This window comes from Oncorhynchus mykiss, chromosome 16 (assembly GCF_057628025.1).
Source record: "Oncorhynchus mykiss isolate SJ-2025 chromosome 16, ASM5762802v1, whole genome shotgun sequence".
In the NCBI taxonomy this organism is placed as follows: Eukaryota; Metazoa; Chordata; class Actinopteri; order Salmoniformes; family Salmonidae; genus Oncorhynchus; species Oncorhynchus mykiss.
The window spans coordinates 79,227,581-79,371,759 of record NC_143037.1 but is presented as its reverse complement, the minus strand read 5'-3'; the positions used below and the strand labels follow the sequence as shown (position 1 = coordinate 79,371,759).

The 144,179-nt window shown below is 45.5% G+C and overlaps 2 protein-coding genes across 4 annotated transcripts; both read right to left on the bottom strand.

Annotated features, from left to right (window-relative positions):
• Positions 1-691: 691 nt before the first annotated feature.
• On the bottom strand, positions 692-36,360 carry LOC110491185 (CXXC-type zinc finger protein 1). 3 transcript variants are annotated; one of them, XR_016487560.1, is made up of 15 exons: positions 36,170-36,360; positions 35,408-35,538; positions 35,179-35,279; positions 34,677-34,990; positions 30,587-30,742; positions 29,844-29,999; positions 29,491-29,601; positions 24,500-24,708; positions 7,471-7,678; positions 6,097-6,210; positions 5,965-6,014; positions 4,021-4,117; positions 3,254-3,406; positions 1,916-2,380; positions 692-1,180 (listed from the first exon to the last, which is right to left on the bottom strand). XR_016487560.1 is itself a non-coding variant. In XM_090204044.1 (15 exons), the coding sequence occupies exons 1-15, from the start codon at positions 36,170-36,172 to the stop codon at positions 1,165-1,167; spliced, it is 1,962 nt and encodes a 653-aa protein (XP_090060170.1). In that variant the 5' UTR covers positions 36,173-36,360; the 3' UTR covers positions 692-1,164. The 3 variants fall into 3 exon arrangements, 2 of the variants coding, with proteins under 2 accessions (XP_090060170.1, XP_090060171.1); XM_090204044.1 differs by having other exon boundaries at positions 2,238-2,380; XM_090204045.1 differs by having other exon boundaries at positions 2,238-2,380; positions 24,500-24,705; positions 36,170-36,353.
• An 18,878-nt stretch (positions 36,361-55,238) lies between these two features.
• LOC110491184 (IQ motif and SEC7 domain-containing protein 1) lies at positions 55,239-133,954 on the bottom strand. The gene is made up of 14 exons (XM_090204042.1): positions 133,480-133,954; positions 103,126-103,417; positions 102,047-102,394; positions 99,961-101,117; positions 83,074-83,235; positions 81,308-81,430; positions 80,947-81,113; positions 80,531-80,670; positions 78,788-78,913; positions 78,037-78,136; positions 76,488-76,649; positions 73,943-74,131; positions 59,094-59,143; positions 55,239-57,421 (listed from the first exon to the last, which is right to left on the bottom strand). The coding sequence occupies exons 1-14, from the start codon at positions 133,545-133,547 to the stop codon at positions 56,105-56,107; spliced, it is 4,401 nt and encodes a 1,466-aa protein (XP_090060168.1). The 5' UTR covers positions 133,548-133,954; the 3' UTR covers positions 55,239-56,104.
• Positions 133,955-144,179: the final 10,225 nt, after the last annotated feature.

Genomic DNA, 144,179 nt, shown 5'->3' with positions numbered 1-144,179 from the left:
ATGGACTGTGTTCTAATGGACTGTGTTCCAATGGACTGTGTTCCAATGGACTGTGATCCAATGGACTGTGTTCCAATGGACTGTGATCCAATGGACTGTGTTCTAATGGACTGTGATCTAATGGACTGTGTTCTAATGGACTGTGTTCTAATGGACTGTGTTCTAATGGACTGTGTTCCAATGGACTGTGATCCAATGGACTGTGTTCTAATGGACTGTGTTCCAATGGACTGTGTTCTAATGGACTGTGATCTAATGGACTGTGTTCCAATGGACTGTGATCCAATGGACTGTGTTCTAATGGACTGTGTTCTAATGGACTGTGTTCTAATGGACTGTGTTCTAATGGACTGTGTTACAATGGACTGTGTTCCAATGGACTGTGTTCCAATGGACTGTGATCCAATGGACTGTGATCCAATGGACTGTGTTCTAATGTACTGTGTTCCAATGGACTGTGTTCCAATGGACTGTGTTCCAATGGACTGTGATCCAATGGACTGTGTTCTAATGGACTGTGTTCTAATGGACTGTGATCTAATGGACTGTGTTCTAATGGACTGTGTTCCAATGGACTGTGTTCCAATGGACTGTGTTCCAATGGACTGTGTTCCAATGGACTGTGTTCTAATGGACTGTGTTCTAATGGACTGTGTTCTAAGGATCCATGCAGATACAGGAAAACCAATAAATGAGTCAATATTTATTCAAAATGAGTGTTGACGTTTTCACACGGTTCTGGTTCTGAGGCTTGGTCATCTGGTTCTGAGGCTTGGTCATCTGGTTCTGAGGCTTGGTTCATCTGGTTCTGAGGCTTGGTCATCTGGTTCTGAGGCTTGGTCATCTGGTTCTGAGGCTTGGTCATCTGCTTCTGAGGCTTGGTCATCTGGTTCTGAGGCTTGGTCATCTGGTTCTGAGGCTTGGTTCATCTGGTTATGAGGATTGGTTCATCTGGTTCTGAGGCTTGGTCATCTGGTTCTGAGGCTTGGTTCATCTGGTTCTGAAGCTTGGTCATCTGGTTCTGAGGCTTGGTCATCTGGTTCTGAGGCTTGGTTCATCTGGTTCTGAGGCTTGGTTCATCTGGTTCTGAGGCTTGGTTCATCTGGTTCTGAGGCTTGGTTCATCTGGTTCTGAGGCTTGGTTCATCTGGTTCTGAGCCTTGGTTCATCTGTCCAATCCCCTGCAAGGAGAGAGAAAGGCATTAATAACATTACAATACTGTATTCATTTAAGTTATCCTTAAAACACATGCCAGTGTTGGTTTTGTATCCAATGCATTGAAGTAGTCTAGGCCTTCTAATCTAGTTGTATTGTAATCATATCGCCTATCTGTTATCGATGCATGAAGTGAATATAAAAACAGGCCATCGTGAACGTCAGTGTCATTTAATAATATACATGGGTGTTATAATGTATCTCAAGCCTTCTCATCGGAAATAAAAACACAAGCCGTCCTAATGCAGTATCAGCTTCACAGTGACAAGTGGAATCCTGGGCAGTCTATCTGTATCAGTCTGTCTGTATCAGTCTATCTGTATCAGTCTATCTGTATCAGTCTATCTGTATCAGTCTGTCTGTATCTGTATCAGTCTATCTGTATCAGTCTATCTGTATCAGTCTATCTGTATCAGTCTGTCTGTATCTGTATCAGTCTGTCTGTATCAGTCTATCTGTCTCTGTCTATCTGTATAAGTCTGTCTGTGTCAGTCTATCTGTATCAGTCTGTCTGTATCAGTATATCTGTATCTGTCTATTTGTATCTGTATCTGTCTATCTGTATCTGTATAAGTCTGTCTATTTGTCTCTGTCTATATGTAGCAGTCTATCTGTATCTGTAGAAGTCTATCTGTATAAGTCTGTCTTTTTGTATCTGCCTCTGTGCATCTGCCCTTGGAGGTGCTGAGGTCCAGGTTACCGGGTCGTGGTGACAGGTTGTCATGGTGACAGGGTCTTGGTGGTCAAGGTGTAGTCATGGTAACGGCTTGGTTCAATCTGTCCTCGAAGGTGGGTTCGGAGGTCGGGATTGTGGTGACTGGGCCACCGCCAGGGTCGTGGTGTTGAGGGTCTTGTGGGGGGGGGTGTCTATCTGTCCTGAGGAGATGCAGAGGCTCGTGATCGGGGGGGGGGGGGGTTGGTCCTCTACATATCCTTGACGGTACGTAAGTCAGTAGTAACCATAGGAGGTCCGTGGTCAGGGGATAGTTCAAGGGTCATGGGCAGGAGGATTGGGGGTCTACCTATCCTTGGCGGTGCGGAGGTCGGTGGTAACAGGGTCGTGCTGGATGGTCTGGTGCAGCATGAGGGCCAGGAGACCTGCTCTATTGGTCATGGCTGTTCGGACGTTCCTCTCCTGCTCAAAGAGCTCGTCCAGCTTGTACCACTGGACAAGAGGAGAGGGGACGAAGAAGAGGGGACGAAGGAGAGGACAAGAGGAGAAGGGACGAAGGAGAGGACAAGCGGAGAGGGGACGAAGGAGAGGACAAGAGGAGAGGGGACGAAGGAGAGGACAAGAGGAGAGGGGACGAAAGAGAGGGGACGAAGGAGAGGACAAGAAGAGAGGGGACGAAGGAGAGGGGACGAAGGCGAGGACAAGAGGAGAGGGGACGAAGGAGAGGGGACGAAGGAGAGGACAAGAGGAGAGGGGACGAAAGAGATGACAAGAGGCGAGGGGACGAAGGAGAGGGGACGAAGGAGAGGACAAGAGGAGAGGGGACGAAGGAGAGGGGACGAAGGAGAGGACAAGAGGAGAGGGGACGAAGGAGAGGGGACGAAGGAGAGGACAAGAGGAGAGAGGACGAAGGAGAGGACAAGAGGAGAGGGGACGAAGGAGAGGGGACGAAGGAGAGGACAAGAGGAGAGGGGACGAAGGAGAGGGGACGAAGGAGAGGACAAGTGGAGAGGGGACGAAGGAGAGAGGACAAGTGGAGAGGGGACGAAGGAGAGGGGACGAAGGAGAGAGGACAAGTGGAGAGGGGACGAAGGAGAGGGGACGAAGGAGAGGACAAGAGGAGAGGGGACGAAGGAGAGGACAAGAGGAGAGGGGACGAAGGAGAGGACAAGAGGAGAGGGGACGAAGGAGAGGACAAGAGGAGAGGGGATGAAGGAGAGGACAAGAGGAGAGGGGACGAAGGAGAGGACAAGTCATATGAGAGAATAAACAGTTAACATGATGACTAAAAAGGGCCTGAAATGTGGACTACATATGAGAGACTGACTTAACGTAACCTAGCTATATGATTATTATGACACTGACCACTCGGACTCTCTCCAGGTCCACCTCAGCCCTCCTCAGTTTCTCCCAGCAGTAATGCTTGTTACACTTGCGCTTCGACACCCGGCAGTACTCTCCTGTGGGCTGGAAGACGTCTCTCACCAGGGGACAGCCACACACCTCATCCACAGTAACCTGGAAGGAGACAGGGCTCAGGTGGGAGGGACCACTGAAACATAACGGTCGTGGAGTCATAAAGTGTTATTGAATGGAATAAAAATGCTAAATGGCGTATATTGTTCTGAAGATTATGTGTAGGATCAAGGCTTATAAATAGATGAGAAGGTGAGAGAAACCTACCTTGGAGTCTAAACCTACCTTGGGTTCTGAACCTACCTTGGGTTCTGAACCTACCTTGGGTTCTAAACCTACCTTGGGTTCTATACCTACCTTGGGTTCTATACCTACCTTGGGTTCTATACCTACCTTGGAGTCTAAACCTACCTTGGAGTCTAAACCTACCTTGGAGTCTATACCTACCTTGGAGTCTATACCTACCTTGGAGTCTATACCTACCTTGGAGTCTAAACCTACCTTGGAGTCTAAACCTACCTTGGAGTCTAAACCTACCTTGGAGTCTAAACCTACCTTGGAGTCTAAACATACCTTGTGGTCTCTAGAGTGTTCAGGACACAACACCTGCAGTCTCTTGCAGTAGGTTTTACTCTGAGGGTTGCTATGACAGCTATTAATGTGTTATGAAGGGTATGTGTAGGTTGTTATAAGTCTACCTTAGGGTCTAAACCTACCTTAGGGTCTCTAGAGTGTTCAGGACACAACACCTGCAGTCTCTTACAGTAGGTTTTACTCTGAGGGTTGTATACGTCACAGAACAGTCTGGTTGCACTGCGGAGAGAGACAAGACAGAAAATAAACAACTAACTAACTCAAGTAAATAACACTCTCATTTCCTACTCACTACTTTACTATGAGTGTGATTTATACACTGAGTATATCAAACAGTGACAACTCTTTAAACTACAGTCCTGGCCAAAGGTTTGAGAATGACACAAATATACATTTTCACAAAGTCTGCTGCCTCAGTCTGGTGTCATGATGGCAATTTGCATATACTCCAGAATGTAATGAAGAGTGATCAGATGAATTGCAAAGTCCCTCTTTGCCATGCAAATTAACTGAATCCCCAAAAAAAACATTTCCACTGCAATTCAGCCCTGCAACAAAAGGACCAGCTGACGTCATGTCAGTGATTCTCTCGTTAACACAGGTGTGAGTGTTGACGAAAGGACAAGGCTTGAGATCACTCTGTCATGCTGATTGAGTTCGAATAACAGACTGGAAGCTTCAAAAGGATTCATTGTTCTTCCTCTGTCAACCATGGTTACCTGCAAGGAAACACGTGCCGTCATCATTGCTTTGCACAAAAAGGGCTTCACAGGCAAGGATATTGCTGCCAGTAAGATTGCACCTAAATGAACCATTTATCGGATCATCAAGAACTTCAAGGAAAGCGGTTCAGTTGTGAAGAAGGCTTCAGGGCGCCCAACGAAGTCCAGCCAGCGCCAGGACCGTCTCCTAAAGTTGATTCAGCTGCGGGATCTGGGCATCACCAGTACAGAGCTTGCTCAGGAATGGCAGCAGGCAGGTGTGAGTGCATCTGCACGCACAGTGAGGCAAAGACTTTTGAAGGATAGCCTGGTGTCAAAAAGAGCCACAAAGAAGCCACTTCTCTCCAGGAAAAACATCAGGGACAGACTGATATTCTGCAAAAGGTACAGGGATTGGGCTGCTGAGGACTGGGGTAAAGTCATTTTCTCTGATGAATCCTCTTTCCGATTTTCTTGGGGCATCCGGAAAAAAGCTTGTCCGGAGAAGACAGAGCGCGGTTTGCAGAGGTCTTGAAAAAGAAGGGTCAACACTACAAATATTGACTCTTTGCATCAACTTCATGTAATTGTCAATAAAAGCCTTTGACACTTATGAAATGCTTGTAATTATACTTCAGTATTCCATAGTAACATCTGACAAAAATATCTAAAGACACTGAAGCAGCAAACTTTGTGGAAATTAATATTTGTGTCATTCTCAAAACTTTTGGCCACGACTGTACTACAACTAGTTTTATGGTTGTAGTATTAACATTCATGGTTGTTCCCATTAACATTCATGGTTGTTCCCATTAACAATCACCCATATTAGCATATTACCTATTTGATTTCAAACGTCACATTTCTTTCGTACAGGCTACTGATCTTAATGAACGATATCAGTCAAATACCTGAGACCAGTGGTAGGTGTAGATCACGTCCCAGCTCTACTGTGATATGTGGTTGTCCCACCTAGCTATCTGAATATGAATATACTAACTACTGTGATATGTGGTTGTCCCACCTAGCTATCTGAATATACTAACTACTGTGATATGTGGTTGTCCCACCTAGCTATCTGAATATACTAACTACTGTGATATGTGGTTGTCTCACCTAGCTATCTGAATATACTAACTACTGTGATATGTGGTTGTCCCACCTAGCTATCTGAATATGAATATACTAACTACTGTGATATGTGGTTGTCTCACCTAGCTATCTGTATATGAATATACTAAATGTATGTCCCTGTGGATAAATGACTAGAATGTAAATGTAAAGCTATAACAATTTTCCATCAATTTCATTGACATTTGGTGTCAGTCGTAGGTATGTGATGTTGCCGGTGGGATTGGTCCTTACCCTTCGATGCGTGTGGGGTACATGGAGCCGAAGGAGGTCTGGCTCTCGTACTGCACAAGGAAAACAACACATTTAATACAACACCATTTTATTACAACACATTGCTGCTCAATGTGTTTTTGACCTACTGACCTTAGCGTAGCATCTCTCCATGTGTCTTAGCGCCACCTTGGGGTTGACGGGGTGACTGCAGGACACGCAGAATATCTGCAGGTCTGTATCTGTGTCCCCTTCTGCCTCATTCACCTAAAAAAGAGCAACAAATAAATAAAACAAAGTGAAACGAATCAACAAATAATAACTCAGAATGGAAGGGCTTTTGAGGCTGTGTATGAGACTGTGTATGAGGCTGTGTATGAGGCTGTGTTTGAGGCTGTGTATGAGGCTGTGTTTGAGGCTGTGTTTGAGGCTGTGTATGAGGCTGTGTTTGAGGCTGTGTATGAGGCTGTGTATGAGGCTGTGTTTGAGGCTGTGTATGAGGCTGTGTATGAGGCTGTGTATGAGGCTGTGTATGAGGCTGTGTATGAGGCTGTGTTTGAGGCTGTGTATGAGGCTGTGTTTGAGGCTGTGTATGAGGCTGTGTATGAGGCTGTGTTTGAGGCTGTGTTTGAGGCTGTGTATGAGGCTGTGTATGAGGCTGTGTATGAGGCTGTGTATGAGGCTGTGTTTGAGGCTGTGTATGAGGCTGTGTTTGAGGCTGTGTATGAGGCTGTGTATGAGGCTGTGTATGAGGCTGTGTTTGAGGCTGTGTTTGAGGCTGTGTATGAGGCTGTGTATGAGGCTGTGTATGAGGCTGTGTATGAGGCTGTGTTTGAGGCTGTGTTTGAGGCTGTGTATGAGGCTGTGTTTGAGGCTGTGTTTGAGGCTGTGTTTGAGGCTGTGTTTGAGGCTGTGTATGAGGCTGTGTTTGAGGCTGTGTTTGAGGCTGTGTTTGAGGCTGTGTTTGAGGCTGTGTATGAGGCTGTGTTTGAGGCTGTGTATGAGGCTGTGTATGAGGCTGTGTATGAGGCTGTGTATGAGGCTGTGTTTGAGACTGTGTTTGAGGCTGTGTATGAGGCTGTGTATGAGGCTGTGTATGAGGCTGTGTTTGAGGCTGTGTATGAGGCTGTGTATGAGGCTGTGTTTGAGGCTGTGTATGAGGCTGTGTTTGAGGCTGTGTATGAGGCTGTGTTTGAGGCTGTGTATGAGGCTGTGTATGAGGCTGTGTATGAGGCTGTGTTTGAGGCTGTGTATGAGGCTGTGTATGAGGCTGTGTATGAGGCTGTGTATGAGGCTGTGTATGAGGCTGTGTTTGAGGCTGTGTATGAGACTGTGTTTGAGGCTGTGTTTGAGGCTGTGTTTGAGGCTGTGTATGAGGCTGTGTTTGAGGCTGTGTTTGAGGCTGTGTTTGAGGCTGTGTTTGAGGCTGTGTTTGAGGCTGTGTGTGAGGCTGTGTATGAGGCCGTGTATGAGGCTGTGTTTGTGACTGTGTATGAGGCCGTCTCTCTCTCTCTCTCTCTCTCTCACCTCTTCGTCCTGTTGCACCACCTGTTGCTTAGCCTTGGCGATGATCCCCTCCAGCTCGTGGAAGCGTTTCTCCATGTCCGTGAGTCTCAGGCGGGCTGACTGCTGATCTCTCCTGATTCGCTCCAGCAGCTTCTTGCCCTGCTCCTCAGCTATACAGGGAGACTGCTGCCACTGCTGTATCCTCTGAGGCAAGATCTCATAGATACGACTGGTGGGGACAGAGAGAGACAGAGAGTTAGAGAGAGAAAGAGAACGCAATAGAGATGGAGAGAGAATCCATGGAATCTAACCACTTCTGGGAAAATTGGAAAACACTAAACAAACAACAATATGAATAGTTATTTATCCAAAATGGAGATGTACGCTGCCCTACCAAGCAAAAAGGCAGTAACTGCTCACAGCGTGGAACTTTGTCTCCCTTGGTTTCTCAGTAACCTTATGCAGTTACTGCTAACATGATCCCCCATTTTCTCCAAAACACAACACAATAGAGGCAGGATACTTGTCCACGTGATTAAGCATGTATTTAATGTAGCAAAAATTACATTAACTAATTTTCGACCAAATGAGCAGTTACTGCCTTTTTGCTTGGTAGGGCAGTATGGATAAACCGCTTCTCCAATCTGTTTTGGCTCTATAACAAAGAACAAACAGCAAAAACATATACATGATCAAATACAAATCTTAGAATCAACTATTTAAGACTACCAGAACCCACTGGATTCTCCAATTACATTGAATGAGTTACAGGACAAAATGAAAACCCTCCAACCCAAAAAGGCCTGTGGTGTTGATGGTATCCTTAATGAAATGATAAAATATACAGACAACAAATTCCAATTGGCTATACTTAAACTCTTTAACATCATTCTTAGCTCTGGTATCTTCCTCAATATTTGGAACCAAGGACTGATCACCACAAATTTGAGCCCAATAACTACTGTGGGATATGCATATGCATCAACAGCAACCTTGGGTAAATCCTCTGCATTACCATGATCAGCAGAAACCTACATTTCCTCTGTGAAATTTGTTGTTGTTGTTTTTTTATTACCAAATTACCATATGACAGACCACGTATTCACCCTGCACACCCTAATTGACTTTTCATGCTTTGTTGATTTCAAAAAGGTTACTGACTCAATTTGGGTCTGCTTTATAAATATAAATAGTGGTGTTGGGTAAAAAAAACAACTACATTATAAAATCAAACTGTTTAAAATTGGCAAAAAACATAGATTTATTTTCCACAGGGAGAGAGCTAGAGAGCTTCCTACTGCTTGAGCTATGTTGTTGATGTAAATTGAGAAGAGCGTGTGGCCTAGGATCAAGCCTTGGGGTACCCCCTTGGTGACAGGCAGAGGCTGAGACAGCAGATGTTCTGACTTTATACACTGCACTCTTTGAGAGAGGTAGTTAGCAAACCAGGCCAAAGACCCCTCAGAGATACCAATACTCATTAGCCGGCCCACAAGAATGGAATGGTCTACCGTATCAAAAGCTTTGGCCAAGTCGATAAAAATAGCAGCACAACATTGCTTAGAATCAAGGGCAAACCAGGCCAAGGACCCTGGGGTGGCAGGTAGCCTAGTGGTTAGAGCGTTGGACTAATAACCGGAAGGTTGCAAGATCGAATCCCCTGAGCTGACAAGGTAAGACTCTGTTGTTCTGCCCCTGAACATGGCACTGAACTAGGCCGTCATTGAAAATAAGAATTTGTTCTTAACTGACTTGCCTAGTTAAATAAAAGGTATAAAAAAATGAGTCAAGGGCAATGGTGACATAATTTAGGACATTTAAGGTTGCAGTGACACATCCATAACTTGAGCAGAAACCAGATTGCGTACCAGAGAGAATAATATAGACATCAAGAAATGCCAGTCAGTTGATTATTGACAAGTATTTCCAACATTTTTGATAAACAGGGAAAAATAGAAATAGGCCTCTAACAGTTAGGATCAGCTTGATCTCCCCCTTTAAATAAAGGATGAACTGTGGCTGCCTTCCAAGCAATGGGAACCTCCCCAGAGAGGAGAGACAGGTTTAAAAGGGTCAGAGATGGGCTTGGCGATGATAGGGGCAGCAACCTTTAAGAAGAAAAGGGTCTAAACCATCTGACCCAGATGTTTTAGGTTTAACATCTCGGACTCAGTTATTGCCTGCAGGGAGAAACTTTGTAGCGGGGGAAAAGAGGGAGAAGCATCAGGCTGTAGCGGTATTTATTAGAGAGGGGTAAAGAAAGCTTTTGTTCGGGCGCCAGGCAGGTATTAACCATGCCGAAAGGAAAAGAGTAGAATAGAGAGAACCACTACCAGACCCACACACATCAGCAGAAGAGACTACCTAGAGTGTAGCCTGTTTACCAGATAGCCAGTGGAGAGAAAAGAGAATACACACCATATAAAACCCACATCACAGCACAGGGGTAACCCAAACAAGAATACCTCATACAATAATACTAATACTAATAATGGCAGAGCAATTCAACAGCAACTTCATACAAGAACGAACCCAGTCATCAACATAGGATTTGCAATAATCTGTATTATTTTCTAGTAGATGAGTGCAGAGGGTATGAATGTGGGGGGTGTTCATCGACACAACAAAGGCCTTAAAAATGTCCAGTCTTCTCGGCCACATGTCATTAGTACATCTCAATACAGTTCACATAACAATACACAATTGGCAAGCAACCTCCCTTTTAACTAAAATGTCCAAATACTTCAGGCAGGGCAATAATAGTCCAGCTCTAATGCACTTCAATGGGAAGTGCATTGGAAAAATAGAGAGTCTGTTTCAGGGTAAAGCACTGGAACGATAGAGGGAAGAGAAAAAGAGAAAGAGAACAAGAGAGATCTTAGCTGTGGTCTTCAGGTGTACTGTCTGACTGTCCGATGGTTTGTTGGTTTGTATGTTAAAGCTTCGCAACAATGTTGCTACTAATCCATGCGATCCATAACGGGCGTGGTTCCAAACTAAAACAACCACGACCTAGAGCGATTACACCGATGATTGAGTTAAATACTCTATAAACTACACACGCTGAACACAAACAAAACTTCTGCAGCACAGCACACACAATCAAACTGTCGCGCCACCAAAGAGCCCCTCCCCAAAGAGCTGAACGAGCTCTCTTTATATTCTTCTTCCTTACTGCTCATGCGCTCTTAAAGTGGCAGTGCACGGTGAAGGCTCTGTGCAGATTTCGCCACACTCCTCCCCCCATGAAAAAACAATGCCTGTAGAAACAGAGAGGATGCAGGCTTTGACAGGTTCATGTTCCTGCTACACAAAACCAGGGAAGTCCTCCTCATCAGAGTCCTCCACGAAGAGGTCCTGCAGGTGTTGCTTTTGCCTGCGATCCAGCTCTTCTGCCGTAGGGTAGCAGGGCTTTAGGTCAACAACATGCACTGTCCTGACATCTTCCCCAGTGTCCTCCAAACAGACCAAGTAGTTCACTGGTCCCAACTGCTGCACTACACGGTATGGACCTTTCCATCTCGAAGCTAGCTTGGCAGTGAACTTCTTAGATGCCTTTGACAGATGATGTGAACGTACCCAGACACGAGACTGGGGTGGAAAACACACGTCTCGTCTATGTTTGTCATAGTTTCTCAGCTGTCGTTGTTTGGCTTTGGTTTTGCTGGCCTCCACTCTGGCTAGCAAGGTGTGGTGGTGTTGTACGGCATCAAACGCTGGGCAGTCAGGTGAAACATTCAAACTTTGCAAGACCCTGTCCATCGGACCTTTTAGTGGTCTTCCCAGGTGGAGTTCGGCGGGAGTGACCCCAGAAGTCTCCTGCACGGCAGAGTTCAGTGCAAAGCGAAATTCTGGAAGATGCTGATCCCACCTTGTGTGCTGATCCCCCACGAATGAAGCAATCATCCCCTTCAGGGTTCGGTTTACCCTCTCGGTCAGGTTGGTCTGAGGATGGTAGGCTGTGGTCAGCTTGGCAATTACACCCCAGTAGGTACAGAGCTCTTTGTATATTCCTGATATGAACTGCGGACCTCGGTCAGAGAGGATTTGGTCGGGAATTCCGAATCTGGTAAAAACCTCCCTTCGCAGAATTAGAGCAATGGCTGATGCAGTGGCTTTGCGGAGGGGAAACAACTCCACCCAGTGTGTGTAGTAGTCCACTACCACCAATAAAAATTCATTCCGTGTCCCCCGGCTGGGAGGAAAAGGTCCCATGAGGTCAATTCCCAACATTTCATTTGGATGGTTCACCACGGTCTGCTGCATTTTCCCAGCAGGTCTGCCAATGTCTGGTTTGTATTTCTGGCAGACTTCACACTGCTGTACAAACTTCCGGGTATCAACCCACATGCCTGGCCAGTAAACCACCTCTTGTAGTCTTCGATAAGTTTTAAAAACTCCAAGATGGCCACTCATGGGATTGGCATGATAAGCTTGGATTATCTGGTCACACAATGTAGAGGGAATGAAGACGCGATAATGGGTGCTGTGTATTCCATCTCCTCTTGGAGTTTTTCGATACACTTTATCCTGAATTATGCTATACTTATCATTGAAGCGACTCTTGGAGTCTTCTTCAGACAGACTCTTGTGGATCACCATGATGGCAGCATCCTTCTGCTGTGCTCTCCATACACTCTCATCATCCAGAGGAAAGGAATCATCCAGACATTTAGCGGTAGTATAGGTACTGCACAAGGGAGGACAAACATTGGCAGTCTCTGTAATCCGAGAAAGGGCATCTGGTACAACGTTCAGTTTTCCTTTGCGATACTCAATGATGAAGTCAAACTTCTGCAGTCTGATAGACCAGCGAATAAGACGGCTGTTGGTCTTGCCTGATGCCAGAACCCACTGCAGAGCAGCATGGTCTGTGACAACGGTGAAGATCTTTGCCTCCAAGTAGTAGCTCCATTTCTCCAAAGCCCAGACCACAGCGAGGCATTCCCTTTCAGTCGTTGAATAATTCCTCTCGGCTGAATTAAGGGTGCGACTTGCATAGGCAAGAACTTCTTCTGTTCCAAGTCCTGTTTGTTGAGCCAAGACTGCTCCAAGTCCTGTTTGACTTGCATCCGTGTACACAATGAAATGAGCATTCAGGTTAGGATGTCCAAGCACTGGAGGAGTAATTAGACTGTTTTTGAGTGCTTCAAATGCACCTTGGCATGCAGGGGTCCATTGGAATTTCACACCTTTCTTCTTAAGGTGATTGAGGGGTTCGGCTACCTTTGAAAAGTCAGGCACAAACCTGTGGTACCATCCAGCCATACCCAGAAACCGCTGAACAGCCTTGAGGGATGTGGGAATTGGGAATTCCTGCACGGCTGCAACTTTGGCTGGATCTGCATGGATACCTTCAGCATTAACCACATGACCAAGGAACTTGAGTTCTGGCAGACAGAAACGACACTTCTTCAAGTTCAAGGTCAAACCTGCAGCCTTTAGTCTGTCGAAGACGGACTGAATGTCTTGCAGATGATCCGCAACAGAGGAGGAGTAGATTATGATGTCATCCAGATAAACAAGACAATTTTTACCCCTCAGATCTCCCAGGACAGTCTCCATCAACCTTTGGAAGGTTGCTGGAGCATTCTTCAAACCAAAAGGCATGACTTTGAAGGAGTACAAACCAGCAGGGGTGACAAAGGCCGTCTTGTCTTGACTAGCGTGATCCATTGACACCTGCCAATAGCCACTGTTCAGATCCAGATTACTAAAGATGGATGCTCCTGCCAGAGATTCCAGTATGTCATTTATGTTTGGTAGAGTGTAGGCATCGCTTTCTGTTATGGCATTCGGCTTCCTGTAGTCCACACAGAATCGATATCCACCATCTTTCTTAGGAATCAGGACAACCGGAGAAGCCCATCCGGAAAAAGAAGGTTCCACAATTCCATTCTCCAACATGCTTTTGAGCTGTTCATTGAGAATTGCCAGTTTGGCGGGGGACAGCCTGTAGGGACGCTGCTTAATGGGGACCTCATGCCGGGTATAGATTTTATGTTTGAAGACGGTTGTACGGCCGAGTGTAAGAGTACAGACCTCACTGTTCACGTCCAACATCTGGGATAGCTGCCACCTTTCATCATCCGACAGACATGCCTGTTCCACCGCTTGTTTGATGTAGAAATCAGCATCAGGTTCGCTTTTGCTCTCGGATAGAAGGGGGGGTACGGCGGTAATCAGGGTGATAGTTGGGTTCTCAGACTTCACTGGTGGAACATGTTTTTGTCTTTGTCTCTTTATATTTTCTCTGTCTCTGACTTGACCTTGTCCGGACTCTGCATAATGTAGCAGGCTCCAACCTGAAATCAGTGCATTACCAGGTTGAAATGGATGAGGCTGAGAATAGTCAGAGTGCAGCCGATAGGAGGGTTCGGACATCGAGATGGTCAGTCCACTGAAGAACAGGAAGTCTAGGCCAAGGACTACAGCAAATGCAAGGCTTGAATCTGCAAGAATTGCCACAGGAAGGTTAATAGTCTCACCATGCAGTTGTATTATTATACTAATCCAGCCCAAGGGAGTGGTAGGTTCTCCATTGGCCAAGTACAATGGTCCCTCCTCCCATGTTCGTAGCTCCTCATGAGGTAATGCCATGTTCTGCCACAGGGCCTCTTGCATCAGGGTGTAAGATGCCCCTGTGTCGATTATGGCCTTCCCTCTCCAGTTCCTAACAGTCAGAGGAACCAATAGTTGTTGCGGAATAGGAATAAGACCGCTAGCTGTGCTGTCTAAAGGCTTCATGGTGGGCATTAAGGCTGACCCAATTGTATGCAAGCCACCACGCCTGTCTAGACTTTCAGTCTTCGGTCCTTTCCGACCTTTTCCTGAATCCTGACGCTGGACATAGAGCGGGCAAGAATCTGGAGGATGTTGGACTTTACACCTCCAACACATAACTGGACTTTTGTCCTGGATCTTGGGTACAAATATCTGAGACGGTTTAGCCCCAGGAGAGTTATTGGTATACTGGGATGAGGGAACCGGGTTTTTAGTTTGGAGGTGGCGCTTCCAGTCCTTCTCAAACTGAGTCCCAAGCCGCACCAGATCATCCACATTTTGCACACGTTCTCGAAGTTGACTAGCAAGGCGGGGAACCATGTTCTTAAGAAGGAGTTTGACCATCTCCTGCTCAGTAATGTCAGCCTTCCATCTTCTACATAGAACTCGATAGGAGAAGGCAAAGTCCCGTATTGGCTCTGCTTCACCCTGGACTCTGTTACGAACACGTTCCGCCAGTTCATCCCCATAGTCCTCTGAGAGGACGGCTAAGAGGAATATTTTTTGAAACTCCTCCCAGGTTGACACATGTTCACGGGCTATCTCCCACCAGTCTCTTGCTGTACCATGGAGAACACTGCGGAGGGTGGCCAGAACCTCCAAGTCAGTAAGGGGCCGGATAGAAAGAAAATCATTACACTTAGATAAGAAAAACAGTGGATCAACATCATCTTCTGGGCTGCCAAAAGTGGGGAAAAGTAGTTTGATAGGGAGGGAGCGCTCTAGAGGAGGCATGACAGTGGCAGCGGGAGTTCTGTTGTTTAACAGTATCTTCAGAGGGGTTTTTGTAGTACTACCTGTTCCTATTACCTTACTGGCCAAGCCAGTGGCAGAGGTAAAACCTGAGGGCGGTGCAGAAGATTTGTCCAGAAGGGAAAAGCACTGCATTACCTCCTGGTGCAGCCCTTCCAGTTGAAGGTCTGTGGCCTTCTGTGCTTTTTCCATCTCATTAACGGTGTCCTTTTGAGTCTGTTCAATCAAAAATCGTAGTTCCCCTGTGAGAGAGTTCTTCATGTCCTCCATAACTTCCTTCAGATAAGAACACACTCCCTTCACAACAGAGGCTGACTCCTCTGCTCTCCGTTTTTGTTCGTCCTCAAGAAAGAGTATGACTTGATGATGGTTAGTTTCCATTTGTGTTTTGAACCGGTGCAGTTTTCCTTGAATATCCTGCTTCAGAGAATCTTGTAAATATTTCTGTCTCTGAACAATTTGTTGTTGGTTTTCCTCCATTTGACAGGGAAGGTAATCCAACCTCCTCTGCATATCTGTCTGATGAGCCTCCACACATTCACTGAGTTTGCGAATGGCATTCTCCTGCATTGTCAAACTATGATTGGTGTGTGTCCATTGATGTTCCAGTTGTCCAGGGATCACAGAGACACCTCTCCCAGTCTCTCTGGACAGGGTAACCGGAAGGGTTTGAGGGGAGGGTAATGGTGGAGATGTTATAGGTGAGCCAGAAACCTGGGGATTAGGGTCAGTGCTATCCAACTCCATTAGTTCATTAAGTCCTTCCACAATGAAAGAATCCCGAACATGATTACCATCAGGTGTGTCCACATTGACACAGTATGGGGTTCCAACAAAAGACATGATTCAACCTTGTGTGGATGGTGTCATGGGTGTTTCTCTTCAAGTCCCTGTTCGGGCGCCAATTCTGTAGCGGTATTTATTAGAGAGGGGTAAAGAAAGCTTTTGTTCGGGCGCCAGGCAGGTATTAACCATGCCGAAAGGAAAAGAGTAGAATAGAGAGAACCACTACCAGACCCACACACATCAGCAGAAGAGACTACCTAGAGTGTAGCCTGTTTACCAGATAGCCAGTGGAGAGAAAAGAGAATACACACCATATAAAACCCACATCACAGCACAGGGGTAACCCAAACAAGAATACCTCATACAATAATACTAATACTAATAATGGCAGAGCAATTCAACAGCAACTTCATACAAGAACGAACCCAGTCATCAACATAGGATTTGCAATAATCTGTATTATTTTCTAGTAGATGAGTGCAGAGGGTATGAATGTGGGGGGTGTTCATCGACACAACAAAGGCCTTAAAAATGTCCAGTCTTCTCGGCCACATGTCATTAGTACATCTCAATACAGTTCACATAACAATACACAATTGGCAAGCAACCAGCCAGAGCTGCCAGTCTGCAAGGAGCTGCCAGTCTGCAAGGAGCTGCCAGTCTGCAAGGAGCAGCCAGAGCTGCCAGTCAGTATAGAGCAGCCAGAGCTGCCAGTCATCATAGAGCAGCCAGTCTGCAAGGAGCTGCCAGTCTGCAAGGAGCCGCCAGAGCTGCCTGTCTGCAGGATGCCGCCAAAGCTGCCAGTCTGCAAGGAGCCGCCAGAGCTGCCAGTCTGCAAGGAGCCGCCAGAGCTGCCAGTCTGCAAGGAGCCGCCAGAGCTGCCAGTTAGCATGGAGCAGCCAGAGCTGTCAGTCAGCATGGAGCAGCCAGTTAGCATGGAGCAGCCAGAGCTGCCAGTCAGCATGGAGCAGCCAGTCAGCATGGAGCAGCCAGAGCTGCCAGTCAGCATGGAGCAGCCAGTCAGCATGGAGCAGCCAGAGCTGCCAGTCATCATGGAGCAGCCAGTCAGCATGGAGCAGCCAGAGCTGCCAGTCGACCAGACTCTTCCAGATCTGTCAGTCGACCAGACTCTTCCAGATCTGCCAGTCGACCAGACTCTTCCAGATCTGCCAGTCGACCAGACTCTTCCAGATCTGCCAGTCGACCAGACTCTTCCAGATCTGCCAGTCGACCAGACTCTTCCAGATCTGCCAGTCGACCAGACTCTTCCAGATCTGCCAGTCGACCAGACTCTTCCAGATCTGCCAGTCGACCAGACTCTTCCAGATCTGCCAGTCGACCAGACTCTTCCAGATCTGCCAGTCGACCAGACTCTTCCAGATCTGCCAGTCGACCAGACTCTTCCAGATCTGCCAGTCGACCAGACTCTTCCAGATCTGCCATTCGACCAGACTCTTCCAGATCTGCCAGTCGACCAGACTCTTCCAGATCTGCCAGTCGACCAGACTCTTCCAGATCTGCCAGTCGACCAGACTCTTCCAGATCTGCCAGTCGACCAGACTCTTCCAGATCTGCCAGTCGACCAGACTCTTCCAGATCTGCCAGTCGACCAGACTCTTCCAGATCTGCCAGTCGACCAGACTCTTCCAGATCTGCCAGTCAGCCAGGATCTGCCGAAACCGCCAGCCAGCCAGGATCTGGTAGATTCATCAACCTGCCTGAGCTTCCCCTCAGTCCCGAGCTGCCTCAGTCCCGAGCTGCCCCTCAGTCCCGATCTGCTCCTCAGTCCAGTGGGGTTCTGGGTGAGGACTACTAGGCCATGGTCGGCGGCGAGGGTGGACTATCCAGGGACGCGAGGAGAAGGGACTAAGACATTGATTGAGTGGGGTCCACGTCCCGCGCCGGAGCCGCCACCATGGACAGACGCCCACCCGGACCCTCCCTATTGTTTTGAGGTGCGTTCGGGATTCCGCACCTTAGGGGGGGGGTTCTGTCACACCCTGGTCAAAGTATTTTGTGTTTATCTTTATTTATTTGGTCAGGCCAGGGTGTGGCATGGGTTTTTGTATGTGGTGTGTATGTATGGGGATTGTAGCTAGTGGGGTGTTCTAGCTAAGTCTATGGCTGTCTGAAGTGGTTCTCAATCAGAGGCAGGTGTTTATCGTTGTCTCTGATTGGGAACCATATTTAGGCAGCCATATTCTTTGAGTTTGTCGTGGGTGATTGTCCTTAGTGTCATTGTTCTGTGTTAGGTTCCACAAGTATAGGCTGTTTTGGTTTTCGTTAAGTTTATTGTATTGATTCGTGTTTTACGTTTGTTCATTAAAACATGGATCGCAATCTACACGCTGCATTTTGGTCCGACTCTCCTTCTCACGAAGAAAACCGTTACACTCCCTTTTAACTAAAATGTCCAAATACTTCAGGCAGGGCAATAATAGTCCAGCTCTAATGCACTTCAATGGGAAGTGCATTGGAAAAATAGAGAGTCTGTTTCAGGGTAAAGCACTGGAACGATAGAGGGAAGAGAAAAAGAGAAAGAGAACAAGAGAGATCTTAGCTGTGGTCTTCAGGCGTGCAGGTGTACTGTCTGACTGTCCGATGGTTTGTTGGTTTGTATGTTAAAGCTTCGCAACAATGTTGCTACTAATCCATGCGATCCATAACGGGCGTGGTTCCAAACTAAAACAACCACGACCTAGAGCGATTACACCGATGATTGAGTTAAATACTCTATAAACTACACACGCTGAACACAAACAAAACTTCTGCAGCACAGCACACACAATCAAACTGTCGCGCCACCAAAGAGCCCCTCCCCAAAGAGCTGAACGAGCTCTCTTTATATTCTTCTTCCTTACTGCTCATGCGCTCTTAAAGTGGCAGTGCACGGTGAAGGCTCTGTGCAGATTTCGCCACAAGGCCTAGTCGCATTAGAAGGGGTGAGAGATGAGGAAATGTTGGATGGGCAAGGAGGCATGGCTGAGTCAAATAGGAATCCTGACTTAATGAAGTGGTGATTAAAGAGCTCAGCCATGTGCTTCTAGTCAGTAACAACCACATCATCAACATTAAGGGACAACGGCATCTGGGAGGAGGAGGGTTTATTCTCCAGGTCTTTAACTGTTTTCCAGAACTTCTTGGGGTTAGACCCACAGAGAGAGAGCTGCTCCTTAAAGTAACAAACTTTGGCCTTCCGGATCACCTGAGTGCACTTATTTCACATTTGCCTGAACAAGAGCCAGTCAGCCAGAGTATGCGTGTGCCGAGCGATTTGCCAAATGCAATTGTTGAGGTGGAGTAACTCCGCCAGATCAAGGTCGAACCAGGGGCTGAACCTGTTTTTAATTCTCATTTTCTTTATGGGCGTGTATTTGTTAATGAAAAGAAGGTCCAAGCGTCTTCGACAGAGGGGATCAAGCTGATTGTATACCAATATACAGAGGCCAGGTCATGAAGGAAGGCTTACTCATTGAAGTTTTTTAGAGAGTGTCTATAACAAGTCAGGACAGGTTGTTTCACTGAGCAGCCATTACGAACACAGGCTGTAAAACAGTGATCACTAAGGTTATTACAGAAAACACCACACTGATAACTATCAGGATTATTTGTGAGGATGACATCGAGGAGAGTAGCCTTTTCTGGGTGTTTGGAGTCCTACCTTGTGGAATTGTTAACAATCTGAGAAATATTTAGGGAGTCCCATGGCTTTAGGATTTGGTCAGGTGGTTTAAGCATGTCTCAGTTTAGGACACCTAGCAGGACAAATTCAGACTTAGTGTAAGGGGCCAGGAGAGAGTTTAGGGCAGGCAGGGTACAGGCCGGTGCTGATGGAGGACGATAACACCCAGCAACAGTCAACAAAGAGCTATTTGAAAGTTTAATGCTTAAAACCAGCAAATCAAATTGTCTGGGGACAGATTTGGTGGAGACAACCGAGCACTGAAGGTGTTCCTTGGTAAAGATTGTCACTCCCCCACCTTTGGAAGATCTGTCTTGTCAAAAAAGATGTTCAAAACACTCTTCCTTAACTATGTCTCAGTAATTCCCAAAACATCTGGATTGGAGCTGTGAACCCACACTTTCAATTGGTCCATTTTTAGGTAACACTGCCATAGGCTAGGTCATGGAACTGCCATAGGCTAGGTCATGGAACTGCCATAGGCTTGGTCACGAAACTGCCATAGGCTTGGTCACGAAACTGCCATAGGCTAGGTCACGAAACTGCCATGGGCTAGGTCACGGAACTACCGTAGACTAGGTCACGGAACTGCCATAAGCTGGGTCACAGAACTGCCATAGACTAGGTCAAGGAACTGCCATAGACTAGGTCATGGAACTACCATAGACTAGGTCAGGGAACTGCCATAGGCTAGGTCATGGAACTACCATAGGCTAGGTCATGGAACTACCATAGGCTAGGTCATGGAACTACCATAGACTAGGTCATGGAACTACCATAGACTAGGTCATGGAACTACCGTAGACTAGGTCAGGCAATAAAGATACTATGTGCTCTGAAAAAAGGAAAAAGCAGACATTGAGCTATTACAAGAGACACACCTCTGTGATGCCGAACATGCAGAACTTGGGTGGGACAGGTGTATTTCTCATGTTTCAAATCAAACAGTAGAGGTACAGCCATACTTATCCATAAGAATGTTCCATTCATAATTGACAAAAACATATCTGATCCGGAGGGGAGATTTATTTTAAAAACTGGGTCATTGTATGGGCAACTAATTACTATCTTAAATACATATGCACATAACACAGATACCCCTGCTTTCATGTCCATAACACCTACTCTCGTATAGTAGCGTACATTTTTATCCCAAAGATTTTCAGCAATTCTGCCACTTGTACACTCGGACCCATAGCACTTTCAGATCACGCCTTTGTCCACCTGCGCTTTGACCTCTGCAGAAACATCCCGAGGTCAAAGAGCTGGAAATTCAACACCTCCATGCTATCAAATGAAGCGTTCCATACATTGCTTACTACATGGATAGACGACTACACACAAGACAACAAAGACTCTCCAGGAAGCATATGCTTCCTCTCAGAAAAAAAGCATTCCAGCTCCCAACGCTGCGGAAAAGTACATAAACAATCCCCAGACAGCGCCTCCTGGAGTCAACTTAAAGCAGCCAAAGCCAAACTAAACTTGGACTATACTCGGGATGTAACAGTTGTCTTCGGTGGAAGGAGATGAGGACCAAGGCACAGCGTGGTAAGTGTTCATGTTTTTAATAAAATAACTGAACATGGAACAAAACAATAAACGACAAACGAACAGTCCCATAAGGTGAATGAAAAAACACTAAACAGGAAATAAACACCCACAAAACACAGGTGGGAAAAGGCTACCTAAGTATGATTCTCAATCAGAGACAACGAACGACAACTGCCTCTGATTGAGAACCATACCAGGCCAAACACAAAACTACAACATAGAAAAAAGAACAGAGTACCCAACCCAACTCACGCCCTGACCAAACTAAAACAAAGACATAACAAAGGAACTAAGGTCAGAACGTGACACGGGAGATAAAACAAGTTGTCTTTACTAAACAGAAACACCATGAGTATAGCAATAGGCCTAGCAGATTGCTTGCTTACCAATTAAAAAAAGGCCACAATCATCCGAACCATTGATGACGAGTTCACATATGATCCAAATAAGATACATTTGAACTTTTCACGATTTTTACTTGAAAGTATATACTTCTGAGAGAAAACATACAGATGCAGAACTCCATTCCTTCCTAGAGGGAATCTCGCTACCTAAACTATCAGAGACCGACCAAGAAGATCTCATCTCCCCCTTCACTCCTGAGGAGGTCCTAGAGGCAATTACCTCCATGCCACCTAACAAGTTCCCAGGCCCAGACGTGTTTCCCAGAAAGCTTTTTGGCCCCAGCTTAGCCCTATTTTCATGCCAATGCTGGATGATATTTTTTTGCAAATACAGAGCTCTCCCAGACTATGTACACAACCCACATTAAAGTGTTGCTCAAAAAAGACAAGGACCCTCTATCCTGCTCGTCCTTCTGGTCCACTCTTCTTCCCAAAATAATAAAAGCGGACCAAACTGGATTTATTAAAGACAGGTACTCTTCTGATAACATTCTCAGACTTGTTGATATTATTGATCAAGTAAACGCTCAGAAGACTCCTGTCCTGCTGGAGGCTGAGAAGGTGTTCCACACCCCTGTCCTGCTGGCTTCCCTGGAGGCTGAGAAGGTGTTCCACACCCCTGTCCTGCTGGCTTCACTGGAGGCTGAGAAGGTGTTCCACACCCCTGTCCTGCTGGCTTCCCTGGAGGCTGAGAAGGTGTTCCACACCACTGTCCTGCTGGCTTCCCTGGAGGCTGAGAAGGTGTTCCACACCCCTGTCCTGCTGGCTTCACTGGAGGCTGAGAAGGTGTTCCACACGCCTGTCCTGCTGGCTTCACTGGAGGCTGAGAAGGCGTTCCACACCCCTGTCCTGCTGGCTTCACTGGAGGCTGAGAAGGCGTTCCACACCCCTGTCCTGCTGGTTTCACTGGAGGCTGAGAAGGTGTTCCACACCCCTGTCCTGCTGGCTTCACTGGAGGTTGAGAAGGTGTTCTACACCCCTGTCCTGCTGGCTTCACTGGAGACTGAGAAGCCGTTCCACACCCCTGTCCTGCTAGCTTCACTGGAGGCTGAGAAGCCGTTCCACACCCCTGTCCTGCTGGCTTCACTGGAGGCTGAGAAGGTGTTCCACACCACTGTCCTGCTGGCTTCACTGGAGGCTGAGAAGGTGTTCCACACCACTGTCCTGCTAGCTTCACTGGAGGCTGAGAAGGTGTTCCACACCACTGTCCTGCTAGCTTCACTGGAGGCTGAGAAGGTGTTCCACACCACTGTCCTGCTGGCTTCACTGGAGGCTGATAAGGTGTTCTACACCACTGTCCTGCTGGCTTCACTGGAGGCTGAGAAGGTGTTCCACACCACTGTCCTGCTAGCTTCACTGGAGGCTGGGAGGCATTCGACAGGATGGAGTGGAGCTTTCTGTTAGAAAAGTTCAATATGGGCCCAAACTTTATTAAATGGATTTTGTCCCTATACTGTCATCCAAATGCCATGGTGACTACTAACGGTCTGATGTGGCACAAGACAAGGATGCTCTCTGTCCCCCTGCTTTACTTGTTAGGGGCGGAGCCTTTGGCAGAGTTCATATAAGGAGCAATCTAACTATTATGGGTGTTTCTGCAGACGGCCTTCAGCACAAGATTTCTCTCTACGTGGATGATGTCTTGCTCTACGTATCCAACCCTGAGAAATCCCTCCCTCTCATTTTAGACACAATTGCTCAGTAGGGCAAGTTTTCAAGCCATAAGATACATTTGAACAAGTCCATTGTTTGTCCTCTCAATCTTCCACTCACCAGCTCTATGAAGACAATATGTCTGTCTCTATCTGTCAGTTCCAATGGAACACTGTCTCTATCTGTCAGTTCCAATGGAAGACTGTCTCTATCTGTCGGTTCCAATGGAAGACTGTCTGTATCTGTCTGTTCCAATGGAAGACTGTCTGTATCTGTCAGTTCCAATGGAAGACTGTCTGTTCCAATGGAAGACTGTCTGTATCTGTCTGTTCCAATGGAAGACTGTCTGTATCTGTCAGTTCCAATGGAAGACTGTCTGTATCTGTCTGTTCCAATGGAAGACTGTCTGTATCTGTCAGTTCCAATGGAAGACTGTCTGTATCTGTCAGTTCCAATGGAAGACTGTCTCTATCTGTCAGTTCCAATGGAAGACTGTCTGTATTTGTCAGTTCCAATGAAAGACTGTCTCTATCTGTCTGTTCCAATGGAAGACTGTCTCTATCTGTCAGTTCCAATGGAAGACTGTCTGTATCTGTCAGTTCCAATGAAAGACTACCTGGGGTTTTAATACAGCTAAAGCTGGAAATATGTTTGTTTTGTTAGATATTCTATTTTGATTCTATTATTTGTGTTTGTTTGATTTTTTTTGATTGAAAAACAAGAAAAACTGAAAACAAATAAAAAATACAACAAAAACACTTTGTCATTATTATATTGTGTGTAGATGGCTGTATCACGGTAAAATGTGGAATAAGTCAAGGGGTATGAATACTTTCCGAAGGCAGGGAGCCTGCTGTCACTGCTGTATTCTCATAGATACGGCTGGTTGGGGGGGGGGGGGGGGGGGGGCATAAGGATGGGCAGAGAGACAGATGGAAACAGATACATGTCCAAAAGGTTTCCTTCAAGTTTCCTACAAGTTTCCTACAAGTTTCCTTCAAGTTTCCTACAAGTTTCCTTCAAGTTTCCTACAAGTTTCCTTCAAGTTTCCTTCAAGTTTCCTACAAGTTTCCTTCAAGTTTCCTTCAAGTTTCCTACAAGTTTCCTTCAAGTTTCCTACAAGTTTCCTACAAGTTTCCTTCAAGTTTCCTTCAAGTTTCCTTCAAGTTTCCTACAAGTTTCTCCTACAAGTTTCCTTCAAATTTCCTACAAGTTTCCTTCAAGTTTCCTACTCTCATCAGACAAACAGGCCCAATCAAAGCATTTAAAGACTATATTATGTTTGTGATAAAACATTACAAACAAATGTTTTAACATAACTTTAAGTGATTCAGACAATAAATATTTTACATTGATTAAGGGTTTGCTACTTAATTGACAGTACATTGTTTTCGTGAATGATTCTGTTGTGTGTTTAATAAGTAATTCCTCTTACTTGGTAGCCAGTTTCATGCCGCAGTCCTCTGAGCAGTATTTGGAGCCGGCCCTGGCGACCTCCACACACCCTGGTCCCAAACACTGTCTCATCCCCCCTCCTCCTCCACCACTGTCCCCCCGAGCCTCGCCGCCGCCCCCGCCACCCCTCTCACTGTGCTTCAGTCGCTCACGGTGCTTCAGCTTCTGCTTGTGGCGACGCACCTCCTTCTGGGGGGGAAACAAGGGACAATATAGGAGGTGGTTGGATTAACTGGACTTCAGTCAACTGAGCAGTACAGAAATAGTCAACCGTTTATCATATATCTATAATACCTCTCTCTATAATATCTCTATAATATATCTCTCTATATCTCCAAAATATATCTCTCTATAGTATCTCTATAATATATCTCTCTATATCTCCATAATATATCTCTCTATAATATATATCTCTTTATATCTCTTTATAATATATCTCTCTATAGTATATCTCTATAATATATCTCTCTATATCTCCATAATATATCTCTCTATAATATATCTCTATAATATATCTCTCTACAGTATATCTCTATTATCTCCATAATATATCTCTCTATAGTATATCTCTATAATATATCTCTCCTTATCTCCATAATATATCTTTCTATAGTATATCTCTATATCTCCATAATATATCTCTCTATAGTATATCTCTATAATATATCTCTCCTTATCTCCATAATATATCTCTCTATAGAATATCTCTATCATATATATATATCTTTATATCTCTATAATATATATCTCTGTAATATATATCTCTATAATATATCTCTCTATGTCCATAATATATCTCTCTATATCTCCATAATATATCTCTATAAATATATATCTCTATAATATATCTCTCTATAGTATATCTCTATAATATATATCTCTATAATATATCTCTCTATAGTATATCTCTATAATATATATCTCTTTATATCTCTATAATATATCTCTATAATACAGTGCCTTGCGAAAGTATTCGGCCCCCTTGAACTTTGCGACCTTTTGCCACATTTCAGGCTTCAAACATAAAGATAAAAAACTGTATTTTTTTGTAAAGAATCAACAACAAGTGGGACACAATCATGAAGTGGAACGACATTTATTGGATATTTCAAACTTTTTTAACAAATCAAAACTGAAAAATTGGGCGTGCAAAATTATTCAGCCCCTTTACTTTCAGTGCAGCAAACTCTCTCCAGAAGTTCAGTGAGGATCTCTGAATGATCCAATGTTGACCTAAATGACTAATGATGATAAATACAATCCACCTGTGTGTAATCAAGTCTCCGTATCAATGCACCTGCACTGTGATAGTCTCAGAGGTCCGTTAAAAGCGCAGAGAGCATCATGAAGAACAAGGAACACACCAGGCAGGTCCGAGATACTGTTGTGAAGAAGTTTAAAGCCGGATTTGGATACAAAAAGATTTCCCAAGCTTTAAACATCCCAAGGAGCACTGTGCAAGCGATAATATTGAAATGGAAGGAGTATCAGACCACTGCAAATCTACCAAGACCTGGCCGTCCCTCTAAACTTTCAGCTCATACAAGGAGAAGACTGATCAGAGATGCAGCCAAGAGGCCCATGATCACTCTGGATGAACTGCAGAGATCTACAGCTGAGGTGGGAGACTCTGTCCATAGGACAACAATCAGTCGTATATTGCACAAATCTGGCCTTTATGGAAGAGTGGCAAGAAGAAAGCCATTTCTTAAAGATATCCATAAAAAGTGTCGTAAAGTTTGCCACAAGCCACCTGGGAGACACACCAAACATGTGGAAGAAGGTGCTCTGGTCAGATGAAACCAAAATTGAACTTTTTGGCAACAATGCAAAACGTTATGTTTGGCGTAAAAGCAACACAGCTGAACACACCATCCCCACTGTCAAACATGGTGGTGGCAGCATCATGGTTTGGGCCTGCTTTTCTTCAGCAGGGACAGGGAAGATGGTTAAAATTGATGGGAAGATGGATGGAGCCAAATACAGGACCATTCTGGAAGAAAACCTGATGGAGTCTGCAAAAGACCTGAGACTGGGAAGGAGATTTGTCTTCCAACAAGACAATGATCCAAAACATAAAGCAAAATCTACAATGGAATGGTTCAAAAATAAACATATCCAGGTGTTAGAATGGCCAAGTCAAAGTCCAGACCTGAATCCAATCGAGAATCTGTGGAAAGAACTGAAAACTGCTGTTCACAAATGCTCTCCATCCAACCTCACTGAGCTCGAGCTGTTTTGCAAGGAGGAATGGGAAAAAAATTCAGTCTCTCGATGTGCAAAACTGATAGAGACATACCCCAAGCGACTTACAGCTGTAATCGCAGCAAAAGGTGGCGCTACAAAGTATTAACTTAAGAGGGCTGAATAATTTTGCACGCCCAATTTTTCAGTTTTTGATTTGTTAAAAAAGTTTGAAATTTCCAATAAATGTCGTTCCACTTCATGATTGTGTCCCACTTGTTGTTGATTCTTCACAAAAAAATACAGTTTTATATTTTTATGTTTGAAGCCTGAAATGTGGCAAAAGGTCGCAAAGTTCAAGGGGGCCGAATACTTTCGCAAGGCACTGTATATCTCTCTATATCTCCATAATATATCTCTCTATATCTCTCCTTATATATATCTCTTTATATCTCTATAATATATCTCTCTATAGTATATCTCTATAATATATCTCTCTATAGTATATCTCTATATCTCCATAATATATCTCTCTATTATATATCTCTATAATATATCTCTCCTTATATATATATATATATATATATATATATATATATATATCTTTATATCTCTATAATATATATCTCTATAATATATATCTATAATATATTTCTCTATATCTCCATAATATATCTCTCTATAATATATATCTCTTTATATCTCTATAATATATCTCTCTATAGTATATCTCTATATCTCCATAATATATCTCTCTATAGTATATCTCTCTATAGTATATCTCTATATCTCCATAATATATCTCTCTATAGTATATCTCTATAATATATATCTCCTTATCTCCATAATATATCTTTCTATAGTATATCTCTATAATATATCTCTCTATAGTGTCTCTATAATATATCTCTCTATATCTCCATAATATATCTCTCTATATCTCCATAATATATCTTTGTATAATATATATCTCTTTATATCTCTATAATATATCTCTCTATAGTATATCTCTATAATATATCTCTATAATATATCTCTCTATATCTCCATAATATATCTCTCTATAATATATATATCTTTATATCTCTATAATATATCTCTCTATAATATATCTCTATAGTATATCTCTCTATATCTCCATAATATCTCTCTCTATAGTTCTCTATAATATAATAATAATATATCTCTCTATAATATATATATCTTTATATCTCTATAATATATCTCTCTATAATATATCTCTATAATATATATCTCTATATCTCCATAATTTACCTCTCTATAATATATATCTCTTTATATCTCTATAATATATCTCTCTATAATATATCCATAATATATATCGCTATAATATATCTCTATAATATATCTATAATATATAGCTCTAAAATATAAATCTCTATAATATCTCTATAATATATCTATAATCTCTCTATAATATATATTTCTCTATAATATATCTATAATATATATTTCTATAATATATATCTCTAATATATATCTCTCTATAATATATCTCTCTATAATACATCTTTCTATAATATATCTCTCTATAATACATCTTTCTATAATATATATCTCTATAATATATCCATAATATATATCGCTATAATATATCTCTATAATATATCTATAATATATATCTCTACAATATATCTCTCTATAATACATCTCTCTATAATATATATCTCTCTATAATATATCTCTCAATAATATATATTTCTCTATAATATATCTATAATATATATTTCTATAATATATATCTCTATAATATATCTCTCTATAATATATATCTCTATAATATATCTCTCTAAAAGATATCACTATAATATATATCTCTATAATATATCTCCCTATAATACATCTTTCTATAATATATCTCTACAATATATATCTCTATAATATATATCTCTCTATAATACATATCTCTATAATATATATATCTCAATATCTCTATAATATATCTATAATATATCTCTCTATAATATATATCTCTCTATAATATATCTATAATATCTTTCTATAATATTTATCTTTATAATATATCTCTCTATATCTCCATAACATATCTATAATATATCTCTCTGTAATATATATCTCTCTATAATATATATTTCTATAATATATCTCTTTATAATATATCTTTCTATATCTTCATAATATATCTCTCTATAATATCTCTATTATATATCTCTATAATATATGTCTCTATAAAGCATCTTTCTATAATATCTCTCTCTATAATATCTCTATAATATATCTCTCTATAATATCACTTTCTATAATATCTCTATAATATATCTTCATAATATATCTCTCTATAATATCTCTATTATGTATCTCTAATATATCTCTCTATAACATATCTCTATTATATCTCTCTATAATGTATATCTCTATTATATCTCTCTATAATATCACTCTCTATAATATCTCTATAATATATCTCTCTATAATATATCTCTCTATAATATATCTCTATAATATATATCTCTATAATAAATCTATAATATATATCTTTATAATATATCTCTCTATAATATCTCTATAACATATATCTCTATAATATATCTATAATATATTTCTCTATAATATATTTCTCTATAATATCTCTCTAATATCTCTGTAAATATATTACGTATTGTTGAAGAAAAGTTTGAAATTAAATCACGCTGCCAGATTACAATTAGGTTTATGGTCAATTCGACTGTTTTTCCCCCCACATTGCTTTTGCAACACAAAACACATCCCATGGCGTTATGGAGAAAGGTCTAGTGCCTTCTGTACCTTGTCCTTCTTGTCCCATCTCTTCTCTCGTCTCTTGACGTGCTTGACCTTCACAGCCCTCTTCCGCTGCACGGGGTCAAAGGCCGCTTCCTCATCATCACTATGCCATGGCTGCATAGATACCACAGGAGATAATCAATCAATAAATGAATCGATCAATCAGTCAATAAAAATGTATTCATGTATCACGTTTAACTAACAAAGCTAACAAAGCTAGTATACTGTATGTATGTGTGTGTGTGTGTGTCTGTCCGTCCGTGTGTGAGCGGGTGTCCGTCTGTCTGTCTGTCTGTCTGTCTGTCTGTCTGTCTGTCTGTGTGTCTGTCCGTCCGTCCGTCCGTGTGTGTGTGTACCATATTGTTATCCTCGTAGCCTGCAGCCTTGTACTGCTGGTAGAGCTCCATCTCATTCTCACTGTAGTCATCAAACAGAGGCCCCCCTCTTCTCAGACTCCCTCTGGCCCCCCGACCAGACAGGGCAAACTCCTCATCTTTTACACGAAGCATTTTCTACAGCGAGAGAGAGACAGAGAGACAGAGAGAGAGAGAGAGAGACAGTGAGAGAGGGAGAGAGAGAGGGAGAGAGAGAGAGAGAGAGAGAGAGAGAGACAGAGAGAGAGAGAGAGAGAGAGAGAGAGAGAGAGAGAGACAGAGACAGAGAGAGAGAGACAGAGAGAGAGAGAGAGAGAGAGAGAGAGAGAGACAGACAGAGACAGAGAGAGAGAGAGAGAGAGAGAGAGAGAGACAGAGAGAGAGAGGGAGAGGATAGGGAGTGAGTAGAGAGAGCGAGAGACAGAGAGAGAGAGATAGAGAGAGAGAGAGAGAGAGAGAGAGAGAGACAGAGAGAGAGAGAGAGGGAGAGGATAGGGAGTGAGTAGAGAGAGCGAGAGAGAACGAGAGAGAGAGAGATAGAGAGAGAGAGAGATAGACGGAATGTCAACCCAACATCTTTTAGGTAAAGAAATCCAAACCTCCTTGACGAGTTTGCTAGGTGTTTGGGTTAGATGTCGCTACAACAATGTCCATTTCAGAGGCTTCATTAGTTGTAAATGAGTCTACGGTCCAAATGAACCATCTATCTACCTTTATGGACTCACCCGAGCTCGAACGTCACACTGCCGGAGCCTGCACTTCTGTCTGATCTTATTGGGTCCTCCAAACTTCTTCATGTCTTTACAGAAATCACACTGAGCACAGTCCTCAGTCCTCCTGCACGGCTCACACTCTCCACACATACGGGCCGAACGCTTCACCTGCACACAAGGGAATCACACTGAATCACATTGGAATCACACTGGAATCACACTGGAATCATATTGGAATCACACTGGAATCACACTGGAATCACATTGGAATCACACTGGAATCACATTGGCATCACACTGGAATCACACTGGAATCACACTGGAATCACATTGGAATCACACTGGAATCACACTGGAATCACATTGGAATCACACTGGAATCACATTGGAATCACACTGGAATCACACTGGAATCACATTGTAATCACACTGGAATCACATTGGAATCACACTGGAATCACACTGAAATCACACTGGAATCACATTGGAATCACACTGGAATCACACTGGAATCACACTGGAATCACACTGGAATCACATTGGAATCACACTGGAATCACATTGGAATCACACTGGAATCACACTGGAATCACACTGGAATCACATTGTAATCACACTGGAATCACACTGGAATCACATTGTAATCACACTGGAATCACACTGGAATCACACTGGAATCACATTGGAATCACACTGGAATCACACTGAAATCACATTGGAATCACACTGGAATCACACTGGAATCACACTGGAATCATATTGGAATCACACTGGAATCACATTGGAATCACACTGGAATCACACTGGAATCACATTGGAATCACACTGGAATCACACTGGAATCACACTGGAATCACATTGTAATCACACTGGAATCACATTGGAATCACACTGGAATCACACTGGGTTTATACAGGCAGCCCAAGTCTGATCTTTTTACCACTTATTGGCCTTTAACAAATCAGATCTTTGCCTGTGTACAATTTACATTTTAGTCATTTAGCAGACGCTATTATCCAGAGCGATTTACAGTTAGTATATTCATATACAGATAGCTAGGTGAGACAACCACATATCACAGTAGTTAGTATATTCAGATAGCTAGGTGAGACAACCACATATCACAGTAGTTAGTATATTCAGATAGCTAGGTGGGACAACCACATATCACAGTAGTTAGTATATTCAGATAGCTAGGTGGGACAACCACATATCACAGTAGTTAGTATATTCATATACAGATAGTTAGGTGAGACAACCACATATCACAGTAGTTAGTATATTCATATACAGATAGCTGGGTGGGACAACCACATATTACAGTAGTTAGTATATTCAGATAGCTAGGTCAGACAACCACATATCACAGTAGTTAGTATATTTATATACAGATAGCTAGGTGAGACAACCATATCACAGTAGTTAGTATATTCAGATAGCTAGGTGGGACAACCACATATCACAGTAGTTAATATATTCAGATAGCTAGGTGGACAACCACATATCACAGTAGTTAGTATATTCAAATAGCTAGGTGAGACAACCACATATCACAGTAATTAGTATATTCATCTTCAGATAGCTAGGTGGGACAACCACATATCACAGTAGTTAGTTTATTCAGATAGCTAGGTGGGACAACCACATATCACAGTAGTTAGTATATTCAGATAGCTAGGTGAGACAACCACATATCACAGTAGTTAGTATATTCAGATAGCTAGGTGGGACAACCACATATCACAGTAGTTAGTATATTCAGATAGCTAGGTGAGACAACCACATATCACAGTAGTTAGTATATTCAGATAGCTAGGTGGGACAACCACATATCACAGTAGTTAGTTTATTCAGATAGCTAGGTGACACAACCACATATCACAGTAATTAGTATATTCATCTTCAGATAGCTAGGTGGGACAACCACATATCACAGTAGTTAGTTTATTCAGATAGCTAGGTGACACAACCACATATCACAGTAATTAGTATATTCATCTTCAGATAGCTAGGTGAGACAACCACATATCACAGTAGTTAGTATATTCAGATAGCTAGGTGAGACAACCACATATCACAGTAGTTAGTATATTCATATTCAGATAGCTAGGTGAGACAACCACATATCACAGTAATTAGTATATTCATCTTCAGATAGCTAGGTGGGACAACCACATATCACAGTAGTTAGTTTATTCAGATAGCTAGGTGACACAACCACATATCACAGTAATTAGTATATTCATCTTCAGATAGCTAGGTGAGACAACCACATATCACAGTAGTTAGTATATTCAGATAGCTAGGTGAGACAACCATATCACAGTAGTTAGTATATTCAGATAGCTAGGTGGACAACCACATATCACAGTAGTTAGTATATTCATATTCAGATAGCTAGGTGAGACAACCACATCACAGTAGTTAGTATATTCAGATAGCTAGGTGGGACAACCACATATCACAGTAGTTAGTACATTCAGATAGTTAGGTGAGACAACCACATATCACAGTAGTTAGTATATTCAGATAGCTAGGTGAGACAACCACATATCACAGTAGTTGATACAAGTTATGTATCAAGATAAGGTGACAATAATGCCTACCATGGATGTTTCCCAATTGCTTTGAACGTTAAAAACCATAGTGTCAGAAGACTTTTAAAGCTTCAAAGGATAAGATGATCCAACTTTCAAAACAAGTCCTTTTTGGCTAGACACAACAGCCGACTAGCTAGCTAGACACAACAGTCGACTAGCTAGCTAGACACAACAGTCGACTAGCAGGCTAGACACAACAGTCGACTAGCTAGCTAGACACAACAGCCGACTAGCTGGCTAGACACAACAGTCGACTAGCAGGCTAGACACAACAGTCGACTAGCTAGCTAGACACAACAGTCGACTAGCTAGCTAGACACAACAGTCGACTAGCAGCCTAGACACAACAGTCGACTAGCTAGCTAGACACAGCTATGTAGCTGTTTAGATTTTAACACATTCACTCATTTGTTTGTAAATAATGAACAAGCTACCAAATGTTGTTGTCAAACTGTCAACAGAGCAGCAAACAAGCAATAAGATATGTCAAATAACAGTCTAAAAATATCAGGGGCAAATATCAGATTTGACCGTTCAGACACAAGGCGCATGGCCAGGAATAAGATTTGACCGTTCAGACACAAGGCGCATGGCCAGGAATAAGATTTGACCGTTCAGACACAAGGCGCATGGCCAGGAATCAGATTTGACCGTTCAGACACAAGGCGTATGGCCAGGAATCAGATTTGACCGTTCAGACACAAGGCGCATGGCCAGGAATCAGATTTGACCGTTCAGACACAAGGCGTATGGCCAGGAATCAGATTTGACCGTTCAGACACAAAGCGCATGGCCAGGAATCAGATTTGACCGTTCAGACACAAGGCGCATGGCCAGGAATCAGATTTGACCGTTCAGACACAAGGCGTATGGCCAGGAATCAGATTTGACCGTTCAGACACAAGGCACATGGCCAGGAATAGGATTTGACCGTTCAGACACAAGGCGTATGGCCAGGAATCAGATTTGTATACGAGTGAGTCCACAGAGTGAGTATACAGAGTGAGTCCACAGAGTGAGTATACAGAGTGAGTTCACAGAGGGAGTCCACAGAGGCAGTCCACAGAGGGAGTCCACAGAGTGAGTCCACAGAGGGAGTCCACAGAGGGAGTCCACAGAGTTAGTCATGAAACGTATTATGTGACTTGTTTAAGCACATTTTTACTCCTGAACTTATGTTGCCATAGAAAAAGGGTGAAGTACTTATTTGACTCAAGACATTTCAGTAATTCATTTGTAATTAAACTGCACAAAAAAAAGTTTTAAAAAATATTCCACTTTGTCATTATATGGTATTGTGATGTCATTGTGGGGTATTGTGATGTCATTATGGGGTATTGTGATGTCATTATGGGCTATTGTGTGTAGGCCAGTGACCAAAACAAATCTACATTTAATACATTTTAATTTCAGGCTGTAACACAACAACATGTGGAAAATGTCAAGGGGTGTGAATACTTTCTGAAGGCTCTGTATATATTCAGTGAATTATTGGTTGTTACCCGTGAACCTCGGCGGTGTTCTATATTCAGGTCTGGAGTGTGATGCTGCTTCTCCGTCTTCTCCTGGTCTCCCGTCTCCTTCTCCGTCTTCTCCTGGTCTCCCGTCTCCGTCTTCTCCTGGTCTCCCGTCTCCTTTTTCTCCTGGTCTCCCGTCTCCTTCTTCTCCTGGTCTCCCGTCTCCTTCTTCTCCTGGTCTCCCGTCTCCTTCTTCTCCTGGTCTCCCGTCTCCTTCTTCCCCTGATCTCCCGTCTCCTTCTCCGTCTTCTCCTTGGTCTTCTTGGGACGATACTTTATCTCCAGGGTCCCGTCTTTGGCTAGATAACAACACAAGAATCAGTGGGTTTAATTCATTTAAATGATTGGATGTACATATCCCTTTAAGACTGCTTCATTGGCAGTTTAGATCACAAAAGGAGTGCCATGGTTTTCGTGTTTGTCTCTTTTTCTCGACACGTCTGCATTATTTGGTTATCATCATTACTAAAACAGAGGACAGACTTACCACGACATTTCTCACAGTACCACACCCGGATGACTTTAGCTGCCTTCTCTGATATGCCGATGCAGTCACCATGAAACCACTCGTTACAGCAGTCACAACCACTGCAGAGACAAGAGACAGCGGAAACACATATATGAGAGGCCTGTTCCACCGTCCTGTCGTTTGTCATCTTTGTTCGTTCGTTCGTTCAGACACAGACAGACAGACAGACAGACAGACAGACAGTTACATCATGAAGCAGTTGATGTCAGGTCTGCGACAGACACAGTAGACAGGTGCGTTTCCCCCCTCCATCATGGGTCCTACAGGTCTGTCAGGGCCAGGGGCTGGGTTGAGGTCTGATACCTCACTGTGACTGTCCTGAGGGGTAGAGGAGCAGAAGCAACATTTGATACATCCGGAGTGTGTGTGTGTGTGTGTGTGTGTGTGTGTGTGTGTGTGTGTGTGTATTTGCCCATGGTGATGATAGCCTAAATTAGCTAAATTCTTATTATGTCAACAAAGATGAGAGGAAGAATCAATATTCAGTAAAGAAAAAACGATAATAGATTGACTAAGGAAATTGGAATTTGGCTTTAGGTATCCATATTAAAAAGTATATTATTAAAATCTGTATTCATCTTGTTGCTCGGTGGTAACACTGGCAGCCCAATTCTGATCTTCCACTAAAATAATATTTTGACCAATCAAATCAGCTCTTTGCCAATTTTCGATAAATGTTGGCAATAATTGGGAAAAATGTTGCCAATATTTAATTGTGCTGCTTGTGTAAACTTTGATTTGTTTTTCATATGACTTTGAACGAATGAATTCATGAATTAATGTATATCAGAATTTTTAACATGAAACGACCATGACTAGAAAAACGAATATAAACCTGTTTTGCGATGCAGAATCACACATACACACATCACCGTATCATCCCGCTTTGTGAAGATGGACAATGCCCTATGGCTAGATGCTGAAAATGATGAGATGCTCTTTCACTTACCATGATGACTGGGGATCGCGTTGGGCGAGACACTTACAGAAAAACCGGGTAGAGTAGAGAAATAATGTCCAACCACTGCATGAGAAAATAAAACATTTGATTTCACATTTAGATGTTTTGATTTAGCACGATTTTCTTTCAAAAACATCTGCAGAAAATGGTTGCTTCCGGTTCCTCCTTCTTTGGTTATTTTCAAAGCGAGCCACAAGTAGTCTTTTGAGGTAGCGCGCCACCTGCTGTTTGTTAGGAGATAATGCAAGTCCAATTTCTACAACTCTGATCTGAAAAGTATTGCGTACCACCCCAACATGAAACAATACAAAAATATATAAATGTTTCCCGGACGTTGAAATCAGGTGCATTTAGGTGCTCAAAAATACGTATTTTATCTATCTTTCAGGACGTTGAAAATACGTATTTTTATTCATTGGGGATCGGGGATAGAGCCAAATATCAACTTCACATACATTTTCAATGAGGCAATCGTTATATCACAACACTTTTTAAAAAACCTCTTAGTATTGGAAAGAGGAGCCAACTGGAGGTCGCAACAGAACATTTTATTATTGTTCCCGTCTGCCTCTACCAGCTATCTTAGCTTTTTACAAAAGGCTTAAAAACTGGCAGCAATGATGTTGAAAGCAACTCAGGCAACTGAATAAACCAACAGACGAATTCAACTACAATAACATTCTCAGTAAGTCCGGACAAAGTTGAATTACTTTAATACTTTACTTTAATTAACGGATACCACGCCTCACTTTTCTCCACACCCCGAAAAGAAACAACAATAAATCTGATGAGTTATTTTGCAGCCAATATATGCGGCTCTTTGTTGATAAACGCACTGTCCGCTCTCCCTTGAGGCTTTCCCCAAGTTGATGCCCAAGAGACCAGACCGACTCAGATCACTCGCTCAGATCATGTCCGAGCCTCGAAAACGCACTGTCCGCTCTCCCTTGGGGCTTTCCCCAAGTTGATGCCCAAGAGACCAGACCGACTCAGATCACTCGCTCAGATCATGTCCGAGCCTCGAAAACGCACTGTCCGCTCTCCCTTGAGGCTTTCCCCAAGTTGATGCCCAAGAGACCAGACCGACTCAGATCACTCGCTCAGATCATGTCCGAGCCTCGAAAACGCACTGTCCGCTCTCCCTTGAGGCTTTCCCCAAGTTGATACCCAAGAGACCAGACCGACTCAGATCACTCGCTCAGATCATGTCCGAGCCTCGAAAACGCACTGTCCGCTCTCCCTTGGGGCTTTCCCCAAGTTGATGCCCAAGAGACCAGACCGACTCAGATCACTCGCTCAGATCATGTCCGAGCCTCGAAAACGCACTGTCCGCTCTCCCTTGAGGCTTTCCCCAAGTTGATGCCCAAGAGACCAGACCGACTCAGATCACTCGCTCAGATCATGTCCGAGCCTCGAAAACGCACTGTCCGCTCTCCCTTGAGGCTTTCCCCAAGTTGATGCCCAAGAGACCAGACCGACTCAGATCATTTGCTCAGATCATGTCCGAGCCTCGAAAACGCACTGTCCGCTCTCCCTTGGGGCTTTCCCCAAGTTGATACCCAAGAGACCAGACCGACTCAGATCACTCGCTCAGATCATGTCCGAGCCTCGGATTGGACAGTGAAACACGCGCTCAGATCATGTCCGAGCCTCGGATTGGGCAGTGAAACACACGCGCTCAGATTATGTCCGAGCCTCGGATTGGACAGTGAAACACACGCGCTCTCACCTACAGGTAACGGGCAGATGTTTCATTTCTCTCTCATGCCGTGATGGCTGAATTCAGCACAAATTCATACTATTATGTGTCCAGGTTAACCGTGGGACGTCCCTCATTAATAAACAAACCGTCGGTTAAATTCATGGTTATTGCATCATTTTCAGATCTATTAGAAGCGATTAATATACGAAACAACAATGTAATTTAACCAATTGACTGGCCAGAGATCAGAGTATTCATCAGCAAAGACGCAGTGCAAACTGATAATATTTTAGACAACTAAAGTGAAGGGAAAATGATTGATGAAATCGAAGTGTGTCAGCTGTATGGGGATTTGCGATTCATAACTTACATTTTACCGGTACAACCAGTAGTAGTAGGCCAACCGGTAACCAGGAAGGAATGCGTCTGAAGAGATGACGCGCCGCCGAGAACAGTCAACATGTCCAACACACACACTTCGAGCAGATCAGCAGGTCGGGGAGGCTTTTCGTGGCAGCGGGACGAAACCAATCGAAGAAGGATGCGGTGAGCAAAGTTACTGGGCTCGAATTTAGTCCAGCTTGCTCTATATAGATTGATGCTTCTAATTGTGCATGTTATAAACATATATTTTTTGGGGGGGGATGATGAAAGGTTATACTCTATGGTTGGATTTATGTAATTCTTTGTTGGCAGACCTAACTTGATTGACCCTCTTTCTACAAGGCCTAGTCTATGAGAGGCCTAATCATATGTGTATGAATATTCTGTTAACGCCTATAAGCTTTAGAGATGCATTCAGTTAATGAACTCATTATTTTAGTTTGATTACAATGATTTATTTTCAATCATTGTTGAATTTGTTAGACTTTACAATTACGTAGAACTGATAATACATGACTTTTTTTTCTATAATTTTTTAATTTGACAGAAATTGTACTCTATTATACATTATATGTGAATAATGCTTATTAATGTTAATTCGTATATTAATAATAATAATCGGGAAAATCAGTCTGAAAGTGAATATTTCTCCTATTGTTCATGTCCATATAGCCTAGGACAATGTGATAAAGTACTGTTATTCCTTATCCACTTAATGTAATTATTTTCTTTCTTTTTTTCTTTTTTTTTTGCTCGCTCGCCTCACTTTTCCTGGGGGGAAAATCCGTTAAACAGTGAATCAATTTTGTCTGGTTACATAAATTATTTTCTTTCTATGACTGTAATGTGTTTCTGTAATGTTTTTTTATTTTTTTATTGTGAAAACAAAACTTGCAAAGTATGTTGGGTATTATTCTAATGAGCTCCGCCCCCCCAAACCAGTACACATTTGCTTGGTGCGGACCAGATCCAAATCTGAACGAATTATAGACGTCTAGGCTACGTTTCACAAGTTTGAACATCACAGTACAGTGGGACACAGTTTAGTACTGTAGAGCACAGTACAGTACAGTACAGTACAGTACAGTGCAGTACAGTACAGTGCAGTACAGTTTAATTCAGGAGAATTCAGTAGAGTACACTACAGTACAGTATAGTTCAGTAGAGTACAGTACATTCAAGTAAAGTAGGGTACAATGCTGTCCACTATACTTAACTGTTCTTTACTCTACAGTGCTCTACTGTACTCTACAGTGCTCTACTGTACTCTACAGTGCTCTACTGTACTCTACAGTGCTCTACTGTACTCTACTGTACTCTACAGTGCTCTACTGTACTCTACAGTGCTCTACTGTACTTTACTGTACTCTACAGTGCTCTACTGTACTCTACTGTACTCTACAGTGCTCTACTGTACTCTACTGTACTCTACAGTGCTCTACTGTACTCTACAGTGCTCTACTGTACCCTACTGTACTCTACAGTGCTCTACTGTACTCTACAGTGCTCTACTGTACTCTACTGTACTCTACTGTACTCTACAGTGCTCTACTGTACTCTACAGTGCTCTACTGTACTCTACTGTACTCTACAGTGCTCTACTGTACTCTACAGTGCTCTACTGTACTCTACTGTACTCTACAGTGCTCTAGTGTACTCTACTGTACTCTACAGTGCTCTACTGTACTCTACTGTACTCTACAGTGCTCTACTGTACTCTACAGTGCTCTACTGTACCCTACTGTACTCTACAGTGCTCTACTGTACTCTACAGTGCTCTACTGTACTCTACTGTACTCTACAGTGCTCTACTGTACTCTACAGTGCTCTACTGTACTCTACTGTACTCTACAGTGCTCTACTGTACTCTACAGTGCTCTACTGTACTCTACTGTACTCTACTGTACTCTGCAGTGCTCCACAGTACAGTATTGTGATGTACTGTGCTGTCCAAACTTGTGAAACATAGATGTACCGTACCTAATCTAAACCACTTATAAATTAAATCAAATTTTACAATACACAACAATACACACAAATTTAAAAAGTCTAAGAATAGAATGAAGAAATATATAAATATTAGGATGAGCAATGTCGGATTCCGGAGTGTATATATATATACACCAGTCTCAGCATCAACAGTTGCTCCGGGATGCTGGCCCTTCTAGGCAGAGGTCCTCTTGTCCAGTCTCAGCATCAACAGTTGCTCCGGGATGCTGGCCCTTCTAGGCAGAGGTCCTCTTGTCCAGTCTCAGCATCAACAGTTGCTCCGGGATGCTGGCCCTTCTAGGCAGAGGTCCTCTTGTCCAGTCTCAACATCAACAGTTGCTCCGGGATGCTGACCTTCTAGGCAAAGTTACAAAGAAAAAGCCAAATCTCAGACTGGCCAATAAAAATAAAAGATTAAGATGGGCAAAAGAACACAGACACTGGACAGAGGAACTCTGCCTAGAAGGGCAGCATCCCGGAGTCGCCTCTTCACTGTTGACGTTGAGACTGGACAGAGGACCTCTGCCTAGAAGGGCAGCATCCCGGAGTCGCCTCTTCACTGTTGACGTTGAGACTGTTGTTTTGCGGGTATTATTTAATGAAGCTGCCAGTTTAGGACTTGTGAACTTGTCCTTTTGCTCAGTTGTGCACCGGGGCCTCCCACTCTTCTGTCTATTCTGGTTGTTTGTTTATTCCATGTGTAACTCTGTGTTGTTGTATGTGTCGAATTGCTACACTTTATCTTGGCCAGGTCGCAGTTGTAATTGAGAACTTGTTCTCAACTTTCCTACCTGGTTAAATAAAGGTGAAATAAATGTTAAAATAAAATGTTTAGAGCCAGTTTGCGCTGTTCTGAGAAGGGGGTAGTACACAGTGTTGTACCAGATCTTCAGTTTCTTGGAAATTTGTCACATGGAATAGCCTTCATTTCTCAGAACAAGAATCGACTGACGAGTTTTAGAAGAAAGTCTTTGTTTCTGGACATTTTGAGCCTGTAATCGAACCCACAGACGCTGATGCTCCAGATACTCAACTAGTCTAAAGAAGGCCAGTTTTCTTGCTTCTTTAATCAGAACAACAGTTTTCAGCTGTGCTAACATAATTGAAAAATAGTTTTTTAATGATCAATTAGCCTTTTAAAATGATAACCTTGGATTAGCTAACACAACGTGCCATTGGAACACAGGAGTGATGGTTGCTGATAATGGGCCTCTGTACGCCTATGTAGATATTCCATTAAAAATCAGCCGTTTCCAGCTACAATAGTCATTTACAACATTAACAATGTCTACATTGTATTTCTGATCTATTTTATTTTATTTTAATGGACAAAAAATGTACTTTTCTTTCAAAAACAAGGACATTTCGAAGTGACCCCAAACTTTTGAACAGTAGTGTATATTATATATACAGTACCAATATAGTATAGTATGAATATATATTATATATACAGTACCAATATAGTATGTATATATATATATACATTACCAGTCTAAAGTTTTAGAACACCTATTTTTATTTGTACTATTTTCTACATCATGAAATAACACATGTGGAATTAAAAACTGTGATATTTTATGTTTCGCCGAGTTGTGGCTGAACAACCACATTAAGAACATACAGCTGGCGGGTTATACACTCTATCAGCAGGATAGACAGACACGGGGCGGGGGCCTTTGCATATTTGTAAACAATAGCTGGTGCACGATATCTAAGGAAGTCTCAAGGTTTTGCTCGTCTGAGGTAGAGTATTTTCTTTTACATTTTTTGATTTACCTTAATTTAACTAGGCAAGTCAGTTAAGAACAAATTCTTATTTTCAATGACAGCCTAGGAACAGTGGGTTAACTGCCTGTTCAGGGGCAGAACGACATATTTGTACCTTGTCAGCTCGGGGGTTTGAATTTGCAACCTTCCGGTTACTAGTCCAACGCTCTAACCACTAGGCTACCCTGCCGCCCCGTCTGAGGTAGAGTATCTCATGATAAGCTGTAGACCACACTATCTACCTAGAGTGTTTTCATCTGTATTTTTCATAGCTGTCTACATACCACCACAGACCGATGCTGGCACTAAAACCACACTCAATGAGTTGTATTCTGCCATAAGCAAACAGGAAAACACAAATTTTAACCATATTCAGAGGCTAAACAATGTTTGTTTAAAATTACATTGTTACTAACAATTGAGTTGAACAAGTACATTTTTGGGGTTCTGATGCGGTTCTGATGGAGTTCTGATGTGGTTCTGATGAGGTTCTGATGGGGTTCTGTTGTGGTTCTGATGCGGTTCTGATGCGGTTCTGATGGAGTTCTGATGTGGTTCTGATGCGGTTCTGATGGGGTTCTGGTGGGGTTCTGATGCAGTTCTGATGCAGTTCTGATGTGGTTCTGATGGGGATCTGTTGTGGTTCTGATGCAGTTCTGATGGGGTTCCGATGTGGTTCAGATGGGGTTCTGGTGGGGTTCTGATGCAGTTCTGTTGTGGTTCTGATGCGGTTCTGATGGAGTTCTGATGCGGTTTTGATGGAGTTCTGATGTGGTTCTTATGGGGTTCTGATGCGGTTCTGATGCGGTTCTGATGGGGTATGACAATTGGACTAAGCTCATGAAGCATTTATGATATAAGTTATATTCTTCAAGTGTGTAAATAATTAAAAAGTCCAAAACATTGATGAAGCAATCACAGATGGACCCTTTCAATACTCTTAACTTATACATTTCTCAAGACCATAGCACGATTGTTTGACCCTATCATAGCCCATCATTATAAGGTTGCATTATGCTATCGTTTATAACAGGAACCTTAGCCTTGTATAGCATCAAAATACGTTCACAAGCGTCCAACTACCTTGTCCATTTTCCCGTCTGAGTAGGTTTAGGTATTAGGCTAGGTCAAATATAGGGTTAAGGAGTGGTTTCACAGACACAGATTACACACCTGGACTGGAAACCATTTTGGCTGGAGATTCTCCATTGATCTTGTTTATTAGTCCAGGACCCCATAATGTTTAAATGAGTGGAATGGGACGATGTCGACCGTACATACGTGTGCATTAGGCTGTTTGAGAGAAAGTTTGAATCCTAATCAACCGATCCAATGTGAGCACATCTGTTGTTGAAGTCCAGATGATCAGTCCAGCTACATTACCGTAGCAGCAGACCAGCTGATCAGTCAAGCTACATTACCGTAGCAGCAGACCAGCTGATCAGTCAAGCTACATTACCGTAGCAGCAGACCAGCTGATCAGTCAAGCTACATTACCGTAGCAGCAGACCAGCTGATCAGTCAAGCTACATTACCGTAGCAGCAGACCAGCTGATCAGTCAAGCTACATTACCGTAGCAGCAGACCAGCTGATCAGTCAAGCTACATTACCGTAGCAGCAGACCAGCTGATCAGTCAATCTACATTACCGTAGCAGCAGACCAGCTGATCAGTCAAGCTACATTACCGTAGCAGCAGACCAGCTGATCAGTCCAGCTACATTACCGTAGCAGCAGACCAGCTGATCAGTCAAGCTACATTACCGTAGCAGCAGACCAGCTGATCAGTCAAGCTACATTACCGTAGCAGCAAACCAGCTGATCAGTCAAGCTACATTACCGTAGCAGCAGACCAGCTGATCAGTCAAGCTACATTACCGTAGCAGCAGACCAGCTGATCAGTCAAGCTACATTACCGTAGCAGCAGACCAGCTGATCAGTCAAGCTACATTACCGTAGCAGCAGACCAGCTGATCAGTCAAGCTACATTACCGTAGCAGCAGACCAGCTGATCAGTCCAGCTACATTACCGTAGCAGCAGACCAGCTGATCAGTCAAGCTACATTACAGTAGCAGTAGTCCAGCTGATCAGTCAAGCTACATTACCGTAGCAGCAGACCAGCTGATCAGTCAAGCTACATTACCGTAGCAGCAGACCAGCTGATCAGTCAAGCTACATTACCGTAGCAGCAGACCAGCTGATCAGTCAAGCTACATTACCGTAGCAGCAGACCAGCTGATCAGTCAAGCTACATTACCGTAGCAGCAGACCAGCTGATCAGTCCAGCTACATTACCGTAGCAGCAGACCAGCTGATCAGTCAAGCTACATTACAGTAGCAGTAGTCCAGCTGATCAGTCAAGCTACATTACCGTAGCAGCAGACCAGCTGATCAGTCAAGCTACATTACCGTAGCAGCAGACCAGCTGATCAGTCAAGCTACATTACCGTAGCAGTAGACCAGCTGATCAGTCCAGCTACATTACCGTAGCAGCAGACCAGCTGATCAGTCAAGCTACATTACCGTAGCAGCAGACCAGCTGATCAGTCAAGCTACATTACCGTAGCAACAGACCAGCTGATCAGTCCAGCTACATTACCGTAGCAGCAGACCAGCTGATCAGTCAATTTACATTACCGTAGCAGCAGACCAGCTGATCAGTCAAGCTACATTACCGTAGCAGCAAACCAGCTGATCAGTCAAGCTACATTACCGTAGCAGCAGACCAGCTGATCAGTCAAGCTACATTACCGTAGCAGCAGACCAGCTGATCAGTCAAGCTACATTACCGTAGCAGCAGACCAGCTGATCAGTCCAGCTACATTACAATAGCAGCAGACCAGCTGATCAGTCAAGCTACATTACCGTAGCAGCAGACCAGCTGATCAGTCAAGCTACATTACCGTAGCAGCAGACCAGCTGATCAGTCAAGCTACATTACCGTAGCAGCAGACCAGCTGATCAGTCAAGCTACATTACCGTAGCAGCAGACCAGCTGATCAGCTTTGGAATTTCCTTGATTTTTTTTGGCTACAAACAAAGTATTTCATTTATAACATCGTTTTTGCTGTGTTAATTGACCTATGGATCTATTCAATCCGTATGGCAGAAGTTCAGCGTTACAGCGTGATTGTAATTTAAAGGCAACGTTCCCACATTAGCATAGACAGTATTCACGGTATATCCTGCATACGTCGGCTCAATCGGAAATTAACTCTACATTTTTATGGCGCAATCTGCAACCCTTCAGTGATCCAGATTGATTAGAGCCCCTACTGTAAAGAGGGTCACTTCAGTGATCCAGATTGATTAGAGCCCCTACTGTAAAGAGGGTCACTTCAGCGATCCAGATTGATTAGAGCCCCTACTGTAAAGATGGTCACTTCAGTGATCCAGATTGATTAGAGCCCCTACTGTAAAGAGGGTCACTTCAGTGATCCATATTGATTAGAGCCCCTACTGTAAAGAGGGTCACTTCAGTGATCCAGATTGATTAGAGCCCCTACTGTAAAAAGGGTCACTTCAGTGATCCAGATTGATTAGAGCCCCTACTGTAAAGAGGGTCACTTCAGCGATCCAGATTGATTAGAGTCTCTACTGTAAAGAGGGTCACTTCAGTGATCCAGATTGATTAGAGCCCCTACTGTAACGAGGGTCACTTCAGCGATCCAGATTGATTAGAGCCCCTACTGTAACGAGGGTCACTTCAGCGATCCAGATTGATTAGAGCCCCTACTGTAGCGAGGGTCACTTCAGTGATCCAGATTGATTAGAGCCCCTACTGTAGCGAGGGTCACTTCAGTGATCCAGATTGATTAGAGCCCCTACTGTAAAGAGGGTCACTTCAGCGATCCAGATTGATTAGAGCCCCTACTGTAGCGAGGGTCACTTCAGCGATCCAGATTGATTAGAGCCCCTACTGTAGCGAGGGTCACTTCAGCGATCCAGATTGATTAGAGCCCCTACTGTAACGAGGGTCACTTCAGTGATCCAGATTGATTAGAGCCCCTACTGTAACGAGGGTCACTTCAGTGATCCAGATTGATTAGAGCCCCTACTGTAACGAGGGTCACTTCAGCGATCCAGATTGATTAGAGCCCCTACTGTAACGAGGGTCACTTCAGTGATCCAGATTGATTAGAGCCCCTACTGTAGCGAGGGTCACTTCAGTGATCCAGATTGATTAGAGCCCCTACTGTAACGAGGGTCACTTCAGTGATCCAGATTGATTAGAGCCCCTACTGTAACGAGGGTCACTTCAGTGATCCAGATTGATTAGAGCCCCTACTGTAACGAGGGTCACTTCAGTGATCCAGATTGATTAGAGCCCCTACTGTAGCGAGGGTCACTTCAGCGATCCAGATTGATTAGAGCCCCTACTGTAACGAGGGTCACTTCAGTGATCCATATTGATTAGAGCCCCTACTGTAACGAGGGTCACTTCAGTGATCCATATTGATTAGAGCCCCTACTGTAACGAGGGTCACTTCAGTGATCCAGATTGATTAGAGCCCCTACTGTAACGAGGGTCACTTCAGTGATCCAGATTGATTAGAGCCCCTACTGTAACGAGGGTCACTTCAGTGATCCATATTGATTAGAGCCCCTACTGTAACGAGGGTCACTTCAGTGATCCTTATTGATTAGAGCCCCTACTGTAACGAGGGTCACTTCAGTGATCCATATTGATTAGAGCCCCTACTGTAACGAGGGTCACTTCAGTGATCCGTATTGATTAGAGCCCCTACTGTAACGAGGGTCACTTCAGTGATCCAGATTGATTAGAGCCCCTACTGTAACGAGGGTCACTTCAGTGATCCATATTGATTAGAGCCCCTACTGTAACGAGGGTCACTTCAGTGATCCAGATTGATTAGAGCCCCTACTGTAACGAGGGTCACTTCAGTGATCCAGATTGATTAGAGCCCCTACTGTAACGAGGGTCACTTCAGTGATCCAGATTGATTAGAGCCCCTACTGTAGCGAGGGTCACTTCAGTGATCCAGATTGATTAGAGCCCCTACTGTAACGAAGGTCACTTCAGTGATCCAGATTGATTAGAGCCCCTACTGTAGCGAGGGTCACTTCAGTGATCCAGATTGATTAGAGCCCCTACTGTAACGAGGGTCACTTCAGTGATCCAGATTGATTAGAGCCCCTACTGTAACGAGGGTCACTTCAGTGATCCAGATTGATTAGAGCCCCTACTGTAACGAGGGTCACTTCAGTGATCCAGATTGATTAGAGCCCCTACTCTAACGAGGGTCACTTCAGTGATCCAGATTGATTAGAGCCCCTACTGTAATATGGATAATTTCGAAGACATTTTATATCAGATCATGAAATATGTAAACAACAATATTTTTGTTCAATGTGTATTCCAGGGTTAAGTTGTTCCACACCCATAATATAGATTCTATGGTTAAGTTGTTCCACATCCATAACATAGATTCTATGGTTAAGTTGTTCCACACCCATAATATAGATTCTATGGTTAAGTTGTTCCACATCCATAACATAGATTCTATGGTTAAGTTGTTCCACACCCATAATATAGATTCTATGGTTAAGTTGTTCCACACCCATAATATAGATTCCAGGGTTAAGTTGTTCCACACCCATAATATAGATTCTATGGTTAAGTTATTCCACACCCATAATATAGATTCTATGGTTAAGTTGTTCCACACCCATAATATAGATTCTATGGTTAAGTTGTTCCACACCCATAATATAGATTATATGGTTAAGTTGTTCCACACCCATAATATAGATTCTATGGTTAAGTTGTTCCACACCCATAATATAGATTCCAGTTGTTAAGTTGTTCCACACCCTTAATATAGATTCTATGGTTAAGTTGTTCCACACCCATAATATAGATTCTATGGTTAAGTTGTTCCACACCCATAATATAGATTATATGGTTAAGTTGTTCCACACCCATAATATAGATTCTATGGTTAAGTTGTTCCACACCCATAATATAGATTCCAGTTGTTAAGTTGTTCCACACCCTTAATATAGATTCTATGGTTAAGTTGTTCCACACCCATAATATAGATTCTATGGTTAAGTTGTTCCACACCCTTAATATAGATTCTATGGTTAAGTTGTTCCACACCCATAATATAGATTCTATGGTTAAGTTGTTCCACACCCATAATATAGATTATATGGTTAAGTTGTTCCACACCCATAATATAGATTCTATGGTTAAGTTGTTCCACACCCATAATATAGATTCCAGTTGTTAAGTTGTTCCACACCCTTAATATAGATTCTATGGTTAAGTTGTTCCACACCCATAATATAGATTCCAGTTGTTAAGTTGTTCCACACCCTTAATATAGATTCTATGGTTAAGTTGTTCCACACCCATAACATAGATTCTATGGTTAAGTTGTTCCACACCCATAATATAGATTCTATGGTTAAGTTGTTCCACACCCATAATATAGATTCTATGGTTAAGTTGTTCCACACCCATAATATAGATTCTATGGTTAAGTTGTTCCACACCCATAATATAGATTCTATAGTTAAGTTTCAGACCCATAATATAGATTCTATGGTTAAGTTTCAGACCCATAATATAGATTCCAGGGTTAAGTTGTTCCACATCCATAATATAGATTCTATGGTTAAGTTGTTCCACAGTTTCAGACCTGAAGAAAAACACACAATCTTTCCAACAGCAAGAACATGTTTTATATTATAAGAGCAAATAAATATTCACGTTTTCATATCGCTGCATTTGAATTTAAACAAAAATACCTACAGTATGTATATACAGCCATAAAATGTTTGTTAAAATACCGCCTGCTCTGATGCACACGTACATGTCCTAATGTCCTGACAATTTTACAATGACCTTCCCCCCCCCCCCCCATCGCTAGACACATACACAACGTTATATTCCTGTCCATTCCCTCTGCTGTTACAGAGACATGGTAATACAGTCTATTCCAGAGAACACGTGTCATCGTTATTAGAGAGCACTGTGCGTACATTCACGTTTATAATACAGTCTATTCCAGAGAACACGTGTCATCGTTATTAGATAGCACTGTGCGTACATTCATGTTTATAATACGGTCTATTCAATAAAAGTGCTGACACATGCTAACAGAGATCACAATAACGTCATGAAGACATTTCATTTACAACATTTACAACGGCCTTTACTTTATTTACTTCTCCTTCCTGTATCTTACGTACGCACCCCCCCCCCCCCCCCCACAGATCATGACATCATCTGGCGAGCAGAGGGTACACGAAGGATGAATTAAAGTACAACGGGGTAAGAATGGAAAAGGCCCCTGCTAAGTCTGGTTGATAATATGGAGCATCAGAGAAAGAACCGGTCGAAGCAACACACAGGGCATTGGGAATTACATGACCTAGTACACAGGCTGAGCCTCTGTCCGTCAGCCCTGGGCCAGCCAATCAGAAAGCGGTAAATCCTGAGTGGTGGTGTGGGGGAGTTAGAAGGGGAGGAGCCATGGTGGAGTACGAACTGGGGGTGGTGCAGCAGGATTGGAGGAGAGGCACTGTTTTTGCAAAACCTTTTTGATAAAGCCGGTGTGTGTTCTGATCCTGTATACAAAGGTGTGTACTTCGTTAGTCCAGTTATCTTAAGTCCGTATGAAGACCAACCGTGTGTTAGCGACGCAGGCAAGTTAGTAACTGTTAGATCAAACCAGACGTCCATAGTACTGCAGTTCCAATGGCTCGCCCCACACAAAATAAACAAACAGTCGCATCTTCAATCATCTTGGCCATGTTCTGTTATAATCTCCACCCGGCACAGCCAGAAGAGGACTCGCCACCCCTCATAGCCTGGTTCCTCTCTAGGTTTCTAATCTCCACCCGGCACAGCCAGAAGAGGACTGGCCACCCCTCATAGCCTGGTTCCTCTCTAGGTTTCTAATCTCCACCCGGCACAGCCAGAAGAGGACTGGCCACCCCTCATAGCCTGGTTCCTCTCTAGGTTTCTAATCTCCACCCGGCACAGCCAGAAGAGGACTGGCCACCCCTCATAGCCTGGTTCCTCTCTAGGTTTCTAATCTCCACCCGGCACAGCCAGAAGAGGACTGGCCACCCGTCATAGCCTGGTTCCTCTCTAGGTTTCTTCCTAGGTTTTGGCCTTTCTAGGGAGTTTTTCCTAGCCACCGTGCTTCTACACCTGCAGTGCTTGCTGTTTGGGGTTTTAGGCTGGGTTTCTGTACAGCACTTTGAGATATCAGCTGATGTAAGAAGGGCTTTGTAAATACATTTGATTTGATTCAAACAGTAGTACAAACAGCCCGAAACAATTGTTAACAGTAATAGTAGTAGCTGTTACACCACACCAACAATAGCAAAATTAGCATTAACAGGAATCTTCATTGTCATTGTAGTTTAATCCCAACAATTCTGACCTCAACAATTGTAAATTCATTCCTCTCAAGTACCATCAATGTCTAAGAGGATGACCTGGGAACGCTGATATGTCTAAGAGGATGACCTGGGAACGCTGATATGTCTAAGATGATAAATGACCTAATAACGCAGATATGTCCAAGATGGATGACCTGGGAACGCTGATATGTCTAAGATGATGACCTGGGAACGCTGATATGTCTAAGATGATGACCTGGGAACGCTGATATGTCTTAGAGGATGAATGACCTGGGAACGCTGATATGTCTTAGAGGATGAATGACCTGGGAATGCTGATATGTCTTAGATGATGACCTGGGAATGCAGATTGTCTAAGATGATGACCTGGGAATGCAGATATGTCTTAGAGGATGAATGACCTGGGAATGCAGATATGTCTAAGAGGATGGCCTGGGAATGCTGATATGTCTAAGAGGATGGCCTGGGAATGCAGATATGTCTAAGAGGATGGGCTGGGAATGCAGATATGTCTAAGAGGATGGCCTGGGAATGCAGATATGTCTAAGAGGATGGCCTGGGAATGCTGATATGTCTAAGAGGATGGCCTGGGAATGCTGATATGTCTAAGAGGATGGCCTGGGAATGCTGATATGTCTAAGAGGATGGCCTGGGAATGCTGATATGTCTAAGAGGATGGCCTGGGAATGCTGATATGTCTAAGAGGATGGCCTGGGAATGCTGATATGTCTAAGAGGATGGCCTGGGAACTCTGATATGTCTAAGAGGATGGCCTGGGAACACTGATATGTCTAAGAGGATGGCCTGGGAACGCCTATATTTTGTTATGTTTTTTTTGCTCCATCCAAATATATATATATTTGTAAGTGTACCCGTTTTATACAGTGACCAGAAAATGTTAGTTCAAGTACAAGCATACCAGTATTTTCAGTAGGACAGATTTTCTCTATATTTGTACTTTATCTTGGGTAAATTGTAAAAATAATATTTCCGTGGCAGTAAGTGATAATGACTTGAAAGAACGTATAAAATGCTCAATGACTTCATAAATTGTTTTATTAGAATTCCTGAAAGTATTGAGGGAGTTGCGCTGGTAAAATTGTTTTGCAAATACTAAACTAATATATTTACAGTACACATGTTTTTTTTGTGTAAACTACAAGAAATCTAAATAGGGAAACATGCTTTCTATCATTACTAAATCGTGTGTAAACCTAATGCTAATCGTGGGTGTGTAAACGTAATGCTAATCATGGGTGTGTAAACCTAATGCTAATCGTGTTAGTGTAAACCTAATGCTAATCGTGGGAGTGTAAACCTAATGCTAATCGTGGGTGTGTAAACCTAATGCTAATCGTGGGAGTGTAAACCTGCTAATCGTGGGTGTGTAAACCTAATGCTAATCGTGGGAGTGTAAACCTAGTGCTAATCGTGGGAGTGTAAACCTAATGCTAATCGTGGGAGTGTAAACTTAATGCTAATCGTGGGTGTGTAAACCTAATGCTAATCGTGGGAGTGTAAAGCTAATGCCAATCGTGGGTGTGTAAACCTAATGCTAATCGTGGGAGTGTAAACCTAGTGCTAATTGTGGGTGTGTAAACCTAATGCTAATCATGGGTGTGTAAAGCCCCAAGATATTTTCACATTCTATACTGGAATGGTTGGGACAGAAGCCCCAAGATATTTTCATATTCTCTACTGGAATGGTTGGGACAGAAGCCCCAAGATGTTTTCATATTCTATACTGGAATGGTTGGGACAGAAGCCCCAAGATATTTTCATATTCTATACTGGCATGGTTGGGACAGAAGACCCAAGATATTTTCATATTCTATACTGGAATGGTTGGGACAGAAGCCCCAAGATATTTTCATATTCTGTACTGGCATGGTTGGGACAGAAGACCCAAGATATTTTCATATTCTATACTGGAATGGTTGGGACAGAAGCCCCAAGATATTTTCATATTCTGTACTGGCATGGTTGGGACAGAAGACCCAAGATATTTTCATATTCTGTACTGGCATGGTTGGGACAGAAGACCCAAGATATTTTCATATTCTGTACTGGCATGGTTGGGACAGAAGCCCCAAGATATTTTCATATTCTGTACTGGTATGGTTGGGACAGAAGCCCCAAGATATTTTCATATTCTGTACTGGTATGGTTGGGACAGAAGCCCAAAGATATTTTCATATTCTGTACTGGTATGGTTGGGACAGAAGCCCCAAGATATTTTCATATTCTGTACTGGTATGGTTGGGACCGAAGACCCAAGATATTTTCATATTCTGTACTGGTATGGTTGGGACAGAAGCCCCAAGATATTTTCATATTCTATACTAGAATGTTTGGGGCAGAAGCCCCAAGATATTTTCATATTCTGTACTGGTATGGTTGGGACAGAAGCCCCAAGATATTTTCATATTCTGTACTGGAATGGTTGGGACAGAAGACCCAAGATATTTTCATATTCTGTACTGGCATGGTTGGGACAGAAGCCCCAAGATATTTTCATATTCTGTACTGGCATGGTTGGCTCATTCCACTGTACCAAATATACAGTATATTCAAAGAAAATCATTGACAAATATTTGATAGGACTACAAGACATTTCACCTGTTGTTGTCCCAAGTGATTGGGGAGTGTTTAGGATGTAACACTTATAGTCCTCCAGCACTTTGGATTTGAAATCATACAGTCACTATGAGGTCAAAGTGCAATGTTTCCAAACACTATTTCATTCACGTGGATGCTACCATGATTACGGATAATCCTGAATTAATCATGAATAATGATGAGTAAGAAAGTTACAGAGGCATAAATTATGGTGAGAGGTTAGCATGAGTTGGGGGGTATGATATAAAATGCTAACCTCCCCTGTTATTGTAATGGTGAGAGGTTAGCATGTCTTGGAGGTATGATATAAAATGCAAACCTCCCCTGTTATTATAATGGGGAGAGGTTAGCATGTCTTGGGGGTATGATATAAAATGCTAACCTCCCCTGTTATTGTAATGGGGAGAGGTTAGCATGTCTTGGGGGTATGATATAAAATGCTAACCTCCACTGTTATTGTAATGGGGAGAGGTTAGCATGTCTTGGGGGTATGATATAAAATGCTAACCTCCACTGTTATTGTAATAGGGAGAGGTTAGCATGTCTTGGAGGTATGATATAAAATGCTAACCTCCACTGTTATTGTAATGGGGAGAGGTTAGCATGTCTTGGAGGTATGATATAAAATGCTAACCTCCACTGTTATTGTAATGGGGAGAGGTTAGCATGTCTTGGAGGTATGATATAAAATGCTAACCTCCACTGTTATTGTAATGGGGAGAGGTTAGCATGTCTTGGAGGTATGATATAAAATGCTAACCTCCACTGTTATTGTAATGGGGAGGGGTTAGCATGTCTTGGAGGTATGATATAAAATGCTAACCTCCCCTGTTATTGTAATGGGGAGAGGTTAGCATGTCTTGGGGGTATGATATTCGTGCGTTTGTAACTTTCACACTCATCGTTATTCCCGATTCATTCAGGACCAGCCATAATCATGGTATCATCCACGTTAATGTAGAAGTGTTTAGAAACATATTCTATTCTTATTTACAATAAAAGTGACTCCAAAATGACACAATACATTATTTACAATTCATTTCTATTGGTCACAAAATAATCTGAAACACAACCAAAACAAACAGCAAATGCATTAAACACGTTTGTAAAGTCACATGCTTTGATGTAATCATTGCGTGCTAGGAATATAGGACCAAATAGGAAACCTCAGAACACATACGAGAATTTGTCCCAATACTCTTAAAATGTGGAGACTACATACACAAATTGCTGTCATTTCTAAACGGTTCACCCGATATGATTGAGAATACACTCCAATTAAAGCTGACAGTCACATGTATCATTTCAAAACCTGCTGGAGTACAAAAGAGCCCCCCCCCCCCCCCAAAAAAAAAACGACACATGTGTCACTGTCCCAATACTTTTGGGAGCTCACTGTACCATGAGGTCACACGTACGTACATGCCACACAAAGACACAGAAAACCACTTCCTCTTCAGCAGCACACTCAACTCACGATCTCTCGTTCCTTCTTCTCGCGTCAACTATCAACCTCTATACTGTCCATGAGTCACGGAATGTCTTTACAACTATCAACCTCTATACTGTCCATGAGTCACTGAATGTAATTTTTTTTGTGTGTGTCTTCCTCTAGTCTCTGAGTCTGGAGAGCGAGTCAGACTTTCAGTGAGTTAGTATCTTCCTCTTCCTCTCTTCCTCTTCAGTGAGTTAGTATCTTCCTCTTCCTCTCTTCCTCTTCAGTGAGTTAGTATCTTCCTATTCCTCTCTTCCTCTTCAGTGAGTTAGTATCTTCCTCTTCCTCTCTTCCTCTTCAGTGAGTTAGTATCTTCCTGTTCCTCTTCAGTGAGTTAGTATCTTCCTCTTCCTCTCTACCTCTTCAGTGAGTTAGTATCTTCCTGTTCCTCTTCAGTGAGTTAGCATCTTCCTCTTCAGTGAGTTAGTATCTTCCTCTTCCTCTCTACCTCTTCAGTGAGTTAGTATCTTCCTCTTCAGTGAGTTAGTATCTTCCTCTTCCTCTCTACCTCTTCAGTGAGTTAGTATCTTCCTCTTCAGTGAGTTAGTATCTTCCTCTTCAGTGAGTTAGTATCTTCCTCTTCAGTGAGTTAGTATCTTCCTGTTCCTCTTCAGTGAGTTAGCATCTTCCTCTTCAGTGAGTTAGTATCTTCCTCTTCCTCTCTACCTCTTCAGTGAGTTAGTATCTTTCTCTTCCTCTTCAGTGAGTTAGTATCTTCCTCTCTACCTCTTCAGTGAGTTAGTATCTTCCTCTTCCTCTCTACCTCTTCAGTGAGTTAGTATCTTCCTCTTCAGTGAGTTAGTATCTTCCTCTTCCGCTCTACCTCTTCAGTGAGTTAGTATCTTCCTCTTCAGTGAGTTAGTATCTTCCTCTTCAGTGAGTTAGTATCTTCCTCTTCAGTGAGTTAGTATCTTCCTCTTCAGTGAGTTAGTATCTACCTCTTCAGTGAGTTAGTATCTTCCTGTTCCTCTTCAGTGAGTTAGCATCTTCCTCTTCAGTGAGTTAGTATCTTCCTCTTCCTCTCTACCTCTTCAGTGAGTTAGTATCTTTCTCTTCCTCTTCAGTGAGTTAGTATCTTCCTCTTCAGTGAGTTAGTATCTTCCTCTTCAGTGAGTTATTGTCTTCCTCTTCCTCTTCAGTGAGTTAGTGTCTTCCTCTTCAGTGAGTTAGTGTCTTCCTCTTCAGTGAGTTAGTATCTTCCTCTTCCTCTTCAGTGAGTTAGTATCTTCCTCTTCAGTGAGTTAGTATCTTCCTCTTCAGTGAGTTAGTATCTTCCTCTTCAGTGAGTTAGTATCTACCTCTTCAGTGAGTTAGTATCTTCCTCTTCAGTGAGTTAGTATCTTCCCCTTCCTCTACCTGAATGTGAATCTGTGAGGAAACCGGAGGTGGAAGTAACACAGCCTGAGCAAGTCCCACCTCCTCCTGCCTCTCCCAGAGCGCCGGTGGCCATATTGGATGACCTGGACGTGGCCCCTCTTAAACCTGTAGTTGTCCTGGTCTGACGACCTCAGTCTGACGAGCGGTGCCCCCTGGTGTCTGGGAGGGTTGTTGCGTCTCCTGACACTCACACCACCGTGCTGATGCGGTTGATAGGCTTGGACTTGGAGCTGGTGGTGCTGCCCGACCCCGTGCTGCTGTTGCCCCCGCCAGACCCCTGCTGCCCTCCTTGGAGCTGGGGTGGGTGGCTGGGCGGCTGGCTGGGCGGCTGGAGCTGGAGGGTGTAGGGGGAGAGAGGGGTAAGCGGGGTGTGAGGGGAGGAAGGAGGGGGTAAAGGGGAGTGAGGAGGGGGAGGGGGTATGGAGGAGAGCGGGAGGTACTGGGCGTGGCTGTGGGCGTCGGCCTGTGGAACGTGCCGGGCGGAAGGGGTCTGTGGGGGCGGGGCGGCAAAGATGAAGTGAGTCTGGTGCTGAGGGTGTTGGGTGAGATGGGGGCTGAGGGAAAGGCCGGGATGGGGGCTGTGGTTGTGGGAATGAGCGGTAAGATGAGGGACATGGGTGTGGGCGTGAGGGTGGGGCTGCGAGCGCGAGAGAGTAAGAGGGATCTTGGCGCCTCCTCCTCCTCCTCGACCGTGAGTGGAGTGTGTGTGGTAGAGGGTCGGGGGCCCCGGGGAGTGAGGAGAATGTGGAGAAAGGGGCGGAGGGGGGCAGCCTACCCCCATAGAAACACCCATGTTGGTATAGAACCCCCCCTGACCCTGTACACCATGCTGCTGCAGCTGGGAGGGAGCAGGACCGGGGCCCGGCCGCTTGGGGACCCCAACCAGGGGGCCCCTGTGGATGGTATGAGGCCCAGGGGCCCCTTGGGTGGTGGAGGAGGGCTGACTGGGAGCGGGCCCTGTCTGGGCGTGGTAGCGGTGGTGGTGATGGTAGTAGGATGGAGGAGGCTGCTGCCCTGCGGTACTGTTGTGGCAGTACTGGGCGTGCAGGGCCTGGATCTTGGAGGGCCCTCCTGGGTCGGAGTTGCTGAGGGCGGAGGGGGAGTGTGGGGGCGGGCCGCCGGTGGTGGGCGGGGGGACAGGTGCAGGGTAGTGTGGCAGCCCAGGTGGGAGGAGAGGGGGGAGAGAGGGGAGAGGACCAGGGGGCTTGGTGTTGGAGCGCTTGCTCCCAAACAGGGAACCCAGGAAGGAGCCTCCACTGCCCCCTCCCCCTCCAGACCCGCTCCCCAGGGCTCCCGTCCCCCCTTGGTCTCCGCTGCTGGGACCCAGTGCCGTCGTCCCAGTAGCGGTATTGTGATTTAGCCCCGGCCCACCCCCCACCCCCGTCCCGGGGCTCAGGATGGGGTGGTGAGGCCGGTAGTCTTGGATGTCATAGCAGCCGGGTGGCATTACACCCCCAGCCATGTGGGGGCGCTGATGAGGCCTGGGACTGTTAATGATGGAGCCCTGACCAGAGAAGGATAGGAAGAGAGAGATGAGAGATGAGGAGAGAAAAAGAGGAGGGGAAGATAGAGACAGAAGGGAGGAGGGAGAGAGGAGAGAGAGAGACAGAGGGGAGGTGGGAGAGAGGAGGGAGAGAGGAGAGAGAGGAGAGAGAGACAGAGGGGAGGAGGGAGAGAGAGACAGACGGGAGGAGGGAGAGAGGAGAGAGAGACGGAGGGGAGGAGGGACAGAGGAGAGAGAGACGGAGGGGAGGAGGGAGAGTGGAGAGAGAGGAGAGAGAGACAGAGGGGAGGAGGGAGAGAGGAGAGAGAGGAGAGAGAGACAGAGGGGAGGAGGGAGAGAGGAGAGAGAGACAGAGGGGAGGAGGGAGAGAGGAGAGAGAGACAGAGGGGAGGAGGGAGAGAGGAGAGAGAGACAGAGGGGAGGAGGGTCAGTAAAGTGCTGTTTTTATTTCATCATTATAAGGACAGAACACACACCTCCGACACTGACGACAGATGTTAAATAACACCAATAAAGTTAACAGCCTAAAAGACATGCCATATCTATGTTACTGCCATCCCATCAGCAACTGGTGAGGCAAACACATGCATGTAAGGCCCTTTCAATCCACCACGATATCAAGCAGTAGTGAATAGTACCATGCAGGGTATTGAAAACATCCAGAAGCATCATGCCATATTGCAGTGGTAGTTTGATTGGGGAGGAACCCACCCCTCCCTGTCCCTTCTATATCAGACTAGCAGACCAACACTGACCCTCCCCTGTCCCTTCTATATCAGACTAGCAGACCAACACTGACCTCCCCCCCCTTCTCCTGTCCCCTCTATATCAGACCAACACTGCCCCCCCCCTTCTCCTGTCCCCTCTATATCAGACTAGCAGACCAACACTGACCCCCCCCCTAACCCTTCTATATCAGACTAGCAGACCAACACTGACCCCCCCCCCCTTCTCCTGTCCCCTCTATATCAGACTAGCAGACCAACACTGACCCTCCCCTGTCCCTTCTATATCAGACTAGCAGACCAACACTGACCTCCCCCCTTCTCCTGTCCACTCTATATCAGACTAGCAGACCAACACTGACCCCCCCCTAACCCTTCTATATCAGACTAGCAGACCAACACTGACCCCCCCCTAACCCTTCTATATCAGACTAGCAGACCAACACTGACCTCCCCCCCTTCTCCTGTCCCCTCTATATCAGACTAGCAGACCAACACTGACCCCCCCCCCCCTTCTCCTGTCCCCTCTATATCAGACTAGCAGACCAACACTGACCACCCCCCCCCCCCTTCTCCTGTCCCCTCTATATCAGACTAGCAGACCAACACTGCCCCCCCCCTTCTCCTGTCCCCTCTATATCAGACTAGCAGACCAACACTGACCTCCCCCCCATCCCCTCTATATCAGACTAGCAGACCAACACTGACCCCCCCCCCCTTCTCCTGTCCCCTCTATATCAGACTAGCAGACCAACACTGACCCCCCCCCCCCATCCCCTCTATATCAGACTAGCAGACCAACACTGACCCCCCCCCCCTTCTCCTGTCCCCTCTATATCAGACTAGCAGACCAACACTGACCTCCCCCCCCCCCTTCTCCTGTCCCCTCTATATCAGACTAGCAGACCAACACTGACCCCCCCCCCCCCCCAGACTAGCAGACTTACTTCCATAGTGCTGTCCAGAGAGCCAACACTGTTCCGGCGGCCCCGCTTTCCTGCACCCAGCAAGGAATAACAAAAGTCATATATTGTGGTGTCATGTAGACTGCATTGTTGCTGTATCAGTGAACACTAACACGAGATTCTAATGTGGACTATTTCTCTCTAAACTACAGTTCTGCTGTTGGGACAGCAGGTGGATAACTACAGTTCTCCTGTAGGACAGCAGGTGGATAACTACAGTTCTCCTGTAGGACAGAAGGTGGATAACTACAGTTCTCCTGTTGGGACAGCAGGTGGATAACTACAGTTCTCCTGTAGGACAGCAGGTGGATAACTACAGTTCTCCTGTAGGACAGAAGGTGGATAACTACAGTTCTCCTGTAGGACAGCAGGTGGATAACTACAGTTCTCCTGTAGGACAGCAGGTGGATAACTACAGTTCTCCTGTTGGGACAGCAGGTGGATAACTACAGTTCTCCTGTAGGACAGAAGGTGGATAACTACAGTTCTCCTGTAGGACAGCAGGTGGATAACTACAGTTCTCCTGTTGGGACAGCAGGTGGATAACTACAGTTCTCCTGTTGGGACAGCAGGTGGATAACTACAGTTCTCCTGTAGGACAGAAGGTGGATAACTACAGTTCTCCTGTAGGACAGCAGGTGGATAACTACAGTTCTCCTGTAGGACAGCAGGTGGATAACTACAGTTCTCCTGTTGGGACAGCAGGTGGATAACTACAGTTCTCCTGTAGGACAGAAGGTGGATAACTACAGTTCTCCTGTAGGACAGAAGGTGGATAACTACAGTTCTCCTGTTGGGACAGCAGGTGGATAACTACAGTTCTCCTGTAGGACAGCAGGTGGATAACTACAGTTCTCCTGTTGGGACAGCAGGTGGATAACTACAGTTCTCCTGTAGGACAGCAGGTGGATAACTACAGTTCTCCTGTTGGGACAGCAGGTGGATAACTACAGTTCTCCTGTAGGACAGAAGGTGGATAACTACAGTTCTCCTGTAGGACAGCAGGTGGATAACTACAGTTCTCCTGTAGGACAGCAGGTGGATAACTACAGTTCTCCTGTTGGGACAGCAGGTGGATAACTACAGTTCTCCTGTAGGACAGAAGGTGGATAACTACAGTTCTCCTGTAGGACAGAAGGTGGATAACTACAGTTCTCCTGTTGGGACAGCAGGTGGATAACTACAGTTCTCCTGTAGGACAGCAGGTGGATAACTACAGTTCTCCTGTTGGGACAGCAGGTGGATAACTACAGTTCTCCTGTTGGGACAGCAGGTGGATAACTACAGTTCTCCTGTAGGACAGCAGGTGGATAACTACAGTTCTGCTGTTGGGACAGCAGGTGGATAACTACAGTTCTCCTGTAGGACAGAAGGTGGATAACTACAGTTCTCCTGTAGGACAGAAGGTGGATAACTACAGTTCTCCTGTTGGGACAGCAGGTGGATAACTACAGTTCTCCTGTTGGGACAGCAGGTGGATAACTACAGTTCTCCTGTAGGACAGAAGGTGGATAACTACAGTTCTCCTGTAGGACAGAAGGTGGATAACTACAGTTCTCCTGTAGGACAGCAGGTGGATAACTACAGTTCTCCTGTAGGACAGCAGGTGGATAACTACAGTTCTCCTGTTGGGACAGCAGGTGGATAACTACAGTTCTCCTGTAAGACAGCAGGTGGATAACTACAGTTCTCCTGTTGGGACAGCAGGTGGATAACTACAGTTCTCCTGTAGGACAGCAGGTGGATAACTACAGTTCTCCTGTAGGACAGCAGGTGGATAACTACAGTTCTCCTGTAGGACAGAAGGTGGATAACTACAGTTCTCCTGTTGGGACAGCAGGTGGATAACTACAGTTCTCCTGTAGGACAGCAGGTGGATAACTACAGTTCTCCTGTAGGACAGCAGGTGGATAACTACAGTTCTCCTGTTGGGACAGCAGGTGGATAACTACAGTTCTCCTGTAGGACAGCAGGTGGATAACTACAGTTCTCCTGTTGGGACAGCAGGTGGATAACTACAGTTCTCCTGTAGGACAGCAGGTGGATAACTACTATTCATGAGGAGACAGACCACCAGATATACCCTGGTATTATGTAGCTGAGGCAGACCACCAGATATACCCTGGTATTATGTATTCATGAGGAGACAGACCACCAGACATACCCTGGTATTATGTAGCTGAGGAGACAGACCACCAGATATACCCTGGTATTATGTAGTCATGAGGAGACAGACCACCAGATATACCCTGGTATTATGTAGTCATGAGGAGACAGACCACCAGATGTACCCTGGTATTATGTAGTCATGAGGAGACAGACCACCAGATATACCCAGGTATTTTGTAGTCATGAGGAGACAGACCAAAAGATATAACCTGGTATTATGTAGTCACTAGGAGACAGATCACCAGATATACCCTGGTATTATGTAGTCATGAGGAGACAGACCACCAGATATACCCAGGTATTATGTAGTCATGAGGAGACAGACAAGATATACCCTGGTATTGTGGAGACAGACCACCAGATATACCCTGGTATTATGTAGTCATGTGGAGACAGACCACCAGATATACCCAGGTATTATGTAGTCATGAGGAGACAGACCAGATATACCCTGGTATTATGTAGCCACGAGGAGACAGACCACCAGATATACCCTGGTATTATTTGGCTGAGGAGACAGACCACCAGATATACCCTGGTATTATGTAGTCATGTGGAGACAGACCACCAGATATACCCTGGTATTATGTAGCTGAGGAGACAGACCACCAGAAATACCCTGGTATTATGGAGACAGACCACCAGATATACCCTGGTATTATGTAGTCATGAGGAGACAGACTACCAGATATACCCTGGTATTATGTAGTCATGAGGAGACAGACCACCAGATATACCCTGGTATTATGTAGTCATGAGGAGACAAACCACCAGATATACCCTGGTATTATGTATTCATGAGGAGACAGACCACCAGACATACCCTGGCATTATGTAGCTGAGGAGACAGACCACCAGATATACCCTGGCATTATGTAGCTGAGGAGACAGACCACCAGATAGATATACCCTGGTATTATGTAGTCATGAGGAGACAGACCATCAGATATACGCTGGTATTATATAGCTGAGGAGACAGACCACCATATATACCCTGGTATTCTGTAGTCATGAGGAGACAGACCACCAGATATACCCTGGCATTATGTATTCATGAGGAGACAGACCACCAGATATACCCTGGCATTATGTAGCTGAGGAGACAGACCACCAGATAGATATACCCTGGTATTATGTAGTCATGAGGAGACACACCACCAGATATACCCTGGTATTATGTAGTCATGAGGAGACAGACCACCATATATACCCTGGTATTATGTAGTCATGAGGAGACAGACCACCAGATATACCCTGGTATTATGTAGTCATGAGGAGACAGACCACCAGATATAACCTGGTATTATGTAGTCACTAGGAGACAGATCACCAGATATACCCTGGTATTATGTAGTCATGAGGAGACAGACCACCAGATATACCCTGGTATTGTGGAGACAGACCACCAGATATTCCCTGGTATTATGTAGTCATGAGGAGACAGACCCACAGATATACCCAGGTATTATGTAGTCATGAGGAGACAGACCAGATATACCCTGGTATTATGTAGCCACGTGGAGACAGACCACCAGATATACCCAGGTATTATTTGGCTGAGGAGACAGACCACCAGATATACCCTGGTATTATGTAGTCATGTGGAGACAGACCACCAGATATACCCTGGTATTATGTAGTCATGAGGAGACAGACCACCAGATAAACCCTGGTATTATGTAGTCATGAGGAGACAGACCACCAGATATACCCTGGTATTATGGAGACAGACCACCAGATATACCCTGGTATTATGTAGTCATGAGGAGACAGACCACCAGATATACCCTGGTATTATGGAGACAGACCACCATATATACCCTGGTATTATGTAGTCATGAGGAGACAGACCACCAGATATACCCTGGTATTATGTAGTCATGAGGAGACAGACCACCAGATATACCCTGGTATTATGTAGCTGAGGAGGCAGACCACCAGATATACCCTGGTATTATGTAGCTGAGGAGGCAGACCACCAGATATACCCTGGTATTATGTAGTCATGAGGAGATAGACCATCCGATATACCCTGGTATTATGTAGTCATGAGGAGATAGACCATCAGATATAGCCTGGTATTATGTAGCTGAGGAGACAGACCAGATATACCCTGGTATTATGTAGCCACGAGGAGACAGACCACCAGATATACCCTGGTATTATTTGGCTGAGGAGACAGACCACCAGATATACCCTGGTATTATGTAGTCATGTGGAGACAGACCACCAGATATACCCTGGTATTATGTAGCTGAGGAGACAGACCACCAGAAATACCCTGGTATTATGGAGACAGACCACCAGATATACCCTGGTATTATGTAGTCATGAGGAGACAGACTACCAGATATACCCTGGTATTATGTAGTCATGAGGAGACAGACCACCAGCTATACCCTGGTATTATGTAGTCATGAGGAGACAAACCACCAGATATACCCTGGTATTATGTATTCATGAGGAGACAGACCACCAGACATACCCTGGCATTATGTAGCTGAGGAGACAGACCACCAGATATACCCTGGCATTATGTAGCTGAGGAGACAGACCACCAGATAGATATACCCTGGTATTATGTAGTCATGAGGAGACAGACCACCATATATACCCTGGTATTATGTAGTCATGAGGAGACAGACCACCAGATATACCCTGGTATTATGTAGTCATGAGGAGACAGACCACCAGATATAACCTGGTATTATGTAGTCACTAGGAGACAGATCACCAGATATACCCTAGTATTATGTAGTCATGAGGAGACAGACCACCAGATATACCCTGGTATTGTGGAGACAGACCACCAGATATACCCTGGTATTATGTAGTCATGAGGAGACAGACCCACAGATATACCCAGGTATTACTTCCGGCGCCGACAGAGATGGCCGCCTCGCTTCGCGTTCCTAGGAAACTATGCAGTTTTTTGTTTTTTTACGTGTTATTTCTTACATTAGTACCCCAGGTCATCTTAGGTTTCATTACATACAGTCGAGAAGAACTACTGAATATAAGATCAGCATCAACTCACCATCAGTACGACCAAGAATATGTTTTTCGCGACGCGGATCCTGTGTTCTGCCTTACAAACAGGACAACGGAGTGGATCCTATGCAGCGACCCAAAAAAACGACTCCGAAAGAGAGGGAAACGAGGCGGTCTTCTGGTCAGACTCCGGAGACGGGCACAGCGCGCACCACTCCCTAGCATTCTTCTTGCCAATGTCCAGTCTCTTGACAACAAGGTTGATGAAATCCGAGCAAGGGTAGCATTCCAGAGGGACATCAGAGACTGTAACGTTCTTTGCTTCACGGAAACGTGGCTTACTGGAGAGACGCTATCCGAAGCGGTGCAGCCAACAGGTTTCTCCACGCATCGCGCAGACAGGAAAAAACATCTTTCTGGTAAAAAGAGGGGCGGGGGCGTATGCCTTATGACTAACGTGACATGGTGCGATGAAAGAAACATACAGGAACTCAAATCCTTCTGTTCACCTGATTTAGAATTCCTCACAATCAAATGTAGACCGCATTATCTACCAAGAGAATTCTCTTCGATTATAATCACAGCCGTATATATCCCCCCCCAAGCAGACACATCGATGGCTCTGAACGAACTTTATTTAACTCTCTGCAAACTGGAAACAATTTATCCGGAGGCTGCATTCATTGTAGCTGGGGATTTTAACAAGGCTAATCTGAAAACAAGACTCCCCAAATTTTATCAGCATATCGATTGCGCAACCAGGGGAGGAAAGACCTTGGACCATTGTTACTCTAACTTCCGCGACGCATATAAGGCCCTGCCCCGCCCCCCTTTCGGAAAAGCTGACCACGACTCCATTTTGTTGATCCCTGCCTACAGACAGAAACTAAAACAAGAGGCTCCCACGCTGAGGTCTGTCCAACGCTGGTCCGACCAAGCTGACTCCACACTCCAAGACTGCTTCCATCACGTGGACTGGGAGATGTTTCGTATTGCGTCAGATAACAACATTGACGAATACGCTGATTCGGTGTGCGAGTTCATTAGAACGTGCGTTGAAGATGTCGTTCCCATAGCAACGATTAAAACATTCCCTAACCAGAAACCGTGGATTGATGGCAGCATTCGTGTGAAACTGAAAGCGCGAACCACTGCTTTTAATCAGGGCAAGGTGTCTGGTAACATGACCGAATACAAACAGTGCAGCTATTCCCTCCGCAAGGCTATCAAACAAGCTAAGCGCCAGTACAGAATCTCAATTCAACGGCTCAGACACAAGAGGCATGTGGCAGGGTCTACAGTCAATCACGGACTACAGGAAGAAACCCAGCCCAGTCACGGACCAGGATGTCTTGCTCCCAGGCAGACTAAATAACTTTTTTGCCCGCTTTGAGGACAATACAGTGCCACTGACACGGCCTGCAACGAAAACATGCGGTCTCTCCTTCACTGCAGCCGAGGTGAGTAAGACATTTAAACGTGTTAACCCTCGCAAGGCTGCAGGCCCAGATGGCATCCCCAGCCGCGCCCTCAGAGCATGCGCAGACCAGCTGGCCGGTGTGTTTACGGACATATTCAATCAATCCCTATACCAGTCTGCTGTTCCCACATGCTTCAAGAGGGCCACCATTGTTCCTGTTCCCAAGAAAGCTAAGGTAACTGAGCTAAATGACTACCGCCCCGTAGCACTCACATCCGTCATCATGAAGTGCTTTGAGAGACTAGTCAAGGACCATATCACCTCCACCCTACCTGACACCCTAGACCCACTCCAATTTGCTTACCGCCCAAATAGGTCTACAGACGATGCAATCTCAACCACACTGCACACTGCCCTAACCCATCTGGACAAGAGGAATACCTATGTGAGAATGCTGTTCATCGACTACAGCTCGGCATTCAACACCATAGTACCCTCCAAGCTCGTCATCAAGCTCGAGACCCTGGGTCTCGACCCCGCCCTGTGCAACTGGGTACTGGACTTCCTGACGGGCCGCCCCCAGGTGGTGAGGGTAGGCAACAACATCTCCTCCCCGCTGATCCTCAACACTGGGGCCCCACAAGGTTGCGTTCTGAGCCCTCTCCTGTACTCCCTGTTCACCCACGACTGCGTGGCCACGCACGCCTCCAACTCAATCATCAAGTTTGCGGACGACACAACAGTGGTAGGCTTGATTACCAACAACGATGAGACGGCCTACAGGGAGGAGGTGAGGGCCCTCGGAGTGTGGTGTCAGGAAAACAACCTCACACTCAACGTCAACAAAACTAAGGAGATGATTGTGGACTTCAGGAAACAGCAGAGGGAACACCCCCCTATCCACATCGATGGAACAGTAGTGGAGAGGGTAGCAAGTTTTAAGTTCCTCGGCATACACATCACAGACAAACTGAATTGGTCCACTCACACAGACAGCATCGTGAAGAAGGCGCAGCAGCGCCTCTTCAACCTCAGGAGGCTGAAGAAATTCGGCTTGTCACCAAAAGCACTCACAAACTTCTACAGATGCACAATCGAGAGCATCCTGGCGGGCTGTATCACCGCCTGGTATGGCAACTGCACCGCCCTCAACCGTAAGGCTCTCCAGAGGGTAGTGAGGTCTGCACAACGCATCACCGGGGGCAAACTACCTGCCCTCCAGGACACCTACACCACCCGATGTCACAGGAAGGCCATAAAGATCATCAAGGACATCAACCACCCGAGCCACTGCCTGTTCACCCCGCTATCATCCAGAAGGCGAGGTCAGTACAGGTGCATCAAAGCTGGGACCGAGAGACTGAAAAACAGCTTCTATCTCAAGGCCATCAGACTGTTAAACAGCCACCACTAACATTGAGTGGCTGCTGCCAACACACTGACACTGACTCAACTCCAGCCACTTTAATAATGGGAATTGATGGGAAATGATGTAAATATATCACTAGCCACTTTAAACAATGCTACCTTATATAAATGTTACTTACCCTACATTATTCATCTCATATGCATACGTATATACTGTACTCTATATCATCGACGGTATCCTTATGTAATACTTGTATCACTAGCCACTTTATACTATACTATGCCACTTTGTTTACATACTCATCTCATTTGTACATACTGTACCCGATACCATCTACTGTACCTTGCCTATGCTGCTCTGTACCATCACTCATTCATATATCCTTATGTACATATTCTTTATCCCCTTACACTGTGTACAAGACAGTAGTTTTGGAATTGTTAGTTAGATTACTTGTTATTACTGCATTGTCGGAACTAGAAGCACAAGCATTTCGCTACACTCGCATTAACATCTGCTAACCATGTGTATGTGACAAATAAAATTTGATTTGATTTGATTTGATTTGATTATGTAGTCATGAGGAGACAGACCAGATATACCCTGGTATTATGTAGCCACGTGGAGACAGACCACCAGATATACCCTGGTATTATTTGGCTGAGGAGACAGACCACCAGATATACCCTGGTATTATGTAGTCATGTGGAGACAGACCACCAGATATACCCTGGTATTATGTAGTCATGAGGAGACAGACCACCAGATATACCCTGGTATTATGTAGTCATGAGGAGACAGACCACCAGATATACCCTGGTATTATGGAGACAGACCACCAGATATACCCTGGTATTATGTAGTCATGAGGAGACAGACCACCAGATATACCCTGGTATTATGTAGTCATGAGGAGACAGACCACCAGATATACCCTGGTATTATGTAGCTGAGGAGGCAGACCACCAGATATACCCTGGTATTATGTAGCTGAGGAGGCAGACCACCAGATATACCCTGGTATTATGTAGTCATGAGGAGATAGACCATCCGATATACCCTGGTATTATGTAGTCATGAGGAGATAGACCATCAGATATAGCCTGGTATTATCTAGCTGAGGAGACAGACCACCATATATACCCTGGTATTATGTAGTCATGAGGAGACAGACCACGGTATATACCCTGGTATTATGTAGTCATGAGGAGACAGACCACCAGATATACCCAGGTATTATGTAGTCATGAGGAGATAGACCATCAGATATACCCTGGTATTATGTAGCTGAGGAGATAGACCATCAGATATACCCTGGTATTATGTAGCTGAGGAGACAGACCATCAGATATACCCTGGTATTATGGAGACAGACCATCAGATATACCCTGGTATTATGTAGTCATGAGGAGACAGACCACCAGATATACCCAGGTATTATGTAGTCATGAGGAGATAGACCATCAGATATACCCTGGTATTATGTAGCTAATGAGACAGACCATCAGATATACCCTGTTATTATGGAGACAGACCATCATATATACCCTGGTATTATGTAGCTGAGGAGACAGACCATCAGATATACCCTGATATTATGTAGTCATGAGGAGACAGACCACCATATATACCCTGGTATTATGTAGTCATGAGGAGACAGACCACCAGATATACCTTGGTATTATGGAGACAGACCATCAGATGTACCCTGGTATTATGTAGTCATGAGGAGATAGACCATCAGATATACCCTGGTATTATGTAGCTGAGGAGACAGACCACCAGATATACCCTGGTATTATGGAGACAGACCACCAGATATACCCTGGTATTATGTAGTCATGAGGAGACAGACCACCAGATATACCCTGGTATTATGTATTCATGAGGAGATAGACCACCAGATATACCCTGGTATTATGTAGTCATGAGGAGACAGACCACCAGATATACCCTGGTATTATGTAGCTGAGGAGACAGATCACCAGATATACCCTGGTATTATGTAGTCATGAGGAGACAGACCACCAGATATACCCTGGTATTCTGTAGTCATGAGGAGACAGACCATCAGATATACCCTGGTATTATGTATTCATGAGGAGACAGACCACCAGATATACCCTGGCATTATGTAGCTGAGGAGACAGACCACCAGATAGATATACCCTGGTATTATGTAGTCATGAGGAGACAGACCACCAGATATACCCTGGTATTATGTAGTCATGAGGAGACAGACCACCATATATACCCTGGTATTATGTAGTCATGAGGAGACAGACCACCAGATATACCCTGGTATTATGTAGTCATGAGGAGACAGACCACCAGATATAACCTGGTATTATGTAGTCACTAGGAGACAGATCACCAGATATACCCTGGTATTATGTAGTCATGAGGAGACAGACCACCAGATATACCCTGGTATTGTGGAGACAGACCACCAGATATACCCTGGTATTATGTAGTCATGAGGAGACAGACCCACAGATATACCCAGGTATTATGTAGTCATGAGGAGACAGACCAGATATACCCTGGTATTATGTAGCCACGTGGAGACAGACCACCAGATATACCCTGGTATTATTTGGCTGAGGAGACAGACCACCAGATATACCCTGGTATTATGTAGTCATGTGGAGACAGACCACCAGATATACCCTGGTATTATGTAGTCATGAGGAGACAGACCACCAGATATACCCTGGTATTATGTAGTCATGAGGAGACAGACCACCAGATATACCCTGGTATTATGGAGACAGACCACCAGATATACCCTGGTATTATGTAGTCATGAGGAGACAGACCACCAGATATACCCTGGTATTATGTAGTCATGAGGAGACAGACCACCAGATATACCCTGGTATTATGGAGACAGACCACCAGATATACCCTGGTATTATGTAGTCATGAGGAGACAGACCACCAGATATACCCTGGTATTATGTAGTCATGAGGAGACAGACCACCAGATATACCCTGGTATTATGTAGCTGAGGAGGCAGACCACCAGATATACCCTGGTATTATGTAGCTGAGGAGGCAGACCACCAGATATACCCTGGTATTATGTAGTCATGAGGAGATAGACCATCCAATATACCCTGGTATTATGTAGTCATGAGGAGATAGACCATCAGATATAGCCTGGTATTATGTAGCTGAGGAGACAGACCACCATATATACCCTGGTATTATGTAGTCATGAGGAGACAGACCACGGTATATACCCTGGTATTATGTAGTCATGAGGAGACAGACCACCAGATATACCCAGGTATTATGTAGTCATGAGGAGATAGACCATCAGATATACCCTGGTATTATGTAGCTGAGGAGATAGACCATCAGATATACCCTGGTATTATGTAGCTGAGGAGACAGACCATCAGATATACCCTGGTATTATGGAGACAGACCATCAGATATACCCTGGTATTATGTAGTCATGAGGAGACAGACCACCAGATATACCCAGGTATTATGTAGTCATGAGGAGATAGACCATCAGATATACCCTGGTATTATGTAGCTGAGGAGACAGACCATCAGATATACCCTGGTATTATGGAGACAGACCATCATATATACCCTGGTATTATGTAGCTGAGGAGACAGACCATCAGATATACCCTGATATTATGTAGTCATGAGGAGACAGACCACCATATATACCCTGGTATTATGTAGTCATGAGGAGACAGACCACCAGATATACCCTGGTATTATGTAGTCATGAGGAGACAGACCACCAGATATACCCTGGTATTATGTAGTCATGAGGAGACAGACCACCAGATATACCCTGGTATTATGTAGCTGAGGAGGCAGACCACCAGATATACCCTGGTATTATGTAGCTGAGGAGGCAGACCACCAGATATACCCTGGTATTATGTAGTCATGAGGAGATAGACCATCCAATATACCCTGGTATTATGTAGTCATGAGGAGATAGACCATCAGATATAGCCTGGTATTATGTAGCTGAGGAGACAGACCACCATATATACCCTGGTATTATGTAGTCATGAGGAGACAGACCACGGTATATACCCTGGTATTATGTAGTCATGAGGAGACAGACCACCAGATATACCCAGGTATTATGTAGTCATGAGGAGATAGACCATCAGATATACCCTGGTATTATGTAGCTGAGGAGATAGACCATCAGATATACCCTGGTATTATGTAGCTGAGGAGACAGACCATCAGATATACCCTGGTATTATGGAGACAGACCATCAGATATACCCTGGTATTATGTAGTCATGAGGAGACAGACCACCAGATATACCCAGGTATTATGTAGTCATGAGGAGATAGACCATCAGATATACCCTGGTATTATGTAGCTGAGGAGACAGACCATCAGATATACCCTGGTATTATGGAGACAGACCATCATATATACCCTGGTATTATGTAGCTGAGGAGACAGACCATCAGATATACCCTGATATTATGTAGTCATGAGGAGACAGACCACCATATATACCCTGGTATTATGTAGTCATGAGGAGACAGACCACCAGATATACCTTGGTATTATGGAGACAGACCATCAGATGTACCCTGGTATTATGTAGTCATGAGGAGATAGACCATCAGATATACCCTGGTATTATGTAGCTGAGGAGACAGACCACCAGATATACCCTGGTATTATGGAGACAGACCACCAGATATACCCTGGTATTATGTAGTCATGAGGAGACAGACCACCAGATATACCCTGGTATTATGTAGTCATGAGGGGAAACTGAAATGTTTTCTTGTCACATGTGTATTTCCATTTGCAAAATATTTTGATTAAGCCTGGAATAAAATAATTAAGGGCGACCTATAATTAAATTACATTCATCTTCTGTGTGTTAAATGGCATACGTGTGAATATAGAGTGTGTATAGGCTTGTCTCCCACATGAATGTTCTCTTTGTGCCAGACTCGATTCAAGTGACTTCTGTTCATTTTATACATCTATATATGAATATTTATATCTATGTATGAATATTTATATCTATATATGAATATTTTTTACTACGCTAGGTTAGCTTCAGTTTCAGGTTATTGAAAGAAAAATGATATCCCTAAAGTAGTAAAAGAAAATACTATTTATTATGTTTTTATATATATATATATATATACAGTGCCTTGCGAAAGTATTCGGCCCCCTTGAACTTTGCGACCTTTTGCCACATTTCAGGCTTCAAACATAAAGATATAAAACTGTATTTTTTTTGTGAAGAATCAACAACAAGTGGGACACAATCATGAAGTGGAACGACATTTATTGGATATTTCAAACTTTTTTAACAAATCAAAAACTGAAAAATTGGGCGTGCAGAATTATTCAGCCCCCTTAAGTTAATACTTTGTAGCGCCACCTTTTGCTGCGATTACAGCTGTAAGTCGCTTGGGGTATGTCTCTATCAGTTTTGCACATCGAGAGACTGACATTTTTTCCCATTCCTCCTTGCAAAACAGCTCGAGCTCAGTGAGGTTGGATGGAGAGCATTTGTGAACAGCAGTTTTCAGTTCTTTCCACAGATTCTCGATTGGACTCAGGTCTGGACTTTGACTTGGCCATTCTAACACCTGGATATGTTTATTTTTGAACCATTCCATTGTAGATTTTGCTTTATGTTTTGGATCATTGTCTTGTTGGAAGACAAATCTCCGTCCCAGTCTCAGGTCTTTTGCAGACTCCATCAGGTACTCACACAAAACACAAAACAACTACCCACAACTCGTAGTGGGAAAACAGGCTGCCTAAGTATGGTTCTCAATCATGGGCAATGATTGCCAGCTGCCTCTGATTGGGAACCATACCAGGTCAAACACATAGAAATAGAAAACACAGAACACAAACATAGAATGCCTCACGCCCTGACCAAACTAAAATAGAGACATAAAAAAGGAAGGACGTGACAACATATATATTTTATTTTCACTCTTTATGTGATGTTCACTGCAGAGAACACAGGAAGAAGAATGGTCATTTAATTACCACAGTGAATTATTCTAATGTTCGCTTTTGTGTCAGTTAATCCCATAAGGGTTGGGTTGCCAAATGGCGATTTTGTCACGAAAATAAAATGCCATTCATCATTCATATAGGCAATTTTGACTTAACAACTGGGCCCATCTAACGGAAATTCGCTCAGTTCTGCCTCAAGGACCAGACTCAGTCCATTTATAAACGTCAACCTGCTGCAATAACAGCTCCTTAGCACTGTGCCATCTCTCTCTTTCTGTGGAGCACGACCTGATCTATAATTAACATTTCACTCCCTCACAACTCAGCAAGCCTTGGCTCTGACCTTCAGGCAGAATGTCTGTACAGTGCCCTGCCGAATGACTGTTCTGTGGCAAACGGTTTGTTTCAAATCACTTTGTTTTCACATGTCGAGGACTCTATTGATTTCTTCTCTGAATGTATGACAGACAAGATATTCAGCATTGTAGATGTCTAGATATATTTAAGTGAGCAATTACACAAACTGCCAGTGAAAAGCTATTCATAAGGTATTTTTTGATAAGGTTATATTTATAACAATTGTATTGAACTTTTTTTAAACTAGGCAAGTCAGTTAAGAACAAATTCTTATTTTCAATGATGGCCTAGGAACAGTGGGTTAACTGCCTGTTCAGGGGCAGAACGACAGATTTTTACCTTGTCATCTCGGGGATTTGATCTGGCATCCTTTCAGTTACTAGTCCAACACTCTGACCACTAGGCTACCTACTGTAGGCCTACATATTATAAAGTATTTCACCCAAGTATTGTGTGTGTGTGTGTGTGTGTGTGTGTGTGTGTGTGTGTGTGTGTGTGTGTGTGTGAGTGCGTGTGTGTGTACATACCTGCGTCTGCTAGGTCTCTCAGTGATGAGCTGAGCGCAGTACGTTTGAGTCCATCTGCAGAGGCATAGCTGTCGTCCAGACTGGGCCTACCCAGAATGCCGTTCACCGCCTTCACGCCGCCGCTGGGACCACCACCGTCAGGCCCGGCCACAACAGGCCTCATCACTCCTCTCTGCTTCTCCAACTCCGCTGTAGAGAGGGAGGAGGAGAGGAGGAAAGAGGGGAGTAGGGAGGGAGCAAAGTGGAGAAAGGGAAAGAGAGAGGAGGAAGAGAGAGGAGAGAATGAGAGGAGAGAGAGAGGGAGAGAGAGAGAGAGTGGAGAATGGTGTGGAAGAGGGTGAGAGAGAGAAAGAGAGGAGGAGGGTGAGGAAGAGGGCGAGAGAGATAAAGAGAGGAGGAGGGTGAGGAAGAGGGCGAGAGAGAGAAAGAGAGAAGAGAAAGAGAGGAGGAAGGTGAGGAAGAGGGCGAGAGAGAGAAAGAGAGGAGGAGGGTGAGGAAGAGGGCGAGAGAGAGAAAGAGAGAAGAGAAAGAGAGGAGGGTGAGGAAGAGGGTGACCGAGAGAGAACGAGAGAAGAGAGCAAGAAGTGAGTAGAGAATAAGAGTGGGAAAGGATTACTTTGCTTTAAAATGTATATGTAATCACATTAGGGATTACTTTGCTTTAAAAGGTGTACGATGATCACATTAGTTGTATATTCTACTATTCTGTTGTATTCCCCTACAGAATAATACAGTATTCTATAAAGCCCTGTATAGTTCTACTCACACTCCACCCTGTATAGTTCTACTCACACTCCACCCTGTATAGTTCTACTCACACTCCACCCTGTATAGTTCTACTCACACTCCACCCTGTATAGTTCTACTCACACTCCACCCTGTATAGTTCTACTCACACTCCACCCTGTATAGTTCTACTCACACTCCACCCTGTATAGTTCTACTCACACTCCACCCTGTATAATCCTACTCACACTCCACCCTGTATAGTCCTACTCACACTCCACCCTGTATAGTTCTACTCACACTCCACCCTGTATAGTCCTACTCACACTCCACCCTGTATAGTTCTACTCACACTCCACCCTGTATAGTTCTACTCACACTCCACCCTGTATAATCCTACTCACACTCCACCCTGTATAGTTCTACTCACACTCCACCCTGTATAGTCCTACTCACACTCCACCCTGTATAGTTCTACTCACACTCCACCCTGTATAGTTCTACTCACACTCCACCCTGTATAATCCTACTCACACTCCACACTGTATAGTTCTACTCACACTCCACCCTGTATAGTCCTACTCACACTCCACCCTGTATAGTCTACTAGTATAGTATAGTCCTACTCACACTCCACCCTGTATAGTCTACTAGTATAGTATAGTCCTACTCACACTCCACCCTGTATAGTTCTACTCACACTCCACCCTGTATAGTTCTACTCACACTCCACCCTGTATAGTTCTACTCACACTCCACCCTGTATAGTCCTACTCACACTCCACCCTGTATAGTCCTACTCACACTCCACCCTGTATAGTCTACTAGTATAGTATAGTCCTACTCACACTCCACCCTGTATAGTCTACTAGTATAGTATAGTCCTACTCACACTCCACCCTGTATAGTTCTACTCACACTCCACCCTGTATAGTTCTACTCACACTCCACCCTGTATAGTTCTACTCACACTCCACCCTGTATAGTTCTACTCACACTCCACCCTGTATAGTCCTACTCACACTCCACCCTGTATAGTTCTACTCACACTCCACCCTGTATAGTTCTACTCACACTCCACCCTGTATAGTACTACTCACACTCCACCCTGTATAGTTCTACTCACACTCCACCCTGTATAGTTCTACTCACACTCCACCCTGTATAGTTCTACTCACACTCCACCCTGTATAGTACTACTCACACTCCACCCTGTATAGTCCTACTCACACTCCACCCTGTATAGTTCTACTCACACTCCACCCTGTATAGTACTACTCACACTCCACCCTGTATAGTTCTACTCACACTCCACCCTGTATAGTACTACTCACACTCCACCCTGTATAGTTCTACTCACACTCCACCCTGTATAGTTCTACTCACACTCCACCCTGTATAGTTCTACTCACACTCCACCCTGTATAGTTCTACTCACACTCCACCCTGTATAGTTCTACTCACACTCCACCCTGTATAGTTCTACTCACACTCCACCCTGTATAGTTCTACTCACACTCCACCCTGTATAGTCTACTAGTATAGTATAGTCCTACTCACACTCCACCCTGTATAGTCTACTAGTATAGTATAGTCCTACTCACACTCCACCCTGTATAGTCTACTAGTATAGTATAGTCCTACTCACACTCCACCCTGTATAGTCCTACTCACACTCCACCCTGTATAGTCCTACTCACACTCCACCCTGTATAGTCCTACTCACACTCCACCCTGTATAGTCTACTAGTATAGTATAGTATAGTCCTACTCACACTCCACCCTGTATAGTCTACTAGTATAGTATAGTCCTACTCACACTCCACCCTGTATTTCTCCATCTCCGTCACCTCAGCGATGCTCTCTCTCAGGTCGGAGGTGAAACGCGTTCTGTCCTGCTGGCTCGGCGCGTTAAACACTATCAGAACCTTTCTGTCCCCACCAGGGTTGGCTGACGTCAGACGGATACCGTGGGGATAGTCTGCAGGGGAGAGAGGAGACGTGTTTAACACAGACGCAGTGGACATCTCATAGGGTTCTGGTCAGAGGTACCGCAAAGGAAAGAGGACTGAATCACAGTCTTCACCAGAGAGGAGGTGTCTTCACACAAACACCCACGTACAACTAACCATCCAATACCACAATCATATGGTTGTAATTTACAAACTATAATGCAGTTATGTTATAGTGGTGAGAATGCAATTGTAGTTGTCTCAAAAATAACTGTCATGTCATGTACAAAAATGAAAGAAATAGACATAAATGTAATTATCGAGGGTGAATTATCATTAAACAGGACGAAGGTTTAAAATGGCCTCCTCTGTGCTGTGATCAGAGAATAGATACGGTGATGTATTTATAGCAGAGATTGCTTTGGCAATTAACACATGTTTCCCATGCCAATAAAGCCCCTTGAATTGAGAGAGAAAGAGAGAGAAAGAGAGAGAGAGAAAGAGAGAAAGAGAGAGAGAGAAAGAGAGAAAGAGAGAGAGAGAAAGAGAGAGAGATAAAGAGAGAAAGAGAGAGAGAGAGAAAGAGAGAGAGAGAAAGAGAGAAAGAGAGAGAAAGAGAGAAAAAGAGAGAAAGAGAAAGAGAGAGAAAGAGAGAAAGAGAAAGAGAAAGAGACAGACAGACAGACAGACAGACAGACAGACAGACAGACAGACAGACAGACAGACAGACAGACAGACAGACAGACAGACAGACAGACAGACAGACAGACAGACAGACAGACAGACAGACAGACAGACAGACAGACAGACAGACAGACAGACAGACAGACAGACAGACAGACAGACAGACAGACAGACAGACAGACAGACAGACAGACAGACAGACAGACAGACAGACAGACAGACAGACAGACAGACAAACAAACAGACAGACAGACAGACAGATAGATAGATAGATAGATAGATAGATAGATAGATAGATAGACAGATAGATAGATCACTTTATATATTCACTTTGTATGTTGCCTACCTCACTTGCTTTGGCAATGTTAACACATGTTTCCCATGCCAATAAAGCCCTTGAATTGAATTGAATTGATAGGGTTAGAGAGGGACAGATGGAGAGACAGATGGCCGGAGAGACACATACTGCCTCCCCATTCTGCACCCTTCTCCCATAGTGTGCACGTGAACACTTTCTGTCATGGCTATCAACAATGGTGAAATTCCCTCCAGCTAATGTTTACACCAATCCTATGATTTAATATCCATGACACACTGTGAAGCACACGCTGGGAGGAGGGTGGAGAATCTGGATATAGCTCAGTACTTACAGGAGTACACACACACACACACACACACACACACACACACACACACACACACACACACACACACACACACACACACACTTACATTGTTTCTGGAAAATGTGAACGTGCATCTCGACCAGGGGGAAGGACTGTCTGAAACTGTATGTCACAGAGGTCTTCTTCTTCTGGAAGATCTTGGTTACCTGTAGGGGAGAAGAGGGACGTCTCTTTATGATCCCAGCTAGCACATAACGTTCTGAGAACCAGATGTTTCTTAGAGCTTGGTAAGAGCATGGTTGTCCTATGGTTAATTTGCGAACAAACCTTCGCACGACGTTCTAGGAATGGTGCAGGATAGTTGCTCGGTTTTTGGGAAAATTCTCGGCACGAGGAGCTTGATATTTATTGTTTTGGTATTTCATTACTTTAACGAAACGTTTCCTAAAAAGTTCAAACATGGTACAATTTCTATTTTGAATAACGTTCTAGGGACGTTCTTCAAATGGTTTGAAATTGGGGAATGTTCTCTAATAGTTCAGAGAACATTAATAAACAGCGTGGGAATCTTTCAGTACTTTAAGCATAACGTTTCCTACAGGTTTCCTCATGGTTCTATTTAAAGTCATGTTCTCAAATTGTTTTCAGAGAACGTTAAGAAAACAGTCCATAAAAAAAGAAACACACAAAAAAAAGTATTAGTAACGTTCAGAGAACATTTTAAGAGTGCTGTTTTTAAAACATATTGTGTATATTCTGTTCTCAGCATTAACAAAACTCTCTCTATCCTGTAAAGCGTGTTGGCCCACTATGTGCCTCACACGTAACCTATCCGAGGGCTCACAGGTGAGTCTTACCACGAGCAGGTCGTTGAAGAGGAAGACTTCTCTCTGGTGGACTCCAGTCCTCTGGTTTCTGTTAGGGTCAGGCACCTCGTACAGCTGACAGCAACACACCAATCTACGATGTGGCAGCGAGAGCACCTACACACAAAATATTATTACTACACAACACAGAAAGGTTTGTTTGCAGTTCAGGCTTACCAGCTCAAATATACAATTAAGCATAAATGTTTACAGAATCCGACTTCATATCAGGCAAAATTTGAGTCTATCTACAGTACGGGGTTTTGCCCACTAACCATGGGTATATCTTCTATCTACAGTATGGGGTTTCCCCCACTAACCATGGGGGGTATATATTCTATCTACAGTACGGGGTTTTCCCCACTAACCATGGGTATATCTTCTATCTACAGTATGGGGTTTTCCCCACTAACCATGGGTATATCTTCTATCTACAGTATGGGGTTTCCCCCACTAACCATGGGTATATCTTCTACCTACAGTATGGGGTTTTCCCCACTAACCATGGGTATATCTTCTATCTACAGTATGGGGTTTCCCCCACTAACCATGGGTATATATTCTATCTACAGTACGGGGTTTCCCCCACTAACCATGGGTATATCTTCTACCTACAGTATGGGGTTTCCCCCACTAACCATGGGTATATCTTCTACCTACAGTATGGGGTTTTCCCCACTAACCATGGGTATATCTTCTACCTACAGTATGGGGTTTTCCCCACTAACCATGGGTATATCTTCTATCTACAGTATGGGGTTTTCCCCACTAACCATGGGGGGTATATCTTCTATCTACAGTATGGGGTTTTCCCCACTAACCAAGGGGGGTATATATTCTACCTACAGAATGGGGTTTTCCCCACTAACCAAAGGGGGTATATCTTCTACCTACAGAATGGGGTTTTCCCCACTAACCATGGGTATATCTTCTACCTACAGTATGGGGTTTTCCCCACTAACCATGGGTATATCTTCTACCTACAGTATGGGGTTTTCCCCACTAACCATGGGTATATCTTCTATCTACAGTATGGGGTTTTCCCCACTAACCATGGGGGGTATATATTCTATCTACAGTATGGGGTTTTCCCCACTAACAAAGGGGGGTATATCTTCTATCTACAGTATGGGGTTTTCCCCACTAACCATGGGTATATGAGATGAGTCCCGATTGGTCTGTCTATAACAGAACGGTGGCTGGTCCCTGGTCAGTACATAGATCATCTTTACAACTGCAGATTTTTTGGAAATATATATCATATTATAATATAGTTTTTTTTGGACAAATGCAGAAGTGTTGCTACAGCTCTCAACAAAAATATTGCTGTCCTGAATTTAGCCGGGTTTAAGTCGAGAGACTATTTCCTCGAGGACAATAGCATGCTGACTCACATGTTTACACGCGTGGGTGGGGCTAAGGCTTAAGAGGGCGTTAACAACGCTGAATGGGCGTACACAAAACAAGAACTCTCTACTCTCTTTCTAGAACACTCTAGAAAGTGTGAAAATCTCGTCAGTCTTTCAAAGGGCATTTTCTCCTACTTGTCTCTTAAGATAACAAGTTTATTAAACTTTTAAAGCAGCACACCATCCCCATGTTTCTTACTAACTACAGTGATATACCATTCATAAATCTGTACTTTCATAAAATGCTAAAATAAGATAATCACTTTAGATTGGATACAACGTCAATAGAGGAATCCAAACCCATTTCTACTTTATGTTGACTTACAGGCTTCTTGCCAACCAAAACCCTCTCCACAGCCTGTACTTGAGACACGTGGTCATCGTTGGTGCGTAGCTCCCACTTCTCTATCCGATGGTAGATTCCTATTAACAGGTCTCTGGGAATGTCCTGGCCATTATCCACTCCTGGGGAAACATATCACACACAGAGGAGAGTTTATCAAAACAGAGAAAAGGAAGTGATATACAAATTCTACTATAAATCATTCCCTAATGTTCTGTAGAATAAGAGGTAGAGATGACGAGGAGGATAGAAGGGGAAAGTCTGAGATTGGCCAATGAAGTGAGAGAAATAGACGTAGACACTATGGTTGTCTGTTTTGAGGGGTAAGAGAGAAGAAGTAAAAACAGATCATTTTTACCTCAGGTTCTGAAAAAAAAAACAGTCAGCATCTTCCTCACCTCTGAGGTTTTTGATGAAGTCCTCCAACTTCATCTTCCTCTCTGGTTTGACGTTGGGAGAGTACATGTCAGTGTTGAGGAGGATGATGGCGAAGGCCAGGATGAAGATGGTGTCGGGGTTCCGGAACTGTCGGATCAGCACCGGGTTACTCACACAGTACCGCTGACTGGAGGTGAGGACGGGGGGACGGGGGGGGGACGGGGGGGGGGGGGGGGGGGGGATTAGATATGAAGCAGATTCATTTTCAATACAAAATGAATACTCTTGTGCACAACACAAACTACTCCCCCCCCCCAAAAAAAAAATCAGAAAAGTATATAAATCCACAGGTCATGCTATAGTCCATAATCCTGCTGTTACCTGAAAGCCTCGATCAGTCTCTCCACCTTCTGGGCCTCTCCCTGGACTTTAATCTGGGCCTGAAACTTCCTGAGGGCATCATCTAGATCCATCCCTGAGAAGTCCAACTCATCTACCACACAACTGGACAGGGAGAGGATAGAGGAGAGAGGGAGGGAAGGATGAAGAAAGGGAGGAAGGATGGAGAGAGGGAGGGAAGGATGAAGAAAGGGAGGAAGGATGGAGAGAGGGAGGGAAGGATGGAAAGAGGGAGAGAGGGAGGAAGGATGAAGAGAGGGAGGAAGGATGGAGAGAGGGAGAGAGGATGAAGAGAGAGGAGAGAGGAAGGAAGAGAGGGAGAGAGGATGAAGAGAGAGGAGAGAGGAAGGAAGAGAGGGAGAGGGAGGAAGAGAGGGAGAGAGGGAGGAAGAGAGGGAGAGAGGATGAAGGATGGAGAGAGGGAGAGAGGATGAAGAGAGGAGAGAGGAAGGAAGAGAGGGAGAGAGGGAGGAAGAGAGGGAGAGAGGGAGGAAGAGAGGGAGGAAGAGAGGGAGAGAGGAGAGAGGAAGGAAGAGAGGGAGAGAGGGAGGAAGAGAGGGAGAGAGGATGAAGAGAGGGAGAGAGTCAGACAGAACACAATACTGTATAGTACAGAGTTGACTGGTTAGAGTCAGACAGAACACAATACTGTATAGTTCAGAGTTGACTGGTTAGAGTCAGACAGAACACGATACTGTATAGTACAGAGTTGACTGGTTAGAGTCAGACAGAACACAATACTGTATAGTACAGAGTTGACTGGTTAGAGTCAGACAGAACAGTTGTCTGGTTGACTGGTTAGAGTCAGACAGAACAGTTGATTGGTTAGAGTCAGACAGAACAGTTGATTGGTTAGAGTCAGACAGAACAGTTGATTGGTTAGAGTCAGACAGAACAGTTGATTGGTTAGAGTCAGACAGAACAGTTGATTGGTTAGTCAGAACAATTGATTGGTTAGAGTCAGACAGATCAGTTGACTGGTTAGAGTCAGACAGAACAGTTGTCTGGTTGACTGGTTAGAGTCAGACAGAACAGTTGATTGGTTAGAGTCAGACAGAACAGTTGATTGGTTAGAGTCAGACAGAACAGTTGATTGGTTAGAGTCAGACAGAACAGTTGATTGGTTACAGTCAGACAGAACAGTTGATTGGTTAGAGTCAGACAGAACAGTTGATTGGTTACAGTCAGACAGAACAGTTGAGTGGTTACAGTCAGAACAGTTGATTGGTTAGAGTCAGACAGAACAGTTGATTGGTTGCAGTCAGAACAGTTGATTGGTTAGAGTCAGACAGAACAGTTGATTGGTTGCAGTCAGAACAGTTGATTGGTTAGAGTCAGACAGAACAGTTGATTGGTTGCAGTCAGAACAGTTGATTGGTTAGAGTCAGACAGAACAGTTGATTGGTTAGAGTCAGACAGAACAGTTGATTGGTTGCAGTCAGAACAGTTTATTGGTTAGAGTCAGACAGAACAGTTGATTGGTTGCAGTCAGAACAGTTGATTGGTTAGAGTCAGACAGAACAGTTGATTGGTTGCAGTCAGAACAGTTGATTGGTTAGAGTCAGACAGAACAGTTGATTGGTTGCAGTCAGAACAGTTGATTGGTTAGAGTCAGACAGAACAGTTGATTGGTTAGAGTCAGACAGAACAGTTAATTGGTTAGAGTCAGACAGAACAGTTGATTGGTTGCAGTCAGAACAGTTGATTGGTTAGAGTCAGACAGAACAGTTGATTGGTTCGCCACTCACTCCAGTACGTCCTTGTTGAACTGTTTCTGTCTGCAGCCCAGAAACTCTCCTATCATCTGTCTGCTCAGTCCTTTCCTCTCCAGGATGAAGCGGGCGATGCCTACCGGTGTGTCCGATACGAAGCCTCTCTCTATCAGGTACTGTATACCCTTCTCTGGCTTCCTGCATCGAGGGAGAGACACAGAGAGGGAGAGACACAGAGAGGGAGAGACACAGAGAGCAAGAGACACAGAGAGGGAGTGACACAGAGAGGGAGAGACACAGAGATGGAGAGACACAGAGAGGGAGAGACAGAGAGGGAGAGACACAGAGAGGGAGAGACAGAGAGAGAGACACAGAGAGAGGGAGAGACACAGAGAGAGGGAGAGACACAGAAAAACAGGAGTTATTATAAAATACTCTATATGCCACTGAACAGATGCTTTTATTCAAAATGACTTTTAAAGTAGAATGACACAAAACACAGAGAATAGAGAACTGGCCTTGAAGAACTGACCTACTCAACTAACTCAGAGGTCCTTGTGAAAGCCTATAGCTGCAGGGTTGTTAGGGCGTGTCTATCGCTGCAGGGTTGTTAGGGTGTGTCTATCGCTGCAGGGTTGTTAGGGTGTGTCTATCGCTGCAGGGTTGTTAGGGCGTGTCTATCGCTGCAGGGTTGTTAGGGTGCGTCTATCGTTGCAGGGTTGTTAGGGTGTGTCTATCGCTGCAGGGTTGTTAGGGTGTGTCTATCGCTGCAGGGTTATTAGGGTGTGTCTATCGCTGCAGGGTTGTTAGGGTGTGTCTATCGCTGCAGGGTTGTTAGGGTGTGTCTATCGCTGCAGGGCTGTTAGGGCGTGTCTATCGCTGCAGGGTTGTTAGGGCGTGTCTATCGCTGCAGGGTTGTTAGGGTGTGTCTATCGCTGCAGGGTTGTTAGGGCGTGTCTATCGCTGCAGGTTTGTAAGGGCGTGTCTATCGCTGCAGGGTTGTTAGGACGTGTCTATAGCTGCAGGGTTGTTAGGGTGTGTCTATTGCTGCAGGGTTGTTAGGGCGTGTCTATCGCTGCAGGGTTGTTAGGGCGTGTCTATCGCTGCAGGGTTGTTAGGGCGTGTCTATCGCTGCAGGGTTGTTAGGGCGTGTCTATAGCTGCAGGGTTGTTAGGGCGTGTCTATCGCTGCAGGGTTGTTAGGGCGTGTCTATAGCTGCAGGGTTGTTAGGGCGTGTCTATCGCTGCAGGGCTGTTAGGGCGTGTCTATAGCTGCAGGGTTGTTAGGGCGTGTCTATCGCTGCAGGGTTGTTAGGGTGCGTCTATCGTTGCAGGGTTGTTAGGGTGTGTCTATCGCTGCAGGGTTGTTAGGGTGTGTCTATCGCTGCAGGGTTATTAGGGTGTGTCTATCGCTGCAGGGTTGTTAGGGTGTGTCTATCGCTGCAGGGTTGTTAGGGTGTGTCTATCGCTGCAGGGCTGTTAGGGCGTGTCTATCGCTGCAGGGTTGTTAGGGCGTGTCTATCGCTGCAGGGTTGTTAGGGTGTGTCTATCGCTGCAGGGTTGTTAGGGCGTGTCTATCGCTGCAGGTTTGTAAGGGCGTGTCTATCGCTGCAGGGTTGTTAGGACGTGTCTAAAGCTGCAGGGTTGTTAGGGTGTGTCTATTGCTGCAGGGTTGTTAGGGCGTGTCTATCGCTGCAGGGTTGTTAGGGCGTGTCTATCGCTGCAGGGTTGATAGGGCGTGTCTATCGCTGCAGGGTTGTTAGGGCGTGTCTATAGCTGCAGGGTTGTAAGGGTGTGTCTATCGCTGCAGGGTTGTTAGGGCGTGTCTATAGCTGCAGGGTTGTTAGGGCGTGTCTATCGCTGCAGGGCTGTTAGGGCGTGTCTATAGCTGCAGGGTTGTTAGGGCGTGTCTATCGCTGCAGGTTTGTTAGGGCGTGTCTATCGCTGCAGGGTTGTTAGGGCGTGTCTATCGCTGCAGGGTTGTTAGGGCGTGTCTATCGCTGAAGGGTTGTTAGGGCGTGTCTATAGATGCAGGGTTGTTAGGGCGTGTCTATCGCTGCAGGGTTGTTAGGGCGTGTCTATATCTGCAGGGTTGTTAGGGCGTGTCTATCGCTGCAGGGTTGTTAGGGTGTGTCTATAGCTGCAGGGTTGTTAGGGCGTGTCTATCGCTGCAGGGTTGTTAGGGCGTGTCTATAGCTGCAGGGTTGTTAGGGCGTGTCTATCGCTGCAGGGTTGTTAGGGCGTGTCTATTGCTGCAGGGTTGTTAGGGCGTGTCTATCGCTGCAGGGTTGTTAGGGCGTGTCTATCGCTGCAGGGTTGTTAGGGTGTGTCTATCGCTGCAGGGTTGTTAGGGCGTGTCTATCGCTGCAGGGTTGTTAGGGTGCGTCTATCGTTGCAGGGTTGTTAGGGTGTGTCTATCGCTGCAGGGTTGTTAGGGTGTGTCTATCGCTGCAGGGTTATTAGGGTGTGTCTATCGCTGCAGGGTTGTTAGGGTGTGTCTATCGCTGCAGGGTTGTTAGGGTGTGTCTATCGCTGCAGGGCTGTTAGGGCGTGTCTATCGCTGCAGGGTTGTTAGGGCGTGTCTATCGCTGCAGGGTTGTTAGGGTGTGTCTATCGCTGCAGGGTTGTTAGGGCGTGTCTATCGCTGCAGGTTTGTAAGGGCGTGTCTATCGCTGCAGGGTTGTTAGGACGTGTCTATAGCTGCAGGGTTGTTAGGGTGTGTCTATTGCTGCAGGGTTGTTAGGGCGTGTCTATCGCTGCAGGGTTGTTAGGGCGTGTCTATCGCTGCAGGGTTGTTAGGGCGTGTCTATCGCTGCAGGGTTGTTAGGGCGTGTCTATAGCTGCAGGGTTGTTAGGGCGTGTCTATCGCTGCAGGGTTGTTAGGGCGTGTCTATAGCTGCAGGGTTGTTAGGGCGTGTCTATCGCTGCAGGGCTGTTAGGGCGTGTCTATAGCTGCAGGGTTGTTAGGGCGTGTCTATCGCTGCAGGGTTGTTAGGGTGCGTCTATCGTTGCAGGGTTGTTAGGGTGTGTCTATCGCTGCAGGGTTGTTAGGGTGTGTCTATCGCTGCAGGGTTATTAGGGTGTGTCTATCGCTGCAGGGTTGTTAGGGTGTGTCTATCGCTGCAGGGTTGTTAGGGTGTGTCTATCGCTGCAGGGCTGTTAGGGCGTGTCTATCGCTGCAGGGTTGTTAGGGCGTGTCTATCGCTGCAGGGTTGTTAGGGTGTGTCTATCGCTGCAGGGTTGTTAGGGCGTGTCTATCGCTGCAGGTTTGTAAGGGCGTGTCTATCGCTGCAGGGTTGTTAGGACGTGTCTAAAGCTGCAGGGTTGTTAGGGTGTGTCTATTGCTGCAGGGTTGTTAGGGCGTGTCTATCGCTGCAGGGTTGTTAGGGCGTGTCTATCGCTGCAGGGTTGATAGGGCGTGTCTATCGCTGCAGGGTTGTTAGGGCGTGTCTATAGCTGCAGGGTTGTAAGGGTGTGTCTATCGCTGCAGGGTTGTTAGGGCGTGTCTATAGCTGCAGGGTTGTTAGGGCGTGTCTATCGCTGCAGGGCTGTTAGGGCGTGTCTATAGCTGCAGGGTTGTTAGGGCGTGTCTATCGCTGCAGGTTTGTTAGGGCGTGTCTATCGCTGCAGGGTTGTTAGGGCGTGTCTATCGCTGCAGGGTTGTTAGGGCGTGTCTATCGCTGAAGGGTTGTTAGGGCGTGTCTATAGATGCAGGGTTGTTAGGGCGTGTCTATCGCTGCAGGGTTGTTAGGGCGTGTCTATATCTGCAGGGTTGTTAGGGCGTGTCTATCGCTGCAGGGTTGTTAGGGTGTGTCTATAGCTGCAGGGTTGTTAGGGCGTGTCTATCGCTGCAGGGTTGTTAGGGCGTGTCTATAGCTGCAGGGTTGTTAGGGCGTGTCTATCGCTGCAGGGTTGTTAGGGCGTGTCTATAGCTGCAGGGTTGTTAGGGTGTGTCTATCGCTGCAGGGTTGTTAGGGCGTGTCTATCGCTGCAGGGTTTTTAGGGCGTATCTATCGCTGCAGGGTTGTTAGGGCGTGTCTATAGCTGCAGGGTTGTTAGGGTGTGTCTATCGCTGCAGGGTTGTTAGGGCGTGTCTATAGCTGCAGGGTTGTTAGGGCGTGTCTATCGCTGCAGGGTTGTTAGGGCGTGTCTATAGCTGCAGGGTTGTTAGGGCGTGTCTATCGCTGCAGGGTTGTTAGGGCGTGTCTATCGCTGCAGGGTTGTTAGGGCGTGTCTATCGCTGCAGGGTTGTTAGGGCGTGTCTATCGCTGCAGGGTTGTTAGGGCGTGTCTATCGCTGCAGGGTTGTTAGGGAGTGTCTATCGCTGCAGGGTTGTTAGGGTGTGTCTATCGCTGCAGGGTTATTAGGGCGTGTCTATCGCTGCAGGGTTGTTAGGGCGTGTCTATCGCTGCAGGGCTGTTAGGGCGTGTCTATAGCTGCAGGGTTGTTAGGGCGTGTCTATCGCTGCAGGGTTGTTAGGGTGCGTCTATCGTTGCAGGGTTGTTAGGGTGTGTCTATCGCTGCAGGGTTGTTAGGGTGTGTCTATCGCTGCAGGGTTATTAGGGTGTGTCTATCGCTGCAGGGTTGTTAGGGTGTGTCTATCGCTGCAGGGTTGTTAGGGTGTGTCTATCGCTGCAGGGCTGTTAGGGCGTGTCTATCGCTGCAGGGTTGTTAGGGCGTGTCTATCGCTGCAGGGTTGTTAGGGTGTGTCTATCGCTGCAGGGTTGTTAGGGCGTGTCTATCGCTGCAGGTTTGTAAGGGCGTGTCTATCGCTGCAGGGTTGTTAGGACGTGTCTAAAGCTGCAGGGTTGTTAGGGTGTGTCTATTGCTGCAGGGTTGTTAGGGCGTGTCTATCGCTGCAGGGTTGTTAGGGCGTGTCTATCGCTGCAGGGTTGATAGGGCGTGTCTATCGCTGCAGGGTTGTTAGGGCGTGTCTATAGCTGCAGGGTTGTAAGGGTGTGTCTATCGCTGCAGGGTTGTTAGGGCGTGTCTATAGCTGCAGGGTTGTTAGGGCGTGTCTATCGCTGCAGGGCTGTTAGGGCGTGTCTATAGCTGCAGGGTTGTTAGGGCGTGTCTATCGCTGCAGGTTTGTTAGGGCGTGTCTATCGCTGCAGGGTTGTTAGGGCGTGTCTATCGCTGCAGGGTTGTTAGGGCGTGTCTATCGCTGAAGGGTTGTTAGGGCGTGTCTATAGATGCAGGGTTGTTAGGGCGTGTCTATCGCTGCAGGGTTGTTAGGGCGTGTCTATATCTGCAGGGTTGTTAGGGCGTGTCTATCGCTGCAGGGTTGTTAGGGTGTGTCTATAGCTGCAGGGTTGTTAGGGCGTGTCTATCGCTGCAGGGTTGTTAGGGCGTGTCTATAGCTGCAGGGTTGTTAGGGCGTGTCTATCGCTGCAGGGTTGTTAGGGCGTGTCTATAGCTGCAGGGTTGTTAGGGTGTGTCTATCGCTGCAGGGTTGTTAGGGCGTGTCTATCGCTGCAGGGTTTTTAGGGCGTATCTATCGCTGCAGGGTTGTTAGGGCGTGTCTATAGCTGCAGGGTTGTTAGGGTGTGTCTATCGCTGCAGGGTTGTTAGGGCGTGTCTATAGCTGCAGGGTTGTTAGGGCGTGTCTATCGCTGCAGGGTTGTTAGGGCGTGTCTATAGCTGCAGGGTTGTTAGGGCGTGTCTATCGCTGCAGGGTTGTTAGGGCGTGTCTATCGCTGCAGGGTTGTTAGGGCGTGTCTATCGCTGCAGGGTTGTTAGGGCGTGTCTATCGCTGCAGGGTTGTTAGGGCGTGTCTATCGCTGCAGGGTTGTTAGGGAGTGTCTATCGCTGCAGGGTTGTTAGGGCGTGTCTATCGCTGCAGGGTTGTTAGGGCGTGTCTATCGCTGCAGGGTTGATAGGGCGTGTCTATCGCTGCAGGGTTGTTAGGGCGTGTCTATAGCTGCAGGGTTGTAAGGGTGTGTCTATCGCTGCAGGGTTGTTAGGGCGTGTCTATAGCTGCAGGGTTGTTAGGGCGTGTCTATCGCTGCAGGGCTGTTAGGGCGTGTCTATAGCTGCAGGGTTGTTAGGGCGTGTCTATCGCTGCAGGTTTGTTAGGGCGTGTCTATCGCTGCAGGGTTGTTAGGGCGTGTCTATCGCTGCAGGGTTGTTAGGGCGTGTCTATCGCTGAAGGGTTGTTAGGGCGTGTCTATAGATGCAGGGTTGTTAGGGCGTGTCTATCGCTGCAGGGTTGTTAGGGCGTGTCTATATCTGCAGGGTTGTTAGGGCGTGTCTATCGCTGCAGGGTTGTTAGGGTGTGTCTATAGCTGCAGGGTTGTTAGGGCGTGTCTATCGCTGCAGGGTTGTTAGGGCGTGTCTATAGCTGCAGGGTTGTTAGGGCGTGTCTATCGCTGCAGGGTTGTTAGGGCGTGTCTATAGCTGCAGGGTTGTTAGGGTGTGTCTATCGCTGCAGGGTTGTTAGGGCGTGTCTATCGCTGCAGGGTTTTTAGGGCGTATCTATCGCTGCAGGGTTGTTAGGGCGTGTCTATAGCTGCAGGGTTGTTAGGGTGTGTCTATCGCTGCAGGGTTGTTAGGGCGTGTCTATAGCTGCAGGGTTGTTAGGGCGTGTCTATCGCTGCAGGGTTGTTAGGGCGTGTCTATAGCTGCAGGGTTGTTAGGGCGTGTCTATCGCTGCAGGGTTGTTAGGGCGTGTCTATCGCTGCAGGGTTGTTAGGGCGTGTCTATCGCTGCAGGGTTGTTAGGGCGTGTCTATCGCTGCAGGGTTGTTAGGGCGTGTCTATCGCTGCAGGGTTGTTAGGGAGTGTCTATCGCTGCAGGGTTGTTAGGGTGTGTCTATCGCTGCAGGGTTATTAGGGCGTGTCTATCGCTGCAGGGTTGTTAGGGCGTGTCTATCGCTGCAGGGCTGTTAGGGCGTGTCTATAGCTGCAGGGTTGTTAGGGCGTGTCTATCGCTGCAGGGTTGTTAGGGTGCGTCTATCGTTGCAGGGTTGTTAGGGTGTGTCTATCGCTGCAGGGTTGTTAGGGTGTGTCTATCGCTGCAGGGTTATTAGGGTGTGTCTATCGCTGCAGGGTTGTTAGGGTGTGTCTATCGCTGCAGGGTTGTTAGGGTGTGTCTATCGCTGCAGGGCTGTTAGGGCGTGTCTATCGCTGCAGGGTTGTTAGGGCGTGTCTATCGCTGCAGGGTTGTTAGGGTGTGTCTATCGCTGCAGGGTTGTTAGGGCGTGTCTATCGCTGCAGGTTTGTAAGGGCGTGTCTATCGCTGCAGGGTTGTTAGGACGTGTCTAAAGCTGCAGGGTTGTTAGGGTGTGTCTATTGCTGCAGGGTTGTTAGGGCGTGTCTATCGCTGCAGGGTTGTTAGGGCGTGTCTATCGCTGCAGGGTTGATAGGGCGTGTCTATCGCTGCAGGGTTGTTAGGGCGTGTCTATAGCTGCAGGGTTGTAAGGGTGTGTCTATCGCTGCAGGGTTGTTAGGGCGTGTCTATAGCTGCAGGGTTGTTAGGGCGTGTCTATCGCTGCAGGGCTGTTAGGGCGTGTCTATAGCTGCAGGGTTGTTAGGGCGTGTCTATCGCTGCAGGTTTGTTAGGGCGTGTCTATCGCTGCAGGGTTGTTAGGGCGTGTCTATCGCTGCAGGGTTGTTAGGGCGTGTCTATCGCTGAAGGGTTGTTAGGGCGTGTCTATAGATGCAGGGTTGTTAGGGCGTGTCTATCGCTGCAGGGTTGTTAGGGCGTGTCTATATCTGCAGGGTTGTTAGGGCGTGTCTATCGCTGCAGGGTTGTTAGGGTGTGTCTATAGCTGCAGGGTTGTTAGGGCGTGTCTATCGCTGCAGGGTTGTTAGGGCGTGTCTATAGCTGCAGGGTTGTTAGGGCGTGTCTATCGCTGCAGGGTTGTTAGGGCGTGTCTATAGCTGCAGGGTTGTTAGGGTGTGTCTATCGCTGCAGGGTTGTTAGGGCGTGTCTATCGCTGCAGGGTTTTTAGGGCGTATCTATCGCTGCAGGGTTGTTAGGGCGTGTCTATAGCTGCAGGGTTGTTAGGGTGTGTCTATCGCTGCAGGGTTGTTAGGGCGTGTCTATAGCTGCAGGGTTGTTAGGGCGTGTCTATCGCTGCAGGGTTGTTAGGGCGTGTCTATAGCTGCAGGGTTGTTAGGGCGTGTCTATCGCTGCAGGGTTGTTAGGGCGTGTCTATCGCTGCAGGGTTGTTAGGGCGTGTCTATCGCTGCAGGGTTGTTAGGGCGTGTCTATCGCTGCAGGGTTGTTAGGGCGTGTCTATCGCTGCAGGGTTGTTAGGGAGTGTCTATCGCTGCAGGGTTGTTAGGGTGTGTCTATCGCTGCAGGGTTGTTAGGGTGTGTCTATCGCTGCAGGGTTGTTAGGGTGTGTCTATCGCTGCAGGGCTGTTAGGGCGTGTCTATCGCTGCAGGGTTGTTAGGGCGTGTCTATCGCTGCAGGGTTGTTAGGGTGTGTCTATCGCTGCAGGGTTGTTAGGGCGTGTCTATCGCTGCAGGTTTGTAAGGGCGTGTCTATCGCTGCAGGGTTGTTAGGGCGTGTCTATAGCTGCAGGGTTGTTAGGGCGTGTCTATCGCTGCAGGGTTGTTAGGGCGTGTCTATAGCTGCAGGGTTGTTAGGGTGTGTCTATCGCTGCAGGGTTGTTAGGGCGTGTCTATCGCTGCAGGGTTTTTAGGGCGTATCTATCGCTGCAGGGTTGTTAGGGCGTGTCTATAGCTGCAGGGTTGTTAGGGTGTGTCTATCGCTGCAGGGTTGTTAGGGCGTGTCTATAGCTGCAGGGTTGTTAGGGCGTGTCTATCGCTGCAGGGTTGTTAGGGCGTGTCTATAGCTGCAGGGTTGTTAGGGCGTGTCTATCGCTGCAGGGTTGTTAGGGCGTGTCTATCGCTGCAGGGTTGTTAGGGCGTGTCTATCGCTGCAGGGTTGTTAGGGCGTGTCTATCGCTGCAGGGTTGTTAGGGCGTGTCTATCGCTGCAGGGTTGTTAGGGAGTGTCTATCGCTGCAGGGTTGTTAGGGTGTGTCTATCGCTGCAGGGTTGTTAGGGTGTGTCTATCGCTGCAGGGTTGTTAGGGTGTGTCTATCGCTGCAGGGCTGTTAGGGCGTGTCTATCGCTGCAGGGTTGTTAGGGCGTGTCTATCGCTGCAGGGTTGTTAGGGTGTGTCTATCGCTGCAGGGTTGTTAGGGCGTGTCTATCGCTGCAGGTTTGTAAGGGCGTGTCTATCGCTGCAGGGTTGTTAGGACGTGTCTAAAGCTGCAGGGTTGTTAGGGTGTGTCTATTGCTGCAGGGTTGTTAGGGCGTGTCTATCGCTGCAGGGTTGTTAGGGCGTGTCTATCGCTGCAGGGTTGATAGGGCGTGTCTATCGCTGCAGGGTTGTTAGGGCGTGTCTATAGCTGCAGGGTTGTAAGGGTGTGTCTATCGCTGCAGGGTTGTTAGGGCGTGTCTATAGCTGCAGGGTTGTTAGGGCGTGTCTATCGCTGCAGGGCTGTTAGGGCGTGTCTATAGCTGCAGGGTTGTTAGGGCGTGTCTATCGCTGCAGGTTTGTTAGGGCGTGTCTATCGCTGCAGGGTTGTTAGGGCGTGTCTATCGCTGCAGGGTTGTTAGGGCGTGTCTATCGCTGAAGGGTTGTTAGGGCGTGTCTATAGATGCAGGGTTGTTAGGGCGTGTCTATCGCTGCAGGGTTGTTAGGGCGTGTCTATATCTGCAGGGTTGTTAGGGCGTGTCTATCGCTGCAGGGTTGTTAGGGTGTGTCTATAGCTGCAGGGTTGTTAGGGCGTGTCTATCGCTGCAGGGTTGTTAGGGCGTGTCTATAGCTGCAGGGTTGTTAGGGCGTGTCTATCGCTGCAGGGTTGTTAGGGCGTGTCTATAGCTGCAGGGTTGTTAGGGTGTGTCTATCGCTGCAGGGTTGTTAGGGCGTGTCTATCGCTGCAGGGTTTTTAGGGCGTATCTATCGCTGCAGGGTTGTTAGGGCGTGTCTATAGCTGCAGGGTTGTTAGGGTGTGTCTATCGCTGCAGGGTTGTTAGGGCGTGTCTATAGCTGCAGGGTTGTTAGGGCGTGTCTATCGCTGCAGGGTTGTTAGGGCGTGTCTATAGCTGCAGGGTTGTTAGGGCGTGTCTATCGCTGCAGGGTTGTTAGGGCGTGTCTATCGCTGCAGGGTTGTTAGGGCGTGTCTATCGCTGCAGGGTTGTTAGGGCGTGTCTATCGCTGCAGGGTTGTTAGGGCGTGTCTATCGCTGCAGGGTTGTTAGGGAGTGTCTATCGCTGCAGGGTTGTTAGGGTGTGTCTATCGCTGCAGGGTTATTAGGGCGTGTCTATCGCTGCAGAGTTGTTAGGGCGTGTCTATCGCTGCAGGGTTGTTAGGGCGTGTCTATCGCTGCAGGGTTGTTAGGGCGTGTCTATAGCTGCAGGGTTGTTAGGGCGTGTCTATAGCTGCAGGGTTGTTAGGGCGTGTCTATCGCTGCAGGGTTGTTAGGGTGTGTCTATCGCTGCAGGGTTGTTAGGGCGTGTCTATCGCTGCAGGGTTGTTAGGGCGTGTCTATCGCTGCAGGGTTGTTAGGGCGTGTCTATAGCTGCAGGGTTGTTAGGGCGTGTCTATAGCTGCAGGGTTGTTAGGGCGTGTCTATCGCTGCAGGGTTGTTAGGGCGTGTCTATCGCTGCAGGGTTGTTAGGGCGTGTCTATCGCTGCAGGGTTGTTAGGGCGTGTCTATCGTTGCAGGGTTGTTAGGGCGTGTCTATCGCTGCAGGTTTGTAAGGGCGTGTCTATCGCTGCAGGGTTGTTAGGGCGTGTCTATAGCTGCAGGGTTGTTAGGGTGTGTCTATCGCTGCAGGGTTGTTAGGGTGTGTCTATCGCTGCAGGGTTGTTAGGGCGTGTCTATCGCTGCAGGGTTGTTAGGGTGTGTCTATCGCTGCAGGGTTGTTAGGGCGTGTCTTTCGCTGCAGGGTTGTTAGGGCGTGTCTATAGCTGCAGGGTTGTTGGGGCGTGTCTATCGCTGCAGGGTTGTTAGGGCGTGTCTATAGCTGCAGGGTTGTTAGGGTGTGTCTATCGCTGCAGGGTTGTTAGGGCGTGTCTATCGCTGCAGGGTTGTTAGGGCGTGTCTATCGCTGCAGGGTTGTTAGGGCGTGTCTATCGCTGCAGGGTTGTTGGGGCGTGTCTATCGCTGCAGGGTTGTTAGGGCGTGTCTATAGCTGCAGGGTTGTTAGGGTGTGTCTATCGCTGCAGGGTTGTTAGGGCGTGTCTATCGCTGCAGGGTTGTTAGGGCGTGTCTATCGCTGCAGGGTTGTTAGGGCGTGTCTATCGCTGCAGGGTTGTTAGGGTGTGTCTATCGCTGCAGGGTTGTTAGGGCGTGTCTATAGCTGCAGGGTTGTTAGGGTGTGTCTATCGCTGCAGGGTTGTTAGTGTGTGTCTATCGCTGCAGGGTTGTTAGGGTGTGTCTATCGCTGCAGGGTTGTTAGGGTGTGTCTATCGCTGCAGGGTTGTTAGGATGTGTCTATAGCTGCAGGGTTGTTAGGGAGTGTCTATCGCTGCAGGGTTGTTAGGGTGTGTCTATCGCTGCAGGGTTGTTAGGGCGTGTCTATCGCTGCAGGGTTGTTAGGGCGTGTCTATCGCTGCAGGGTTGTTAGGGCGTGTCTATCGCTGCAGGGTTGTTAGGGTGTGTCTATCGCTGCAGGGTTGTTAGGGCGTGTCTATCGCTGCAGGGTTGTTAGGGTGTGTCTATAGCTGCAGGGTTGTTAGGGTGTGTCAATAGCTGCAGGGTTGTTAGGGTGTGTCTATCGCTGCAGGGTTGTAAGGGTGTGTCTATAGCTGCAGGGTTTTTAGGGTGTGTCTATCGCTGCAGGGTTGTTAGGGTGTGTCTATCGCTGCAGGGTTGTAAGGGTGTGTCTATAGCTGCAGGGTTGTTAGGGTGTGTCTATCGCTGCACGGTTGTTAGGGTGTGTCTATCGCTGCAGGGTTGTTAGGGTGTGTCTATCGCTGCAGGGTTGTTAGGGCGTGTCTATAGCTGCAGGGTTGTAAGGGCGTGTCTATAGCTGCAGGGTTGTAAGGGTGTGTCTATCGCTGCAGGGTTGTTAGGGCGTGTCTATAGCTGCAGGGTTGTAAGGGTGTGTCTATCGCTGCAGGGTTGTAAGGGTGTGTCTATAGCTGCAGGGTTGTTAGGGCGTGTCTATCGCTGCAGGGTTGTTAGGGCGTGTCTATCGCTGCAGGGTTGTTAGGGCGTGTCTATAGCTGCAGGGTTGTTAGGGTTTGTCTATCGCTGCAGGGTTGTTAGGGTGTGTCTATCGCTGCAGGGTTGTTAGGGTGTGTCTATCGCTGCAGGGTTGTTAGGGTGTGTCTATCGCTGCAGGGTTGTTAGGATGTGTCTATAGCTGCAGGGTTGTTAGGGAGTGTCTATCGCTGCAGGGTTGTTAGGGTGTGTCTATCGCTGCAGGGTTGTTAGGGCGTGTCTATCGCTGCAGGGTTGTTAGCGCGTGTCTATCGCTGCAGGGTTGTTAGGGCGTGTCTATCGCTGCAGGGTTGTTAGGGTGTGTCAATAGCTGCAGGGTTGTTAGGGTGTGTCTATCGCTGCAGGGTTGTAAGGGTGTGTCTATAGCTGCAGGGTTTTTAGGGTGTGTCTATCGCTGCAGGGTTGTTAGGGTGTGTCTATCGCTGCAGGGTTGGAAGGGTGTGTCTATAGCTGCAGGGTTGTTAGGGTGTGTCTATCGCTGCACGGTTGTTAGGGTGTGTCTATCGCTGCAGGTTTGTTAGGGTGTGTCTATCGCTGCAGGGTTGTTAGGGCGTGTCTATAGCTGCAGGGTTGTAAGGGCGTGTCTATAGCTGCAGGGTTGTAAGGGTGTGTCTATCGCTGCAGGGTTGTTAGGGCGTGTCTATAGCTGCAGGGTTGTAAGGGTGTGTCTATCGCTGCAGGGTTGTAAGGGTGTGTCTATAGCTGCAGGGTTGTTAGGGTGTGTCTATCGCTGCGGGGTTGTTAGGGTGTGTCTATCGCTGCAGGGTTGTTAGGGTGTGTCTATCGCTGCAGGGTTGTTAGGGTGTGTCTATCGCTGCAGGGTTGTTAGGGTGTGTCTATCGCTGCAGGGTTGTTAGGGCATGTCTATCGCTGCAGGGTTGTTAGGGTGTGTCTATCGCTGCAGGGTTGTTAGGGCGTGTCTATCGCTGCAGGGTTGTTAGGGCGTGTCTATAGCTGCAGGGTTGTTAGGGCGTGTCTATCGCTGCAGGGTTGTTAGGGCGTGTCTATCGCTGCAGGGTTGTTAGGGCGTGTCTATCGCTGCAGGGTTGTTAGGGCGTGTCTATCGTTGCAGGGTTGTTAGGGCGTGTCTATCGCTGCAGGGTTGTTAGGGTGTGTCTATCGTTGCAGGGTTGTTAGGGCGTGTCTATCGCTGCAGGTTTGTAAGGGCGTGTCTATCGCTGCAGGGTTGTTAGGGCGTGTCTATAGCTGCAGGGTTGTTAGGGTGTGTCTATCGCTGCAGGGTTGTTAGGGTGTGTCTATCGCTGCAGGGTTGTTAGGGCGTGTCTATCGCTGCAGGGTTGTTAGGGTGTGTCTATCGCTGCAGGGTTGTTAGGGCGTGTCTTTCGCTGCAGGGTTGTTAGGGCGTGTCTATCGCTGCAGGGTTGTTAGGGCGTGTCTATCGCTGCAGGGTTGTTAGGGTGTGTCTATAGCTGCAGGGTTGTTAGGGCGTGTCTATCGCTGCAGGGTTGTTAGGGTGTGTCTATCGCTGCAGGGTTGTTAGGGTGTGTCTATAGCTGCAGGGTTGTTAGGGCGTGTCTATAGCTGCAGGGTTGTTAGGGTGTGTCTATCGCTGCAGGGTTGTTAGGGTGTGTCTATCGCTGCAGGGTTGTTAGGGCGTGTCTATCGCTGCAGGGTTGTTAGGGTGTGTCTATCGCTGCAGGGTTGTTAGGGCGTGTCTTTCGCTGCAGGGTTGTTAGGGCGTGTCTATAGCTGCAGGGTTGTTAGGGCGTGTCTATCGCTGCAGGGTTGTTAGGGCGTGTCTATAGCTGCAGGGTTGTTGGGGCGTGTCTATCGCTGCAGGGTTGTTAGGGCGTGTCTATCGCTGCAGGGTTGTTAGGGCGTGTCTATCGCTGCAGGGTTGTTAGGGCGTGTCTATAGCTGCAGGGTTGTTAGGGTGTGTCTATCGCTGCAGGGTTGTTAGGGTGTGTCTATCGCTGCAGGGTTGTTAGGGTGTGTCTATCGCTGCAGGGTTGTTAGGATGTGTCTATAGCTGCAGGGTTGTTAGGGAGTGTCTATCGCTGCAGGGTTGTTAGGGTGTGTCTATCGCTGCAGGGTTGTTAGGGCGTGTCTATCGCTGCAGGGTTGTTAGCGCGTGTCTATCGCTGCAGGGTTGTTAGGGCGTGTCTATCGCTGCAGGGTTGTTAGGGTGTGTCAATAGCTGCAGGGTTGTTAGGGTGTGTCTATAGCTGCAGGGTTTTTAGGGTGTGTCTATCGCTGCAGGGTTGTTAGGGTGTGTCTATCGCTGCAGGGTTGTAAGGGTGTGTCTATAGCTGCAGGGTTGTTAGGGTGTGTCTATCGCTGCACGGTTGTTAGGGTGTGTCTATCGCTGCAGGTTTGTTAGGGTGTGTCTATCGCTGCAGGGTTGTTAGGGCGTGTCTATAGCTGCAGGGTTGTAAGGGCGTGTCTATAGCTGCAGGGTTGTAAGGGTGTGTCTATCGCTGCAGGGTTGTTAGGGCGTGTCTATAGCTGCAGGGTTGTAAGGGTGTGTCTATCGCTGCAGGGTTGTAAGGGTGTGTCTATAGCTGCAGGGTTGTTAGGGTGTGTCTATCGCTGCGGGGTTGTTAGGGTGTGTCTATCGCTGCAGGGTTGTTAGGGTGTGTCTATCGCTGCAGGGTTGTTAGGGTGTGTCTATCGCTGCAGGGTTGTTAGGGTGTGTCTATCGCTGCAGGGTTGTTAGGGCATGTCTATCGCTGCAGGGTTGTTAGGGTGTGTCTATCGCTGCAGGGTTGTTAGGGCGTGTCTATCGCTGCAGGGTTGTTAGGGCGTGTCTATAGCTGCAGGGTTGTTAGGGCGTGTCTATAGCTGCAGGGTTGTTAGGGCGTGTCTATAGCTGCAGGGTTGTTAGGGCGTGTCTATCGCTGCAGGGTTGTTAGGGCGTGTCTATCGCTGCAGGGTTGTTAGGGCGTGTCTATCGCTGCAGGGTTGTTAGGGTGTGTCTATCGTTGCAGGGTTGTTAGGGCGTGTCTATCGCTGCAGGTTTGTAAGGGCGTGTCTATCGCTGCAGGGTTGTTAGGGCGTGTCTATAGCTGCAGGGTTGTTAGGGTGTGTCTATCGCTGCAGGGTTGTTAGGGTGTGTCTATCGCTGCAGGGTTGTTAGGGTGTGTCTATCGCTGCAGGGTTGTTAGGGCGTGTCTATCGCTGCAGGGTTGTTAGGGTGTGTCTATCGCTGCAGGGTTGTTAGGGCGTGTCTTTCGCTGCAGGGTTGTTAGGGCGTGTCTATCGCTGCAGGGTTGTTAGGGCGTGTCTATCGCTGCAGGGTTGTTAGGGCGTGTCTATAGCTGCAGGGTTGTTAGGGCGTGTCTATCGCTGCAGGGTTGTTAGGGTGTGTCTATCGCTGCAGGGTTGTTAGGGTGTGTCTATAGCTGCAGGGTTGTTAGGGTGTGTCTATCGCTGCAGGGTTGTTAGGGTGTGTCTATCGCTGCAAGGTTGTTAGGGCGTGTCTATAGCTGCAGGGTTGTTAGGGCGTGTCTACAGCTGCAGGGTTGTTAGGGCGTGTCTATAGCTGCAGGGTTGTTGGGTCCCCAGATCCTCAAAGTTCTACAGCTGCACCACCGAGAGCATCCTGACCGGTTGCATCACCACCTGGTATGGCAATTGCTCGGCATCCAACCACAAGGCGCAACAGAGGATAGTGCCTACAGCCCAGTATGTCACTAGGGCCAAGCTTCCTGCCATCCAGGACCTACAGTGGGGAGAACAAGTATTTGATACACTGCTGATTTAGCAGGTTTTCCTACTTACAAAGCATGTAGAGGTCTGTAATTTTTATCATAGGTACACTTCAACTGTGAGAGACGGAATCTAAAACAAAAATCCAGAAAATCACATTGTATGATTTTTAACTAATTAATTTGCATTTTTTTTCATGACATAAGTATTTGATCACCTACCAACCAGTAAGAATTCCGTCTCTCACAGACCTGTTAGTTTTTCTTTAAGAAGCCCTCCTGTTCTCCACTCATTACCTGTATTAACTGCACCTGTTTGAGCTCGTTACCTGTATAAAAGACACCTGTCCACACACTCAATCAAACAGACTCCAACCTCTCCACAACGGCCAAGACCAGAGAGCTGTGTAAGGACATCAGGAATAAAATTGTAGACCTGCACAAGGCTGGGATGGGCTACAGGACAATAGGCAAGCAGCTTGGTGAGAAGGCAACAACTGTTGGCGCAATTATTAGAAAATGGAAGAAGTTCAAGATGACGTTCCCTGTTCATCCATGACTACGAAGTTCAAGATTCCGTCTCTCACAGTGTACTAAAGTGTACTAAAGGTTGAGTTTGATGAGGAACTATCTAACTTACTAGAGTTTGAGTCTGATGAGGTACTGTCCAACTTACAGGAGGTTGAGTCCGATGCAGTACTGTCTAACTTACTAAAGGTTGAGTTCGATGAGGTACTATTTAACTTACTAAAGGTTGAGTTCGATGAGGTACTATCTAACTTACTAGAGGTTGAGTTCGATGAGGTACTATATAACTTACAAAAGGTTGAGTCCGATGCGGTACTGTCTAACCTACTAGTTGAACAGGTTGAGTCCGATGCGGTACTGTCTAACCTACTAGTTGAACAGGTTGAGTCCGATGCGGTACTGTCTAACCTACTAGTTGAACAGGTTGAGTCCGATGCGGTACTGTCTAACCTACTAGTTGAACAGGTTGAGTCCGATGCGGTACTGTCTAACCTACTTGTTGAACAGGTTGAGTCCGATGCGGTACTGTCTAACCTACTTGTTGAACAGGTTGAGTCCGATGCGGTACTGTCGTCTCTGCACCACGTCATTGTTAGAGGCGGGGTTATCCCAGCTGTGTCTGCTTTCTCTCTGATAGGTCTGTTTCCCGAGCGGTGGGAGGGGCTCCCGGAGGCTGTCGCGCGATGAGGACCCGGAGGAGCAGTTGATGGTGTCGTTAGAGTTGGTGGTGGAGCTGAGAGAGTCGTTGTCTCCGTCAGAACAGCAGACCTGCTCCTGGCCACCAGGGGGCAGTGTGGCTGATGAGGAGGAAAATAGGGGGGTGAGGGGTGGTCCCTGGGGGGACTGAGAGGAGGAGGAGGGGGTATTGGGGTGCGGGTGGTGGGGGTGTAGAGGGTAATATGGGAGCTGATGGTGGTGGTGTAGGATGGTATGGTAGGGCAGGTGGGAGGGGATGGCCGAGGGGTGGGGGTGGTGAGGGAGCACAGTACGAGTCTGGCCTTGGGCCTGGGGAGGTATGGGGACAGCACGCCCGTTGGGGTTGGGGTGAGGCTTTGGGTGGGGGTTATGTTTAATTGTGCCCTGAGGCGACCCCCCTCCACCAACTCCTCCCCCTGGGTCTGTCTCGTAGACCTGTCGGCCTATAGAGCCCGAGCGGTCATTCATATCAACAGAGCTGTCGCTCAGGGGTTCGAGGGTCAACAGGGGTAGGTGAGCTTCTCTCAGGCTGTAGTCTCTACACTCTGTACAGGGGGTGCTGTGTCGTCTGTTACTGTTGCCCCCTCCCTCTGTGTCCCGGCTGTTTTCCCCTCCCCCCACCCTGCCGCCACACACTCCAGGGCTCCAGTACTCTGTATCTGGGCTGCTGGGGGCCCGGTCCAAGGACAGGGGAGAGGACGAGAGCCTGCCATCCATGTAGAGGGTCACGTCGTTGTAGGAGGTGGCTGTGCTTTCTTCGTGCATGCTCTGTCTCTCTCCTCCTCCTCCTACTACTCTTCCTCCCACTCCTCCTCTTCCTCCATCCCTCTGTCTGTCTCCCTCCCTGGGCCTCCAAACACACTCTCCAAAGTCGTCCACCTCCACCCCTGTCTCGTCTCCGTCACCTTCCTCCTCCTCTTCCTCCTCCTCCTGCTGACCGTCTTCCACACCAGACTGACAGGTCAGGGTGTCATCAATGGAGTCAGCCAGGGACTTCACCTACAACACACACAGGTTGGATAAAGACAGAACGGAGAGTCACACAGGTTGGATAAAGACAGAACGGAGAGTCACACAGGTTGGAAAAGACAGAACGGAGAGTCACACAGGTTGGATAAAGACAGAACGGAGAGTCACACAGGTTGGATAAAGACAGAACGGAGAGTCACACAGGTTGGATAAAGACAGAACGGAGAGTCACACAGGTTGGATAAAGACAGAACGGAGAGTCACACAGGTTGGATAAAGACAGAACGGAGAGTCACACAGGTTGGATAAAGACAGAACGGAGAGTCACACATGTAGGATAAAGACAGAACGGAGAGTCACACAGGTTGGATAAAGACAGAACGGAGAGTCACACAGGTAGGATAAAGACAGAACGGAGAGTCACACAGGTTGGATAAAGACAGAACGGAGAGTCACACAAGAGAGTTACCGTGACCTGAGAAATTATCTTTTGGAGAAGGTCTCGTCCAGGTATGTTACTAACTCTCACCTGTTTGGAGAAGGTCTCGTCCAGGTGTGTTACTAACTCTCACCTGTTTGGTGAAGGTCTCGTCCAGGTATGTTACTAACTCTCACCTGTTTGGAGAAGGTCTTGTCCAGGTATGTTACTAGCTCTCACCTGTTTGGAGAAGGTCTCGTCCAGGTATATTACTAACTCTCACCTGTTTGGAGAAGGTCTCGTCCAGGTGTGTTACTAACTCTCACCTGTTTGGAGAAGGTCTCGTCCAGGTGTGTTACTAACTCTCATCTGTTTGGAGAAGGTCTCGTCCAGGTGTGTTACTAACTCTCACCTGTTTGGAGAAGGTCTCGTCCAGGTATGTTACTAACTCTCACCTGTTTGGAGAAGGTCTCGTCCAGGTATGTTACTAACTCTCACCTGTTTGGAGAAGGTCTCGTCCAGGTATGTTACTAACTCTCACCTGTTTGGAGAAGGTCTCGTCCAGGTATGTGTACTCCTCTCTGTCCCCCTCACCGCGTGGAGGAGACCCGGCCTGCATCTCTTCATCCCCAGGGTGGCCTCCAGGGTGAGGATACCTCTGTCCCTGCTGAACCCCTTGGCCCTGGGGCTGGCCCTGCCGCTCGTCAAACGAGTACTGCAGTCTCATGTCAGACAGGATGATACGTTGAGTCATCCGGCTCTCGGAGGCGGAGCTTCGTAGCTGCTCAAAGTTCTTGTTCATGCGGTACTGACGGAACGCCGTCTGGATGGTGCGCGCCGCCTGCCGACTGAGCAAGTACCCTCCGTACTTCCTCTCCAGCATCTCCACCTGACAGGAAACAGGAAGTGTGGACAGAACCAATGAGAGAGTGGGAGGAAGTGGAGAGAACCAATCAGAGAGCAGGGGGAAGTGGAAAGGACCAATGAGAGAGCAAGAGGAAGTGGAACGGATCAATCAGTGAGTAGGGGGAATTGGAAAGGACCAATCAGAGTGTAGGGGGAAGTGTAAAGGACCAATGAGAGAGCAAGAGGAAGTGGAACGGATCAATCAGTGAGTAGGGGGAATTGGAAAGGACCAATCAGAGTGTAGGGGGAAGTGTAAAGGACCAATGAGAGAGCAGAAGGAAGTGGAAAGGAACAATGACAGAGCTGGAGATTAGGGGAGCTTTGTAAGGGAATATTGCCATAGCAACCCTATACAAATTGGTTCTTAAGGGACATCTCTATAGCCTCTGTTTTGAAAGGATGTTCTTTAGTTTCTGTTGAAAAGGACCTGAACCAGGGTTATGTTCACTAATTTGTCTTCATTATGTCACACAGCAACAGAATACATAACAACATAGAATACAACATCAGCAGAATCAGCAACAGAATACATGACATCATAGAATACAACATCAGCAGAATCAGCAACAGTCTATTACGCATACTGTATGCATTCAGAATATAACAAATAACAAATTAGAAAACAACAACTGTCAGGACACAGATTAAGCCTAGTCTTGGACTAAAGCACCTTGATATCGGGCCTTAAAAAAAGTTACAAAATGGAAAAAACACCTTCTTGTCCTGTAGGTCTGTGGAGAGCTCATAGCTGTCGGACAGGGCTTTGCAGCGCCTGTTGTCCTCCTCCTCCTGCTTCCGGAGTGCCAGGCTGGCAGGCTGGTGCCAGGTCCTCTGGGCCCAGGCCAGGGAGGCAGGGCTAGGGGGGGCCACCGGGTGGCCCTGGGGGTGGTGGCCCAGTGGGCCGGGGCCACTGTTGTAGCGATGATCAGAGCTGCTCAGGTAGGGTCCCTGTCTACAGGTGCTGTCGGAGAAACTGCCTGTGTCGTCACGGTGAGGCTCTTCCACACTAGAAGGAGAGACAGAGAGAGAGGGAGAGGGAGAGGGAGAGGGGGAGAGAGAGAGAGACAGAGAGGGAGATAGGGAGAGGGAGATAGAGGGAGATGGGGGGGGGGAGAGAGAGAGTAGAGGACAATTGGTTTCAATATGAATGAGGGGATAGGTAGGACAGCAGAGGAAAGACCAGTAATCTGAGTATTTGAGCTGGTGTTTTCAGTCGTCCTTATTGGATTTAATATGGCAGAATACTCAATATCCACATCTAGACCAGGACATACCTAGAGACACCTAGAGACACAACAACCACATCTAGACTAGAACATACCTAGAGAGAGTAGGATACGAGGGTGATGTGGAATCTACACATGATGCCCATCTTTATATGACACGGGTTAGTACTGATGGGTTAGTACTGATGGATTAGTACTGACTGATTAGTACTGATGGATTAGTACTGATGGATTAGTACTGATGGATTAGTACTGACGGATTAGTACTGATGGATTAGTACTGATGGATTAGTACTGATGGATTAGTACTGACGGATTAGTACTGACGGATTAGTACTGATGGATTAGTACTGATGGATTAGTACTGATGGATTAGTACTGACAGATTAGTACTGACTGATTAGTACTGATGGATTAGTACTGATGGATTAGTACTGATGGATTAGTACTGATGGATTAGTACTGATGGATTAGTACTGACGGATTAGTACTGACACACACACACACACACACACACACACACACACACACACACACACACACACACACACAGTGTCGGACTCACATGTAGTCCCGGACACACACACACACACACACACACACCAGTGGTCAGACTCACATGTAGTCCCGGACACACACACACACACACACACACACACACACACACACACACACACACACACACACACACACACACACACACACACACACACACACACACCAGTGGTCAGACTCACATGTAGTCCCGGACACACACACACACACACACACACACACACACACACACACACACACACACACACACACACACCAGTGGTCAGACTCACATGTAGGCCCGAGCCCGCTTCGGAAGCTTGTTATTCTTTCTGTAGAAAAACCACATGGTGCAGGTGGTGTGGACGAGGATGAGAGAGATGGACTCCACTCTCCACACACACACACTGGGCCACACACACACACAGTGTGTTAATCATAGTCTGTACACCCCCCCAACACACTGAGGAAATGTTGACACCCATGACAACAACAGTTTACTGTCAATCACTCTCTCGCACACACTCTATCTCTCCCCCCTCTCTCTTTGTATCTCTCTATCTCTCCCCCCTCTCTCTTTGTATGTCTCTCCCCTCCCTCCTTCTCGCTCTCCCTCCTTCTCGCTCTCCCTCTCTCTCTCTCTCGCCCTCTCTCTCTCTCTCAATTTACATACTGTATGCTCTCCTCTCTCTCCACCTCCATCTCTCCCTCTCTCCTTCTCCCTCACACATACACACGCAGTGTTAGACAGCAGAACAGATCTATTCACAACATGGGGTCGGTCGGTAACTACCAACAGAACATGCTGGTGGAAACTACAACCACAGCTGAGCCAGGAGCAACAAACATATTAGCCATCCACTATAGTAAACATACTAAAGTGACACTACTAGCTATCCACTATAGTAAACATACTAAAGTGACACTACTAGCTAACCACTATAGTAAACATACTAAAGTGACACTACTAGCTATCCACTATAGTAAACATACTAAAGTGACACTACTAGCTATCCATTATAGTAAACAAACTTAAGTGACACTACTAGCCATCTAGTATAGTAAACATACTAAAGTGACACTACTAGCTATCCACTATAGTAAACATACTAAAGTGACACTACTAGCTATCCATTATAGTAAACAAACTTAAGTGACACTACTAGCCATCTAGTATAGTAAACATACTAAAGTGAAACTACTAGCCATTCACTATAGTAAACATACTAAAGTGACACTACTAGCCACCCAGAATAGTAAACATACTTAAGTGACACTACTAGCCATCCAGTATAGTAAACATGTTGAAGTGACACTACTAGCCATCCAGTATGACACAGTACAACTACACACACTCACAACATGGCTACTGTACAACAACATGGCTACTGTACAACAACAACATGGCTACTGTACAACAACATGGCTACTGTACTACAACAACATGGCTACTGTACTACAACAACATGGCTACTGTACTATCACAACATGGCTACTGTACTATCACAACATGGCTACTGTACTATCACAACATGGCTACTGTACAACAACAACATGGCTACTGTACTACAACAACATGGCTACTGTACAACAACATGGCTACTGTACAACAACAACATGGCTACTGTACTACAACATGGCTACTGTACTACAACAACATGGCTACTGTACTGCAACATGGCTACTGTACTACAACAACATGGCTACTGTACAACAACATGGCTACTGTACTACAACATGGCTACTGTACTACAACAACATGGCTACTGTACAACAACATGGCTACTAAACAACAACATGGCTACTGTACTACAACAACATGGCTACTGTACAACAACATGGCTACTGTACTACAACAACATGGCTACTGTACTACAACAACATGGCTACTGTACTACAACATGGCTACTGTACTACAACAACATGGCTACTGTACTACAACATGGCTACTGTACTACAACAACATGGCTACTGTACAACAACATGGCTACTGTACAACAACATGGCTACTAAACAACAACATGGCTACTGTACTACAACAACATGGCTACTGTACAACAACATGGCTACTGTACTACAACAACATGGCTACTGTACTGCAACATGGCTACTGTACTACAACAACATGGCTACTGTACTACAACAACATGGCTACTGTACAACAACATGGCTACTGTACTACAACAACATGGCTACTGTACTGCAACATGGCTACTGTACTACAACAACATGGCTACTGTACAACAACAACATGGCTACTGTACAACAATATGGCTACAACATACTGTATGTGTGAGAGGAGACAAGTTAGGTCCCAGTGAGATTCATCTAATGAGCTTGAAAAGTACAACTAAAAACTCACATATTATAGACACATCACAACTTCACACTCACACATTATCAACACATCACAACCACACACCACAGATTCTCTCCCCTTCACTCTCTCGTTGCCTTCTCTCCACCGATAGAAGCCATCACACATTTAACTGCCATTCTTCTCTTCAGTAATAGCATCAAGAGAGAGCAGCATATTCCAACAGGTATTAGTTTCAGGCTCAACTCTGTTTTGATTTAGACAGCGGAGTTACATCAAACCAGTTGCTATGACAGAGACACGCCCACTCAGAGAGGGAGAGCCAATCAACATGAAGCATTGTGGAAGTAGGGGTGTGTTCAGCGAGGTGAAATATTACAGTGGGTATGTCTCAAATAGCACCCTATTTCTTATATAGTGCACTATCCGCTTAGGGCTCTGGTCTAAAGTAGTGCACTATATAGGGAATAGGGTGCCAAATGGCTCTGGTCTAAAGTAGTGCACTATACAGGGAATAGGGTTCCATAGGGCTCTGGTCTAAAGTAGTACACTATATAGGGAATAGGGTTCCATAGGGCTCTGGTTTAAAGTAGTGCACTATATATAGGGAATAGGGTTCCATATGGCTCTGGTCTAAAGTAGTGCACTATATATAGGGAATAGGGTGCCAAATGGTTCTGGTCTAAAGTAGTGCACTATACAGGGAATAGGGTTCCATAGGGCTCTGGTCTAAAGTAGTACACTATATAGGGAATAGGGTTCCATAGGGCTCTGGTTTAAAGTAGTGCACTATATATAGGGAATAGGGTTCCATATGGCTCTGGTCTAAAGTAGTGCACTATATATAGGGAATAGGTCTCTGGTCTAAGTAGTGCACTATATAGGGAATAGGGTTCCATATGGCTCTGGTCTAAAGTAGTGCACTATATAGGGAATAGGGTGCCATTTGGGAAGCAGTCAGAATGTTTCAGGTGTAAGCTTCCGGAGCCAGTTGATAACTGTGAGTCATGATGACAGATAAGGTAGGTAGCAAAACATAACCGTGGAACATTCATTTGGTTCTGTGATGTCTAATATGAGTTGGAGATAACAGCAGAGAGCATTTCCAAAAAAACCTGAACACCAAATCCAACCTGCTTCATCACTCCAACCTGCTTCATCACTCCAACCTGCTTCATCACTCCAACCTGCTTCATCAATCCAACCTGCTTCATCACTCCAACCTGCTTCATCACTCCAACCTGCTTCATCACTCCAACCTGCTACATCACTACAACCTGCTTCATCACTCCAACCTGCTTCATCACTCCAACCTGCTTCATCACTCCAACCTGCTTCATCAATCCAACCTGCTTCTTCACTCCAACCTGCTTCATCACTCCAACCTGCTTCATCAATCCAACCTGCTTCATCAATCTAACCTGCTTCATCAATCCAACCTGCTTCATCACTATAAGACCAGGAGTTTTTTTCCCAGATCATTAGTCTCTGTCTCTGAGCAGAGTATCATGGACACTCTTACTGACCGTTGTGGCTGCTTTGTGTGATGTATTGTTGTCTCTACCTTACTGACTGTTGTGGCTGCTTTGTGTGATGTATTGTTGTCTCTACCTTACTGACTGTTGTGGCTGCTTTGTGTGATGTATTGTTGTCTCTACTGACCGTTGTGGCTGCTTTGTGTGATGTATTGTTGTCTCTACCTTACTGACTGTTGTGGCTGCTTTGTGTGATGTATTGTTGTCTCTACCTTACTGACTGTTGTGGCTGCTTTGTGTGATGTATTGTTGTCTCTACCTTACTGACTGTTGTGGCTGCTTTGTGTGATGTATTGTTGTCTCTACCTTACTTACCATGTTGAGGTGCTACCATGTTGTTATTTTGTGCTGCTGCCATGTTGAGGTGCTACCATGTTGTTATGTTGTGCTGCTGCCATGTTGAGTTGCTACCATGTTGTTATGTTGTGCTGCTGCCATGTTGAGGTGCTACCATGTTGTTATGTTGTGCTGCTGCCATGTTGAGGTGCTACCATGTTGTTATGTTGTGCTGCTGCCATGTTGAGGTGCTACCATGTTGTTATGTTGTGATGCTACCATGTTGAGGTGCTACCATGTTGTTATGTTGTTCTGCTGCCATGTTGAGTTGCTACCATGTTGTTGTTATGTTGTGCTGTCATGTTGAGTTGCTACCATGTTGTTGTTATGTTGTGCTGCTGCCATGTTGAGTTGCTGTATATAGCTGTGGAGACTATATACAGGGGGTACCGGTGCAGAGTCCAAGTGGAGGCTATATACAGGGGGTACCGGTACAGAGTCAATGTGGAGGCTATAAACAGAGGATACCAGCACAGAGTCAATGTGGAGGATATATACAGGGGGTACCGGTACAGAGTCAATGTGGAGGCTATATACAGGGGGTACCGGTACAGAGTCAATGTGGAGGCTATATACAGGGGGTACCAGTGCAGAGTCCAAGTGGAGGCTATATACAGGGGGTACCGGTACAGAGTCAATGTGGAGACTATATACAGGGGGTACCGGTGCAGAGTCCAAGTGGAGGCTATATACAGGGGGTACCGGTACAGAGTCAATGTGGAGGCTATATACAGGGGGTACCGGTACAGAGTCAGTGTGGAGGCTATATACAGGGGGTACTGGTACAGAGTCAATGTGCAGAGGTACAGGCTAGTCGAGGTAATTGAGTTAATATGTACATATATTTAGAGTTATTAAAGTGACTTTGCATAGACAATAATAGAGAGTAGCAGCAGTGTAGAAGAGGGTGGGGCAATGTGAATAGTCTGGGTACCCATTTGATTAGATGTTCAGGAGTCTTATGGCTTGGGGGTAGAAGCTGTTTAGAAGCCGATTGGACCTAGACTTGGCACTCGGTACCGCTTGCCGTGCAGTAGCAGAAAGAACAGTCTTTGACAAGGGTTGAGTCTTGAGTCTTGGACAGATTTTAGGGCCTTCCTCTGACACCGCCTGGTATAGAGGTCCTGGATGGCAGGAAGCTTGGCCCCAGTGATACTGGGCCATACGCAGTACCCTCTGTAGTGCCTTGCGGTCGGAGGCTGAGCAGTTGCCATACCAGGCAGTGATGCAACACGTCAGGATGCGTCTCAATGGTGCAGCTGTATCACCTTTTGAGGATCTGAGGACCCATGACAAATATTTTCAGTCTCTTGATGTGGAATAGGTTTTGTGGTGCCCTCTTCACGACTGTCTTGGTGTACTTGGACCATGTTATTGTGTTGGTGATGTGGATGCCAAGGAACTTGAAGCTCTCAACCAGCTCCACCACAGCCCTGTCGATGAGAATGGGGGCATGCTCGGTCCTCCTTTTCCTGTAGTCCACAATCATCTCCTTTGTCTTGTCCTGGCACCACACGGCCAGGTCTCTGACCTCCTCCCTATAGGCTGTCTTGTCGTTGTCGGTGATCAGGACCCTGTTGTGTCATCGGCAAACTTAATGATGGTGTTGGAGTTGTGCCTGGCCGCACAGTCTCTTTCCACAAAACATCCGTCTCTTTCTCCTTCGAATGACGGGGATGAGGGCCTGTTCAGGTGTAAATCCCTTTCGTCCAACTCATATTTTATTTTTGTCCAATTCAAGGTGAGAAATCTCTGTTCTGACGTCCAGAAGCTCTTTTAGGTCATAAGAGACGGTAGCAGCAACATTATGTACAAAATAAGTTACAAACAATGCGAAAAAACTAACAAGATAGGACGGTTGGTTGAGAGACAATAAAACGGCAGCCATACTCTACGGCACCATTAAGTAATCATCAGTCATGTAAATGTTAATTCCTCTTCTTGATTGAAAACATCTGCACAGAGATAGACAGAGATACTCTATAATGAAGTAACAAATCAGAAGCCTATTCTCCCTTCTCTGACAGTACAGTATTCCCTAATGACAAATCCTTAATTCTCCCTTCTCTGACAGTACAGTATTCCCTAATGACAAATCCTTCATTCTCCCTTCTCTGACAGTACAGTATTCCCTAATGACAAATCCTTCATTCTCCCTTCTCTGACAGTACAGTAGAGTACAGAAAAAAGGCTGAATCAGTGCTAGTCAGAAGTCAGTCTGTACCACAGCCAGCCAGAGGAGCCAGCCAGCCAGCCAGCCAGCCAGCCAGCCAGCCAGCCAGCCAGCCAGCCAGCCAGCCAGCCAGCCAGCCAGCCAGCCAGCCTGCCTGCCTGCCTGCCTGCCTGCCTGCCTGCCTGCCTGTGTGTCTACAAGGACCCAGTCAGGCTCAGCGTGGGATCTGATTAATAAATAATTGAACGGGTGGTCTGGTTTGTTAATTAAAGGTGCAGCTCATCAGGATTAGTGAGCAGCAGGCCTCCTCTTTATCTCTGTCAACACGTTCTGGAAACAGCTGCATGGTTTATCCATAACAGACTGGTGCTGCCATACAATATCATCTCCCTCCTCTAACTCCAACGTCTCTCTGTCAACACCACTGTCTGGTCTGACTGAAACAGCAGCAGGTCTGGAATCAGCTGCTTGGTTTCAACAGTAGCAGGTCTGGAATCAGCTGCTTGGTTTCAACAGTAGCACGATCTGGAATCAGCTGCTTGGTTTCAACAGTAGCACGGTCTGGAATCAGCTGCTTGGTTTCAACAGTAGCACGGTCTGGAATCAGCTGCTTGGTTTCAACAGTAGCACAGTCTGGAATCCGCTGCTTGGTTTCAACAGTAGCACGATCTGGAATCAGCTGCTTGGTTTCAACAGTAGCACGGTCTGGAATCAGCTGCTTGGTTTCAACAGTAGCACGGTCTGGAATCAGCTGCTTGGTTTCAACAGTAGCACTGTCTGGAATCAGCTGCTTGGTTTCAACAGCAGCAGGTCTGGAATCAGCTGCTTGGTTTCAACAGCAGCAGGTCTGGAATCAGCTACTTGGTTTCAACAGCAGCATTGTGGTCCATTACTGAAACCAAGGAATTCATCACAGCCATATATTATTGGGCACAACACTTCTCTGTAAACATCGTTTGCTATAGAAACAGTAGCCTGTTTTAACTCATCACAACCCACGGCTGTTCATTGATTCAATGACATAAGATACAGTGGTGAAGATGTGGAACAGCTTGTCAAGGAGGACTTCACTAAATCATAAATTAAATGCTCGCATCTGTGCCTGCTTGCAAGGCTGACTCTGAGAAACGGAAGAGCTGAGAGTACAGGTACAGTTGAAGTCGGAAGTTTACATACACTTAGGTTGGAGTCATTAAAACTCGTTTTTCAACCACTTCACAAAATTCTTGTTAACAAACTATAGTTTTGGCAAGTCTGTTAGGACATCTACTTTGTGCATGACAAGTAATCTTCCCAACAATTGTTTACAGACAGATTATTCACTGTATCACAATTCCAGTGGGTCAGAAGTTTACATACACTAAGTTGACTGTGCCTTTAAACAGCTTGGAAAATTCCAGAAAATGGTGTCATGGCTTTAGAAGCTTCTGATAGGCTAATTCAAACTCAGTGCCTCTTTGCTTGACATCATGGGAAAATAAAAAAAAATCAGACAAGACCTCAGAAAAACAATTCAAACAGACCTCCACAAGTCTGGTTGATCCTTGGGAGCAATTTCCAAACGCCTGAAGGCACCACGTTCATCTGCCCAAACAATAGTAAGTATAAACACCATGGGACCACAGCCGTCAGACCGCTCAGGCAGGTGATGGGTTCTGTCTCCTAGAGATGAACAAACTTTGGTGCAAAAAGTGCAAATCAATCCCAGACCAACAGCAAAGGACCTTATGAAGATGCTGGAGGAAACAGGTACAAAAGTATTTATATTCACAGTAAAACGAGTCTTATATCGACATAACCTGAAAGGCCGCTCAGCAAGGAAGAAGCCACTGCTCCAAAACTGCCATTAAAAAGCCAGACTACGGTTTGCAACTGCACATGGGGACAAAGATTGTACTTTTTGGAGAAATGTCCTCTGGTCTGATGAAACAAAATAGAACTGTTTGGCCATAATGATCGTCGTTATGTTTGGAGGAAAAAAGGGGAGGCTTGCAAGCCGAAGAACACCATCCCAACCGTGAAGCACGGGGGTGGCAGCATCATGTTGTGGGGGTGCTTTGCTGCAGGAGGGACTGGTGCACTTCACAAAATAGATGGCATCATCAGGGAGGGAAATTATGTGGATATATTGAAGCAACATCTCAAGACATCAGTTAAAGTTCAAGCTTAAAGTTAAACTTTAAAGTTAAAGCTTGGTTGCAAATGGGTCTTCCAAATGGACAATGACCCCAAGCATACTTCCATAATTGTGGCAAAATGGCTTAAGGACAACAAAGTCAAGGTATTGGAGTGGCCATCACAAAGCCCTGACCTCAATCCCATAGAAAATTTGTGGGCAGAACTGAAAAAGCGTGTGCAAGCAAGGAGGCCAAAAAACCTGACTTACATCAGCTCTGTCAGGAGGAATGGGCCAAAATTCACCCAACTTATTGTGGGAAGCTTGTGGAAGACTACCCGAAATGTTTGACCAAAGTTAAACAATTTAAAGGCAATGCTACCAAATACTAATTGAGTGTATGTAAACTTCTGACCCACTGGGAATGTGATGAAAGAAATAAAAACTGAAATAAATAATTCTCTCTACCATTATTCTGACATTTCACATTCTTAAAATAAAGTGGTGATCCTAACTGACCTAAGACAGGGAATTTTTACTAGGATTAAATGTCAGGAATTGTGAAAAGCTGAGTTTAAATGTATTTGGCTAAGGTGTATGTAAACTTCTGACTTCAATTATACATCTAGTTATTATTATTAATATTATTTAGCTTCTCCTACTAAAACAGGGAATTTGTACTCTGATTAAATGTCAGGAATTGTAAAAATCTGAGTAAATTAAATGTATTTGGCTAAGGTGTATGTAAAATTCCGACTTCAAATGCCTCTAAGATGCCGGGTTACATAACCGGGTGGAAGCCGTTACCATCAGTCCTATTAACCAACGTGCAATCATTGCCACCTAGTAATGGCTATTTAACAGTCTGATGGCCTTGAGATAGAAGCTGTTTTTCAGTCTCTCGGTCCCAGCTTTGATGCACCTGTACTGACCTCACCTTCTGGATGATAGCGGGGTGAACAGGCAGTGGCTCGGGTGATTGTTGTCCTTGATGATCGTTTTGTCCTTCCTGTAACATCCGATGCTGTAGGTGTCCTGGAGGCCAGGTCGTTTTCCCCCAGTGATGCGTTGTGCAGACCGCACCACCCTCTGGAGAGCCCTGTGGTTGCATGCGGTGCAGTTGAAGTACCAGGAAGTGATAGAGCCCGACAGGATGCTCTCGATTGCGGGCGAAGAAGGTGTTTAGCTTGAAGCAATACGTTGGTGTGCGCAACGTGGCTGGTTTTCACCTTTGTAGTCCGTGATTGTCTGTAGATCCCTGCCACATACGTCTCGTGTCTGAGCTGTTGAATTGCGACTCCATTTTGTCTCTGTACTGATGTTTTGCCTGTTTGATTGCCTTACGGAGGGAATAACTACACTGTTTGTATTAAACCATATTACCAGTCACCTTGCCATGGTTAAATGTGGTGATTCGCCCTTTCAGTTTTACGCGAATGCTGCCATCTATCCACGGTTTTTGGTTGGGGTAGGTTTTAATAGTCACAGTGGGTACAACATCTCCTCTACACTCCCTGATAAACTCAGTCACTGTATCCGTGTATTCGTCTATGTTATTCTCAGAGGCTTCCCGGAACAAATGCCAGTCTGTGTGATCAAAACAATCTTGAAGCATGAATTACGATTTGTCAGACCAGTGTTGAATATACCTTAGCTAGGGTCCTTCCTGTTTGAGTTTCTGCCTTTAGGAAAGACGGAGCAAAATGGAGTCGTCATCAGATTTGCCAAAGGGATGTCAGGGGAGGGCTTTGTAGGCATTTCGAATTGAGCAAATAAAATCAAATGTTATTAGACCTTACAGTGAAATGCTTACTTACAAGCCCCTAACAAACAACGCAGTTTAAAAATATGAATAAGAATAAGAAATAAAAGTAACAAGTAGTTAAAGAGTAGCAGTAAAATAACAATAGCGAGACTATATACAAGGGGGTACCGGTACAGAGTCAATGTGCTGGGGGAGCACACCGGAGATTCAAGGTAATTGAGGTAATACGTACATGTAGGTAGAGTTATTAAAGTGACTAGTAGCAGTGATCCATTTTTTTCCAGGGATAGTACTGCAGTTAATGTGTCGGTAGAACTTCGGTAGCGTTTTCCTCAGATTTGCTTTGTTAAAATCCCCAGCTATGATAAATGTGGCCTCAGCATATGTGGTTTCAATTTTGCATAAAGTCCAGTGTAGTTATTTGAGGTCTGTCGTGGTATCGGCTCGAGGGGAAATATACACAGCTGTGACTATAACAGAAGAGAATTCTCTTGGGAGGTAATACAGTCGGCATTTGATTGTGAGGTATTCAAGGTTTGGTGAACAAAAGGACTAGCATTTCTGTATGTTATCACAATCACACCATCAGTTAATTATTCATTATGAAAAATACACCCCCACCTTTCTTCTTCCCGGGAAAGTTATTTTATTCCTGTCTGTGCGATGTACTGAGAACCCATCTGGCTGTATGGACAGTAGATCCTCGCCCTGAGCTTGTCTACTTTATTATCCAGAGACTGAACATTAGCAAGTAATATACTCAGAAGATTTGGATGGTGTCCACTTTGAATATCTCTTCACCGCTGGCAGTGTTTTGGAGCAGTCTCTGGAACAAGTTCAATTGCCCTGGGGGGTATGAACAACGGATCCAATTTGGGAAAGACGTAAGTTTGGAACCACCAAGACTCTCCCTAGAGCTGGCTGCCCGGTCAAACTGAGCAATCGGGGAAGAAGAGCCTTGGTCAGGGAGGTCAGGGAGGTGACCAAGAAACCAATGGTCACTCTGACAGAGGTCTGACAGAAGTCCAGTTCCTCTGTGGAGATGGGAGAACCTTTTACAAGGGCAACAATCTCTACAGCACTCCACCAATCAGGACTTTTATGGTTGTGTGGCCAGAAGGAAGCCACTCCTCAGTAAAAAGGCACATGACAGCCCATTTGGAGTTTTCCAAAAGGCACCTAAAGGACTCTCAGATCATGAGAAACAAGGTTTTCTGGCCCGATGAAACCAAGATTGAACACTTTGGCCTGAATGCCAAGCGTCACATCTGGAGGAAACCTGGCATCATCCCTACGGTGAAGTATGGTGGAGGGCAGAATCATGCTGTGTGGATGTTTTTCAGTGGCAGCGACTGGGAGACTACACAGGATTGAGGGAAAGATGAACGGAGCAAAGTATGGAAAAGAATGAGAAGAACTCCCCAAATACAGGTGTGCCAAACTTGTAGCGTCATACCTAAGAAGATTCAAGACTGTAAAGACTGCCAAAGGTGCTTCAACAAAGTAAAGGGTCTGAATATTTATACAAATGTTAAAGCAAATTATATATGAATTAACTCTGATATCTACTGGGTGAAATACCACACAGTAGTAACATATCCTAATCACACTGTAATGGTAACATATCCTAATCACACTGTAATGGTAACATATCCTAATCACACTGTAATGGTAACATATCCTAATCACTCTGTAATGGTAACATATCCCAATCACTCTGTAATGGTAACATATCCATATCACTCTGTAATGGTAACATATCCCAATCACTCTACACTGTAATGCTAACATATCCATATCACACTACACTGTAATGGTAACATATACTAATCACTCTACACTGTAATGGTAACATATCCATATCACTCTACACTGTAATGGTAACATATCCATATCACTCTACACTGTAATGGTAACATATCCATACCACTCTACACTGTAATGGTAACATATCCATACCACTCTACACTGTAATGGTAACATATCCATATCACTCTACACTGTAATGGTAACATATCCATATCACTCTACACTGTAATGGTAACATATCCATATCACTCTACACTGTAATGGTAACATGTCCATATCACTCTACACTGTAATGGTAACATATCCTAATCACTCTACACTGTAATGGTAACATATCCTAATCACACTGTAATGGTAACATATCCTAATCACTCTGTAATGGTAACATATATTCTAATCACTCTACACTGTAATGGTAACATATCCATATCACTCTACACTGTAATGGTAACATATCCATATCACTCTACACTGTAATGGTAACATATCCATATCACTCTACACTGTAATGGTAACATATCCATATCACTCTACACTGTAATGGTAACATATCCTAATCACACTATAATGGTAACATATCCATATCACTCTGTAATGGTAGCATATCCTAATCACTCTACACTGTAATGGTAACATATCCTAATCACACTGTAATGGTAACATATCCTAATCACACTGTAATGGTAACATATCCTAATCACTCTGTAATGGTAGCATATCCTAATCACTCTACACTGTAATGGTAACATATCCTAATCACACTGTAATGGTAACATATCCTAATCACACTGTAATGGTAACATATCCTAATCACACTGTAATGGTAACATATCCTAATCACTCTACACTGTAATGGTAACATATCCTAATCACACTACACCTGGGTGCAGGGGAAAAAATGTTCTTGACTTTTGTCATCAATGACATAATATTTCATAACAAAATGGTTTGCAGTAACCCACAGCCTACTGTTGTCCTCCAATGAGCAGGCAGCAGCACTGCGGCAAGGAAACAGGCCATAAAAGGAAGAAACCTTGAGAACCAGATTCACGAGGATATGTTACCATTACAGACATTTGCGCTATCAGTTAGAATCTAGCTGTAAGTTACCCAGAGAGATGAGAGAGTGGTTGTTGGGTATCGTGGTGTATCTGGCTGTGTAAGAGAGAACTGCCCCTACAAAGGTAAGGTAGAGGTCAAGAGGAGTCAAGCCCAGACTACTACTATAGAGGAGAGAGAAGCCCAGACTACTATAGAGGAGAGAGAAGCCCAGACTACTATAGAGGAGAGAGAAGCCCAGACTACTACTATAGAGGAGAGAGAAGCCCAGACTACTATAGAGGAGAGAGAAGCCCAGACTACTACAGAGGAGAGAGAAGCCCAGACTACTACAGAGGAGAGAGAAGCCCAGACTACTATAGAGGAGAGAGAAGCCCAGACTACTATAGAGGAGAGAGAAGCCCAGACTACTATAGAGGAGAGAGAAGCCCAGACTACTATAGAGGAGAGAGAAGCCCAGACTACTATAGAGGAGAGAGAAGCCCAGACTACTATAGAGGAGAGGGAAGCCCAGACTACTATAGAGGAGAGGGAAGCCCAGACTACTATAGAGGAGAGAGACACCCAGACTACTATAGAGGAGAGAGAAGCCCAGACTACTATAGAGGAGAGAGAAGCCCAGACTACTATAGAGGAGAGAGAAGCCCAGACTACTATAGAGGAGAGGGAAGCCCAGACTACTATAGAGGAGAGGGAAGCCCAGACTACTATAGAGGAGAGAGACGCCCAGACTACTATAGAGGAGAGAGAAGCCCAGACTACTATAGAGGAGAGAGAAGCCCAGACTACTATAGAGAAGAGAGAAGCCCAGACTACTATAGAGGAGAGAGAAGCCCAGACTACTATAGAGGATAGAGAAGCCCAGACTACTACAGAGGAGAGAGAAGCCCAGACTACTATAGAGGAGAGAGAAGCCCAGACTACTATAGAGGAGAGAGAAGCCCAGACTACTATAGAGAAGAGAGAAGCCCAGACTACTATAGAGGAGAGAGAAGCCCAGACTACTATAGAGGAGAGAGAAGCCCAGACTACTATAGAGGAGAGAGAAGCCCATACTACTACAGAGGAGAGAGAAGCCCAGACTACTATAGAGGAGAGAGAAGCCCAGACTACTATAGAGGAGAGAGAAGCCCAGACTACTACAGAGGAGAGAGAAGCCCAGACTACTATAGAGGATAGAGAAGCCCAGACTACTATAAAGGAGCGAGAAGCCCAGACTACTACAGAGGAGAGAGAAGCCCAGACTACTATAGAGGAGAGAGAAGCCCAGAATACTACAGAGGAGAGAGAAGCCCAGACTACTATAGAGGAGAGAGAAGCCCAGACTACTATAGAGGATAGAGAAGCCCAGACTACTATAGAGGAGAGATAAGCCCAGACTACTATAGAGGAGAGATAAGCCCAGACTACTACAGAGGAGAGAGAAGCCCGGACTACTATAGAGGAGAGAGAAGCCAAAACTGCTACAGAGGAGAGAGAAGCCCAGACTACTATAGAGGATAGAGAAGCCCAGACTACTATAGAGGAGAGATAAACCCAGACTACTATAGAGGAGAGATAAGCCCAGACTACTACAGAGGAGAGAGAAGCCCAGAGTACTACAGAGGAGAGAGAAGCACAGACTACTATAGAGGAGAGAGAAGCCCAGACTACTATAGAGGAGAGAGAAGCCCAGACTACTATAGAGTAGAGATAAACCCAGACTACTACAGAGGAGAGAGAAGCCCAGACTACTACAGAGGAGAGAGAAGCACAGACTACTATAGAGGAGACGCTCCTCAACCTCCGTCAGCACGCTCCTCAACCTCCGTTAGGATGCACCTCAACGTCCACTAGGACGCTCCTCAACCCCCGTCAGGACGCTCCTCAACCCCCGTCAGGACGCTCCTCAACCCCCGTCAGGATGCTCCTCAACGTCCACTAGGTCGCTCCTCAACCCCCGTTAGGATGCTCCTCAACGTCCACTAGGTCGCTCCTCAACCCCCGTCAGGACGCTCCTCAACCCCCGTCAGGACGCTCCTCAACCCCTGTCAGGACGCTCCTCAACCCTCGTTTAACATCAGAACGAAACCAATAACTCATGTGTCTGGAGTGACCAGTGTGGCTGTTTCACCTTCTGCGGATCTAAGCTTCAAGGGCATTACAATAGTGATGCCCTTGAAGGTATTGCCATGAATGTTTAACACTTTTGAACCCGTCCTCAAATGAATTTAGTTGGTTTGGAGTTTGTTTTGATATTTCAACCTGCGTGTCCTGATCACGTCTGGAGTGGGTGGACAAAATCAACATGCGCGCATGCAGATGCACATGCGTGTGCAGTCGGGTCAGCATGTAAAGCAGCTCCAAAATTCAGGTGTTTCAGCCTAGCTCAGTGCTTTCTATGGTGGTAGTGCAGCCTGCAGAAAATATGGAGCGTAGGGGTTGGTAATGTTCACTAGTTGTGCCGTGATTGGTTCAGTGCTCTGTCACTCATGGGGACACTACGTCACCGCCTAATCTGAGTGTAGAGCTTGAAAATTCAAGCCCCTGGTGTGCTGTCATATAATTACATTTAGAAGTGCCCATCCAAGAAGGCTCAAGGTCATTGGCCACAGATAAAATAACATCAAATCACGTTGTATCTACAGTAGCTTTGATTGGACTGATCATGTCAACATCATACTTTCAAAATCTTAGCTAGCAGTCATCACCATGAATCAAGTTGACAATCTACTGGCAAATCTTTTTAATCCTTGTCATATGAAGAGAAACAATGAAGAGAAATTATAGATAAATGTATCGGTGCTCATCGGCCATTCGACATAAACATTACACAACAAGTTGGAAATCGCAAATTCAACAATGAGTGGTTTGGAAGGAATCAGTGACTAACTGTAAGCATTGCAAAGCAATCACTAGCCTGCTATTCAGTGGAGTGGGTGTGTGGGACAAGTCTGTGTTTAAGGGTCTCTTTTCCAAACTTCAAAGGATAAACATTCAACATTGGCCATGCTGTCCATCCAGCATGACTTCTGCCGCGTTCAAAACAACTGGAAACTCGGAACTGGGAAATGTCAGACTTCAGTGAGTTCAAGGCAACTGGGAACTCGGGGAAAAAAACAAGCTCTGTCTGGGAAAATAATTCTGATAAGTTTTGAACTTTCATCCAACTCGGAATTGTAAATCGGGAACTCTGGCCCCTTTCCAGAGCTACGACCTGACGTCATCATGATTTCACCTTTTTTTTTCTTCCCAGAGTTCCCAGTTGTCTTGAAAGCACCATAAATCCGGAGAATGCCAGACTTTGATGACAAAGTTTGATGATAAAATTTGCCCACGAAGGACTGCTGTGCCACCTTCCTGTTCAAGTGACAACAAGGTGAGTCCAAAAATGTCTTGTTTGCTGCTGCATAAATGATGTAATATGACAGGGAGATATGTATACTGTAACTGAGAAAGAAATATGTTGTGTAGTAAGGTGATCGTAGCCCATGTTCCTCAGCTGAATAATTTGGTAGATTTTCAACTCTTAATTTTACCCCTCTTCATTTCACCTACTGTTCTGACTTGGTGATGCACATGTAGCCGATAACCTGCTTTAGAGAAATGTAATCATCAAATATTGTAAGAGCTTTCATTGTATGCATTATATGCCCCCTCCATCTATCCTATGGTTTTGACTTGGTGTTCAGGGAGAACACTGTAAGAATGGCCCATGTTCAGAATTCTGTCGCTGTACATTTCAAAAGTGCAGAACAAATAGTTATATTGACTACATCCATCCTAGCTCGCTCCTTAATGTCTTAATCGAAATTACGGAATGCCTCTTATCTGCTTGTCGTCCCCTTGTGCCATAGTTTGTACATCTCAGTTGTCATTAGAAACCACATTTGTTTAAGCAAGTCAGCCGTATCAGCTATGCTTTTTAAAAGGTACTAAATGAGGCTAAATTAACTGTTTCACTGTCAGACAAGGGTCTGCTGATAACCAGAGGAAGCAGTGGAAAGGTGGTGGGACTGCTGTTGAGACTCTGCTGTTGGGACAGCTTTATGTAGGCCCTAACAGTTTGTGGGCACCGTTTGGCACCGTTATAGTGCAATTAATGTATTGTTTAGTGTTGTGTTGTGTAGTGGCTTTGCTGGCCCCAGAAAGATGTACATGCTAAAATCACCACTGCTTTTCACAACACATTGTCCTGGCAGGTCTACTACCACACAAACATCTTGTGTACATGTGTATAGAGGATCATGTGTAAGTGTAAGGGTGTGTCAGTGCCTGTGTGTGTGTGTGTGTGTCTCTTCACAGTCCCCGCTTTTTTATAAGGTATATTTTTATCAGTTTTGTTAAAATCATAGTCATGGCTCTATGTAGTACTGTGGAATAGAGTTCCATGTAGTCATGGCTCTATGTAGTACTGTGGAATAGAGTTCCATGTAGTCATGGCTCTATGTAGTACTGTGGAATAGAGTTCCATGTAGTCATGACTCTATGTAGTACTGTGGAATAGAGTTCCATGTAGTCATGGCTCTATGTAGTACTGTGGAATAGAGTTCCATGTAGTCATGGCTCTATGTAGTACTGGGTGCCTCCCATAGTCTGTTCTGGACTTGGGGACTGTGAAGAGACCTCTGGTGGCATGTCTTGTGGTGTAGTTAGTCATGGGTGTCTGAGCTGTGTGCTAGTAGTTTAAACAGACAGCTAGGTGCATTCAACATGTCAATACATATAGTAATATCTCCCAAATACAAGTAGTGATGAAGTTAATCTCTCCTCGACTTTGAGCCAGGAGAGATTTACATGCATATTATTAATAATAGCTCATCGTGTACATTTGAGGGCCAGACTTGCTGCCCTGTTCTGAGACAATTGTAATTTCCGAGGTCCCTCTTTGTGGCACCTGACCACACAACTGAACAGTAGTCCAGGTGCGACAACACTAGAGACTGTAGGACCTGCCTTGTTGATAGTGTTGTTAAGAAGGTAGAAACTAGGGCCTGTAGGACCTGCCTTGTTGATAGTGTTGTTAAGAAGGTAGAAACTAGGGCCTGTAGGACCTGCCTTGTTGATAGTGTTGTTAAGAAGGTAGAAACTAGGGCCTGTAGGACCTGCCTTGTTGATAGTGCTGTTAAGAAGATAGAGCATCACTTTATTATAGACAGACTTCTCCCCATCTTAGCTACTGTTGTATCAATATGTTTTGACCATGACAGATTACAATTCCGGGTTACTCCAAGCAGTTTAGTCACCTCAACTTGCTCAATATCCACATTATTTATTACAATATTTAGTTGAGGTTTAGGGTTTAGTAAATTATTTGTCCCAAATACAAGGCGTTTAATTTTAGAAATATTTAGGACTAATTTATTCCTTGCCTCCCACTCTGAATCTAATTGTAACTCTTTGATAAGTATTGCAAAGCCAGTGGCATGTCATTCGTAAAGATTTTAAAAAGTAAGAGGCCTGGACTGCTGCCCTGGGGAAGACCAGATTCCATCTGGATTTCTAGAATTCCATTCTAGAACACCCTCTGTGTTCTGTTAGACAGGTAACTCTTTATCCACATTATTGCAGGGGGTGTTGCCATAACACATCAGTTTTTTCCAGCAGCAGACTATGGTTAATAATGTCAAAAGTGAAGTTTAATAAAACAGCTCCCATAATGTTTTTATCATCAATTTCTCTCAGCCAATCATCAGTCATTTAAGTAAGTGCCGTGCTTGTCGAATGTCCTTAAGCGTGTTGAAAGTCTGTTGTCAATTTGTTTACAGTAAAATCATATTGTATCTGGTCAAACACTATTTTTTCCAAAAGGTTTGGTAACAAGCTGATTGGTTGGATATTTGAGCCAAAATTACAATGTTTTCGATGAATGAATCAGATGAACCTTTTTTCCCAAAATGTAATTGAAGAAGCTCAAAAGATTTTACTATAATTCTTTATGTCAATTATCTTTATTTCATAGTGTAGTCTCTTCTCATTTTTATTCAGTTTAGTCACATGAGTTCTCAATTTGTAGTATGTTTGCCAATCGGTTGTACAGCCAGACCTATTTGTCATTTCTTTTGCCTCATCCCTCTCAACCATACAAATTTTCAATTCATCATCAATCCCAGCCTTTGGAACTTTGGTTTTCCTAGATATGGCTACTATATTGTGATCACTACATCCTATGGATCTGGATGCTGCTTTAAAGCACATTTCTGTAGCATTAGTAAAGATGTGATCAATACATGTTGATGATTTAATTCCTGTGCTGTTTGTAAATACCCTGGTAGGTTGACTGATAACCTGATCCAGGCTGCAGACACTGGTTACAGTTAGAAGTTGTTTCTTGAGTGGGCAGCTTGATGAAAGTCAGTCAATATTGAAATCACCCAGAGAATATACCTCTCTGTTGATATTACATACATTTTCAAGCATTTCACGCATATTATCCAGATACTGACTGTTAGCACTTGGTGGTCTATAGCAGCTTCCCACCAGAATGGGCTTTAGGTGAAGCTGATGAACCTGTAGCCATATTACTTCAACAGTATTTAACATTATCCAGATACTGACTGTTAGCACTTGGTGGTCTATAGCAGCTTCCCACCAGAATGGGCTTTAGGTGAAGCTGATGAACCTGTAGCCATATTACTTCAACAGTATTTAACATGAGATCCTCTCTAATCTTTACAGGAATGAGGTTCTGAATATAAACAGCAACACCTCCACCTTTGGCATTTCTGTCTCTTCTGTAGATGTTATAACCATGCATTTCTCCCACTGTATCATCAAAGGTATTATTTAAGTGAGTTTCAGAGATCCGATTCAACATGGCACGTCGATCCATAACATCTTACTGAGACGAGTTGGTAGACAAACTAGATTCAATGCCATAACGTGGCAACCCAACACTATACCACAATTCGACAGAGCTGTGGCTGAAACTGGCCACCATAGAGAGAGGTTGGGATGAGTTTACAGCAGTGCTTCCCCTAGTAATATGTAGGTGGAAGGACCCATCCCACCAGCTCTGTTCTCCACTGAAGGATTTTTCTATTTAAATAGTTTTGAATTGAAGCTTTTGGAGGGTAGAGGATGTGGGTGGGGATTTTGGAAAATAATCTAGGGGATTGTAATAATGTAAAACTATTCTAGGGAAACACTGGTTAACATCTGAAGTACAGAGAGTGGTGGTGATGACAGGATCAGGAGCATTCAGAGACGAGGAATGGATCTCTGCTATTGGACAACAGAGGGAGGGAGGACAAGGTGGCCAGGGCTGGGGGGAGGAGAGAGAGAGAGAGAGAGAGAGAGAGAGAGAGAGAGAGAGAGAGAGAGAGAGAGAGAGAGAGAGAGAGAGAGAGAGAGAGAGAGAGAGAGAGAGAGAGAGAGAGAGAGAGAGAGAGAGAGAGAGAGAGAGAGAGAGAGAGAGAGAGAGAGAGAGAGAGAGAGAGAGAGAGAGAGAGAGAGAGAGAGAGAGAGAGAGAGAGAGAGAGAGAGAGAGAGAGAGAGAGAGAGAGAGAGAGAGAGAGAGAGAGAGAGAGAGAAGAGAGAGAGAGAGAGAGAGAGAGAGAGAGAGAGAGAGAGAGAGAGAGAGGAGAGAGAGAGAGAGAGAGAGAGAGAGAGAGAGAGAGAGAGAGAGAGAGAGAGAGAGAGAGAGAGAGAGAGAGAGAGAGAGAGAGAGAGAGAGAGAGAGAGAGAGAGAGAGAGAGAGAGAGAGAGAGAGAGAGAGAGAGAGAGAGAGAGAGAGAGAGAGAGAGAGAGAGAGAGAGAGAGAGAGAGAGAGAGAGAGAGAGAGAGAGAGAGAGAGAGAGAGGTCTCTATTCTTTTTAAAACTTTTTGGCTGGAATCTCTTTTCTCACCGCCTGGTATAGAGGTCCTGGATGGCAGGGATCTGGGCCCCAGTGATGCACTGGGTTGTCCTCACCACCCTCTGATATAGAGGTCCTGGATGGCAGGGAGCTGGGCCCCAGTGATGTACTGGGCTGTCCTCACCACCCTCTGATATAGAGGTCCTGGATGGCAGGGAGCTGGGCCCCAGTGATGCACTGGGTTGTCCTCACCACCCTCTGATATAGAGGTCCTGGATGGCAGGGAGCTGGGCCCCAGTGATGTACTGGGCTGTCCTCACCACCCTCTGATATAGAGGTCCTGGATGTCAGGGAGCTGGGCCCCAGGGATGTACTGGGCTGTCCTCACCACCCTCTGATATAGAGGTCCTGGATGACAGGGAGCTGGGCCCCAGTGATGTACTGGGCTGTCCTCACCACCCTCTGATATAGAGGTCCTGGATGACAGGGAGCTGGGCCCCAGTGATGTACTGGGCTGTCCTCACCACCCTCTGATATAGAGGTCCTGGATGTCAGGGAGCTGGGCCCCAGGGATGTACTGGGCTGTCCTCACCACCCTCTGATATAGAGGTCCTGGATGACAGGGAGCTGGGCCCCAGTGATGTACTGGGCTGTCCTCACCACCCTCTGATATAGAGGTCCTGGATGACAGGGAGCTGGGCCCCAGTGATGTACTGGGCTGTCCTCACCACCCTCTGATATAGAGGTCCTGGATGTCAGGGAGCTGGGCCCCAGTGATGTACTGGGCTGTCCTCACCACCCTCTGATATAGAGGTCCTGGATGTCAGGGAGCTGGGCCCCAGGGATGTACTGGGCTGTCCTCACCACCCTCTGATATAGAGGTCCTGGATGACAGGGAGCTGGGCCCCAGTGATGTACTGGGCTGTCCTCACCACCCTCTGATATAGAGGTCCTGGATGTCAGGGAGCTGGGCCCCAGTGATGTACTGGGCTGTCCTCACCACCCTCTGTACCGCCCTGCGATCCAGGGCGGTCCTGTTACCATACCAAGCAGTGATGCAGCCAATCAAGACCGTCTCAGAGGAGTAGCTGGATACATTTTCGAGGATTTGAGGGCCGATGCCAAACTTTTCAGCCTCCTGAGGGGGAAGAGACGCTGTAGAGCCTTTTTGTGGACTATTCCAAGTCCTTAGTGATTTAGACCCCGTAACCAGCCTTTTTTTGAGGCGAGGCAGGCGAGGTGAGAAAGAGAGAGGATCGTTGATCCAAGGTCTGTTTTTAAAGGATTGACTCTCTCTGATAGGTCAGTGCAAATCTATAAACCAATTATTTAAGTAAGAGAGACATCACAACCCAACACACAGACACACTTTACAAAAGGGTGTATGAGGTCTGGGCTAGCTGGTATAGTTAAAAAGCACATGGCTGTAACTCACTACTGCTTATAAAATAGACTCTCTTCATGAGTTCACCCTCTCATTTCACACACACACACACACACTAGATGTGACAACTCATTGGGATAATGATATTGTCCTTTATATGGTAGACTAAAACGGTTGTTTGTGAAGGACACACACACACACACACACACAGTGTCTCTACTAAGATATCCATCATTTTAGGATATAGTATAGTATTGTCATACTGTACTTTAAAAAACAATATCTTCACCTCCATATAAAGGTGACATAATATATCAGTATAGACATTTTAACACCTTGATTCACCCTGTAATGTTTTAGGTCTACCACACACCCTATATTAAGTACATACCACCACACCCTATATTAAGTACATACCACCACCACACCCTATATTAAGTACATACCACCACACACCCTATATTAAGTACATACCACCACACCCTATATTAAGTACATACCACCACACCCTATATTAAGTACATGCCACCACACCCTATATTAAGTACATACCACCACACACCCTATATTAAGTACATACCACCACACACCCTATATTAAGTATATACCACCACACCCTATATTAAGTACATACCACCACCACACCCTATATTAAGTACATACCACCACCACACCCTATATTAAGTACATACCACCACACCCTATATTAAGTACATACCACCACACACCCTATATTAAGTACATACCACCACACACCCTATATTAAGTACATACCACCACACACCCTATATTAAGTACATACCACCACACCCTATATTAAGTACATACCACCACACACCCTATATTAAGTACATACCACCACACACCCTATATTAAGTATATACCACCACACCCTATATTAAGTACATACCACCACACACCCTATATTAAGTACATACCACCACACACCCTATATTAAGTACATACCACCACACACCCTAAATTAAGTACATACCACCACACACCCTATATTAAGTACATACCACCACACCCTATATTAAGTACATACCACCACCACATCCTATATTAAGTACATACCACCACCACACCCTATATTAAGTACATACCACCACCACACCCTATATTAAGTACATACCACCACACACCCTATATTAAGTACATACCACCACCACACCCTATATTAAGTACATACCACCACACATCCTATATTAAGTACATACCACCACACCCTATATTAAGTACATACCACCACACACCCTATATTAAGTATATACCACCACACCCTATATTAAGTACATACCACCACCACACCCTATATTAAGTACATACCACCACCACACCCTATATTAAGTACATACCACCACACCCTATATTAAGTACATACCACCACACACCCTATATTAAGTACATACCACCACACACCCTATATTGAGTACATACCACCACACCCTATATTAAGTACATACCACCACACCCTATATTAAGTACATACCACCACACACCCTATATTAAGTACATACCACCACACACCCTATATTAAGTATATACCACCACACCCTATATTAAGTACATACCACCACACACCCTATATTAAGTACATACCACCACACACCCTATATTAAGTACATACCACCACCACACCCTATATTAAGTACATACCACCACCACACCCTATATTAAGTACATACCACCACCACACCCTATATTAAGTACATACCACCACCACACCCTATATTAAGTACATACCACCACCACACCCTATATTAAGTACATACCACCACACACCCTATATTAAGTACATACCACCACACATCCTATATTAAGTATACACCACCACACCCTATATTAAGTACATACCACCACACACCCTATATTAAGTACATACCACCACACACCCTATATTAAGTACATACCACCACACCCTATATTAAGTACATACCACCACACCCTATATTAAGTATATACCACCACACCCTATATTAAGTACATACCACCACACACCCTATATTAAGTACATACCACCACATCCTATATTAAGTACATACCACCACACCCTATATTAAGTACGTACCACCACACCCTATATTAAGTACATACCACCACACACCCTATATTAAGTACATACCACCACACACCCTATATTAAATACATACCACCACACACCCTATATTAAGTATGTAACGGTTTTCTGTATGTGAAGGAGAGTCGGACCAAAATGCGGCGTGTAGATTACGATCCATGTTTATTGACTATAGCAACACGAATCTAAATACAAACAGTGCAAAATAATAAACGTAATGAAAACCGAAACAGCCTAAACTGGTGCAAACTAACACTAAGGACACTAAGGACAATCACCCACCACAAACTCAAAGAATATGGCTGCCTAAATATGGTTCCCAATCAGAGACAACGATAAACACCTGCCTCTGATTGAGAACCACTTCAGACAGCCATAGACTTAGCTAGAACACCCCACTAGCTACAATCCCCATACATACACACCACATACAAAAACCCATGCCACACCCTGGCCTGACCAAATAAATAAAGATAAACACAAAATACTTTGACCAGGGTGTGACAAAGTACATACCACCACACCCTATATTAAGTACATACCACCACACACCCTATATTAAGTACATACCACCACACACCCTATATTAAGTACATACCACCACACAAGTGGTCAATAAAATGAACGTGTGGAAGCTGTCGATTTGTAGAGAAGTCAAAGATTAACACAGAACACAATGCATCTTTTTTTTAATGTTAGTGGTTGGTCTCCTTTCTCCCCAACTGTTATCCTACCTGAGAGAGAGAGTTAAGAGGACATGTTCCAACTGTTATCCTACCTGAGAGAGAGAGTTAAGAGGACATGTTCCAACTGTTATCCTACCTGAGAGAGAGAGTTAAGAGGACAAATTCCAACTGTCATCCTACCTGAGAGAGAGAGCTAAGAGGACAAATTCCAACTGTTATCCTACCTGAGAGAGAGAGTTAAAAGAGGACATATTCCAACTGTTATCCTACCTGAGAGAGAGAGTTAAAAGAGGACATATTCCAACTGTTATCCTACCTGAGAGAGAGAGTTAAGAGGACGTATTCCAACTGTTATCCTACCTGAGAGAGTTAAGAGGACAAATTCCAACTGTTGTCCTACCTGAGAGAGAGAGTTAAAAGAGGACATATTCCAACTGTTATCCTACCTGAGAGAGAGAGTTAAAAGAGGACATATTCCAACTGTTATCCTACCTGAGAGAGAGAGTTAAGAGGACGTATTCCAACTGTTATCCTACCTGAGAGAGTTAAGAGGACAAATTCCAACTGTTATCCTACCTGAGAGAGTTAAGAGGACATATTCCAACCGACAAAACTGTAGCCTGCTCTGCTGTAGGCTGATGTTACTGTACAGAATGGGCTCTGCTGTAGGCTGATGTTACTGTACAGAATGGGCTCTGCTGTAGGCTGATGTTACTGTACAGAATGGGCTCTGCTGTAGGCTGATGTTACTGTACAGAATGGGCTCTGCTGTAGGCTGATGTTACTGTACAGAATGGGCTCTGCTGTAGGCTGATGTTACTGTACAGAATGGGCTCTGCTGTAGGCTGATGTTACTGTACAGAATGGGCTCTGCTGTAGGCTGATGTTACTGTACAGAATGGTCTCTGCTGTAGGCTGATGTTACTGTACAGAATGGGCTCTGCTGTAGGCTGTTACTGTACAGAATGGGCTCTGCTGTAGGCTGATGTTACTGTACAGAATGCGCTCTGCTGTAGGCTGATGTTACTGTCCAAAATGGGCTCTGCTGTAGGCTGATGTTACTGTACAGAATGGGCTCTGCTGTAGGCTGATGTTACTGTACAGAATGGGCTCTGGTGTAGGCTGTTAATGTACAGAATGGGCTCTGCTGTAGGCTGATGTTACTGTACAGAATGGGCTCTGCTGTAGGCTGTTACTGTACAGAATGGGCTCTGCTGTAGGCTGTTACTGTAAAGAATGGGCTCTGCTGTAGGCAAATGTTACTGTACAGAATGGGTTCTGCTGTAGGCTAATGTTACTGTACAGAATGGGCTCTGCTGTAGGCTAATGTTACTGTACAGAATGGGCTTTGCTGTAGGCTGATGTTACTGTACAGAATGGGCTCTGCTGTAGGCTGTTACTGTACAGAATGGGATCTGGTGTAGGCTGTTACTGTACAGAATGGGCTCTGCTGTAGGCTGATGTTACTGTACAGAATGGGCTCTGCTGTAGGCTGTTACTGTACAGAATGGGCTCTGCTGTAGGCTAATGTTACTGTACAGAATGGGCTCTGCTGTAGGCTAATGTTACTGTACAGAATGGGCTCTGCTCTAGGCTGATGTTACTGTACAGAATGGGCTCTGCTGTAGGCTGTTACTGTACAGAATGGCCTCTGCTGTAGGCTAATGTTACTGTACAGAATGGGCTCTGCTGTAGGCTACTGTTAATGTACAGATTGGGATCTGCTGTAGGCTGATGTTACTGTACAGAATGGGCTCTGCTGTAGGCTGGTGTTACTGTACAGAATGGGCTCTGCTGTAGGCTGATGTTACTGTACAGAATGGGCTCTGCTGTAGGCTGATGTTACTGTACAGAATGGGCTCTGCTGTAGGCTGATGTTACTGTAAAGACTGGGCTCTGCTGTAGGCTGATTTTACTGTACAAAATGGGCTCTGCTGTAGGCTGATGTTACTGTACAGAATGGGCTCTGCTGTAGGCTACTGTTACTGTACAGAATGGACTCTGCTGTAGGCTAATGTTACTGTACAGAATGGGCTCTGCTGTAGGCTAATGTTACTGTACAGAATGGGCTCTGCTGTAGGCTGATGTTACTGTACGGAATGGGCTCTGCTGTAGGCTGATGTTACTGTACAGAATGGGCTCTGCTGTAGACTGATGTTACTGTACAGAATGGGCTCTGCTGTAGGCTGATGTTACTGTACAGATTGGGCTCTGCTGTAGGCTGATGTTACTGTACAGAATGGGCTCTGATGTAGGCTGATGTTACTGTACAGAATGGGATCTGCTGTAGGCTAATGTTACTGTACAGAATTGGCTCTGCTGTAGGCTGTTACTGTACATAATGGGCTCTGCTGTAGGCTAATGTTACTGTACAGAATGGGCTCTGCTGTAGGCTGATGTTACTGTACAGAATGGGCTCTGATGTAGGCTGTTACAGTACAGAATTGTCTCTGCTGTAGGCTGATGTTACTGTACAGAATGGGCTCTGCTGTAGGCTGATGTTACTGTACAGAATGGGCTCTGCAGTAGGCTGATGTTACTGTACAGAATGGGCTCTGCTGTAGGCTGATGTTACTGTAAAGAATGGGCTCTGCTGTAGGCTGATGTTACTGTACAGAATGGGCTCTGCTGTAGGCTTTTACTGTACAGAATGGGCTCTGCTGTAGGCTGTTACTGTACAGAATGGGCTCTGCTGTAGCCTAATGTTACTGTACAGAATGGGCTCTGCTGTAGGCTAATGTTACTGTACAGAATGGGCTCTGCTGTAGGCTGATGTTACTGTACAGAATGGGCTCTGCTGTAGGCTGATGTTACTGTACAGAATGGGCTCTGCTGTAGGCTGATGTTACGGTACAGAATGGGCTCTGCTGTAGGCTGATGTTACTGTACAGAATGGGCTCTGCTGTAGGCTGTTACTGTACAGAATGGGCTCTGATGTAGGCTGTTACTGTACAGAATGGGCTCTGCTGTAGGCTGATTTTACTGTACAGAATGGGCTCTGCTGTAGGCTAATGTTACTGTACAGAATGGGTTCTGCTGTAGGCTGATGTTACTGTACAGGATGGGCTCTGCTGTAGGCTGTTACTGTACAGAATGGGCTCTGCTGTAGGCTGATGTTACTGTACAGAATGGGATCTGCTGTAGGCTAATGTTATTGTACAGAATGGGCTCTGCTGTAGGCTAATGTTACTGTACAGAATGGGCTCTGCTGTAGGCTGATGTTACTGTACAGAATGGGCTCTGCTGTAGGCTGATGTTACTGTACAGAATGAGCTCTGCTGTAGGCTGATATTACTGTACAGAATGGGCTCTGCTGTAGGCTGTTACTGTACAGAATGGGCTCTGCTGTAGGCTGTTACTGTACAGAATGGGCTCTGCTGTAGGCTAATGTTACTGTACAGAATGGGCTCTGCTGTAGGCTAATGTTACTGTACAGAATGGGCTCTGCTGTAGGCTAATGTTACTGTACAGAATGGGCTCTGCTGTAGGCTAATGTTACTGTACAGAATGGGCTCTGCTGTAGGCTGATGTTACTGTACAGAATGGGCTCTGCTGTAGGCTGTTACTGTACAGAATGGGCTCTGCTGTAGGCTACTGTTACTGTACAGAATGGGCTCTGCTGTAGGCTAATGTTACTGTACAGAATGGGCTCTGCTGTAGGCTAATGTTACTGTACAGAATGGGCTCTGCTGTAGGCTGGTGTTACTGTACAGAATTGTCTCTGCTGTAGGCTGATGTTACTGTACAGAATGGGCTCTGCTGTAGGCTGATGTTACTGTACAGAATTGGCTCTGCTGTAGGCTGTTACTGTACAGAATGGGCTCTGCTGTAGGCTGATGTTACTGTACAGAATGGGCTCTGCTGTAGGCTGATGTTACTGTACAGAATGGGCTCTGCTGTAGGCTGATGTTACTGTACAGAATGGGCTCTGCTGTAGGCTGTTACTGTACAGAATGGGCTCTGCTGTAGGCTGTTACTGTACAGAACATGGGTCGACATTTGAGGCAGCACATCAAACAGCAGTTCAATAACAAAGCCGTTTTCTGTTGCAGTCCACAAAAACCATATTGACCAACTAACTGCCAATACTATCCTTTACCTTAAACCATTCATTTCTTCAGCATATCACAATCATTTATGCGGTTGGAAAAGACAAATATACGCAATGCCATGGAATGTAACAATCTGTTTTTTTTTTCCTGGCGAATATCAATTATTGCCGCATAATCTTTCATAAACAGCAATCTACAATACAACTCAAACGCGCCCTTACCAGTGTATCAGCTTGTTGTTATTTAGAATAACAGGAGTCTTGTCTGAGGCGCAGTTGATGCACCACATTGTTGCTAACGAACCCACGTCGGTCCTGGTGCGTAAAACCGTTATTCCTTCCTGTCATTAATTTGGCTCGATATCCGCTCCTGGAGAGACGCGCTCCGGGGATTCGTTCTCATACGCATGCTTCTGTTATTTCAGGTAGAGGTGCATTGTTAAGAGAGAAGAGGAGAAATGTCGATGGTCCTCAGCTCTATCTTCTCCTTTTACACGGACCTCAATCTCTTCATCTAGCCCCACCTCTAATTCTCCATCTATCCCCAACTCTAATTCTTAATCTCCCTCTTCCCTCTCCTCCCTCATTGCGTTCACTCTCCAACGCGGCAGTTTTTTATCTCTCTCTGGTCGCTTCGGGCTGCTATCTGCTAGAGCGGAGCAGCGTGACACAGCAGTCACGGCAACAACACGACTACAGCTAGTCTGATTGGGTGAACAATTTCTGTCTCCGGTCCACACGCGCAGCAAGTGAGGGTGCATTCTTTCTATACAATCCTAGTGATTTTTATCCTTCTTCTATTTAATAGATAAAAAGACAAAGACAAATATTATAGTCAAATCAAATCCAAATGTATTTGGCACATAAAATGAACACAACAGGTTCATTATGCTTACTTACAAGCCCTTAAACCAACAATGCAGTTTTAAGAGAAATGACTGTTAAGAAAATATTTATTAAAACATACATAAGTTAGAAAATATATATATATAAAACAAAAACAATAACGAGGCTATATACAGGGTGTTACGGTACAGAGTCAATGTGGAGGCTATATACAGGGTGTTACGGTACAGAGTCAATGTGGAGGCTATATACAGGGTATTACGGTACAGAGTCAATGTGGAGGCTATATACAGGGTGTTACGGTACAGAGTCAATGTGGAGACTATATACAGGGTGTTACGGTACAGAGTCAATGTGGAGGCTATATACAGGGTGTTACGGTACAGAGTCAATGTGGAGACTATATACAGGGTGTTACGGTACAGAGTCAATGTGGAGGCTATATACAGGGTGTTACGGTACAGAGTCAATGTGGAGGCTATATACAGGGTGTTACGGTACAGAGTCAATGTGGAGACTATATACAGGGTGTTACGGTACAGAGTCCATGTGGAGACTATATACAGGGTGTTACGGTACAGAGTCAATGTGGAGGCTATATACAGGGTGTTACGGTACAGAGTCCATGTGGAGACTATGTACAGGGTGTTACGGTACAGAGTCCATGTGGAGACTATGTACAGGGTGTTACGGTACAGAGTCCATGTGGAGACTATATACAGGGTGTTACGGTACAGAGTCCATGTGGAGACTATATACAGGGTGTTATGGTACAGAGTCAATGTGGAGGCTATATACAGGGTGTTACGGTACAGAGTCAATGTGGAGGCTATATACAGGGTGTTACGGTACAGAGTCAATGTGGAGACTATATACAGGGTGTTACGGTACAGAGTCCATGTGGAGACTATATACAGGGTGTTACGGTACAGAGTCCATGTGGAGACTATATACAGGGTGTTACGGTACAGAGTCAATGTGGAGGCTATATACAGGGTGTTACGGTACAGAGTCAATGTGGAGACTATATACAGGGTGTTACGGTACAGAGTCCATGTGGAGACTATATACAGGGTGTTATGGTACAGAGTCAATGTGGAGACTATATACAGGGTGTTACGGTACAGAGTCCATGTGGAGACTATATACAGGGTGTTACGGTACAGAGTCAATGTGAAGGCTATATACAGGGTGTTACGGTACAGAGTCCATGTGGAGACTATGTACAGGGTGTTACGGTACAGAGTCCATGTGGAGACTATGTACAGGGTGTTACGGTACAGAGTCCATGTGGAGACTATATACAGGGTGTTACGGTACAGAGTCCATGTGGAGACTATATACAGGGTGTTATGGTACAGAGTCAATGTGGAGGCTATATACAGGGTGTTACGGTACAGAGTCAATGTGGAGGCTATATACAGGGTGTTACGGTACAGAGTCAATGTGGAGGCTATATACAGGGTGTTACGGTACAGAGTCAATGTGGAGACTATATACAGGGTGTTACGGTACAGAGTCCATGTGGAGACTATATACAGGGTGTTACGGTACAGAGTCAATGTGGAGGCTATATACAGGGTGTTACGGTACAGAGTCAATGTGGAGGCTATATACAGGGTGTTACGGTACAGAGTCAATGTGGAGACTATATACAGGGGGTACCGGTACAGAGTCAATGTGGAGGCTATATACAAGGGGTACCGGTACAGAGTCAATGTGGAGGCTATATACAGGGTGTTACGGTACAGAGTCAATGTGGAGACTATATACAGGGGGTACCGGTACAGAGTCAATGTGGAGGCTATATACAAGGGGTACCGGTACAGAGTCAATGTGGAGGCTATATACAGGGTGTACCGGTACAGAGTCAATGTGGAGGCTATATACAAGGGGTACCGGTACAGAGTCAATGTGGAGGCTATATACAAGGGGTACCGGTACAGAGTCAATGTGGAGGCTATATACAGGGGGTACCGGTACAGAGTCAATGTGGAGGCTATATACAGGGTGTTACGGTACAGAGTCAATGTCAAATCAAAATCAAATCATCAAATCAAATTTTATTTGTCACATACACATGGTTAGCAGATGTTAATGCGAGTGTAGCGAAATGCTTGTGCTTCTAATTCCGACAATGCAGTAATAACCAACAAGTAATCTAACTAACGATTCCAAAACTACTGTCTTGTACACAGTGTAAGGGGATAAAGAATATGTACATAAGGATATATGAATGAGTGATGGTACAGAGCAGCATAGGCAAGATACAGTAGATGGTATCGAGTACAGTATGTACAAATGAGATGAGTATGTAAACAAAGTGGCATAGTTTAAAGTGGCTAGTGATACATGTATTACATAAGGATACAGTCGATGATATAGAGTACAGTATATACGTATGCATATGAGATGAATAATGTAGGGTAAGTAACATTATATAAGGTAGCATTGTTTAAAGTGGCTAGTGATATATTTACATCATTTCCCATCAATTCCCATTATTAAAGTGGCTGGAGTTGAGTCAGTGTCAGTGTGTTGGCAGCAGCCACTCAATGTTAGTGGTGGCTGTTTAACAGTCTGATGGCCTTGAGATAGAAGCTGTTTTTCAGTCTCTCGGTCCCAGCTTTGATGCACCTGTACTGACCTCGCCTTCTGGATGATAGCGGGGTGAACAGGCAGTGGCTCGGGTGGTTGATGTCCTTGATGATCTTTATGGCCTTCCTGTGACATCGGGTGGTGTAGGTGTCCTGGAGGGCAGGAAGTTTGACCCCGGTGATGCGTTGTGCAGACCTCACCACCCTCTGGAGAGCCTTACGGTTGAGGGCGGAGCAGTTGCCGTACCAGGCGGTGACACAGCCCGCCAGGATGCTCTCGATTGTGCATCTGTAGAAGTTTGTGAGTGCTTTTGGTGACAAGCCAAATTTCTTCAGCCTCCTGAGGTTGAAGAGGCGCTGCTGCGCCTTCTTCACAATGCTGTCTGTGTGAGTGGACCAATTCAGTTTGTCTGTGATGTGTATGCCGAGGAACTTAAAACTTGCTACCCTCTCCACTACTGTTCCATCGATGTGGATAGGGGGGTGTTCCCTCTGCTGTTTCCTGAAGTCCACAATCATCTCCTTAGTTTTGTTGACGTTGAGTGTGAGGTTATTTTCCTGACACCACACTCCGAGGGCCCTCACCTCCTCCCTGTAGGCCGTCTCGTCGTTGTTGGTAATCAAGCCTACCACTGTTGTGTCGTCCGCAAACTTGATGATTGAGTTGGAGGCGTGCGTGGCCACGCAGTCGTGGGTGAACAGGGAGTACAGGAGAGGGCTCAGAACGCACCCTTGTGGGGCCCCAGTGTTGAGGATCAGCGGGGAGGAGATGTTGTTGCCTACCCTCACCACCTGGGGGCGGCCCGTCAGGAAGTCCAGTACCCAGTTGCACAGGGCGGGGTCGAGACCCAGGGTCTCGAGCTTGATGACGAGCTTGGAGGGTACTATGGTGTTGAATGCCGAGCTGTAGTCAATGAACAGCATTCTCACATAGGTATTCCTCTTGTCCAGATGGGTTAGGGCAGTGTGCAGTGTGGTTGAGATTGCATCGTCTGTGGACCTATTTGGGCGGTAAGCAAATTGGAGTGGGTCTAGGGTGTCAGGTAGGGTGGAGGTGATATGGTCCTTGACTAGTCTCTCAAAGCACTTCATGATGACGGAAGTGAGTGCTACGGGGCGGTAGTCGTTTAGCTCAGTTACCTTAGCTTTCTTGGGAACAGGAACAATGGTGGCCCTCTTGAAGCATGTGGGAACAGCAGACTGGTATAGGGATTGATTGAATATGTCCGTAAACACACCGGCCAGCTGGTCTGCGCATGCTCTGAGGGCGCGGCTGGGGATGCCGTCTGGGCCTGCAGCCTTGCGAGGGTTAACACGTTTAAATGTCTTACTCACCTCGGCTGCAGTGAAGGAGAGACCGCATGTTTTCGTTGCCGGCCGTGTCAGTGGCACTGTATTGTCCTCAAAGCGGGCAAAAAAGTTGTTTAGTCTGCCTGGGAGCAGGACATCCTGGTCCGTGACTGGGCTGGATTTCTTCCTGTAGTCCGTGATTGACTGTAGACCCTGCCACATGCCTCTTGTGTCTGAGCCGTTGAATTGAGATTCTACTTTGTCTCTGTACTGACGCTTAGCTTGTTTGATAGCCTTGCGGAGGGAATAGCTGCACTGTTTGTATTCGGTCATGTTACCAGACACCTTCCCCTGATTAAAAGCAGTGGTTCGCGCTTTCAGTTTCACGCGAATGCTGCCATCAATCCACGGTTTCTGGTTAGGGAATGTTTTAATCGTTGCTATGGGAACGACATCTTCAACGCACGTTCTAATGAACTCACACACCGAATCAGCGTATTCGTCAATGTTGTTGTCTGACGCAATACGAAACATGTCCCAGTCCACGTGGTGGAAGCAGTCTTGGAGTGTGGAGTCAGCTTGGTCGGACCAGCGTTGGACAGACCTCAGCGTGGGAGCCTCTTGTTTTAGTTTCTGTCTGTAGGCAGGGATCAACAAAATGGAGTCGTGGTCAGCTTTTCCGAAAGGGGGGCGGGGCAGGGCCTTATATGCGTCGCGGAAGTTAGAGTAACAATGATCCAAGGTCTTTCCACCCCTGGTTGCGCAATCGATATGCTGATAAAATTTAGGGAGTCTTGTTTTCAGATTAGCCTTGTTAAAATCCCCAGCTACAATGAATGCAGCCTCCGGATGAATGTTTTCCAGTTTGCAGAGAGTTAAATAAAGTTCGTTCAGAGCCATCGATGTGTCTGCTTGGGGGGGGGATGTATACGGCTGTGATTATAATCGAAGAGAATTCTCTTGGTAGATAATGCGGTCTACATTTGATTGTGAGGAATTCTAAATCAGGTGAACAGAAGGATTTGAGTTCCTGTATGTTTCTTTCATCACACCATGTCACGTTAGTCATAAGGCATACGCCGCCGCCCCTCTTCTTACCAGAAAGTTGTTTGTTTCTGTCTGCGCGATGTGTGGAGAAACCCGTTGGCTGCACCGCTTCGGATAGAGTCTCTCCAGTGAGCCACGTTTCCGTGAAGCAAAGAACGTTACAGTCTCTGATGTCCCTCTGGAATGCTACCCTTGCTCGGATTTCATCAACCTTGTTGTCAAGAGACTGGACATTGGCAAGAAGAATGCTAGGGAGTGGTGCACGATGTGCCCGTCTCCGGAGTCTGACCAGAAGACCGCCTCGTTTCCCTCTTTTTCGGAGTTGTTTTTTTTTTGGGTCGCTGCATGGAATCCACTCAGTTGTCCTGTTTGTAAGGCAGAACACAGGATCCGCGTCGCGAAAAACATATTCTTGGTAGTACTGATGGTGAGTTGATGCTGATCTTATATTCAGTAGTTCTTCTCGACTGTATGTAATGAAACCTAAGATGAGCTGGGGTACTAATGTAAGAAATAACACGTAAAAAAACAAAAAACTGCATAGTTTCCTAGGAACGCGAAGCGAGGCGGCCATCTCTGTCGGCGCCGGAAATACTATATACAGGGGGTACCGGTACAGAGTCAATGTGGAGGCTATATACAAGGGGTACTGGTACAGAGTCAATGTGGAGGCTATATACAGGGGGTACCGGTACAGAGTCAATGTGGAGTCTATATACAGGGGGTACCGGTACAGAGTCAATGTGGAGGCTATATACAGGGGGTACCGGTACAGAGTCAATGTGGAGGCTATGTACAGGCTGTTACGGTACAGAGTCAATGTGGAGGCTATATACAGGGTGTTACGGTACAGAGTCAATGTGGAGACTATATACAGGGGGTACCGGTACAGAGTCAATGTAGAGGCTATATACAGGGGGTACCGGTACAGAGTCAATGTGGAGGCTATGTACAGGCTGTTACGGTACAGAGTCAATGTGGAGGCTATATACAGGGGGTACCGGTACAGAGTCAATGTGGAGGCTATATACAGGGTGTTACAGTACAGAGTCAATGTGGAGGCTATATACAGGGGGTACTGGTACAGAGTCAATGTGGAGGCTATATACAGGCTGTTACGGTACAGAGTCAATGTATAGGCTATATACAGGGTGTCACGGTACAGAGTCAATGTGGAGGCTATATACAGGGTGTCACGGTACAGAGTCAATGTGGAGGCTATATACAGGGTGTCACGGTACAGAGTCAATGTGGAGGCTATATACAGGGTGTCACGGTACAGAGTCAATGTGGAGGCTATATACAGGGTGTCACGATACAGAGTCAATGTGGAGACTATATACAGGGGGTACCGGTACAGAGTCAATGTGGAGACTATATACAGGGGGTACCGGTACAGAATCAATGTGGAGGCTATATACAGGGGGTACCGGTACAGAGTCAATGTGGAGGCTATATGCAGGGTGTTACGGTACAGAGTCAATGTGGAGGCTATATACAGGGGGTACCGGTACAGAGTCAATGTGGAGGCTATATACAGGGGGTACCGGTACAGAGTCAATGTGGAGGCTATATACAGGGGGTACTGGTACAGAGTCAAAGTGTGTCGAGGTAATTGAGGTAATATGTACATGTAGGTAGAGGTAAAGTGAATATGCATGGATAACAAACAGAATAGCAGCAGCACAGCCATTTTAAAGAAGCTCTTAAGAAGCCTTTTGGACCTAGACTTGATGCTCCGGTACCGCTTGCCTTGCGATATCAGATGAAACAGTCTATGACTAGGGTGGCTGGACTCTTTGGCAATTTTTAGGCCCTTCCTCTGACACTGCCTGGTATGGAGGTCCTGGATTGCAGGAAGCTTGGCCCCAGTGATCTACTGGGCCGTACACACTACCCTCTGTAGTGCCTTGCGGTCGGAGGCTGAGCAATTGTCATACCAGGCAGTGATGCAACCAGTCATGATGCTCTCGATGGTGCAGCTGAATAACTTTTGAGGATCTGAAGACCCATGCCAAATCTTTTCAGTCTCCTGAAGGGGAATAGGCGTTTTAGTGCACTCTTTGTGACTGTCCTGGTGACTGTCCTGGTGTCCTTGGACCATGATAGTTTGTTGGTGATGTGGATACCAAGGAACTTGAAGCTCTGAACCTGCTCCACTACAGCACTGTCGATGAGAATGGGGGCCTGCTCGGTCTTCCTTTTCCTGTAGTCCACAATCATCTCCTTTGTCTTGATCACATTGGGGGGGGGGGGGGGGGGGGGGGGTTGTTATCCTGGCACCAAACGGCCAGGTCTCTGACCTCCTCCCTATAGGCTGTCTCATCGTTGTCTTTGATCAGGCCTACCACTGTTGTGTCGTCAGCTAACTTAATGATGGTGTTGAGTTGTGCTTGGCCACACAGTCATGGGTGAACAGGAAGTACAGGAGGGGACTGAGCACCCCTGAGGGGCCCCCGTGTTAAGGATCAGCTCGACAGATGTGTTGTTACCTACCCTTACCACCTGCGGGCGGCCAGTCAGGAAGTCCAGGATCCAGTGGCAGAGGGAGGTGTTTAGCCCGGGGGTCCTTAGCTTAGTGATGAGGTTTGAGGGAAATTTGGTGAGCTGTAGTCAATGAGTAGCACTTCAGTACAGTCTTTGATATTATTGACCGTAACATAACTCATGTGTTATGGCTTTTCAACCTCTGCCATATCGTGGATTCAGAGACATCTATCTAGAAAAACTCTGAGGGTTTTCTTCAATGGAAGCCTCTCTAAAGTCAAACATGTAAAGTGTGGTGTACCGCAGGGCAGCTCCCTAGGCCCTCTACTCTTTTCTATTTTTACCAATGACCTGCAACTGGCTTTAAACAAAGCATGTGTGTCCTGTATATATCTATATGTATACTGATGATTCAACCATAGACGCATCAGCAACCACAGCTAATGAAGTCACTGAAACCCTTAACAAAGAGTTGCAGTATGTTTTTGGAATGGGTAGCCAGTAATAAACTGGTTTCGGTGACTTCAATCTGATGAAATGCATGCCCAAATTCAACTGCATGCTACTCATCCCCAGAAGATAAGATGATGCATATCAATAGTATATTTGGATAGAAAACACTCTGATGTTTCTAAAACAGTTTGAATCATGTCTGTGAGTATAACAGAACTCATGGAGCAGGCAAAACCCAGAGGACTAACCATTCAGATTTTTCTTTATTTTGAAGTCACTCTCTTTTCAATTGAGTTTTCATTGGGAATCCAGATTTCTAAGGGACCTTCTTGCAGTTCCTATCGCTTCCACTGGATGTCAATAGTCTTTAGAAATTGGTTGAGGTTTTTCCTTTGTGTAATGAAGAAGTACAGCCATCTTGAACGAGGGTCACTTCAAGTGTACTGTTAGATAGAAGCGCGTGACCAGAAAGCTAGCTACAGTTTGTTTTACTCCTGTATTGAACACAAATCATCCCGTCTTCAATTTTATGGATTATTTACATTAAAACATACCTAAAGTTGTATTACAAAAGTAGTTTGAAATGTTTTGGCAAAGTTTACAGGTAACTTTTGAGATACACTGCTCAAAAAAATAAAGGGAACACTTATACAACACAATGTAACTCCAAGTCAATCACACTTCTGTGAAATCAAACTGTCCACTTGAGAAGCAACACTGACTGACAATACATTTCACATGCTGTTGTGCAAATGGAATAGACAACAGGTGGAAATTATAGACAATTAGCAAGACACCCCCAATAAAGGAGTGGTTCTGCAGGTGGTAACCACAGACCATTTCTCAGTTCCTATGCTTCTTAGCTAATGTTTTGGTCACTTTTGAATGCTGGCGGTGCTTTCACTCTAGTGGTAGCATGAGACGGAGTCTACAACCCATACAAGTGGCTCAGGTAGTGCAGCTCATCCAGGATGGCACATCAATGCGAGCTGTGGCAAGAAGGTTTGCTGTGTCTGTCAGCGTAGTGTCCAGAGCATGGAGGCGCTACCAGGAGACAGGCCAGTACATCAGGAGACGTGGAGGAGGCCGTAGGAGGGCAACAACCCAGCAGCAGGACTGCTACCTCCCCCTTTGTGCAAGGAGGAGCAGGAGGAGCACTGCCAGAGCCCTGCAAAATGACCTCCAGCATGCCACAAATGTGCATGTGTCTGCTCAAACGGTCAGAAAGGGTGGTATGAGGTATGAGGGCCCAACGTCCACAGGTGGGGGTTGAGCTTACAGCCCAACACCGTGCAGGACGTTTGGCATTTGCCAGAGAACACCAAGATTGAAAAATTCGCCACTGGCGCCCTGTGCTCTTCACAGATGAAAGCAGGTTCACACTGAGCACGTGACAGACGTGACAGAGTCTGGAGACGCAGTGGAGAACGTTCTGCTGCCTGCAACATCCTCCAGCATGACCGGTTTGGCGGTGGGTCAGTCATGGTGTGGGGTGGCATTTCTTTGGGGGGCCGCACAGTCCTCCATGTGCCTGTAGTGTGGTTTTCCACTTTAATTTTGAGTGTGACTCCAAATCCAGACCTCCATGGGTTGATAAATTTGATTTCCATTGATCATTTTTGTGTGATTTTCTTGTCAGCACATTCAACTATGTAAAGAAAAAAGTATTTAATAAGAATATTTCATTCATTCAGATCTAGGATGTGTTATTTTAGTGTTCCCTTTATTTTTTGAGCAGTGTATTATGAAGAGATATATTATAGAGAGATATATTATAGAGATCCAGAGAGAGATACTATAGAGAGATATATTATAGAGAGATATATTTTAGAGATAAACTATAGAGATATAAAGAGATATATATTATAGAGAGATTTATTATGGAGATATAGAGAGATATACTATAGAGAGAGATATTATAGAGATATACTATAGAGAGATATATTATGGAGATATAGAGAGATATACTATAGAGAGATTTATTATGGAGATATAGAGAGATATACTATAGAGATATATATTATAGAGATATACTATAGAGATATTATTATTAAGATTTTTTATTTTTTGGAGCAGTGTATTTTGTAGTCACGTTGGAACCGGTGTTTTTCTGGATCAAACAAATAAATGGACATTGTGGATATATATCGACGGAATTAATCGAACCAAAGGACCATTTGTGATGTTTATGGGACATATTGG

Excerpts from the sequence above, each read along its gene's own strand:
- LOC110491185 (XM_090204044.1), bottom strand. Across the intron at positions 30,000-30,586 it reads AGTGTGACGTTCGAGCTCGG|AAAATGCTTCGTGTAAAAGA; the intron begins GTGAGTCCATAA and ends CTCTCGCTGTAG. Across the intron at positions 24,709-29,490 it reads GATGGGACAAGAAGGACAAG|AAGGAGGTGCGTCGCCACAA; the intron begins GTACAGAAGGCA and ends TTTCCCCCCCAG.
- LOC110491184 (XM_090204042.1), bottom strand. The coding sequence starts at position 133,547 with ATGTGGTGCATCAACTGCGCCTCAGACAAGACTCCTGTTATTCTAAAT. Across the intron at positions 103,418-133,479 it reads AACAACAAGCTGATACACTG|TGTGGAAGAGCCTCACCGTG; the intron begins GTAAGGGCGCGT and ends CTCTCCTTCTAG. Across the intron at positions 78,137-78,787 it reads TCTTCAACGACCTGCTCGTG|GTAACCAAGATCTTCCAGAA; the intron begins GTAAGACTCACC and ends TCTCCCCTACAG.